This window comes from Schistocerca americana, chromosome 3 (genome assembly GCF_021461395.2).
Source record: "Schistocerca americana isolate TAMUIC-IGC-003095 chromosome 3, iqSchAmer2.1, whole genome shotgun sequence".
Classification (NCBI taxonomy): domain Eukaryota; kingdom Metazoa; phylum Arthropoda; class Insecta; order Orthoptera; family Acrididae; genus Schistocerca; species Schistocerca americana.
The window spans coordinates 652,732,503-652,876,681 of NC_060121.1; positions in this window are offsets into that span (position 1 = coordinate 652,732,503).

Below are 144,179 nucleotides of genomic sequence, written 5' to 3' on the forward strand. Positions count from 1 at the left end.
ATGTCCAGATCTCCGGTGATTCCACGCCTTAAATATTTTCCTTTTACATTCTCTTTCTCTTCAAAACAAACCGCTAGCGGCACAAATGTTAATTGGCTCGCTTTAGCGAGAATAAAAGCAGAATATGTATCTCTCAGAAACACGTCAATCCCTCAACAGATACTCCAGAAGCTGTCCTCGTTACCCCTCTAACAACCATGGAGAATGCATATATGCATCTCTGTTATTTCAAAGAATAAATGCACTAGAAAATACTTTTGCGTCGACGAGCTGTCGCCGCATATATTACGAGAAAATCAGATCAGATAACTTTTCCAAAGTGAATGAATGTGGATGGTTTGATTGAAGATGATTAATTGGTGCGTGGTAGAGGGTATTTGCTGTGGGGACATTACATGTTGTCATGCCGTCGGCGGGAATATGAGGGGGGAACGGGCGACAAGTGCTGGGCCCACCAAAGAGTCGTTCGCCCACTAGTCACCGGAGAGAGGCTGCCGTTGTTTTACAGAGGCTACCAAGGAGGTCTTTGTTGCGTTTCCTCGCGGCTGCGACGATATTCCATGGCCCCTCCATCTCCTAAATGATTTCCAGGTGAAGAAGAACCTATCGTCTCAGTTCAGAGTGGGGGACACATGTCGTTCGGCGCCTTCGTAGCAGGCGTATCCACGACTCGACTAAGATCAGTACGATAATGTGTATCAGTCCACAAGAGACAGTTGTCACACGGCGTTCGTCAGTGTTTCTTGTGTTTGCGTAGAGAATGCTGCTTCCGTACGTGAGTCTCCATGTCACTGCGTATGTAGATCCGATTTCTCTGCGCTTTCCGAGAGATGAGCTTGGATTGGCACGACTCGAGGATCAACATCCATCCACTCGTTGTGTTCGGAGTCATCTCCCTGCCGTGGCATTTGCTGTTCGGGGCTGTCTGGCCCCTCCCTTTGCAGCGAGCATGCGGTATATGCCTCGTCAATGAAATGTCTGTCTGTCTGTGGTGGTAACCTATTGCGATCCCTGCCACCAGATGTCGTAGGAGTCGTCACTTGTGCGTAACTAATTGGTAGAATCGAAGGAGAGCATCGTGTTCCTTTTCACCTGATGGGATCTGGGTGATCCGCCGCTGCAGACAACGGAAGCGAACATGACTCTACTGTCCACACCCTGAACACGTGCGTGATTGTCCGTCAACTGCACGACAACCAGCGATATTTAAGTAGGAAGGAATTTACTTCATAGTTTCGACTTCGATCTATCTTACTCCACTGATTACGGGATACCCTGTAAACGTCAGCCACTCTTCAGACAGTCCTGTACAGCATAAGAGAGTAGATAACTAAATCGCCGGGTACCTCAAAAGGTAGCTCGAAAACCCGGAGGGTTCTCATGCCGAGGCCTGCATGACCAACGGTAAGAGCGCCTACATGTCCATCTGAGTGTCTGAACTGGAGCTTGGCGGCAGCGCCGGAAACCACCTTCGTGCACGCTTCTTCGCAATAGAGAATTGTTTAGACCTCATTGAGGAACAAGAGTGTGTAATCTACCAATACCTTTCTTGTTGTTGCTACTGTCCACGATGGTAAAGTCTTTTTAGAAGATTCGAGAGGAGTACGATTTACAATAAACGTTTTACTTACCTTTTCTGGTGCAGTTGGCTCCAGTTCTTCATGTCTAGGGGTCTGATTATCGAAGCTGAAATTCTCACATTTTAGGTTCTCATTGTTCAATTGATCTAAATAATTTTGAAGAATATCTCTGTAGAATTTTTGTTTTCACGATGATTTAATGTGTCATATTTTACTGTATCACACTGTCTTTTGAATTTTCACACTAAGAAAGCCGAAATTGTATTGTTCGTCCAAAATACAAAAATACGTCCGATGACATCAGAAACATGTTTATTACCACCTCCCTCTGCAGTCAGTATTCCAAGGGGTTTACAATTTTTTTGACAAATGAATTTCTATTAGTTTAGATTATTATTTTATAAATGAATCAAGAAATAAACATAATAAACAGTAGTAGACTGTGTAATTAATAATAGAAATTTTAATTGTGCCAAATATTTCGTAATTTCAAATGTTTCTAAAAAAACCATTTCAACTGTACATTCAGAGCTAGTACTGGGAAGTTAAAGGTTGTAAGCAGGGCACATGGGCCTGCTGGAGTGGAATTCTGACCCCATTTGAGGATAAACAAATTTATTTTCAAAAAAATGGTTCAAATGGCTCTGAGCACTATGGGACTTAACTGCTGAGGTCATCAGTCCCCTAGAACTTAGAACTACTTAAACCTAATTAACCTAAGGACATCACACACATCCATGCCCGAGGATTTATTTTCACCATGATAATTAAAACAGAGCGCTGGTAACAACACAATGATCAATTAGCTCTTGCAAATTTCGGTGATCTACAACGTTTATTCAATTGTATAAAAGGAGTGAGAATAATTCAAAAAATCTTTAAAGAAAAACAGTCTTATGGCCCCAACTTTAAATTAATAAAAAATTACCTCACACAAATATGATTTTACATGAAACTTCCTGGCAGATTAAAACTGTGTGCCGGACCGAGACTCGAACTCGGGACCTTTGCCTTTCGTGGGCAAGTGCTCTACCATCTTTTTTTTTTCAGTGTTGATCATTGTGTTTGCGGACGTCACATGACATCCGTTCAAGTCCGTTGTTGATCCTTTCACACAGTTTTTTTTTTATTACAGAGGCCAACCAGCTCTCTGACCGAACACGCTGAGCTACCGTGCTGTCACCAACTGTGCTACCCAAGCACGACTCACGCCCCGTCCTCACAGCCCCACTTCTGCCAGTACGTCGTCTCCTAGCTTCCAAACTTTACAGAAGCTCTCCTGCGACCCTTGCAGAACTAGCAAAGAAAGAATATTGCGGAGACATGGCTTAGCCACAGCCTGGGGGATGTTTCCAGAATGTACAGTTTGGAAGGTAGGAGTCGACGTACAGGCAGAAGTGGGGCTTTGAGGACGGGACGCTAGTCTTGCTTGGGTAGCTCAGTTGGTAGAACACTTGCCTGCGAAAGGCAAAGGTCCCGAGTTCGAGTCTCGGTCCGGCACACAGTTTTAATCTGCCAGAAAGTTTCATATCAGCGCACACTCCGCTGCAGAGTGAAATTCTCATTCCTGATTTTAGCAATTAGTAAAAGCTGTTAGGTTTCAAAAATACTCAAATAGCAAGATGTCGTGTATTAACTATTACAGAAAACATTCGGCAATATGATGTTATGCTAGTGTGAAAGATCTACTCAGCAATCAGCACATTCTCGACGTTTGGCGTTCACACCGAGCGCGCGTCTGAATTCCGTGCTCGAGAGCTCAAGTGACAACAACAGCCAGGAGGGCCTGCACACACCAATAACGGCTTCTAGAACAAATCCTGTATGAATACACAGTTCACTAAAATACTAAGTCCATAAACCAAGCACTGGGTAGCGCCAAATGCAGAAGGAGATGTTAAACGTTATAGTGTGACAACCGCAGCTACTATTAAAGCAATAGTTCATTAAACAGTCTCCAATGACGTGAAATTTCACTTGATAAATTTATAAACCACAACTAGCTCAAGATAATAATGACCAGACAATCCACAAACAACCTTAAATACCAAAGGACCGTCTGACGGCGCAAAATTGTTACTACTATAGTCGCCAACAAGGAAGAAGTTTGCAATTCCGATTTAAATTAGCGGCTGAAGTTTTATACCTTTTTGCAGTTTCTTCAGTTTCAATCTGCAGTTCATAACCAATAGATTGTGGTCAGAATCCACATCTGCCCCTGGAAATGTCTTACAATTTAAAACCTGGTTCCTAAATCTCTGTCTTACCATTATATAATCTATCTGATACCTTTTAGTATCTCCAGGATTCTTCCAGGTATACAACCTTCTTTTATGATTCTTGAACCAAGTGTTAGCTATGATTAAGTTATGCTCTGTGCAAAATTCTACAAGGCGGCTTCCTCTTTCATTTCTTCCCCCCAAGCCATATTCACCTACTATGTTTCCTTCCCTCCCTTTTCCTACTGACGAATTCCAGTCACCCATGACTATTAAATTTTCGTCTCCCTTCACTACCTGAATGATTTCTTTTATCTCGTCATACATTTCGTCTATTTCGTCATCATCTGCAGAGCTAGTTGGCATATAAACTTGTACTACTGTAGTAGGCATGGGCTTTGTGTCTATCTTGGCCACAAAATGCGTTCACTATGCTGTTTGTAGTAGCTAAACCGTACTCCTATTTTTTTATTCATTATTAAACCTACTCCTGCATTACCCCTATTTGATTTTGTATTTATAACCCTGAAATCACCTGACCAAAAGTCTTGTTCCTCCTGCCACCGAACTTCACTAATTCCCACTATATATAACTTTAACCTATCCATTTCCCTTTTTAAATTTTCTAACCTACCTGCCCGATTAAGGGATCTGACATTCCACGCTCCGAGCCGTAGAACGCCAGTTTTCTTTCTCCTGATAACGACGAGATGGGACCTGGATAAACTGAAAGAACCAGAGGTTGTAGAGAGTTTCAGGGAGAGCATAAGGGAACAATTGACAGGAATGGGGGAAAGAAATACAGTAGAAGAAGAATGGGTAGCTCTGAGGGATGAAGTAGTGAAGGCAGCAGACGATCAAGTAGGTAAAAAGACGAGGGCTAATGGAAATCCTTGGGTAACAGAAGAAATATTGAATTTAATTGATGAAAGGAGAAAATATAAAAATGCAGTAAATGAAGCAGGCAAAAAGGAATACAAACGTCTCAAAAATGATATCGACAGGAAGTGCAAAATGGCTAAGCAGGGATGGCTAGAGGACAAATGTCTCACTAGTGTTAAGATAGATATTGCCTACAGGAAAATTAAAGAGACCTTTGGAGAGAAGAGAACCACTTGTATGAATATCAAGAGCTCAGATGGCAACCCAGTTCTAAGCAAAGAAGGGAAGGCAGAAAGGTGGAAGGATTATATAGAGGGTTTATACAAGGGCGATGTACTTGAGGACAATATTATGGAAATGGAAGAGGATGTAGATAAAGACGAAATGGGAGATATTATACTGCGTGAAGAGTTTGACAGAGCACTGAAAGACCTGAGCCGAAACAAGGTCCCAGGAGTAGACAACATTCCATTAGAACTACTGACACCGAGCGGGGTGGCGCAGTGGTTAGACACTGGACTCGCATTCGGGAGGACGACGGTTCAATCCCGCGTCCGGCCATCCTGATTTAGGTTTTCCGTGATTTCCCTAAATCACTCCAGGCAAATGCCGGGATGGTTCCTCTGAAAGGGCACGGCCGACTTCCTTCCCAATCCTTCCCTAATCCGATGAGACCGATGACCACGCTGTCTGGTCTCCTTCCCCCAACCAACCAACCAAGAACTACTGATGGCCTTGGGAGAGCCAGTCATGACAAAACTCTACCATCTGGTGAGCAAGATGTATGACACAGGCGAAATACCCTCAGACTTCAAGAAGAATATAATAATTCCAATCCCAAAGAAAGCAGGTGTTGACAGATGTGAAAATTACCGAACTATCAGTTTAATAAGACACAGCTGCAAAATACTAACGCGAATTCTTTACAGACGAATGGAAAAACTGGTAGAAGCGGACCTCGGGGAAGATCAGTTTGGATTCCGTAGAAATGTTGGAACACGTGAGGCAATACTAACCTTACGACTTATCTTAGAAGAAAGATTAGGAAAAGGCAAACCTACGTTTCTAGCATTTGTAGACTTAGAGAAAGCTTTTGACAATGTTAACTGGAATACTCTCTTTCAAATTCTGAAGGTGGCAGGGGTAAAATACAGGGAGCGAAAGGCTATTTACAATTTGTACAGAAACCAGATGGCAGTTATAAGAGTCGAGGGGCATGAAAGGGAAGCAGTGGTTGGGAAAGGAGTGAGACAGGGCTGTAGCGTCTCCCCGATGTTATTCAATCTGTATATTGAGCAAGCAGTGAAGGAAACAAAAGAAAAATTCGGAGTAGGTATTAAAATTCATGGAGAAGAAGTAAAAACTTTGAGGTTCGCCTATGACATTGTAATTCTGTCAGAGACAGCAAAGGACTTGGAAGAGCAGTTGAACGGAATGGACAGTGTCTTGAAAGGAGGATATAAGATGAACATCAACAAAAGCAAAACGAGGATAATGGAATGTAGTCGAATTAAGTCGGGTGATGCTGAGGGAATTAGATTAGAAAATGAGACACTTAAAGTAGTAAAGGAGTTTTGCTATTTAGGGAGTAAAATAACTGATGATGGTCGAAGTAGAGAGGATATGAAATGTAGACTGGCAATGGCAAGGAAAGCGTTTCTGAAGAAGAGAAATTTGTTAACATCGAGTATAGATTTAAGTGTCAGGAAGTCATTTATGAAAGTATTTGTATGGAGTGTAGCCATGTATGGAAGTGAAACATGGACGATAACTAGTTTGGACAAGAAGAGAATAGAAGCTTTCGAAATGTGGTGCTACAGAAGAATGCTGAAGATAAGGTGGGTAGATCACGTAACTAATGAGGAGGTGTTGAATAGGATTGGGGAGAAGAGAAGTTTGTGGCACAACTTGACTAGAAGAAGGGATCGGTTAGTAGGACATGTTTTGAGGCATCAAGGGATCACAAATTTAGCATTGGAGGGCACCGTGGAGGGTAAAAATCGTAGAGGGAGACCAAGAGATGAATACACTAAGCAGATTCAGAAGGATGTAGGTTGCAGTAGGTACCGGGAGATGAAGAAGCTTGCACAGGATAGAGTAGCATGGAGAGCTGCATCAAACCAGTCTCAGGACTGAAGACCACAACAACAACAAGTTTTATACAGAGAATAAAATTTGATACATAAAACTGACCACTTAACATATTAACAATAATAATTTAAAAAATGAATCGCCCAATATCGGCCTCACTTTTTAATTCAAGATAAATGCAACAGAACCAGGGCACAGTGCAGTTACATGGACTTGCAACACCAAATATCCCGGACCCATGTCCAAGTGGTTTAAGGAATGACTAGCTAAAATCAAAGAGACTACACGGAGCAATCACATGCAAAAGTTTCATCACAAAATAACTCACCATTTATAGTCCAAGTTAATATGCACGCTTGGGTAAACTCCCGCGCTCTCCTCAGGAATCGAGATAAACATGACTCCTAAACAGACCCTATGTTGAGCGGTGACTGCTTCCACCCTCCAGTTCCGCTCGCCACCAGACCCAGGCGCCGGAATGTCAACACTGTGCGTCCTCGCGGTACACCAAGCGCCGACTGACCACTCGCGATGCTCCGTGCGCTGTCTTCTCTCTGCCACTGCCGCCGACCGAGCCTCCATCACTGTACCCGACCGAGTCTCACCTCGCCGCGGCCGTCCTAAATAGAGGGCGCGAGCCAACCAGGACGCCGCAAAGCGGGTTAACTTCGATAGAGAACCTATCCTGCCAAGAACATTGCAGGGAGTCACGGCTCACGTACATATCGATCGTAATAACGAAAATAAAGTAATTCCTTTTCTCAAATATTAACTTGAAATGTAACATTTGCATATAAAATTATATCAATTTTTTTGTAAAAAAAGAGAAGGCTGAGATAATACTGACCAGTCCAGAATTCGAAAAATATTTCTGGTATCGACTGTTACTATTATCGAAAAATAATGCTAGAGAAGGATATCCCTTTACAAGTGGCAGGATGTTTATAGTGCTGATAACAAAGATTACAAAAATAATTGTTTCGTTAACACATTTCTTATTCTCTCTGAAAGCTGCTGCTCATTAGAACTTTGAAACGGGGTACTGGCAGCAAGAGGCAGCTCATGCAGAACAAATTGAGAATTATATCAAATTGTTAGGAATATTCACAACTGAACTACAGTGGCCCATGAAAGACAGTATTGTAACTTGCCTAAAATGTTATTGGGAAGGCAAAGAGTATGTGGTATAGATACAGAATACCTAATTCGCAGTATAAAATAAAAACCACATGGTCAGTCTTGAAGAAAGTGTCTGGTCAGCGGCGCAAGGTCGAGGATATGACAGTTTGTAGTAAAAAATTTTCTGTTACCGATAAGTCAGATATATGTACAGTATTTAACAAACACTTTCTTAACATAATTGGTGAATTAAACAAAAAACTTAGTTTCTATAGGGAATCTTATAGCTCTCCTGGAAAAGGGCTTTCGCGACTGATATTTGAAATACTCCTCCGTGACACTGAAAATGGGGAGATTGAGTCTGTGATTAAATAACTGAAGAGTAAGGACTCTCATGGATGTGGTGGAGTATCTAGCAGAATACTGAAGTTCTCTGCTGCACTTTGTTAGCCCTTTACTTAGCCATATTTGTAATTTTACCCTGAGTAATGGTCAGTTTCCTGAACGATTAAAGACTCGATAGTAAATCCCCTTTATAAAAAGGGAGAAAGGAATAATGTAGACAATTTTAGACCTATTTCTATGCCACCAGAATTTGATAAAGTCTATCTAACGGTATTTGATCATTTCAGTTCACATAATCTGCTGTCAATAATTTGGTTTTAGAAGTGGTTTAACAACTGAATCTGCTATATTTCCTTTTCTCGCTGAGGTACTGGACGAATTAAACAAAAGGTATCGAACGACAGGAATCATTTTAATTTAACTAAGGAGTTTGATTCTGTTGATCGCAAAATATTGCTCCTGAAGCTGGGCTATTATGGAATACGGGGAGCAGCTCACAATTGGTTTAGCTCTTACTTTATGAACAGATAGAAAAAGGTTCTTCTTCTTCCGTGTCCGGATGCACCAATTATATCTTCCCTTCCCAGTAATTAGCAACGTAGATTGCTTTGTCATTGACTTTCAAAATATCATCTTTAGTGCATGTTATAGGCATGTCAGGGCAGATCAGTAGGTGGTCCAAGTCCTGTATTGCTCCGCATTCACATCTATCGCTGTCACTGTAACCCCATTTAAATAGGTTTGATTTGCACCCAGTTACTCCAGTCCGCAGCCGGTTTAATGGCCTCCAAGTTGTAAAAGGTAGTTGAAATCCTGCAGATCCCTCCTCGAGTAGTTCCATTGTGGAGTGTGGCACCATTTCTTCCCAGAGAGATAGCCGCCTTGCGACGGGCTTGGTGGCGAGCTCTTCAGTAGTTTCAATGAAACTCCTGCGGGATTTCAGCCGGACACGTTGTTTTCGGTGCATATACATCGGGTGTCGAGGATCATTCTTTTGTTTTGATCTTTCGATCTCGGCGGCTACTTGTCTGCGGATAGTGGGTGGTGCTATGTCATTCTCCATACTATTGAGAAGGGCTATGATGTGGGATGAATGGGGCACGGTCAAATGGAGGAGGGGAGGGGGTGACCCAGGGATCAGTGCTGGGCCACTCCTGTTTTTTATTTACATAAATGATATGCCTTCTAGTATTGCTGTAGATTCTAAAATATACACGCATTGCGTGATGAGGTCGCAAGAACATTACACGTTTTGGAATCTAAAATATATCTGATTGCCGATGACACTGGCTTGGTAGTACAGGATGTTGTGTGCAAAGCTGGAACAGTTTCAAATATTGTGATTCAAGACAGAAGTGCATGGCTTGGAGAAAATAAACTAACGATAAATAACAGTAAGATAATGTTTACAGTTTCTCACACATAGTTTAATAGAACCGGACGTTCTAATTACACTGAATGGGCATATGATTAGTGAGACTGAACAGTTCAATTTCTAGGTGTTCAGATGGATAGTAAACAGTCTTGGAAAACCCACATTCAGGACCTTATTTAAAAACTTAATGCTGCCATTTTTGCTATTGGAACAGTATGTGAAGCAACTGATAGGTCGGCACGAAAAGTAGTCTACTTTGCTCGTTTTCATTCGCTTATGACGTATGGTATTATATTTTAGGGTAACTCTTCCTATTCTGAAAGGGTGTTTTTTGGCTCACACTCAGAAACGGCCCGGTTTGTCACTCGGCTTTTCTCGGTCCTTCTCACAAGTACCAGAAATTGCGCGACATTTCATTTAACATTGCGGCCAGCACAACGCTAAGTTTGGCAGAATCATGATGACAGCCCTGTTTACCATTCGCTGTTCGCTCGTGGTAATAGGGACGCTCACAGGTCCAGTGGCTTTACGTTGCATGCCAATCGATTAAGGAGTTCTACTGATGCAGAACTTTTTCTTGAATTTCAAATGAAGAAACTGACCATAGTGTCGCATCTGACAAGTAGTATTGCAGCAATGTACCGCCCTAGGCATTATGGAGATATTAGCATGGTACATCAAGAAGCACTTTACTAAATTTGCAGACCTGGAGCACTTGAAGAAATTGGTCGTACGAATAATATAATTTCTGAAATCGCAACCATTATTCCATTTTCAGATGCAACAGTTTTCTGTGGAAATGAAAGAAGAATATGACGGCTTCATATACTGTATTACTGCACAGTAAGTTGGTTAAGTCACGGGGCTTCGCTGGAACGATTTTTTGATTTAAATGTCACTATTGTTGAATTAATGATGGAAAAGCTAGTGCAAGAACGAGAATTGGAACATCTAGAATGGTCTATTGGCTTCCCATTCCAAGTAGACTGGAGTGCGCACTTCACACAGTAAGACGCTGCAAAGCAACGTCTTTTTGCATTTAAAAAGAAAATCGCACTGTAGAAGGGACACATTCTGGCAAAGACAATCCGGCTCCCTAAGCTCACCTGCGTTAGAGAAGGCGCGATATTTAAAGAATTCATTGTGACCTTGCACGAATTACAACGATAGTTTTATAAAGGTTCTGAGGACAGTGTCAGCCTTACATTATAATGTAATTTAATTTAATTTATATATGCTTTGATAGCTTTTAATAAAGTGACTTTAAAACAAAAGAGAAATAGCTCTAATAATACTACGAACAGTGTAATGTAATTTAATTTAGGCCGACGCGGACCAGTGATCAGCAAATTAGCTCAGTATTCAGGGTGATTACAGGTTTATAAATTATTAATTGTCTTTCTCTTGAATTATCACAGATATTCCTCAATATAGTTAAAACTCATGTGCTTATAGCACCAGATAATATTCCGTAGGTCAGTTCAATGTGAAGTAATAAAAACCGTAACTCCAGATCGTGGTTTCGAATACCAATATAAGATAACAAGCATAATCTTTTGCTGATGAAATCTTATACTAGAACTAGAATTTTGTGACCAGATCTTTCTGCCAGGGATGTTATCTAGCAACCTTGAGAAAATCTGAAAGTGAAATATATTAAATTATTCGTAGAGGCCGCATAGCTCGTGGAATCTGAAAGTTAAGTGTCCTAACTGGCGGCAAGTCTCGAAGATGAGGTGAAAGAAATTTAGTAATTATTTTTTTAGTATGGCACCTAACAATGGTCAACGTTCCGTTAAGGCCACGTCTACTCAGGACGAGCAAGGTTTAGATTTTCAAGATTTACAAATTATTGCGTACAGTACACAAATTTTAAGTCATGAACAACTATATTTTAGTTTCGTTTACAACTTACATAGACTGTTACAGCAAGATGTACCTCAGACAATCGTTCTCTTCTCTTCGAGTCCAAGAACAGAAGAGGACGAAAAAAATAAAGTTCAGTCACAGAATCTCGAATGTCCATGGAATATATTGCAACACAATGCATTTGTTTAATCTTTGGCATAATCGCCAGCTATTCATACAGTAATTATCACTACATGGAATTTATAAATCTCAAATTATTCACCACCCCAGGAGATACAGTACAACATTCGTTTTCGAGCTGTTTCCAAGACAATATGCCATTTCAGTTGAAAGCGCCCCTATGCACGAGCAGATGTAGCTGATTGACATGCAAGGTAATTCCAATTTTAATTACAAATCTTCTTACGATGGAAATGTTCAGAATGTCTACATTCCATTTCTCAGGTAGATTTTCCACGTCTCCATAATGAGGTCGCAAAAGTGCTATGATATTTCGATCGACGTACTTGTGTAGAAGACTTTGAAAGTAAGTATGTCATGATTACATGCCAACTTGAGTACGAAAGTCTGTGAAATTGTCTGCGTTCGACGGTTTGTGCCAGATTAAAATTATATCATGTATTAGGTGCGCTAAAAATAATTAATTAATACCTAAAACTTCCTTCTTTGTGATTTATGTTGTTGAGAAATGTGAAATACAAGACGCGTCGTATACAGTACGACTGTACTGCCTTTTACATGCGTCGCCATTTTGTCCTCTTCCCCCACCTAGCGTTCGGACAGCGCGGCATGGCGGTGGGGGAAATATGAAGCGAGGCTAAGAAATCTTGGCCAGCTCTGCCCTAATTGAATATAGCTTACGATTTTCCACTCACATGCACACACATCTCGCCATCACTACCATAACATAAGGCCGGCGATGGAAGAATCTATGCTAATATCTTCATAATGCCCAAGGGTATACATTGTTGCGCTACTGCTTGTCAAATGCAACACTCTGGTCAGTTTCTTCATTTGAAATTCAAGAAAAAGTTCTGCTTTAGTAGAACACGTTTAATCGATTGGCATATACCATTAAACATTTATTTCTCTTAACCAAATGGCCATATTTTGGCCTTTTGTCCTTACTATAGCGTAGGGCCACAACACTGTGTGTCTAGGTTACGAATTATGGACTTTATAACACTTTCATCGTAAACGTCTTAGTATTTCGATCTCTATCGTTGCACTCCATTTGATTCTCCTTACACTGTTTATTATTGTCAGTGGCACAATGGTGGGCATGTCTCATTTTCTCTTTCAGTTCGAGTACATAATCGTCGTAGTTATAAATGATACCTGTAGGATCCCTTTGCAATATATTGTCTAACGAAAAACAACTATTGTGGTGTGTAATTCGTTGTGCAATGGGTTGTGGTATTATATGAAGATACCACGAATGAGAGGCATTGGTACGAATTTGACTGTGTCCTGTTAATGTAGTGGTTCAAGAACGACATTGTAATTGAGAAGCACCTTTCCAGTACTATATTCGACTTGGGATGGTTACGAGAAATCTGTACACAATCAGTCCTTAACACTCTATTTGATGTGTCGCTCATAACACTGCTGCTATTGTCACTCAGTATTACCAAGGGTATCCCAAATCTCAAAATTATTCTTTCCATGAAGATGCTAGCCACTGTACCTGTACGCTACATCTATATCGGTTCCGCTACAGTGAACTTTGTTAGAGCATTCAGTAATATAAATATATACTTTTATTTCTATCTGTTATCATCAACGGACCGGGCGATATCAATATCACACCTATCACACACTCCCTCTGATGTTGGTGTTACAACTAACAGCATTTTTTTCATATTTTGGGTTATCTTATTTTTTCGACAAATAAAACAATATCTGATACATTCCCCGATATCCTTTTTCGTACCGGAGTACTTTGTTATTTCCTAATTCCATCATATCTTCTCACTCTTGATGACCAGCTATAGATGCGTCATGGAACTGCAGCTAAATTTCCCTTTATTCTTCATCTGTTATCTGCTGCTGTTCGTCTTCCTTGGCTATCGGCTTTTCCTCACTTTCGTTTGCCTCAGTTTCCGTATCAGTTGACTGTACTTCCATTATTCTCGATAGTGCAGCAGCTACCTGATTGTTTCGCCCTTTTTGTATAAAATTTCGTAATCATACTCCTCTAACTTCATTAAACTTGAAGATGGATCGGTAACATTTCCGACTCACTGAACTGGTTTATGATCTGCACAAGTGATAAACTTATGACCTAACACATTTTGTCTGAACTGTTCCACCACCCAACTATAGCCAATGACTCTCTCTCAATTTATCTTCACACTGTTCAAAGTTCCTGGGCGCTATGCAACTGGTAGTTCTTTACGTACCTCCTCTTGGTTGAGAACACAGACAATCGCTTCCCATCTAGCGTCAGTCGTAATTATAAACAAATTTATATAAAATTGTGTACTATAATATACAGGAGAATGGATAGCTTCTCTTTTAGCAGTTGTAATAGATTCTCTTGTTTGGCACCCCATTTTTGCTTGACATATTTTTAACAACTTATGTAGTGGTTTCACCACTTTAAAAATATCACTAAGAAAGCGTCTATAGTGCCCGATTAAACTGAGAAAACTTTTTAACGCTTTTGTTGTATAGGGCTGTGGATATTACGCCATTGATTTTGCTTTAACCTATCTTCATTTAAGCCTCGTCCCAGATATATGACAACTTTCCTTAAAAATTCACATTTGTCCATCTGCAACTAGAAGTTATGTTGCGTTAGTCTCTTGAAAGCGTCACCGAATAATGCAACATGCTCTTCCAGAGATTTACATCTTCTAAATAAATAAATTTTTTCTCACCAAGTAAAACCAATGTTTTAGCCAAGTCCAGCGTTGAGAAATATTTTGCCGTATGGCGCGCGACTGTTGCGTCACCAAGCCGACCACTTCTAACTTAAGAGGCTGTAAAATAGGCAATAGTCTGTGTCTTTAGTGAAGAACAGCAGCAAGCACAGTACCACTAAATAAAAAATAAATAAATTAAATGTAAGTCATTTAGCAAGGCTCGAAGAAGAAAAAGGAATAAGACGACTAAATGCTTTTCGTATTGTTTGACAGAACAACATCGAAATTAACACAGATAATAATTATGACTTTGGAATAAAGTTCGAACAGTACTCTCAGAGATAATCTTATCACTAATATCATTGAAACACAAAGATGTCTTGAACTAGTCTCGGCTGAGATGGTTCACAAAGCCTTTCTGTATTGATATGTGTAGTCTGGAGCTCCCGAAACCCCACATGTACCGATTCCACTATGAGTTTGCGAAGGAAAACTTCGCTAATTCATAATTATTCTACATGGGCACAGAACGCATCACCTCCTCGGTGAAAGGCTGCGATCCATATACTGTAATTAGGTACACCCCCAAAACATTCGACACGTCTGGATTTGCGACCGAGAATCCTTATGCAATAGCACCTCAAAACAACAGTTCAAAAATGGCTCTAAGCACTATGGGACTTAACATCTGAGGTCATCAGTCCCCTAGACTTAGAACTACTTAAACCTAACTAAACTAAGGACATCACACACATCCATGCCCGAGGCAGGATTCAAACCTGCGACCGCAGCAGCTGCGTGGCAAAACAACAGTGTTATCGGCTTGGTGTAAGACGAGGATAACTGTTTGCAGATTGTGGAGTTTGTGGGACTCAGATCGAAAATGCGAGAGTGTTGAATAGATGCAGGTACCACCCAAAGGCTGGCTAATGGTGCTGACGATAGAGGGTTACAAGAGGTGCCTGATCAAGGATGTTTGCGCAACTCCACATGTGGTGCACCAAGTAGTCTTTCTATCGCGAGGCCATGAGGTACATACTGCACTGCAGCTGAAAACTGGGACGTTTTCTCATGATAACAAACAGTGCATCTTTGGGGGCGACGAGACCGGAATTCTCCCGTACTCGCAATGTTCAGTTTGGAGTGACTGCGCGTGTGGATGGTTATTTTTTTGTAAATGGTGGATGTGTCTGTGGAATAGTTGGATGAACCGTTTGTCATGGCTGTGTGTGTGACTATGGGTGAATGCGTACACACACACGCACACACACACACACACACACACACACATATATATATATATATATATATATATATATATATATATATATCACATGGAGGGGTATCTGGTATCTGTTGAAAGACAAGACAAATGTGTAGTTCCTGAAAAGGGGCAGCAGCCTTTCAGTGGTTGAAGGGGCAACAGTCTAGATGACTGACTGGTCTGTCCTTATAATATCAACCAAAACAGCCTTGCTGTGTCCCGAGGGCATGCAGGTCTACTGTATGGTTAAATGACGATGGTATCCTCTTGGGTAAAATATTCTGAGGGTAAAATAGTCCACCATTCTGATCTCAGGAAGGAAACTATTTAGGAGGATGTCGTTACAAAAGAAAGAAAATAGGCGTTCTACAGATCGGGGCGTGGAATATCAGAGTCCTTAATCGGGCATGTAGGTTAGAAAATTTTAAAAGCGAAATGGATAGGTTGAAGTTAGATTTAGTGGGAGTTAGTGAAGATAATGTGACAAGAGGAACAGCAAGCACTTCTGGTGAGCTGAATACAGGGTTACAAATGCAGAATCAGATAGGGGTAATGCAGGAGTAGATTTAATAAAGAATAAATGAACTGGAATACGAGTAAATTTCTATGAACAGAATAATGAACGCATTATTGAAGCCAAGATAGACACGTAGCCCATACACATCACAGTAACACAGGTTTATATGCCAAATAGCTCTGCAGATGATGAAGAGGTTGAAGAAATGTATAATAAGATAAAAGAAATTATTCAGATGATTAAGGGAGACGAAATTTTAATAGTCATACGGGACTGGAATTCGATAGTAGGAAAAGCAAGAGAAGGAAAAGTGGTAGGTGAATATAAAATGGGGGTAAGGAATGAAAGAAGAAGCCGTCTAGTAGAATTTTACACAGAGGTTAACTTATCATAGCCAACACTTGGTTTTCGAATCATGAAAGAAGGTTGTATATGTGAAAGAGACCTGGGGACAACGTAAGGTTTCAAATTGATTGTATAATGGTAAGACAGAGATGTCGGAAGCAGATTTTAAAATGTAAGACTTTTCCAGGGGCACATGTGGACTCTGACCACAATTTATTGGTTATATAATTTGCAGCTTAAAACTGAAAAAAATGTGTAAAATGGTGGGAATTTAAGGAGATAGATAGAGAAAAACCGAAAGAACCAGAGGTTGCAGAGAGTTTCAAAGGGAGCATTAGGGAACGATTGACAAGAGTAGGGGAAACGAAAACAACAGAAGTAGAATGGGGAGCTTTGAGAGATGAAATAATGAAGGAAGTTGAGGATCAAGTAGATAAAAACACGAGGCCTAGTAGAGATCCTTGGATAACGCAAGAGATACTAAATTTAGTTGATGAAAGAAGAAAATACAAAAATTCAGTACATGAAGCAGAGGAAAGGGAATACAAACGTTTAAAAATGAGATTGACAGGAAGTGCAAAGTGGCTAAGCAGAACTGGCTAGAGGACAAATGTAAATATATTGAAGTATATATCACTAGGGGAAAGATAGAAGCTGCCTGCTGGAAAATTAGAGAGACCTTTGGAGATAAGAGAACCACCTATACGAATATAAAGAGCTCAGAGAGAAAACCAGTCTGATGCTGAGAAGGAAAAGCTGAAAGGTGGAAGGAGTTTATAGAGGGTCTGTACAAAAAGATGTATTTGAGGGCAATAGTATGGAAATGGAAGAGGATATAGATGATGATGAGATGGGAGATATGATACTGTGTGAAGAATTTGACAGAGCACTGAAAGTCGAACCAAGCCCTCGGTGTAAGAACATTCAGTTAGATCTACTGATAGCCTTGGAAGGTCCAGCCATGACAGAAATCTTCCATCTGGTGAGCAAGATGTGTGAGACAGACGAAATACCCTCAGACTTCAAGATGAACGTGATAATTCCAATTCCAAAGAAAGCAGATGCTTACAGGTGTGAATTTACCAAATTATCAGTTTAATAAGTCATGGCTGCATAATACTAACACGAATTCTTTACAAAAGAATGAAAAAAACTGGTATAAGGCAACCTTGGGGAAAATCAGTTTGGATTTCGGAGGAACTCTCGAGGCAGTACTGAATCTAAGACTAAGGAAAGGCAAACCTACGTTTACAGCACTTTTAGACTTAGAAAAGGCTTTTGACAATATTGCCTGGAATACCCTCTTTCAAACTTTAAAGATCGCAGGAGTAAAATACGGGGAGCGAAAGGCTATTTACAATTTGTACAGAAACCAGATGGCTGCTATAGTAATCGAAAGGCATGAAAGAGAAGCACTGGTTGCGCAGGGAGTGAGGCAGGGTTGTAGTCTACCCCAGATGTTTCTCGATCTGTAAACTGAACAAGCAGTGAAGCAAACACAGAAAAATGTTGTGTGGGAACTAACGTTCAGGGAAAAGAAATAAAAACTTTGAACTTTGCTAATTACATTGTTATTCTTTCAGAGACAGCAAAGGAAATGGAGGAGAAGTTCAAGGGAATGGACAGAGTGCTGAAAGAAGGATATAACATGAACATCAACAAAAGCAAAACGAGAATAATGAAATGTAGTCGAATAAAATCAGGTGATATTCAGAAGATTAAATTAGGAACTGAGACGCTTAAAGTAGTAAATGAGTTTTGCTATTTGGGCAGCAAAATAATTGATGATGGTCGAAGTAGAGAGGATATAGAATGTAGATTGGCAATGGCAAGAAAAGCATTTCTGAAGAAGAGAAATTTGTCAACATCAAATATAAATGTAATTGTAAGGAAATCTTTTCTGAAAGTATTTGTATGGAGTGAAACCATGAATGAAAGTGAAACAAGGACGATAAACAGTTTAGACAAGAGAGAATAGAAGCTTTTGATATGAGGTGCTACAGAAGAATGCTGGGGATTAGATGAGTAGATCACGTAACTAATGAGAAAGTACTTAACAGAATTGGGGAGAAAATAAATTTGTATTACTACCTAACTAAAATGAGGGATCAGTTTGTAGGACATATTCTGGGACATCAAAGGATCACCAATTTAGTACTGGGGGGAAGCGTGGGGAACAAAAACCTAGTAAGACCAAGAGATGAATACAGTAAGTAGATTCAGAAGGATGTAGGTTGTAGTAGCTACTCGGGGATAGGGAGGCATGCATACTATAGAGTGGTATGGAGAGCTGCATCAAACCAGTCTTCTGGTTGAAGACCACAGCAACGACAAAAACAACAACGACAATGACAACGCGCGCGCGTTGTGTGTGTGTGTGTGTGTGTGTGTATGTGTGTGTGCGAGTGTGCGTACGTATATATGGTATTTATTCACGTGCTGCTTCTAGTCTCCGCTTCCCATCTCCATACAAATTATAATAATTTATGTATGATGTATATATGTGTGCTCCACGTCTCCTCCTACTTCACTGGACCGATTTCAACTAAATTTGGGACGCTTATCATTTACAGCCTGGCAAGAATCGCTGTGGGGGTAAGAACCACCCACCTATCGAAGGGATGAGAGTAAAAAAGCAGTGTAGCCCACGAAACGAGAATACCCATACTTAAGTCATCCAGTATTTGAGAAAGAGAGCACTTAGAGACTTGCAAACAAGCTTCACAAATAATTTCAAACCTTCTGAGGGTTCTTCTCACTGACCACCCGCACAAAATGATGAAAGGAAAAAAGCCCATCGCTTAGTACATTTTCGCTGTTCATGCTGTAAAACAGCCACATGAAGCATGACGTTTTAATTTATTACTTCTTTACTACTTACTTTTTTCATGATACTTTTTGCAGAAAGTATTTACATACAGCACTGAACATATCAGAAAAATTACACCATTTTACGACATTTAGTTCAGGAAGTATGACATCATAAACACTGTGATGCGTGAGAAACTATTGCATCATGCAAGATGTTTAAATTTATTACCTTGTTGCCACTAAATGTACTCGCAACACTTTTTCCTGACAGGACCCAAATCTGCCGCTAAATGTACATAGAAAATATATTATAGTTCCGGAAATATGACGTCAAATACTGAGATGTTTGAAAAACTATTGCACCTTACAGGACGTACCTGCTAAATTATATCATTGTACAGCACGTAGTTCAGGAGATACGATGTCGTAAAAATGGAGCTGCTGGGCAAAATTCTTCAGACACAGACGTGAAATACGTGTACAAGTAGCGTGGAATTTGTTAAATATGTGTGAATATATTTATCATGTGTTGATGTGGGCAAAAGCCGGGGGAAAAAGCTCATTGTAAACCCCAGGTACGATTTCAATCAGCTTTTGCGCGCATATGTGCTACAATCTGGAAAGAAATACTGACCACTAGTCAGAGGAGGTGTAGGAAGAGATACGCAGAGACATGGGGGAGGAGGAGATGAATAGGGAGGAGTAGTAAATGGCCAGAGAAAGTCATGAGGAGATGGACGCAGAAAGGGAAGAGGATGAGATGAACAGGGAGAAGGGGAGGAGGGAATGGACAAAGGAGCCAGGAGTAGATGGACAAGGAAAGAGGGAGGAAGAGATTCGCAGAGGGGGAGGGGAAGAAAGAGGAAGGAGAAGAAGTTGGACAGAGTGGGAAGGAGTAGATGGACAGAATGGTGTGGAGCAGATTTACAGAGGGAGGGGGGAGGAGGAGGTGGACAGAGAGGGGGCAGGAGAGATGGACAGAGGGTGTTGGGTAGAGGTGGTGGAAACAGAGAGGGGGTGATGGAGATGGACAGAGAAGCGCGGAAGGAGAAGATGGACTTATAGAAGATTGGAATAAATACATATCCGAGATACTCATCTAGTACTGAAACTTCCTTCTTTCTTTTAGTCATAAGTGTTTTGACTAGTTTTATAGGGCCCTCCATGAATTGCTCTCCTATACAAGATCAATCTCAGTACATGCAACCTACGTCTTCAATTATTTGCTGGATGAATTCCAATCCCTATCTTCATCTACGGTGTTTACCCTCTACGACTCCCTTTACCACCATAGAAGTTAGTCCCTGATGTCTCCTGCCATGTTGTCCCACCTTCTGGTCAGTTTTTCCATGTATTACGTTCCTAGCCGATCCTTTGGAGAACCTCCAGATTCCTTATCTTGTCAGCCCTGCTAATTTTCAACGTTCTTCTGTAAAACCACATCTCATGTGATTCGATTCTCTACTTTTCCGGTTTTCCCACAGTCCGTGTATTACTACATACAATGCTGTGTTCAAAACGTACACTATGTGATCAGAAGTATCCGGACACCTGGTTGAAAATGATTTTCATCGGTAAAGCTGGAATTCAATATGATGTTGGCCCACTCTTAGCCTTGATGACAGCTTCCACTCTCGCAGGTATACGTCTAATCAAGTTCGGGAAGGTTTCTTGGGGAATGGCAGCCCATTTTTCACAGAGTGCTGCACTGAGGAGAGGTATCGATGTTGGTCGGTGAGGCCTGGCAGGAAGTTGGCGTTCCAAAACATGCCAAATGTTTTCTATAGGATTCAGGTCATGACTCTGTGCAGGCCAATCCATTACAGGGATGTTATCGTCGCGTAACAACTCCACCACAGGCCGTGCATTACTAACAGGTGCTCGATCGTGTTGAAAGATGCAATCGCCATCCCCGAACTGCTCTTCAACAGTAGGAAGCACGAAAGTCCTTAAAACATCAGTATAGGCCTATGCTGTGATAGTGCCAAGCAAAACAACAAGTGGTGCAAGCCCCCTCCATGAAAAACACGACCACACCGTAACACCACCGCCTCCGAATTTTACTGTTGGCACTACACACGCTGGCAGATGATGTTCATCGGACATTCGCCATACCCACATCCTGTCATCGGATAGCCACATCGTGTACCGTGATTCGTCACTCCACACAACGTTTTTCCACTGTTCAATCGTGCAATGTTTACCCTCCTTACACCAAGATAGGCGTCATTAGGCATTTACCGCCGTGATTTGTGGCTTATGAGCAGCCGCTCGACCGTGAAATCCAAGTTTTCTCGTCTCCCGCCTAACTGCCATAGTACTTGCAGTGGATCCTGATGCAGTTTGGAATTCCTGTGTGATGATCTCGATAGATGTCTGCCTTATACACATTACGACCCTCTTCAACTGTCGGCGGTCTCTTGTTACTCAACATACGAGGTCGGGCTGTACGCTTTTGTGCTGATGAGTCCCTTCACGTTTCCACTTCACTATCACATCGGAGACAGTGGATCTAGGGATGTTTAGGAGTGTGGAAATCTCGCGTACAGACGTATGACACAAGTGACACCCAATCACCTGACCACGTTCGAAGTCCGTGAGTACCGCGGAATGCCGCATTCTGCTCTCTCACGATGTCTAATGACTGCTGAAGTCGCTGATATGGAGTACCTGGCAGTAGGTGGCAGCACAATGCACCTAATACGAAAAACGTGGCCGGCCGGAGTGGCCGTGCGGTTCTAGGCGCTACAGTCTGGAACCGAGCGACCGCTACGGTGGCAGGTTCGAATCCTGCCTCGGGCATGGATATGTGTGATGTCCTTAGGTTAGTTAGGTTTAATTAGTTCTAAGTTCTAGGCGACTGATGACCTCAGAAGTTAAGTCGCATAGTGCTCAGAGCTATTTGAACCATTTTAGAAACGTGTGTTTTTTGGGATGTCCGTATACTTTTGATCACATAGTGTAAATACACAAAAATTTCTTCCTCAATTGTTTGATATTGGTAGACTTCTATTGGCCAGGAATGCTCTTTTTTGCAAGAGCTAGTCCGCTTTTTATGTCCTCCTAACTTCGGCCGTCATTGCTTATTTTGTTGCGAAGGTAAAAAAAAAATTGCGTAACTTCATGTACTTTGTGATCACCATTACTGATGTTATGTTTGTCGCTGTTCTCATTTCCGCTACTTCTTATTACTTCCGTCTTTCTCCGATTTATTCTCAATCCTTATCCTGTACTTATTATATCGTTTATTCCATTCAGCAGATCCTGTAATTATTCTCCAGTTTCACTGAGAATAGCAATGTCAGCAGCGAATGTTATAAGCTTTCACCTTGAATTTTAATCCCAGTGTTCACCTTTCTTTTCATTTCCATTTATACGATATGTAAACTGAACAGTAGGGGCGAAAGATTGCATAACTGTCTTACACTCTTTTTAATGCAAATACTGCGTCCTTTGTCTTCCACTCATATTGCCGGCCGAAGTGGCCGTGCGGTTAAAAGGCGCTGCAGTCTGGAACCGCAAGACCGCTACGGTCGCAGGTTCGAATCCTGCCTCGGGCATAGATGTTTGTGATGTCCTTAGGTTAGTTAGGTTTAACTAGTTCTAAGTTCTAGGGGACTAATGACCTCAGCAGTTGAGTCCCATAGTGCTCAGAGCCATTTGAACCACTCTTATTGTTTCTCTTGGCTCGTGTACGTGTTATATGTTACCCGTCCTTTCCTATAACTTAAGCTTGTTTTTCTTAGAATTTCGAACATCTTGGAACATTTGACATTTTCGAACGCTGTTTCCACGTCGAGAAATCCTATGAACGTGTCTTAATTTTTCTTCTGTCTTGTTTCTATTATTAGCTGCAGCTTCAGAAGTGCCTCTCTGGTGCCTTTACCTAAAACCAAACTGTCCGTCATCGAATGCACTCTCAATTTCTTTCCCATTTTTTTGTATATTATTCTTGTCAGCATCTTGGATACATGAGCTGTTAAGCTGTTGTGGTATATTAGTCGCACGTGTTGACTTTTACTATCTTTGGAATTGTGTGGATGAAGTTTTTCCGAAAGTCAAGTGGTATCTCGACAGACTCATGCATTCTACACACCAACGTGAAAAGTCGTTTTGTTGCTACCTTCTCAATGATTTTAGAAATTATGATATAATGATATCTATTCCTACTGCCTTATTCACTCTTAAGTCCTTCAAAGCTCTTTTAAATTCCGTTTCTAATATTAGATACCCTGTCTCTTCTATATCGACTCCTGTTTCTTCTTCTGTCGCATCAAAACACAAGTTTTCTAGCACCCCCTCCCCTTCCCTCCAGAGGCCTTCAGTACACTCTTTCCGCTTATTCACTCTCTCCTCTATATTTGACAGTGGAATCCCATTACACTCTAAATGTTACCTCCCATGCTTTTAATTTCACCAACGGTAATACTGACTTTTCTGTATGGTAAGTCAATCCTTCAGACAATCATTTCTTTTTCTGTTCCTTCACATTTTTCAAGCAGCCATTTCGCCGTAGTTTCCCATCTCTTCCTATTTATTTCATTCCCAAGCAACTTGCATTTCTGTATTCATCGGTTCTTCTACTTCCTTCTTTCATCGATTAACTGAAGTATTTCTTCTGTTATCCATGCTTTCTTCGCAGTTACCTTCTTTGTACTGACGTTTTCCTTTCTAACTTCTGTGAACGTCCTTGTTTTAGATGTCCAATCCTCTTCAATTAAACTACCTACTGAAGTATTCCTTATTGCAGTACCTATAGCCTCAGAGATATTAAAACGTATCTCTTCATTTGTCAGCATTTCCGTATCCCACTTCTTTGCACATTGATTCTTCCTGATTAGTCTCTTAAACTTCTGCTCACTCTTAATCACACCTAAATTTTTATATGCGTCTATCTGCTTGTGGGTACGCCTTAAAATCCCGTACCTGTGTTCGAGATTCCTGCCTGACCCTGACGTAATCTAACTGAAATCTCTCCGTATCTCCTGGCTTTTTTCTAGTATACTTCCTCCTCTTCTGATTTTTGAACAGATTATTCGCTATTACTAGCTGAAATTTATTTTTAGAACCGAATTATTTTTTTTCTTCTCTCATTCCTAGTACCAAGCCGATAATCTCCCCTACAACTGGATTCTAAACCCACATAACTATTAGATTTTCTTATTCCTTTATGTACTGAATTACCCGCTCAGTGTCCTCATATAATTTGTCTGTCTCTTGATCTTCTGCTTGCTACGTAGACATATGTTCCTGAACTATCCTTGTGATGCTGATTGTGATGAGAACAATTCTGTCACTGAACTTCAACATGGCTCTAAGCACTATGAGACTTAACGTCGGAGGTCATCAGTCCCTTAGAACTACGTAAACCTAACTAACCTAAGACATCACACACATCCATGCCCGAGACAGGATTCGAACCTGCGACCGTACAGCCTCGTGGTTCCAGACTGAAGCGCCTAGAACCGATCGTCCACCGTGGCCGGCTGTCACGGAAATGTTCACAGTATCTCACTCTCTGCTCTAACTTCCTATTGATAACGAATCCTACTCCAGCAACTTCAGTGAATTTACACAGGTTAGAGTGAGATGGGAAAAGAGTAAAAGTCCTGTAGCAGCAGTCCTGGGAGAGTATTCTCCAAACTTAGGGTGGAGTAGAGTGACATAAAACACTGTTGTTGATAGCCGTAAGAGGAGAAGCAGTGACGTTTAGCTTTCAGCTGTTACGGTTGTTACCAGCTACGGTGTTTGCTAGCATCAAGACCAGGAACATCCCTATCTACAGCGTAGGATACGTGAAAGGAGAGGAACGTGGTTGACCAGAAGCACCAGGGACATGCAGAGTCACTCTTCATTTTGGCCGATGCCTGTAAAGAGCCAGAGGTCTTGAGGAGCCGGCTACAGATGGAGAGAAAGAGTGCATCACTACAGCTGTGCGATGCAAGTGCTCGTTATGGATCAGGAAAACATCAAGCGACACATCACGTTCGGTGGTAAGATAATGCTGTAACTTATAAGTAGTACAATAGCTGTGGGCATACCCGATAGCACTGACCCTGAATATCAGGTTACACTTCTGGTGTGTATCAGGTTACGCCGGCCGGAGTGGCCGAGCGGTTCTAGGCGCTTCAGTCTGGAACCGCGCGACCGCTACGGTCGCAGGTTCGAATCCTGCCTCGGGCGTGGATGTGTGTGATGTTCTTAGGTTAGTTATGTTTAAGTAGTTCTAAGTTCTAGGGGACTGATGACCTCAGAAGTTAAGTCCCATAGTGCTCCGAGCCATTTGAACCATTTTGTATCAGGTTACACTTCTGGTATCAGGTTACACCTGGAGCAATTTTGCGGGTTATATTTAAGCTCACCCTTACCCCCTCTCCCAGGGAACCATCATCCAGCCTAAGCCCCTGAGACAGTTGTGTGTGGTACATTCAAGGTCATGCCATAAACCGATACTGTTCCCCTATATCTGTTTATGCTAAAATGTGTACTGTGCCAACTTACAACAGCCCCTAGACAATGTATGAGGTTACCGATTAATTCTCTGAACTGAATTTCCTGCCCTGGACACCTGACCCGTTTGTTTGCACTTCGCATGCTATTTCTGTTACTGTTAACTACGCGTAAACTAAACGCTACCGTCTACAGCAAGCAGACACCTGCGTTGTGTCTCTTGTTTCCTGTCTTGGAGTGCTGCAGCTGGCTTCCAACGCATCAGTCTTAACAATACAATGGTCAATTAATCTTTAATACAAGTAAATATATTATACAGCACTTAAATGTGTGGAATGCGAAATATTTACAAATGCTGCGCCAAATACTACCTCATGTCTACAAGTATCAAAGCTGTAGAAAATGGTGGAAACTGGTTATGGCGGTCTGTAGTGTGCATTCCGCCATACGATTGTGAAGTCAGTCACTAGACTGATGTACCGACCAAGAAACATCGACAAGTAGTACCATCCTCTAGGGACAATACTTTGTCCTATCAGTTTCATGAGGATTTCCGTCGGGTCAATTTGTTGCTTTTATATCCAAAATATATGTCCATCATGTGTCGGCTTTCGAAGAAACTGTTCTAGTTATTTCTCAGATAAGCTCTTTAGAAATATTTGCCAGGATGTTTTGTTACGTCCACCACATATAAAACTGTAATTTTCACGATTTATTGTTGGACGGTTAAAGTCTCCATCTATGAGAATGATGATGAATTATACATTATTAAAAGTACGTTTTCTCTTAATCTAGTGGTGAGTCGGTGCCCGATAAAACTATCCGATTATAAGTTTTTTGCTGACCCTTGCTACTGAAACTTATCTCGATAGTCTCGCGTGCAGTTTGATTTTCTGTCTTGGTGGGTTTGAGTTTCTTGTTTCCTGCGAGATCTACTCCTTCTACCATTAAGCTATCCTTTAGACATGCAATTAAATTTCTCCCAGAAATCTCGCTGCCATCAGTTTCGAGTGGTAACGAGCTTCCTGTACCTAGTATCAAGTGAACCCTGGCATTTTCTTGTGAACATTTCGCCAGTTAATCACTACAATTGCATTTTTGAAATATCAAACTTTAATCTTTTTTTTGGAAGCTTGTTCCATCATTGTGGATGTGTTACGTTGCATGAAGCTCTCCTTGTGCCTCAGAAAATATGTAATTTAAATGAAGTAAAAAATTAACAGTCTCATCAAAATGCATCATTTCAGTACAGTTTTGTTGCACTAACGTGTCGTAAAATGTGATAGTGGTGAGCAGAACACCAGCGGAGCACAGCTGCAGGTAGAGGTGTACATGTCCCGCTTTTAACCCGCCCATGCTTGCCCGGTGGCCAGGCGGGCAGGCCGCCGCTCGTTGTCAACAGAACGGGCAGGCTGCTTCACTCCCAGCCAAGCCAAGCAGAACCCAACCCGGGCAGGCTGCGGGAAACTTGCTTGCCTGCCCATATTACTGCTGAGCTGCGCTACGCAGCCGTTTAGTCTGCGCGCGTCATTGTCGTATTATGAACGTTAATCAAAAGTTTTTATTTTACCTGAGCACCAAAAGACAAACCCCAACATTATATATATATATATGTATTAATTTCAGGTAAAAAAAATATTGGTTTTATTTGTATATTCTTCCTTTACGCGTATATTTAGGGCTTCTTATCTATATAAATAAAAATTAATTGCCAAATGTGTTGATAAGCGTAAAACTCGAGAACGCCTGGACCAGTTCGGCTAAATTTTTTTTGCCGTGTTCGTAATTCTCAGGACAAGGTTTTTATGAAATAAAATTTTTCGAAAATCGACCGAAAAATTGGAAAATTTGACAAAAACTGAAAGTGCGTTTTCATTGTGTCCGTGTGTTTGTATTGCACACAATCTTGATGAAATTTTGCACACTATACCTTGAAACCAAGAGGAAGGTCACAGTCTACATAAAATTTCATATGGTGCATGGCAGAGGTTCCTTTACACAACGGAACTCGACAAATTGTACGTATTTATTCCGATCTTGATGAAATTTGGCACACTTGATATTCAAAGCAGGATGAAGAGCGCTGCCTGCTTAAAATTCTGAATGGTGCATGGCGGAGGGTACTTTACGTACACACTTCTACACCAACCTACAATTTTATTCCGATCTTGAAGAAATTTTGCACACTTGACCATCAAGAGGAACATCACTGTCTACATAATATTTCGGACAGTACATTGAAGAGAGTACCTTACAAAAGATTTTGACATCGTTTGCGGGTTACCATGAAAGTTCACTATGTACGCATGTTTCCATGGAGAAGGTTTTTGAATATTTACATGTACATGTATATGTATATATATACACTCCTGGAAATGGAAAAAAGAACACATTGACACCGGTGTGTCAGACCCACCATACTTGCTCCGGACACTGCGAGAGGGCTGTACAAGCAATGATCACACGCACGGCACAGCGGACACACCAGGAACCGCGGTGTTGGCCGTCGAATGGTGCTAGCTGCGCAGCATTTGTGCACCGCCGCCGTCAGTGTCAGCCAGTTTGCCGTGGCATACGGAGCTCCATCGCAGTCTTTAACACTGGTAGCATGCCGCGACAGCGTGGACGTGAACCGTATGTGCAGTAGACGGACTTTGAGCGAGGGCGCATAGTGGGCATGCGGGAGGCCGGGTGGACGTACCGCCGAATTGCTCAACACGTGGGGCGTGAGGTCTCCACAGTACATCGATGTTGTCGCCAGTGGTCGGCGGAAGGTGCACGTGCCCGTCGACCTGGGACCGGACCGCAGCGACGCACGGATGCACGCCAAGACCGTAGGATCCTACGCAGTGCCGTAGGGGACCGCACCGCCACTTCCCAGCAAATTAGGGACACTGTTGCTCCTGGGGTTATCGGCGAGGACCATTCGCAACCGTTTCCATGAAGCTGGGCTACGGTCCCGCACACCGTTAGGCCGTCTTCCGCTCACGCCCCAACATCGTGCAGCCCGCCTCCAGTGGTGTCGCGACAGGCGTGAATGGAGGGACGAATGGAGACGTGTCGTCTTCAGCGATGAGAGTCGCTTCTGCCTTGGTGCCAATGATGGTCGTATGCGTGTTTGGCGCCGTGCAGGTGAGCGCCACAATCAGGACTGCATACGACCGAGGCACACAGGGCCAACACCCGGCATCATGGTGTGGGGAGCGATCTCCTACACTGGCCGTACACCACTGGTGATCGTCGAGGGGACACTGAATAGTGCACGGTACATCCAAACCGTCATCGAACCCATCGTTCTACCATTCCTAGACCGGCAAGGGAACTTGCTGTTCCAACAGGATAATGCACGTCCGCATGTATCCCATGCCTCCCAACGTGCTCTAGAAGGTGTAAGTCAACTACACTGGCCAGCAAGATCTCCGGATCTGTCCCCCATTGAGCATGTTTGGGACTGGATGAAGCGTCGTCTCACGCGGTCTGCACGTCCAGCACGAACGCTGGTCCAACTGAGGCGCCAGGTGGAAATGGCATGGCAAGCCGTTCCACAGGACTACATCCAGCATCTCTACGATCGTCTCCATGGGAGAATAGCAGCCTGCATTGCTGCGAAAGGTGGATATACACTGTACTAGTGCCGACATTGTGCATGCTCTGTTGCCTGTGTCTATGTGCCTGTGGTTCTGTCAGTGTGTTCATGTGATGTATCTGACCCCAGGAATGTGTCAATAAAGTTTACCCTTCCTGGGACAATGAATTCACGGTGTTCTTTTTTCAATTTCCAGGAGTGTATATGTATATATGTTTATGTATATATATGTATATGTATATGCGTATATATATATATATATATATATATATATATATATATTTGTCTATGAGTATATATAAGTACATATATGTATATATATACTCATAGACAAATACATATATATACATATACATACATATATACATATATATACGCATATACATATACATATATATACATATACATATATATACATAAACATATATAAATATATATATATATATACATGCACATGTAAATATTCAAAAACCTTCTCCATGGAAACATGCGTACATAGTGAACTTTCAGGGTAACCCGCAAACGATGTCAAAATCTTTTGTAAGGTACTCTCTTAAAGATCATAGACATTTCGTTTAAAAGAAATGTATATATATATATATATATATATATATATATATATATATATATATATATATATATATACATTTCTTTTAAACGAAATGTCTATGATCTTTTTGAAATTTGAGAGCTGTCTGACACATTCACAGTCATCGTGTTGGACAATTCGCGCCCAGCAAATCTCGTTTAACAGTTGCAAACCATTTTTGGTTGAGTGAACGTGTTATATTGGCTGTAAAAAACCTTGATGTTAACGAAATGAATTTTCAGATTCAAAATATGACACCTGGCGAATTGCTGACATACAAGTCGGTTTATTCCGTTACTAACCAAGATGATGTAGTCAACTATCCTACGGAATTTTTAAATTCGCTGGATTTCCCCGGATTACCGCCTCCCAATCTGTAATTAAGTCGGATCGGCAATCATGTTGCGAAAGGTAAACCAGCCACGTATTTGTAATGGCACCCGGCTTGCGGGGAAGAAGTTAAAGAACAACGTAATCGAAGCCACAATTTTAAAAGGAAAGTACAAAGGTGAGGACAGTTTGATTCCAATATCACTAAGATTCCGACCGACATGCCATTCGACTTTAAACGGTTATAATTTCCAGTGCAGCTTACATTTGCCATGTCGATAGATAAATCGCAGGGGCAGTTGTTATATGTTTGTGGCATCAATCTTGAAAATCATGTTTTTCACATGGCTATTTGTATGTCGCATATTGCCCTGTTGGGACACCTTCAACTTCATTTGTTTACGCACCAGAAAACAAAACTATCAATGCTGCGTATCAAAAAGTATTACAATAAATGCTACCTAGCAATAAACTTTGACACTGATTCACTGATCACCACAAAAGTTGACAGATATATATGAGTTTTCATAGATAGGTGAAGAGGAGATGAACTGAGGTGGCGGAATCCAACAGAGAGAGGACGAGGAGAAGGATAGAGGGTGGGGGGGAGATGGGCCAAGGGATGGGTTCAAAAATGGTTCAAATGGCCCTGAGCAATATGGGACTTAACTTCTGAGGTCATCAGTCCCCTAGAACTTAGAACTACTTAAACCTAACTAACCTAAGGACATCACACACATCCATGCCCGAGGCAGGATTCGAACCTGCAACCGTAGCGGTCGCGCGGTTCCAGACTGTAGCGCCTAGAACTGCTTGGCGACTTCAGCCGACCAAGGGATGGGGAGTGGGGGGGGGGGAGGAGGTGATCAAAGAGATAGTGAGAGAGGACTAAATGGATAGAGAGAAAATACGGGAGGGAAGATGGACTACGAGAGTATGGAATAAATAAATGCCCAGGCAACGCAATGCAGTCTGTGCTGCACTTTTCAACACCGAAACGGATGGATATTTGTACTAAAGAAGTGAACCTCCACCCCCCAAAAAGAAGATTGGTCACCTCCCCAGAAGAATAAATTATCTACGCCCCTATTAACCACTGTACTGCAATGAGAACCAAATTAAGATTTTGGAAGTCTAGATTCTTTAACTTTAGTATGTTTCAGCCAAGTATGACACCAATTATATAAATTAGAACAGTATCTGAAATAAGTGACATTTTAACACGAAAAGTAGTATACTTCGCATATTTTCATACGCTTATGTCATATGGTATTATTTTTTGGGGTAATTCTTCTGATTCGAAAAGGGTATTTTTGGCTCAAAAACGGGCTGTTCGAGCTATGTATGGTGTAAGTTCGAAAACCTCTTGTCGACCCCTATTCAATAGTCTGGGAATTTTGACATTGCCCTCACAGTATGTATTTTCTTTAATGTCGTTTGTTGTTAGCAATATTAGCTTATTCCCAAGAGTTAGCAGCTTTCACTCAGTTAATACTAGGCAGAAATCAAATCTGCATGTGGAATGCACTTCCTTGACTCTTGTGCAGAAAGGAGTGCAGTATTCTGCTGCATCCATTTTCAATAAGCTACCACAAGAACTCAAAAATCTTAGCAGTAGCCCAAACACTTTTAAGTCTAAACTGAAGAGTTTCCTCATGGCTCACTCCTTCTATTCTGTCGAGGAGCTCCTGGAAGAGCTAAAAAATTAAGCAAATTCCAGTGTTACATTCTTGATTTTCTTTATTTAAACTAACGACTTGTCGCCTGAATATGTTTCTTATATTTCATTTTATCTGTTTCTACAATCGTGTTATAATTTCATGTATTGACTCGTTCCATGACCATGGAGACTTCTCCTAAATGTGGTCCCACGGAACAATAAATAAATAAATAAATAAATAAATAAATAAATTTAACTACGTTTCCAGGATGTATTTTACTGGTTCTGTGAATTCATTCGAAGTTGGAAAAATCATTCTAAATTGCCAAAATGCATTTTAACAAAATCGAAGGACTTGTTTCGTATCCAGTTCGTCTAAAAACTATAGTACTGGGAATACAATGGCGACCATGAGCCATTTTTCGCGGCTCCTACGTTTGCGTCATGAGAGTCCACACTTGTAGTCTAGGTCTGCATCATGAGGGACCATATTTCGGACCATCATGATGCAGACTAAGACGACGAGTGTTTACTTGCATGATGCAAATCTAAACGACGACTCTAGACCCTCATAACACAGACCTAAACGACGAGTCTGAATCCTAATGACGCAGATATAGACGCTGTGGAGAGTGGCTCAGAGTTTCCATTATATTCCTACTACAATACATTCATGGAAAAAGACGCTCTTCATTTTAGGAGTATTTGTAGTGTCTAGGTTTTCAGCATCTTGACTTTGCATGTGGGATTCCCCTTAATATAGAAATACAAGAATAAAATTACATTTTGCAATGTGTGTGGAACTCAACAAAATAAATTGTAATTTAAACTCATAATGTGTATTGCCTTACTCCACAAATGAATATTTTATTTTGCAGAACACTTTTCAACATAAAATCTTTACAAATTTTCCTTCAGTTCCCCTGAAAGTATTATTTAGGCCAAACCAGATACTCCTAAAAATATTTGGCTACTTTTGCAAACCCAAGTAACAGAAAATGGTTTACAAACAATAATTAATGTCACTTGGAAGGATTGAAATCAAAAATTTTAGTCTAAAATAAAAATGAACTGTATGCATTACAAAATTTCTATCTCAGAAATTGACGCCCAGAAAGCACAAGAAAGAAATCTGCACTCTTAATTAGTAAATTTGCGCTCAAACTCATAGTTTCCCGTTTAATGCTCTACTGTATTTTCAATGTGTCTGCTGATTAGTGTTTGAATTAATTATGACGAGATCGTTAAGTCTGTCTGCATTAAGACGTGATCGTTTTTCGCTAATTAGGTTTCCAGCGCAACTAAAAATTCTCTCACTAGACGCACTAGTGGCTGGTATATTTAATATTTTTCTTGCCACACACGCAAGTCGAGGAAGTCGTTGAGAGTTATTTTTCCACCACTGTAGAATATCTCCCTCGTTCACACAGTGTTCTTGCAAGTATCTGCTGACTTCATCATGTAGGAGAGGAGGCTCTTCTGCCCAGTCCTCAAATTTCGCCATTTTGTACGGCCCTGGATTTGTTTCTTGGTTGCTGTGATTGGGCACTTGTACTGAAACTGTACAGGTTCCAATTAATATTTGCAGAATAATGTGAAGATCGTACTACACATAGTTGAAATTATAATAGGTTTTAGATGATGCTATCATTTATCGTCCTGTAAAGTCACCAGAAGATCAAAACTAACTGCAGGACGATTTAAATAAGGTATATATTTTTGGTGTGAAAATTAGCAGTTGGCAATAAATAATGACAAGAGCGAGGTTATCCCTGTGTGTACTAAACTAAGTCCGTTAAACTTCGTTTACAAGATCAACCAGTCAAATCTAAAGGCTGTAGATTCTACTTAATACCTCTGATTACAATTACGACCTACTTAAATAGGAATGGACACACAGAAAATTCTGTAGGCGTTTTAATGACAAAACACTCTTTTGGAGCATTGCTACGAAGTTGGAGAGCCTTACTATTGACGGAAGAGGTCGAAAGAGTCTAAATAAGGGCAGCTGGTTTGGTATTATCGTAAAACAGGGGAAAGAGTGTCGCGGAAATTACACAAGAGTTGGGGTGGTAATCATTTCAACAATGGCGTTTTTTGATGTGGCGCGATCTATATATGAAATTTCGATCACCAACTTACACCTCCGAATTCGAAGAGATATTGTTGAGTCCCATATACATTGGAAGAAATGATCATCAGAATAAAATACAAAAAAGCAGCGCTCAGACGGAGAGCTGTAGGTGTTCTATTCCGCGCGAAATTCGAGAATAGGAGACAAATAAGCTGAAAGTGGTTCGATGAACCCTCAACTAAGCACTTGCGTGTGTCTTGCAGAGTAACCATGTACATGTAGATGAAGAATATATGCATTATCTTAGGAGCTTACCTTCAGCACACATCTGTCGTGCTGCTTGGTAAACTTCAATTTGTTCATCCTCGGTTAACTTTCTTAATGTGCGGTAGTTAGCCACCATAAACGTTGCAATTTTATCCAACATACTAACGCACATTTTCTGTTCCAGGAAGACATGAGCGGCTTGTTTCAAAGGTTTCATGTCCTGAAAATACATTTTCTCAACATACATATTTCACAAGTGGTTCTATAATATTCAGATGGAATAAAATTACAAACCTCTTCATCGTTATCCCGTACGGTACAGTGAGTTTTTAAGGCATAAAACCACGGTAGAACTAAATGTAGGGTTGGATCCTTGTCACTCTCTAGATCAACTGTGGCTTCTTTAAACGGCTTAAGAAATTCTATAAGCTGGCCAGTTATATGGTGGTCATAACCCAGCATCTTATCAGAGGCACCTTCATTATGTAAAACAGCCTTCACTGAATCAATCTGAGAATGGACTGATACAAGCATGTCAAAATAACTATTCCAACGAGTTGAAACCCACTGCTTTAAAGATGAGTTCAGTCTCACATAGAGACCTCTTTTCTTGAAGCACGAAACCGTAGCCCGCACTGTATTAAGAATGGCTAATATATTTGGAACATTTTCTTTCAAAAACTGTTCGCTCAGAACATGTTTCAAGACTGTGTTTTTACTATGAGCCATGCATGGAAGACGCTGATATACTTCGAGAGCTTTGACAATGTTACTGCCCTGGTCTGTGACAAACGTAATTTTGGCAATGTCTTCACGAGAAATACCCATAGTTTCTAAGCCATCTTCCAACTCGTTTCGAATATTCGAGCCAGTTTTTGGGCAGTCAGGAAACGCAGAGGACATTAGTACATATTTATTCAAACGCCAGTCTGAATTTATGTAATGCATTGTCACGGACATGTAATGCACCCCTTTGTAATTGTCTGTCCATAGATCAATTGTACTGGCACATATACCAGAACGAATCGCATGCACTATATCTGGGAGCATTTTGCTGCGCACTTTATCAGCTAAGGTTTGAACTTTCCTAGCTACTGTCACTCGGGAAGGCATAACATTTTTAATATCAACTGAGCCATATTTTTTACCTATGTCGATCAGTGTCTGCCCTAAATTAAGAAATCCTTCTCCCTCTATACTGCTAAATGGTCTCAGGTCCTTAGCACACATTTCGACGCACTTTTCGGCCACTAAATCTTTGTCCTCTTTCAAGATATTTACGGAGTGAGGGAACTGCTTGTCAAATTTGCACACATGTCGTAACATACTCGAGGTTCCCGAATAAGTACTTAAGAGCTTTTTACATAGTTTGCATAGAGACACACCTACCGATTTATTTGAAGCGGCCTCATAAACACACGAAAACGTTTCCCATGCGGCACTTGTGCTCTGTTTCGTTACCAGCATGTATTCCCCAGTTGTCAATTTTTTTTCAATCTCACTAAAGTTCGACCTATTCATTGTGCTGCCTCCACCGTTGCGATAAATGAACTGCAGGCTAACTACCTGGCTACTCTAGTCACGGTAGCTTGACAGCGCAACCTGTTGTCAGGCGCAGCAAACTGAGCGGGTCCCGTGAAGCTTGGCAGGCTTGCGGGAGCCCAGGTAGCCCGGGCTTGCGGGAGCCCGTATCGCCCGCATTGCCCACTATGCCTCAGTACACGCGCACTCTTGTGTTTACATCGCGGCAGGCTGACCTGCATGAATGGTTGCAGAGGTGCTAGGGGCAAGCAGGCTGCAAGGGGAATTTGTACACCTCTGGCTGCAGGTATGTTCTGGGCAAAAATTGCTATTATACGCAGGCAATAATGCAAATTACATTTTTTTTTGGTGTAAAACATGATACAATGTCTTGCTCACTAATGAAAAGGTGCTTGGTGTGATGACGCGTTACTGAAAAATTTCTAAAAACGTCAGGTGATGTAAGTTCATTCGATGTACCACCAACGACCATAGCCTTATCAAAATGCTAATATCGTTACATATTTTGACAAATAATGCAAACACTTTAGATCCTTGGTACCAATAGTTCTCATTGCCTCACAGCCTTAGTCGAAAGTACGTTTGTGTATCACCAGTGGAACATAATCTATAGTGGACCTAGATCAGATGTAGAAAATAGCAGTATTAGCCAGTCATTAACGTCGATTATAGTTTTTTAGTGTAGAAATGATACATATGTTCTTTCTCCTAAACTGGTGCTTGATGAGGAGATGAATTAGCAAATAACTTACAAAAAGTCAGGTGCCCAAAATTTGATCTTCGTACCTCGCAAAAGTCAGTCTCAAGTAAGCATACTATTAAAATAACGTTTATTTCTACGTATTTTAACAGAAAATTCAGACGTGGAACAAGTTTGTGCTCTGTTTGTGGAACATTGCTCATCGCCTTCCTGGACAAAGTTTTATGTTTTCATCTCGTATTTTGAGCATTATTTAGTAACAGATCACGGAAAAAAGTCTGCAAACTTTCTCGAGAGCTTTGGCACAATAGTTTCAATTAGTAAACGTTTCATCCTTCCTCAATAGTTCGTTTTGCTTGTAGCCTCATTTAGTCCTAAAATAAGGTGGGACCTGCTTGCTTAGCACGCTATTTTTAGTCAAATGTGTTTTGTACTGTTACAGGAAATCACCATTTACAGAAAGAGATTATATGTATTGTTGAGGCAGTATGGTATTTGACGTAGTTATTTCTTATAAGATGCATAAAACAGAGAATGATGAAATAAATGTACTAATGAGGTAGTACGTAATAGGAGAAAATAGCTTTTTCAGTGACACACAAAACAGACAGACAGATAAAATATACCGATGAGACAGAATTTCAGGTGCTTAAGTATTTTTGATAAATAATAAAATGTTGAAATACTGTAAGTTACACGTATTATTAATTTTTTGATGCTGTGTGTGCACATATTAGATGACACGTACAGTATTTTATATAAAAATGCTTTAGTGATTTTAATAGATAATATAGAACGTTCGGATATTTCTGAACAAGGTGAGACAGTCAGGTGTGTGTGTGTGTGTGTGTTTTGCTGCCAAAGCTTACCTATTTTGACAGCCAATTTAAATTTTTCTACATTTTATTGTGCCATACTACAAATGTTTTAGGGATCGAAACATGGAGATAGAAATGAAAATATTGTAAATTTCAACCTTTATATGTTTTTTGATGAATAATCACGATTCTTTGAATAATTTTGCACATGGAGGAAAATTCAGATAATAGGCATACTTTTGAGCTAGACACCAATTTACTTAAAATTCAAGTCGTTCAGATATTTTTGAACACGACCACATTTCATATCGTTCGCATATTTTGAACACGACACAAAAGTTCAGATAGTTTGGATAATTTTGATGACGAATAAAAATTCACGTCATTCAGATACTTTTGAACACTGTGTAAGTAGATGATCTGAGTACTTTTCAACATGCTGCCTATTTTGCCAAAGGTTATCTATTTTGATATATAATGCAGGTCTTTAAGATACTTGAACATGGGACCTTATGAGATTGTAGCATCAGTGGGCTTGCAAAACGTAACAGCACTAGTTCTGAGATCTTGGACTTTTAAAAATTTTTTAATTTCTCTCTAGCATAACTGGGTTACTTCCACTCTTTTCCATTATGTATTCTCTGTAGCAGGATTATTTCAATTATAGGAGGTGTTGCTCATTGGTCTTGCATTTTTCAAATTCCTGCTGTTGCGATCTTACCGTTTTAAATTTCGCAGCAACACCATCTCGGATTTTCGAATTTCACACTAGCGCCGTTCAGTTTGGCGACTGCACCATCGACTAGCAGTGGACGATTGAACTGTGTGCAGGAAGATACATATCCCTTATGCTTGCTTGGAGACTACATAAACTATTCCTTGAATGCAAGTCTAATCATGACGTCACTTTTAAAGACGTTAAAAAATGTTTTGCATCACTTCGGTTTCGAGAGTTCCGGAACCTGTACAGAAAATTGGAATAGAGATCAACATATACATAATTTGCGTCCTTTTTATTGCTCATGAAAACCACATATTGCATATTGTACCACCATACAGCGAGACCTTCAGAGATGGTGGTCCAAATTGATGTACACACCAGTACCTCTAATACCCAGTAGCACGTCTTCTTGCATTGATGCATGCCTGTATTCGTCATGGCACTGTTGGTCCAGATTGTCCCACTGCTCAACGGCGATTCGGTGTAGATCCCTCAGAGTGGTTGGTGGGTCACGCCATCCATAAATAGCCCTTTTCAATCTATCCCAGGCATGTTCAATTATTTTTTTTATTTACACATCAAGTTCGTAGTACCAAATTGAGGAGCAAATCTCCAGGGTCATGGAACGTGTCAGTATATGAAATTACAGCATAAAAGTAATAACAGATAAAAATAAAATGTTTATGAACCCCAAAAAAGTCAGTCCATATGTTTAAGTAAACGCAATCAACAATACAACAAGAATCACCTTAATTTTTCAACCAACTCCTCGACAGAATAGAAGGAGTGACTCATGAGGAAACTCTTCAGTTTCGATTTGAAAGTGCGTCGATTACTGCTAAGATTTTTGAATTCGAGTGGTAGCTTATTGAAAACTGATGCAGCAGTATACTGGACACCTTTCTGCACAAGAGTTAAGGAAGTCCGATCCAAATGCCGGTTTGATTTCTGCCGAGTATTAACTGAGTGAAAGCTGCTTATTCTTGGGCATAAGATAATATTGTTAACAAGAAATGACAGTAAGGAATATATACATTGAGAGGCCAATGTCAAACTACCCAGACTCGTGAACAGGGGTCGGCAAAAGGTTCGTGTATTTACACCGCTTATTGCCAGTAGCGCCCGTTTCTGAGCCAAAAATATCCTTTTAGAATGAGAAGAGGTACCCCAAAATATGATACCATACGATATAAGTGAATGAAATAAGCAAAGTGGACTAATTTTGGTATCGAAAGATCACTCACTTCAGATACCGTTCGAATACTAAAAGTGGCAGCATTAAGTCTTTGAACAAGATCCTGAACGTGGGCTTTCCACGACAATTTACTATCTGTCTGAACACCTAGAAATTTGAACTGTTCAGTTTCACTAATCTTATGCCCATTTGAAATTAAAACGTCAGGTTGTATTTATTTGTATGTTAGAAACTGTAAAAGCTGTGTCTTACTGTGATTTAGCGTTAGTTTATTGTCTACAAGCCATGAACTTAGGTCGTGAACTGTACTATTTGAAACCAAGCCAATGTTGCACACAACATCCTTTACTACAAGCTAGTGTCATCAGCAAACAGAAAAATTTTTAGAGCTACCCATAATACTAGAGGGCATATCATTTGTATAAATAAGGAACAGGAGTGGCCCCAACTCTGATTCCTGGGGCAACCCCCCACTTGTCTGTACTCCACTCAGACCACACATTACAGCCATTCTCAACATTGCGAATAGTGACCTTTTTCTGTCTGTTGCTAAAGTAAGAGGTGAACCAATTGTGAGCTACTCCCCGTAATCCGTAAATCCATAATAGTCCAACTTCTGGAGCAATATTTTGTGATCAACACAATCAAATGCCTTAGCTAAATCAAAAATATGCCTAGCGTTCGAAACATTTTGTTTAACCCATCCAGTACCTCACAGAGGAAAGAGAATATAGTATTTTCAGTTGTTAAACGACTTATGAAGCCGAACTGTACATTTGATAGCAAATCGTGCAAATCGTGTGATATAAATGATCAATTATCCTTACATATACAGCCTTTTCAATAACTTTAGCAAACAATAATGGCATAGAAATGGATCTAAAATTCTCTATATTATCCTTTTCTCCCTATTTTATAAACCGGCTTTACTACTGAGTACTTTAATCGTTCAGGAAACTCACTATTCCTAAAGGAAAAATTACAAATAAGGCTAAATACAGGGCTAACATGTGGGGCTCAGTACGGTACTTTAATATTCTGCTAGGCATTCCATCATATCCATGAAAGTCCTTAGTCTTCAGTGATTTAATTATTTACTCAATCTCTCCCTTGTCTGTATCACAGAGGAGCATTCCAGACATCAATCTTGGAAAGGCATTTGCCAAGACAGTTATATGATTCCCTGTAGAAACTAAATTTTTATTTATTTCGGTAGCAGTGCTAAGAAAATGATTGTTAAATACTGTACATATATCTAATCTAATTTATCAGCAACAGAAATATTTTTACTATGAACTGACTTTATATCTTCGACCTTGTGCTATTGACCAGACACTTCCTTCACAATTGACCACATGGCTTTCATTTTATTCTGTGAATTAGCTATTCTACTTGCATACCACATACTCTTTGCCTTAGTAATAATATTTTTAACCACGTTACAATGCTGTTTGTAATGGGCTACTGTAGCTTGATTGTGACGACTACATGATATCCTTATCCCACTAGTCAGCCACCTGGGCCGCGTATTACTGCTAGAACACCGTTTAGAACGTTCTAATGGAAAGCAACTCTCAAAAAGCATGAGAAATATGTCAAGGAAAGGATTATATTTATTGTCTATGTTATCGTCACTATAAACACCTTGCCACTCTTGTTTCTTGACAAGGTTTAAAAAATTCTTTATAGCTGTTGGATTAACTTTCCTACGTAGTTTGTAATTGTATGTGACATTTGTTTAAGTACAAAAGCCTTTTAGTGTCAAATCTGTGCATAATGGTCTGAAAGGCCATTCATCCTTTTACTAACAGAGTGCCCATTTAGTAATGAAGAATGAATAAAAATAGTGTCTATGGCTGTGTTACTGTTCCCCTGCACCTTGGTTGAAAAAAACGCAGTCTGCATCGGATCATATGAATTTAAGAGATCTACCAACATCCTTTTTCTTACACCATCATATAAAAATTTATATTGAAGTCGCCACATATAACTAATTTCTGGTACTTCCTACAAAATGAATCAAGAACCCTCTCTAGCTTGAGCAGAAATGCTCCGAAAAGTCAGAGTTAGGGACCTATAAACAACAACTATTACAGGTTTAGTTTCACTAAATTCAACTGCCCCTACACATCATTCAAATATCTGTTCAGTGCAGTGCCGTGATACGTCTACGGAGTCAAATGAAATACTGCTTTTTACGTACATAGCAACTCCCCCACTCCGCAAGGAACTCCTTAAAAAAACAGTCATTTAATCTGGGTTCACATCTGGAGAACATGCTGGTCACTCTAGTCGAGCAATGTCACTATCCTGAAGGAAGTCATTCACAAGATGTGCTCGATGGGAGCGCGAATGGTCGTCCATGAAAACGAACGCAGCAAATATGCTGCCAATACAGTTGTACTATCGGTCGGAGGATGGCATTCACGTATCGTACAGCCATTATGGCGCCTTCCATGATCACCAGCGGCGTACGTCGGCCCCACATAATGCCACCCAAAAACATCAGGGAACCTCCACCTTGCTGCACTCGCTGGACAGTGTGTCTAAGGCGTTCAGCCTGACTGGGTTGCTTCCAAACACGTCTCCGACGATTGTTTCCACTATGTGGCAGCATAAGTTAGCACTGTCAGCAGAAGTTGACAAATATTTTGTACTATGAAGTAAAGTTAATACTATATTACTACATTACTATAATATTTGGTTCATTCTGAAATGTAGTTGAATTTGGTTAGATAAAAGCATAGCCATCGTCATTTTTTACCTACATATATACATTAAATGAAGATGTTAAAACTACTGTTCAGTATGTCATTTCATCGAAGTTGTATGTGCAACAGCATATGTCAAAAATGGCTCAAATGGCTCTGAGCACTATGGGACTTAACAGCTGTGGTCATCAGTCCCCTAGAACTTAGAACTACTTAAACCTAACTAACCTAAGGACATCACACACATCCAAGCCCGAGGCAGGATTCGAACCTGCGACCGTAGCAGTCGCACGGTTCCGGACTGCGCGCCTAGAACCGCGAGACCACCGCGGCCGGCCAGCATATGTCAGTCAGTCATTGCCAAGTGTAGCTCAGCCTGTAACATAGATCATTAGTGCTAATAAATGACCCAGAAATCTTTACTTATTTTCATAAGTGATAGAGACAGCTTTCGGTTTATTTAAAGTGATGTACTACTTGGGTACAAAGATCAAACTAGTGTCATTGTTAAGTTCTTCTTAAACGGTAAGTTGCATCAATATTCCCATTAAGTGAGCCACTTGTGTTTTGTACTTTTATAGAAGAAATTTTCAGGTTTTTCGACAAATAATACAGGCAGTTTCAGGTTTCTTTAAAGGGGGGGGGGGCGTTCAAAGATAAAAGTATTGCTTTCAAGAAGTGCACCTTGACCCATAAGTCAGACCAGTAGTGCCAAGTGCCTCTTGAGCCTGCGGTCATGTTTTAAGCACCAAGCATGTCTTAACTCGTAAGCTGCTCGCAGAATATCCGGCGTAATCAGAGAGAAATGTCGTTGAATGCTGTCCTTCAGATCAGGAAGAGTACAGGTACATCCCTGATAGACACGATCTTTCAGATATCGTGATAACCAGAAGTCCAAGGATTTCGGTGGGTGGATCTGGAAGACAGCATATTTTGTAATTGCCTAGAGGTTATGCGGTCGTTACCGAAGGTTTGTCGAAGCAAATCTTTCACCTGTCAATGAACGTGTGGTGTCACCCCATCTAGCACGAAAATGGTGATGTGGAAACAGATGCATTTTTGCAAATCTGGAATCGTGTGGTGCAGAAGGAGGTCCATAAAACGTGCAGTTGTCATTGTAAACATAACACGCCAACGAGGTGTCATCTCCTCGAAGAAAAACGGACGGAGAATGAGGCGTTTGTGAAACCACACTACCCAGTCACATAAGCTGAGAGCTGTAGATGTCGCACTGCATGTGGTGGAGTAGAAAGCCATACGAGACAGTTCTGTGCGTGCAGAGTAACAAGTGTGCCTCGTCCGTCCAAAGAATATTCACTGGTCACGTATCATCCATTGCCGTGATTGCCAATAAACGAAGGCCAAAATCACGGCGTTGTAGCCAATCTTGGAGCTTCATTAGCCAATCTTGGGGCTTCTTTTGGTGAACACTCTGAATCATGTAGGGATACCAGTGTAAAATGCATTGCAGAATCTTTTGAACTGTTGATCAGGGAAGTGAGAATTCCTGTAACACACCTCAAGCACTCACTGCAGAATTAGACGCATGTGCTGCACAATCAGCTATAACTACAAGAACTTCATGAACAGCTGGAATGTGAATGTGCCGCCTCTCTGCTGCACCATCTAATTCACCTGTTTCTTCAAATTTCTGGAGCATATTCTTAAGCCCGTTTAGTGACATGGGTCTTCTTTGCAGCTGTTTCTGTCGGCGATAATCCTGCAAGGCAGCGCTGCTATTGCTGCAGTCCAGATAAAAGTAGTGCACTGCACTGTCATCCCTCTCAGTCGCCATTGCGTCAGCACGTAAAACTACAACCACCTTAAGCTTTTACACCAGAGTCAGTTCTCATAAGAGATCAACACGCGTCACCAAGCGATAAACAGCATACTGATGTTGAAAGGAGAAACATTTCACATTCTGACTGCTTACAGCACGATATTTTCACCTTGTGGCAGAAAGTGAAGCTACTATTTTTTCAGCATACTCTTCGAGCGCACCGATTAATGAACATACGTAAGATATTTCAACATCTTTTCCGCATACAGTCCACACTGTAGTATTCGGAACAACATCAGTTTACTTATAACCACACGGTATTTGAATACCGAATTACACTAGCTGAAACCCACTGTCAGCTTCTTGTTAGAATTCTATTTGAGTTCTGAGTTCCACTAGCTGACACCAATTTTCTGCTCACGGCACACATAGTGTCAGCCTCTGTTGTTAGATTACTGTTTGAGTTCGGAATTACCATAGCTGACACTCAATGTCAGGATGTGGAACATACACTGTCGGCCTCCTATAATACTACAGTATTTGAGTTTTGTCTGTCTGGTTACTTGTTTGGAACGAACAGTTATCACTGCCTTGTGTGCTGAGCGGATTATTTTAGCCACACGTGTTTAGTTGTTGTTTTTGTTGTGGTCTTCAGTCTGGACATTCGCTGGTGCAACTCTCCGTCCTACTCTATCCTGTGCGAGCCTCTTTATCTCTGGGTAACTACTGCAAGCTGCAACCTTGTGAACCTGCGTACAGTATTCATGTCTTTATATTCATTCACAACTCCCTCCCCCTCCACTCCCCCCCCCCCCCCCACCCCCGCCAAACCTCCCCTCACAACTCCGCTTCCCTCCAGTACTAAATTTGTGATCCCTTGATGCATCAGATTCTTTATTTCTCTCAAATTATGCAACACATTTTTGTTTCCAGTTCTATTTATTGATTACATGATCGATCCATCCAATCTTCATACTTCTTCTGTGGCACCTGTAATGTAACGTGATGTTCATCAGAACATCATGTTCCTCTGTGGTTTCATACAGTAGCCATAAGTGGTCATGTTCTGTCAACTTGGTGCAGCGTAAATGGGTGGAAAAATACATTTCTATTGTTTTCTTATCCTAACTGTTTATCTTGCACGTTTCACATCCATACATGGCTGCACTCTATACAGCTAAATTCCTCAGGAAAGTCTTCGAATACTTGAATCTACATAGTCCAGTTACATTAATATAACCACCGCCTATGTTTGACGTCAACGTGTAATAATCACTCACAGACGCCAGGTGGCAGCACTAGCAGTAGAAGGTATGTAGGGGTACGCGGAAACAGAGCAGTCGCTGTCGTAATGCTAAACCGCAGCGATCTATGTGACGTCCAAAAGAGCATGATCATTGGCTTTCGGGCCAAGGGTGCAAGAATTTGCGAAACGGCTCTCTCTAAACCGTTCGCGTGCTGCCGTGGTTAAAGTCTACCACGCTGAGCATGCACTATCCAAAACTGGAGCCGAGGAAACTGTGGTGCACCATGCGCCATAAAGGCTGCAGAGATGTGTACATGCGAATAGACGTGCAACTGTTGAGCAAATAACTACCCAGATGAACCAAGGGGCTATCAACAATGTCCCCTTGATGACCGTTCAGCGACCGTCGAGCGTCTGGGCCTCTGCAGCATGTGCCTAATTCATGCACCCATGCTGACTGCTATTCATTGGCGACGAAGGCTGGAATTTGCATGCAACTGGACATCTCCACTGAGTGGCAACAGGTGGCCTTTTCAAATGACGGACGTTTTATGTTCGATTGGACTGATGGCCCCTGCCGTGTACAGTGTGAAATGTCTCAAAGTAAACACCCTGAACCCAGGAGGGAACGTTATGGTCTGGGGAATGTTTTCGGGGTATTTCCTGAGTGAATTTGTAATTATGAAAGGTGCAATGGGTCGACAAAAGTAATTTGTTTTCCTAGGCACGATGGCATCTGCCTGCAGGACAGTGCCAAGTGTCATACAACTCCTAGCGTATGTGGTTTGTAGAGCACCGGGATGAGTTGACTGTACTCCCTTGGCAACAAATTACCCAGATTTAAGCCCAATCGAAAATCTTTGGGACAGCCTCGATAGGGCTGATCGCACGACGGAGCCTCGACCGAGAAACCTAGTACAGCTGTCCACAGCATTGCAGTCGGTGTGGCTTGACATCCCTGTCGGTACCTTTTGGAACCTCACTGGCTCTGTTTCCGCACGTCTCGCGCTGAGAAAGTTGGCTATTCAGGCTTTTGACAGGTCGTCACTTTGACTGGATAGTATACAAACATCGTTTAAAAAATAGTCTCGTTCAGAAACGCTTTTCCTGCCATTGCGAATCTACGTTTTATATCCTCTCTACAGCACTCATCATCAGTTATTTTACTACCCAAATAGCAAAACTCATCTACAACTACTTTTAATATCTCGTTTCCGAATCTAATTTCCTCAGCGTCGCATGATTTACAGTGCATGGTGGCTTAATTAAATAGAATGCAAATACTTTTAATTTTTTGTCGCTGTATGTCCGGTTACGCAGTCTCGTAACCGGTTGGCCCTGACTAGTATTACTCCACAATCTGACTGCATAGAATAACAACAAAGAATGAAAGAAAACTTCCGTTAACACAATTAATTAATTAAGTCCCCAGCAACTATAAAACCTATGAAACAACAAAACACAATTGTAACTGTTCTGTGTGTGGAAGTGTGATTCAACGTACACATCTGGCACGGTTCTTCCTCAATAAGACAAGATATTTTAAATACCATTTACACTGAATTAATTAAATAAAACTGAAATACTATAATTTCACATAGAAACCCGAATTACAGTCTAATACATGAACACAGGCCAGATGCTTTGTTGACTGAACCTGTGACCAAGAGGCATTATTAATTAGGAAATTTTAAAAAAATAAAAAAAATGTTTTTCTTTACCTTCATATATATTGACTAAAAATTCACTCTGATAATTACAACATGATCATTCGAACAACATCTGCTGTCTAGCCCATCAAAACAACTCCACACGACATGGCCTCAAAAAGTACAGCTATCAACATCCTCTCAGCAAAGCACTAACCACTACCACTTCTGAACAAGTACTGCCCACTACGACTTCTCGACAAGAACTCTCCACTACCACATCTCAACAAGCACTGCCAGTGAAGGCGGATGAATAATACTCTTTGGCGCACTCTCTGGTGCTGTGACTCAGTGTAGCCACCTTTCATATGCCCCTCCTCCACGGGCTAGAATTTGATGGTATTTTTGCCAGCATTGGTGGTGAAAATACCACCAAATTCGTCCAAAAAAAACAGACAAAAATTAAAAAGTAATATTAATAAGTAAATATCACATAACTAAATAAATTTTGGCTTTGCACTTACCTTTCAATAACCTAATATATAAAATACAGTAAGGAACACAAATGCTTGCATACATATGATTTTACATAATAGTTTACACAAGTATCATGTGGTTAAATAATTCAATCAATAGCGTCAGCAATGACGAATAGGTGCAGGTAAGAGTCTCATAAAATCTCATAAACAGTAAACACACAAAAAATCAGTTTATACAAATATTCACATAAAATCCTTTCAATAGTTCAATAAACAAGTAGAACTCCTCAGAGTAGTTGACAGTTCCAACAGGCACCCAGCAATGATCAACAGGTACAAATAGCAGTCTCATAACATTTCATCAGCAGTATTTAAACAGCTTCAACAGTGGCACTCAAAAATGGCGAGCAGGCGCAGACACCAACAAGTGACATTATCTCAGTTGAAGCAGTCCATTAGTGGCACCCAGAAATGTTGAACAGGTGCAGACACCAACAAGTGACATCATTTCAGCTGAAGCAGTCTATCAGTGGCACCCAGTAATGTTGAACAGGTGCAGACACCAACAAGTGACATTATTTCAGTAGAAGCAGTTCCATCAGTGGCACCCAGCAATGTTAAACAGGTGCAGACAGCAACAAGTCACATCATTTCAGTATAAGCAGTTCCATCAGTGGCACCCAGCAATGTTGAACCGTTGCAGACACCAACAAGTGACATCATTTCAGTAGATGCAGTCCATCAGTGGCACCCAGTAATGTTGAACAAGTGCAGAGACCAACAAGTAACATTTCAGTAGAAACAGTTCCATCAGTGGCACCCAGTAATGTTGAACAGGTGCAGACACCAACAAGTGAGATTTCAGTAGAAGCAGTTCCATCAGTGGCACCCAGTAATGTTGAACAGGTGCAGACACCAACAAGTGACATTATTTCAGTAGAAGCAGTCCATCAGTGGCACTCAGTAATGTTGAGCAGGTGCAGACATCAACAAGTGACATCATTTCAGTAGAAGCAGTTCCATCAGTGGCACCCAGCAATGTTGAACAGGTGCAGGTAACTGTCCATAATATTCACTATCACTAATCAGACAGTTCATCAGAGTTCATTAGCAGAAATTGAACATCTCCTAGTGGCACCCATCATGTTGAACAAGTGCGGGTAACAGTCCATAATATTCACTATCACTAATTAGACAGTTCATCAGCAGAAATTAAACATCTCCTAGTGGCACCCATCATGCTGAGCAAGTGTAGGTAACAGTCCATAATATTCACTATCACTAATCAGACAGTTTATCAGAGTTTATCAGCAGAAATTAAACATTTCCAAGTGGCACCCATTAATGTTGAACAGGTGCAGGCATGAACAACAGATTGAATGCACACACAATTGCTTTTACAAAATCATTATCAATGCTCTTACACTAAACATACAAATTATAATAAACACACAAATGATATCAGATAATTGTCATATTAAATATTACAAATACACAAATATCAATAAACCTATAATATTTATGGGTGTCAGTGCAGGCCACAACAAACAAGTAAAATAATATTTAGGAGATAGGTCGGTACCAATTATTTGGGATTAGGAAGGGGAAACACATAAAACACACTCACTCATCTTTCATCCACATTAAGTACTACTGTGTAATTGAATAGTGTTAACTGTGAAAATGCAATTCTGTCCAAAATTTTATGTTCAACTTGTGTATCAAGTAGTAGTGGCAGCAATGTATAACAGTCAATAATAGTTAGTCAACGTCGTAGTCATCATGTCAAGACCAATGTTTGCCAAGCCAAATCAAAATGTACAGTTGCTGAAAAACTGTCAGTGTGCCAAGATATGCAAATGCTTCGTCTCACCGAAAAAAAATATATACTGCTTATTGATTTAACAAAGTGTGTGTGTAGACAATCTTCCTCCTACTTGAGTGTTCTAGTCTGACATCTTCATCCTCCTTGTTCCATATAAACCAACAAAAAAATATGCTCCTTACTTACTCTACCTGTTATCCACCAAAACTCCAATAATCATTAGCATCACATAATCTTAATACTTCAATAATACCTCTTACGTCGATTCATATAAACCTTATCATCAATATCATTTACCTTACCTTTTGTCCACCAAAACTCCAATATTCATCAACTTCACACAATCTCAATACCTCAATAATACCTCTTCAATACTTCGACACATATAAACCTTATCGCCTATATCATTTCACTTCCATAACAACTCTTTCCTCTAGTCAGTCCCCTCGAAGAAGTACAGATAAAATCCTAGTGCAAACTTCAGTTCATCATCCCATACAATCCGAAGACACAATGTCCACACACAACCTCTGTGTAATACATCTGACCCAAATCTTCTACTCATTATGAATCATAAAATACATTTTGGTTACCTTGTCCATCATTAAATAAAAGAAATGAATACATGACCTCTAACAGCCTTTAGTTTGAATAACTTTCAGTAAGTAAGTACGACTATGGAGTGTGAATGATCATAATATTTCACAGTGTGTACACCACTTCAAGAATCATGGCAAAACAGAAGCAAACATTTGGAGTATTTCTTGTGTCAAGTGTCACTTACTATTTTAATTGCTCACGAAGAATGCAGTGTAATAACTGTCAATGGTCTAAACCTAGTGTTGGTATTTCATGTCGTTAGCTTCCTTCCTATTAGCATACATTTATACAGCTTCCATAAAACCTCCAGCTCATATGATTTCAATGAAGTTTTTTGTACCAATGTCGTTCATAGCATTACAGCAGTTCATTTTCTTATCTTAAAATATAAGGCACTGAGCGTAAGCAAAACATGCAACAGCGAGTAAATATACCAGTAGAGAACAAAATGTCAACTAGTGGATGCAGCACAATCCTTACAACGAGGCTCTGCCAAGCGAACAATCTATAATTAATACCATAGTGTGACCTAAACTCCATGTTCGTACACAGTATATCAGCATTTATATATACCAAATTAAAGAGTAGTTATGACAACAAACAGAAATGTATAAATATGCAATCCATACGCAAAGCAGCAAATATGTATCTTACATAATAAACAGGTCATTAGCATCATATCAGCATAAGCAAATAAATGTTCATATGTACTCTTAATAAGTAAACATGAAGGCGCAAGCAGATAAATCACAAAGTATAACTTACATACATAACCATATCAGCACATCTAATCAGGTGACAATTATAATTTAAATAAATAAGCACAGCAGACACATAATAAAAGAAAACGTGACATCAGTGAAAAAGCATAGCAGCCAAGCGATGCATAATGTACACAAGTAACAACCCTGTTCATTAATAAAACATTGTCAAAATCAGCAAATGTACGCAAGCACGTCGCTTCACAGGTAAATTCATAGAACATGAAATTTAGCACAAAGTATAAATCACGTAATCGTGAGCAGCAAATTACGTCTAAAGTACGTACCTAAGTGAAATATGTTACCTGAAAAATAAACTCAATTAATAGTTACCTTTATAGTTTATTATTTTTTTCTTCGAAATTACATTCTTCCTGAAATTTTCTCGATAGCAAGTCCTCTTAACGTCGGACACACACAGAATTTACCTGAAGTTCTTAAATATTTTATACAACCGTATCCTGAAAAATACTGAACGTTAATAACATAATTTATCAAGTCACTATTGCTTTATACTGAATTTATGCGGAGGAATTACATTGTGTATTTGTTTACGGCTGTCAGTGCATTCGCACTGAGCGCTCGATCAGCTGTAGGTACGCGTGACGTAGGAAGTAATTGTTTGCGGTCAACGACTGCCTTGTGCGCCGCGCAGACTTGACTGTTGCTTTGAGTATGTGCCGCCGCCGGAACACGGCGCGGTATCCTTGTACTCTCCGTGTGTTTACGTGTACCTGTTAGTTTCTCAAAAGTCATTCCACAAAAATTTGAACGTTCGATATGTGATGTATTCCCTTAGAGCGCCGAGATTTAAGAGTTTCTACTTCAACAGTGTTATCATGAATGATTTTGCGAACCCTATATGGACCGTTATAAAGCAGAAAAAATTTCCGACACAAGCCTTTTCCTTTGTGAGACAAACGGTGAGACTTAATTAACACCTTTTGACCAACTGACAAGGTTTTTAAACGACCAGGACGTTTAGCTGATTTCTCTCTTCTAGCAGCCGCAGACGCAATATTTTGTAGAGCCAGGTTGACAACTTCAGAATGCCGCAGCTTCCGTGAAGGCGGAAAAGGAATGATTTCAGAAATGCGATTTGTTGGTGCTTTATTTTTGAATATCAATATAGGCGGTAAAGAAGTTGAATCATTAGGGAGTTCATTCAGAATGTTTTGAAAAATATGAAGATACCGATCCCACGTTCTGTGATTCTGATGACAATAAAGACGATACAATTTATTGATTTCCTTCATCCATCTCTCTGCAGCGTTAGATTGAGGGTGAAAAAGTGAAATGAAAATTGGTTTAATCTTACGACGCCGTAGAGTACGAAGCTAAATTTTAGAGCGAAACTGTGATCCATTATCTGATATAACCTTATCAACATGACCCACTTCTTTAAGAAAATGTTTGATGAAAGCATTAGATACTGAACGAGCTGTTGCTTTGCGTAAAGGTGTAAAACACACATATTTTGATGTCAATTCCACTGCTACCAAAATGTACACAAAACCATTAGTAGAACGAACCACTGGACCGAACAAATCGACTGCAGCCATGTCCTTTAATTTCGCTGGAATGATAGGAAAAAACGGTGTGAAAGAAGTGGAGCAGCAACTAAAGCATCACGAAGTCGTTCAAATTCTGATTGAGCTTCCTCATCCCAACACCAATTAGAATTCTTTCCAGATAGTTCAAATAATCGAGGTGTGGCCAAATCGTCCAATCTAACAAAGCGTCTAGGAAAATTACAGACACCAAGGAAACTACGAACATCACGTATTGTAGTAGGAACAGCATAATTACGAATCGCGTGTAGTTTCTCTGGATCAGGGAGAATACCTTCTGTAGAAATAATGTGACCAAGAAATTTCACCTGAGAACGACCAAATTCAGATTTTTTCAAGTTCACTGTAATGCCAACTCTTGCAAAAATACGTAATAATGAATCCAAAATTTTGTTATGCTCACTCCAAGAACGTTTAGCTATAAGAATATCGTCAACATATGAAGTAATATTGCCATGAAGATAAACAGGTAAAATTTCGTTTAAACTACGAATGAATGCTGCTGAAGATACAGTAAGTCCAAACGGTAATTTCCGAAATCACATTTGGGTAAATTAGTCATATCTGGTTATTCTTTACTGATTCTCTAGATAGATTGATAGTCGAAGAGTTGTTTTGATAGATACAAAGAATAGTAGAAGAGTAGGCAGCGGTGCAGAAAACTAAAAGGGAAATAGCACCACTACAGCTCGGGGCCCTGTGCACGCTACGGCACATATTCACTTAGCGTAGTGAATCCCCTGAGGACTTAAATAGCCGCACATAAATTCCAGTTTGTGACTTAGTGGCCAATTTGGTGGAAGTGCGTACATAAATTGATCTAACCATGAACATGGATGTATGTCATTCTTAGAATTGCGAAAGATTTTAAATTTCCGAACAGTTAAAAAGTGTTTATAGTCAAAGCTTTCTCCTCGTGGCGACAAAGACCTACCGCGTCTGTCCCAGCCCGAATGTCGATTATTGTCGAGTTCGCGCGCCTGGCGCACTCTTGTTGCATCTCGTAAATGAAACAAATTATTTTCTTCAAACCCCTCTGCTATCTGTGATTCTAAATTTCTTCTGCTGTCTTTCCCTTCGATTGCGCCTTCAATTTGTTTGACTTGCTTTCGTAATGCCTCAAGTCCCTTTTAACGCGTTCATTAAATTTTCCCTGATTTTCAAAATGTTTATTTATGCTCTGGTACTCTTCTGTTTCTGCAAATGGCAATGGAGCTGTATCATCTGAATCTCTGTCCCCATTTAAACTAAGACTTGTCAATTTATTTGCAATCTCCTCAACTCTTTCCGATAAGTCACGTATTTGTTCTTTCTGTTTATTTACGTCTTCCGTAAGTGTCGCGACTCGGGTTTCAGTATTGACACATTTAGTAATTAACTGTTCATACTGTTGTGTTAGGTTATTTATTCTGTCATTTGGCACGGATTCCTCGATTCTTTCAAATATTTCTTCCTTATCGTGTGCACGTTGTAAATTTAACTCTGAAAATTTTTGTACTATCACGCGATCTCTTTCTTCCTGTTCTCTATCCTGTTCCTTTTGTCTGATTTCTATTGAAATTAATATATTATTGCGAGCGGTCAATATCGGTTGTACTTCTTCTCTAATTTCTTTTTTTAATTCATCTTTCATGTTTTTGAAACATGTCCCTATTCGTGAGTCTGACCGTGTTTCCATTGTTTCCATATCTGTTTTAATTGTTCCTATATCAGTTTCTAACCATGTTGCCAAAGTTCCCATCTCTGTTTTTAATTCAGATCCTAACTGCGATCCCAGTGAGTCTAACTGTGTTTCCACTGTTCCCATATCAGTTTTAATTGTTCCTATCTCTGTTTTAATTGTTCCTATTTGTGAGTCTAACCGTGTTGCCCAAGTTTCCATATCAGTTTCTAACCGTGATCCCAAATTTAATATTGCACTCATCAACTGCTCCATGTTAACTTGTTCGAAATTCTTTTCGCCCCTAACATTTCCCGTAAAACTAACTTCTTTCGACATAGCCGTAAAGCTATCTGTGTTCGATACTATTCCAGAATCTTCTGTCGTTAATCTCGAATTCTGAAAATTTTTTGATTGTGAAAAATTTTGAACTGGTTCTGGACTATTTTCCCGACTTATTAAATTGTTTTCTACTTCATTATTCATCATACTATTGTGATGTGTTGGCGAGTTCGCCATGTTAACAATTTCGTCATTCTCACCATTCATCATTTTTGCCTTTTTCATCGACCGCGTAATCATTTACAAAACATACAAAACTCGTCACTATACGAAAATTACACACAATATAACACTTTACCACCACTTTCACACGAAATGCTTCCCGATAAACACGCCTAACGAACAATTAAAACCTTCACAATTGCACAAAATTGTCAGACCTGTATACAAGACATCAAAAATTAAATTCTGCAAAAATACCATTAGAAGAATGACAAGACAACTACAAATGTTCAATTAGCAAATCTACACATGCAATATTCTATTACTACAAATTACTACAACAATACTACTGTCTGCTATTTTTACTATCAAAAGAATTCCAAGGGACGATCCGAAGCAGCAGTCGCCACGTGCATGGGGGCTTAATTAAATAGAATGCAAATACTTTTAATTTTTTGTCGCTGTATGTCCGGTTACGCAGTCTCGTAACCGGTTGGCCCTGACTAGTATTACTCCACAATCTGATTGCATAGAATAACAACAAAGAATGAAAGAAAACTTCCGTTAACACAATTAATTAATTAAGTCCCCAGCAACTGTAAAACATACGAAACAACAAAAGACAAATGTAACTGTTCTGTGTGTGGACGTGTGTTTCAACGTACACATCTGGCACGGTACTTCCTCAATGAGACAAGATATTTTAAATACCATTTACACTGAATTAATTAAATAAAACTGAAATACTATAATTGCACATAGAAACCCGAATTACAGTCTAATACATGAACACAAGCCAGATGCTTTCTTGACTGAACCTGTGACCAAGAGGCATTATTAGTTAGGAAATTAAAAAAAAATAAAAAAATGTTTTTTTTACTTTCATATATATTGACTAAAAATCCACTCTGATCATTACGTCTCCATTCGATCAACATCTGCTGTCTAGCCCATCAAAACAACTGCACACGACATGGCCTCAAAAAGTACAGCTATCAACATCCTCTCAGCAAAGCACTAACCACCACCACTTCTGAACAAGCACTGCCCACTACGACTTCTCGACAAGAACTCTCCACTACCACATCTCAACAAGCACTGCCAGTGGAGGCGGCTGAAGAATACTCTTTGGCGCACTCTCTGGCGCTGTGACTCTGTGTAGCCACCTTTCAACAAGTGTGGTCTGAATATAATGCCTACGAATTTTTATGTTAAAGCTCTTTTAAGCTTTTTAAATAAAACAAACTTATTAACATTGTAAGTCTTTACTCTTCATGTCTACATATTTGCAGCTTTCTGGCGCAGGAAGGATCAGAGCTGTACCGTGTAACATGTCGATGTGTAACGTAGCTGTTTCAATGCATGAAAATAAGTAAATAAATAAAAACCGCTGTAATGGAATTTGGAATTCGAAGAGCTGGTCCACGCATAGAGCATAATCTCCTTGAGAGTTCGTCCACATATGTAGGATTCTATTCTTCAGCATGTCAGTGCCAGACCACACACGGGCGCTGCAACATCTGCAACAATCCGACACCTTGGGTTCACTCTCATCGATCATCATCTTTACAGTCCTGACTTGGACACATCCGATCTTCATCTGTTTCCAAAACTTAAAGAACAGCTTTTACGACTCACTTTGATAGTGATGAGGCGGTGGAAGCAGAGGTGAGGTTCTGACTCCGTCAACAAAGTTAAATATTCCAAAGTGACGATGTCTAACTGGTCTCTAGTTGGGAGAAACGTGTTCATCATCAGTTTGACTATGTTAAGAAATAAATATGTAGACATGAAAATAAAGATGTAGACTTAATAACGTTCGGTTTGTTTAAACAGATTAAAGAGTTTTCACATAAAAATTCCGAGATATTACTTTACACCACACCCTAGTAACTATTCTCTATTCCATTACCCTTGTTTCGCTTTTGGTGATGTTCATCTATGAGGCTCCTTTCAAGACACTATCCATTCAGTTCAGCTGCTCTTCCGAGTTCTTTGCTGTCTTTGACAGAATTACAATGTCATCAGCACATCTCTCAGATTTCTTTTCCCTGAACGTTAGTTCCTTCTCAAAATTTTGGTTTGGTATCCTTTACTGCATGCTCTTTGTACATATTGAATAACAACAGGTATAATCTACAATCCTGTCTCACTCTCTTCTCAAGCACTATTTCTCTTCCACGTCTCTCGGCTGGTTTATGTAAAAGTATGTAGCCTTTCACTCTCTGTATTTTCCCTTGCTATCTTCAGTATTTCAAAGAGCATATTCCAGTCTACATTGTCAAAAGCTCTCTCCACATCCACAAAAGCTAGTACGGTGGTTTACTTTTCCTTAACCCATCTTCTAAGATAAATAGTAGGGTCAGTATTGTCTCACAGGTGTCCGCATTTGTCCGGAATCCAAACTTATCTTCCCTGAGTTCGCCTTTTATCAGTATCTTCATTCTTCTCTAAGTAATTCATGTTGGTATTTCGCAAACAATGACTTACTAATTAAAAGCTTGGTAATATTCACACCTGTCAGTACTTGCCTTGTTCGGATTGCATTCCTCTTGAGGCCTGAGGTTATGTCCACACTCTAATACATATTGTACACCATGCGGAGTAGTTTGGTTCTGGCTGGCTCTCCCAAGGATGTAAGCAGTTTGGAGGGATTCTTGTCTACTCCAGAAGTCTTATACAACATCAGTGCACACAAATTAGAGGTGCAGATAGCATCGTTGTACTTAAATTGATAGTCCATAGTCATATTTTAGGCGCCAAGTGTACTAGGACCTGTGAAGTAGTTTATTAATGCAACGCTTATTTTGTACAGTTATAGAACATAGTACAGATAATTTAGGTTTGGAAATAATTTAATGATATTTAATGTGTCCCTTCTGGCTGCCATGCCGCAAGAGGGGAACAAATGCTGTGGGGTACCGAGAACAAGTTGGCTGACTCTAAGGCGGGTCCACACTGAGCGCGTCGCGCCGCGCCGTGCTGCGCCGCGCTGCTGCACCCCGCGCACAGCTGTAACAGAGGGGAGTGCGCCGTCCGCGCCCCGCCTCGCCGCTCCGCGGCGCGCTCTGTGTTCCACTTGTAGCGCGCGCACGGTCTGAAGATGGAGCGAGCCAAGCCCCGTCCAAACGGAGCACGCGCAAACGCGCCACTTCCTTTGATGTACCAACAACAGTTGGAAAACTACGCGGCGCGGCACGACGCGGCGCAGCGCGGTTCGCCGTCCACACTGAGCGCGCACAGCCGCGCACAGCCGTTTTGCGCAGCGCGGCGCGGCGCGGCGCGGCACAGCGCGCTCAGTGTGGACCCGCCTTAAGGGTTACATGTTGTTTGCTTGGTTTTAATGGCAAGTAAAATTCTGGAATATGATTGGCTGTTTTGTATTTAATGGATGGTGAAATTCTAGGCTGGGATTAGGGGAACAAAATATGTGTGTGCGTGTGTTTGTGTTGTTGTTGTTGTTGTTGTTGTGGTGATGTGTCTGTGTGAGTGTATGTGTGTGTGTGTGGGGGGGGGGGAGGGGGTGGTGCGTGCTCTGCTGATTATTAAGCTGTGTTGAGTTTTTGTAAAGTCAGCAAGGTCTCAGACAATCGGAGACTTGACAGAGCTGTGTGTGCATTCTGCAGACGAGGCTAATCAGGTTTCTGAAAAATCAGCAAAGTCCCAGGCTTCGCGGGTTGACACAGAACTGTGTACGTTCTGCAAATTCCGACAAGATGGCCGCTCTAGGGCACAGACAATTGTCTATTTCGTTTCAGTGGTAGGTACCAGGTAGTTATGATCAAAAAGACGGTGTTATGAGTGTTGTAATGCTGGATGTGTACTTCCAGGATGCTCCTCCTTCATTGGAGGAGTATGCTGAAAAAATAATAGTTTCACCTTTCTGCATCCAGGTGAAAATATTGCGCTACAAGAAGTCAAAGTATAATGTGGGTGCAGGAAAAGGGGAAGAGCAATCAAACGCATGAATACGGTGATCCTAGCACGTTTGTTACGATATAATCACAAGTTACAACATACAGGGTGGTCCATTGATAGTGACCGGGCCAAATATCTCACGAAATAAGCGTCAAACGAAAAAACCACAAAGATCGAAACTTGTCTAGCTTGAAGGGGGAAACCAGATGGCGCTATGGTTGGCCCGCTAGATGGCGCTGCCATAGGTCAAACGGATATCAACTACGTTTTTTTTAAATAGGAACCCCCATTTTTTATTACATATTCGTGTAGTACGTAAATAAATATGAATGTTTTTGTTGGACCACTTTTTTCGCTTTGTGATAGATGACGCTGTAATAGTCACAAACATATGGCTCACAATTTTAGACGAACACTTGGTAACAGGTAGGTTTTTAAATTAAAATTCAGAACGTAGGTACGTTTGAACATTTTATTTCGGTTGTTCCAATGTGATACATGTACCGTTGTGAACCTATCATTTCTGAGAACGCACGCTGTTTCAGCATGATTACCTGTAAATACCACATTAATGCAATAAATGCTCAAAATGGCGTCCGTCAACCTCAATGCATTTGGCAATACGTGTAACGACATTCCTCTCAACAGCGAGTAGTTCGCCTTCCATAATGTTCGCACATGCATTGACAATGCGCTGACGCGTTTGTCAGGCGTTGTCGGTGGATCACGATAGCAAATATCCTTCAACTTTCCCCACAGAAAGAAATCCGGGGACGTCAGATCCGGTGAACGCGCTGGCCACGGTATGGTGCTTCGACGACCAATCCACCTGTCATGGAATATGCTATTCAATACCGTTTCAACCGCACGCGAGCTATGTGCCGTACATCCATCATGTTGGAAGTACATCGCCATTCTGTAATGCAGTGAAACATCTTGTAGTAACATCGGTAGAACATTACGCAGGAAATCAGCATACATTGCAGCATTTAGATTGGCATCGATAAAATGGGGGCCATTTTCCTTCCTCCCATATTGCCGCACCATACATTAACCCGCCAAGGTAGCTGTTGTTCCACTTGTCGCAGCCATCGTGGATTTTCCGTTGCCCAATAGTGCATACTATGCCGGTTTACGTTACCGCTGTTGGTGAATGACGCTTCGTCGCTAAATAGAACGCGTGCAAAAAATCTGTCATCGTCCTGTAATTTCTCTTGTGCCCAGCCGCAGAACTGTACACGACGTTCAAAGTCATCGCCATGCAATTCCTGGTGCATAGAAATATGGTACGGGTGCAATCGATGTTGATGAAGCATTCTCAACACCGACGTTTTTGAGATTCCCGATTCTCGCGCAACTTGTCTGCTACTGATGGGCGGATTAGCCGCGACAGCAGCTAAAATACTTACTTGGGCATCATAATTTGTTGCAGATCGTGTTTGTCGTTTCACATGTGGCTGAACACTTCCTGTTTCCTTAAATAACGGCCGGCCGGAGTGGCCGTGCGGTTCTAGGCGCTACAGTCTGGAACCATGTGACCGCTACGGTCGCAGGTTCGAATCCTGCCTCGGGCATGAATGTGTGTGATGTCCTTAGGTTAGTTAGGTTTAAGTAGTTCTAGGTTCTAGGGGACTGATGGCCACAGCAGTAAAGTCCCATAGTGCTTAGAGCCACTTGAACCATTTGAACCGTAAGTAACGTAACTATCCGGCGAACGGTCCGGACACTTGGATGATGTCGTCCAGGATACCGAGTAGCATACATAGCACACGCCCGTTGGGCATTTTGATCACAATAGCCATACATCAACACGATATCGACCTTTTCCGCAATTGGTAAACGGTCCATTTTAACACGGGTAACGTATCACGAAGCAAATATCGTCCGCACTGGCGGAATGTTACGTGATACCATGTACCTATACGTTTGTGACTATTACAGCGCCATCTATCACAATGCGAAAAAAGTGGTCCAACTAAAACATTCATATTTGTTTACGTACTACACGAATATGTAATAAAAATGGGGGTTCCTATTTTTAAAAAACGCAGGTGATATCAGTTTGACCTATGGCTGCGCCATCTAGCGGGCCAACCATAGCGCCATCTGGTTTCCCCCTTCAATCCAGACGAGTTTCGTTCTTTGTAGTTTTTTCGTTTGACGCTTATTTCGTGAGATATTTGGCCCGGTCACTATCAATGGACCACGCTGTATATTCAATGTGGACTTTCCACTCAACAACGTAGTGCATCGGTAACACGGCGTGGTCGACAGCTGCATGGGTTGTGTGAGTCAGTGTATTTCGAATGACGCATTGTATTTCGTACTTTTTTCCAAAACGATTGTTCAGGTATATTTATGGGAACTATACAGAGGGGTGGGGGTGACAAAAATATGGAAACACCAAAAGCACAGCACATTGTCATGCGTAATACAGCTGCCATTCAAAACAGCTTCCAGTTGTCTCGGAATTGATAAACACAGGTCCTATACGATTTTCAAGTGTATCTTATATCATTATCCCTTCAAAATAGTGGCCAGTTCAGCAGTTGCTGATACAGGTCGATAACGATCACGCACCCCTCCCTCTCTCAAAAGTAGACCACAAAGGCTCAATAATATTGAGATCTGGTGTCTGCAGTGACCAGTGGAGATGCGACAGTTTATCATCGTGTTCACAAAACCAGTCCTGTCTCGTCGTCCTGGAGCACACCATCACCATTGCGGAACAAATATTGTACCATGGGGTGTACCTGGCCAGCCAAAGTGGTCATAGGCAGTAATGCGCGATTTCGCAGATTAACTATGACGCCCATGGAATACCACAGTTTTTCTGAGTGATCAGTCTTCTGACAGGTTTGATGCAGCCTGCCATGAATTCCTCTCCTGTGCCAACCTCTTCATCTCAGAGCAACACTGGCAACCTACGTCCTCAGTTATTTACTGGATGTATTCCAGTCTCTGTCTTCTCTAATGATTCTGTACGATATCCCAGATGACACAGATGGAAAGGTACTAAAAGACACAATATATATGCAGAACCTTGAATATGAAGTGTCTAACGAAAACTTCGAAAGCGGTTAACGATTCAGTACAGGACCAAAGGGAAGAGAAGTGGTCCATCAAGTAAATGAAGTGAGCTTAGAGGTTATAACAGCTCTCAAGTTGCGACAAAAAGTATATCTTGGGTTTCGTTCGGTTTCAGAGAAAGATTATTTAGTAGTGAGGCGGTGCGTTCAGTGCCAAGATCTTGGTCATTTGGCAAGACATTGCGATGCACAAGTAGTGGATATTGTGGGAAGAAGGCTATATTAGAATACAATAAAACAAGCGGCAGTGTGTGTACCACGTAAATATAGGGGTAAAATATGCACAAGGAACAGAAACGAATGTCACACGTATAAAATCATATTAAGAATGCAGATTTTAAGAATGGGTCATGGGTAGGCGTCTCATAGCAGTAGAAAGCAATGACGACTGTGATGACACCATCAAGTGCCGTCTATGTAAGGAACATAAATTACCAACGAAGAGGAGGAGGAACGCCGTAAGAGCGAGTAATTTCTGGCAAAAACTGAACAGTAAGTAACGTAGAATAGAGCACGCAACACAGACTTAAGTAGAGCATCATGCAAAATTGAAGAAGCAGGAAAGAAATGTTTTGGCGAAAATTCAGAACTATGTGGTATAACAGATAAGCAAGATCAGAGACGAATTTGGGAGTGACATTCGATACAAGCGAACAGTATTTGGTGACACAAACTGGGCAGTTGTACGTAGAATGTGAGAGCACACATCCTGAGGAACTCGCTGCGCTACCTACAGAAGCAAAAGAAGGTTTAACAACGCAGGAAGTGAATCTCCAACAAAAACAGTACGAGACTCAGAGCCAGCTCGTGCAGGAAACAAATTCCTTCTACAAAGAAGTAAACAATAAAACACAGGTCAGAACAGATCCGCGACAGATTTATGAAAGCATAGAGAACGTCATGTAACTCACTAGAATGGAAGAGCCGATGACGCTTACTACAGCGTTAAGACACCTAGTACAGTATAAGCATCCAGAAGAGGAGTATATTACTTTTCCTGTAACTGATTTCGTGGATAGAATGCACCTCAGAGTGAACAACCTGTCAAGAGAAGTCGAAAAACTGGGGAAGTTACTAAATCTGGTTTCTGCCAGAAGAAATGAATCATTCTCTTTAGATACTTTGTACAAGCATGGTCGTATAGCATTCGATTACAGGCGAGTAGGCCAAGAATGTCGAATATATACCCTTCATCCCTAATGAAGATAAACATAGGACAGCTTAATGCCACGAGGAGTGTCAGCGTATTCCATGCGGGTAGAAGAGTGACAGAGGAGTTGCAGTTTGATGTATTGTGCCTCCAAGAACCGTATACGAAGACAGGAAAGATCTCTAGTACGCCAATAACTGCTGAGATAGTCACACAAGGGCAGCGTCCTATGGCAGCAATAACAGTATTTAACAATGCCATAAAAGTGACAAAAATATGACAATACTGTTCAAAACACGTAATCTCTGTGGAAATGTTAACTGGAAGCGAGAGTTACATCCTGGTTTCCACGTATTCTCAGTTTAATGATGAGATAGGCGAGTATCTGCTAAGACTAAATGATATTAGTCATCTAGGACGAAGGAAGCCTCTTGTGTACTCCACTAATGCAAATGCGTAATCAATATTGTGGTATAGCCGCCTTACTGATGACCGTGGAAGACAACTGGAAGAAGCCATTATGGAACTCAGCCTGCAGGTACTGAATGCAGCTCACAATCCGCCAACCTGCGAAGGGAGGGTCGGAGCAACGTCAAATACTGACGTCACTTTAGCAAATATGGCAGCGGCGCGCCGTGTGAAAGACTGGGAAGGTTGTGAGTGGAATGACATAGTGTGGCCACAATATCATACATTGTACCATCAGTGGAAGGGAAATGCAAGGAGACATAGAAAACGTTGTCTACTGCCCAAATATGAGATCAAGGATGCTAAATGGGAAAAACTAAGAAGAGTGCTTCAGTGTCCAGAAACTCCATCGCTGGGTGATAACGTGGATGATAAAGTGCAAGAACTTACAGTGGCTATATACAAAGCAATGGAGACATCGGTACCTATCAGCCGAGGTCATTCTAAAGTATTACCTTGCATCTGGACTGAGGCGCTGCAGAGATTAAGATGCGAAACAAGAAGAAGCTATACCAGAGCAGCATGACTCAAGAAGAAAGAGTCTGAAGGTTGCATAAGGAAGAGTTGTGGTAAACAATTTAGAAACCGATCCCTGGGATGTACCACATAAAACAGTCTGCGAGAAAATGAGATCACCAACAGTCTTATCCACTCTCAGAAGGAATTATGGGAGGGTAACAGAAAGCTGGGAACAGTCAGCTGCCCTGCTAATGGAAACACTACTCCCTAACGATGGAGAAGAAGGCGAGACAGATGATCAGCATAGGTTGCGAGACGTGTTATGGGAAGAAAATAGGAACAATAAACTTGTATACCCCTTCGTACAAGAAGAAATTAGGCATATAATTTTAAGACTGAAAAAGAAATAATCTCCAGGACCGGACCGGATCCCTGCCGAACTAATACAAGCCTTATGTGACCAATTAGATGGTTACTTGTGGCATCTATACAATGAGTGTCTTGCAAGGAAGGGTGCCTGCACCGTGAAAGTACGCTGAAGCGATAATAATCAGTAAAGGGCAAGATAAAGATCCAATGATACACAAATCCAACACATCAATTTTTTTCTTTTGAACGTTCTCGGAATGATATTTGAAAAACTATTATGCAAAAGATTACAAGACCACAGACTGCTACATGAGCCCTCACCAGTAAGGGTTTAGAAGAGGCAAGCCAACTGAAGACGCAATTAACATGGCGGTTTCGTACTGATTCTAAGTACGCCCTAGCGATGATGATTGATATTGCTGGCTCTTTCGATAACCTATGGTGGTCGTCTTTCTTTGGTCACCTTAGGCATTTGGAGAGTCCAGAACCGCGCTGTATAATTGCCTGAGATATTACTGCCACGGGCGACATGCTTCTTTAACTGCCCAGGAAAGAAAATAACGAAGACAATAACAAAAGGCTGTCCGAAATGATCATTATGTGATCCGGAGTTTTGGGATGTTGCGGTGGGGCCCATGCTACAGAAGTTGCATGTCAGTGTTGGTGACTCCAGAAGAATCATAGAGGACAAGTGTAATGCAGCGCTCCACGAACATGAGGGCTGGTGTCGAAGTGTTAAGTTGTCACTAACATCTCATAAAACAACGTACCTCCTGCTGAAAGGGAACCTAAAAAGAAACCCTAAAGTAAAATTAAATAATGTAACGATTAGAAGAAGCGCACTAACGAGATATCTAGGAGTATTTCTCGATGAACGTCGTAACTCCGCACATTATGTACAAGAAGCAGGCAGAAAAGGTACGAATGTGATAAATAAAATTATAACCATTTCAAATAGGCAATTTCGGCTTCCCTTGAGGACAATTAGGGTATACCACCAATCCGTATTAGCATCAGTTGAAGGGTAAGGTGTGAGTGTCTGGGCCCATAGACTGCAGCTAGTGAAGCCAGCCTCAATAGTGAAGAGAGTTAAACGAGGCGTGCTACTAAGATTGACGGGGGCCTACGGCACTACTCCGAATGATGCTTTGAAAGTAATTTTAGGAAAATGCCCACTGGACTTGGAAATTGGGAAAAGGGGAGCCTTTTGCTAGTTAAAGAAAGGCAGTCAAATGGAAGTACGAAGGCTGCTTGGAACTGAAGCCAGTTCGTAAAAGGCAATAAAAGATCGCTTACTACAACTGAGCAAAATGAATGGGACACTTCAAGCACTGGCAGGATAACATATGAACTTCTCCCTAACACCAGGGACAGATTAAAAATGAGATCTATTAATCCACTGAGTGGATTGATACATTATCTGACTGGCCATGGCCCATATGCCACGTATGTATACAAAATCAGAAGACAGATGAATGACAGCTGCGCCTGCGACAGTGTGGGCACGCCAGAACACACATTGTGGGACTGCGCGCTCTATGTAGATGCAGCGGGTAATGGGCGTCAGGTGTTAAGGATGTCGAATCCCGAAGCAGCACTAAGGAGCGAGTCGACCTAACGCATCTTGGACGATACTGCATCAGCAGTAACCAGGAAGGCGAAGGAAGACTTCACGAGGTAGGTCATCAAGCTTCCGTCCAGGCTAGACAACATAATCTGCAGATGGGGAGATGATTAAGGTTGGCGACCACCAAGTGAAATACTGTCCCAAGAAAATATGTTGCGTTGGTGCAAGTGATGATGGATGTGTGGGCTTTAAGAAGTAACAGTGATGAATTACTCGCTGCAGTGGAAAATCCGCTGACGTGTTGCCTGATGCCCAAGGAATCCGGCAGATTATGGCTGTGGACCAGGGTACCATGAGGGTGGATCCAGTACCGCAAACAACCACGTACAAGTTAAATGCACCAAATAAATGAAGAAACAGAGAGCAAATTCTGGTGTTTGAAGTAGATTAGTACTTGGGTAACTGGTTAAGGGTTTTAATGTAGTTTTGTAGTAGTAAAGGTAGTTGTATTTTTCTTCAATATTTTTTTTTTAATTTTAAATATCAGAAATAAATATGTAATAACTTATAATTATCCAAGGAAATGTAATTTATATGGCCTATTTTAGCTTTTTAGATAACAAGCTGTAATTATGGTGAATAAATATATAAATAAACAGATCTGTCTTCCTGTACAGTTTTTGCCTTCTACAGCTCCCTCTAGTGCCATGGAAGTCATTCCTTGATGTCCTATCATCCTGTCCCTTTTCCTTGTCAGTGGTTCCGACATATTTCTTTTCTCTCCGATTCTGCACAGACCTCCTCATTCCTTACCTGATCAGTCTACTTAATTTTAAACTTTCGTCTGTAGCATCACATCTCAGATGCTTCGATGCTCTTCCGTTCCGATTTTCCCCACAGTCCATGTTGCACTACCATACAATGCTGTGCTCCAAACATACATTCTCAGAAATTTCTTCCTCAAGTTAAGGCGTATTGTTGATGTACACTTCTCTTGGCCAGGAATGCCCTTTTTGCCAGTGATAGTCTGCTTTTGATGTCCTCCTTGCTGCGTTCATCATTGGTTATTTTGATGCCAAGGTAGCAGAATTCCTTAACTTCATCTTCTTCGTGACCATCAGCCTGATGTTAGGTTTCTCGCTGTTCACATTTCTGCTACTTCTCTTTACTTTTGTCTTTTTTCGATTCTCTCAATCGAATGTTCATTCCATACAGCAGATCATGTGATTCTTCTTCATTTTCACTCAGAATAGCAATGTAATCAGCGAATCTTATCATTGACACCCTTTCAGTTTGAGTTTTAATTCCATTCCTATATCTTTCTTTTATTTACATCGTCGCTTCTTCGATGTACAGATTAACAGCAGGGGTGAAAGACTGCATCCCTGTCTTACACCCATTTTAATCCGAGCACTTCGTTCTAGGTCGTCCACCCCAATTATTCCCTCTTCGCTCTTGTACATACTGTATATTACCCGTCTGTCTCTATAGCTTACCTCTATTTCCTCAGAAGTTCGAACATCTTTCATCATTTAACATCGTCGAACGCTTTTCCACCTCGATAAATACTATGAACGGGTCTTGATTTTTCTTCTGTCTCGCTTCCATTATCAACCGCAACTTGTCTCTGTCGTGCCTTTACTTTTCCTAAAGCCAAGCCAAATTGATCGTCATCTAACACATCCTCAGTTTCTTTTCCATTCTGTATATTATTCTTGTCAGTAACATGGATGAATGAGCTGTTAAGATGTTTGTGGGATAATTCTCGCACTTGTCAACTCCTGCAGTCTTCGGAATTGTGTGGATAACATTTTTCCGAAAGTTAGATGGTATTTCGTCAGAATCATAGATTCTACCCGGCGAAGTGAATAGTCATTTTGTTGCCACTTCCTCCAATGATTTTAGAAATTATGGTGGAATGTTATTTATCCCTTCAGCCTTATTTGATTTAAGTCCTCCAAAGCTCCCTTAAATTCTAAGGCTCATAGCAGATCCCTATCTCTTCTAAGTCGACTCCCGTATCTTCTCCTATCACATCAGACAAATCTTCCACCGCATAGAGGCGTTCAGTGTACTCTTTCTACATATCCGCTCTCTCCTCTGCAGTTAACAGTGAAATTACCATTCCACTCTTAATGTTACTACCATTGCCTTTAATTTCACCGAAGGTTATTTTGACTTCCCTATATGTTGAGTCAGTCCTTCCGACAGTAATTTCTTTTTCCATTTCTTCACATATTTCATGCAGCCATTTCGTCTTAGCTTCCCTGCACTTGCTGTTTATTTCATTCCTCAGCGACTTGTATTTCTGTATGCATGAAATTCACTGAAAATTTTTGTCTGAAGTATTTCTGTTACCCATGGTTTCTTCTCTTCGTGCCTATGTTTTTCTTTCCAACTGCTGTGGCGGCCCGTTTTAGAGATGTCCATTCCGCTTCAACTGTACTGCCTACTGAGCTACACCTTGTTGTATTTATAGCCTTCGAGAATTTCGATTGTATCTCGTCATTCCTTAGTACTTCCGTATCCCACTTCTTTGCCTAATGATTCTTCCTGACAGTCTCTTAAACTTTGGTCTACTACATTCATTGTGATCTGAGTCTGTATCTGCTCCTGGGTACGCCGTACGATCCAGTATCTGATTTCGGAATCTCTGCCTGACCATAATGTAATCTAACTGAAAACTTGGCGCATCCCTTTTTCAAGTATACCTCCTCCTCTTGTGATTCTTGAACAGAGTTCAGCTGAACTTTATTACAGAACTCAATTAATCTTTCTCCTCTCTCATTCTTTGTCCCAAGCCCATATTCTCCTGTCACATTTTTTTCCACTCCTTCCCCTACAATTGCATTCCAGTCCCCCATGACTATTAGATTTTTCTCTCCCTTTACGTACTGTACAACCCTTTCAGTATCCTCATATTCTTTCTGTATCTCTTCATCTTCAACTTGCAACGTCGGTATGTATAACTGAACTATAGTTGTTGGTGTGGATTTGCTGTCGATTCTGATAAGAACGACTCTATCACTGAACTATTCACAGTAACACACTCCCTGCCCTACCTTCCTATTCATAGCGAATCCTACTTCCGTTACGCAGTTTTCTATTGCTGTTGATGTTATCCTATACTCATGTGACCAGAAATCCTTGTCTTCTTTCCATTCCAGTTCACTGGTCCCCACTATATCTGGATTGAGCCTTTGCATTTCCGTTTTCAGATTTTCTAGCTTCCCTACCCTGTTGAAGCCTCTGACATTCCACGCCCCAACTCGTAGAACGTTTTCCTTTCGTTGAATATTCAATCGTTATCTCATGGTAACCTCCCCCTTGGCAGTCCGCTCCTGGAAGTCGGGATGGGGGACTATTCAGAAATCTTTTGCCAATGGAGAGATCATCATAACACTTTCTCAATTACAGCCCACATGTTCTGCGGATATACGTTACGTGTCATTAATTCAGTGGTTTCCTTGTCCTTCTGCATCCTCATGCCATTGATAATTGCTGATTCTTCCTCCTTTAGGGAAGTTCCCCAACCCAAAGACAAGAGAGTACCCTGGACCTCTGTCTGCCCCTCCGCCATTTTTGACAACACCGTTGACACATTGAGAGTGATAACATATGCCGGAAATCTTCGGCCGCCAATGCTGATTATTAATCAAAATTTAAGCGGTTGCGGGTTTCCTACCCGGGGGCGAGAACGTTACTTATCAAAGACGCTACCCCTAGACCACGACACTGCTGCCCAAATCCTCACCGATTCCAAGCCGTGTTTCACTCTTGGCAGCAAGCAGTCTTGGGACTCGACCACGAGTTGAAAACAGAGCGAAACAATACTCATTCGACAAAATGGCATTCTTCCATTGCTCCACAGTTCAAGTTGTATGGCTTGGGCACCACGTTTCCCTGTTATGGGCATTTGCATCACTGATGTGCGGTTTTGGTATTCCATCACGTCCTGCAATTCATAGCTTATGGAGTTCCGTTAGTGTCATTTTCGTGCTGACACGGTTCGCGAGTTCAACATTCAGTTTTCAGTGACTTTTACATCTATCGCCTTCTTATATCGTCTCAAAAGCCTTCATCAACCGTCTGTTACGGTCACTCTACACACACTTTCGACTGCGAGTGGCTTAGCACATGATGTCTTAGCGCTTTCCCTGCATGCGATATAAATCTTCGATACGGTGGTTGTTGAAACACGAAACACTTCTGCTCACTGGTTTACGGAATAAGAACACAAACAAGCCACCCACGTGAATTCCCTTAGTTCCGACATGATGCAGTCACAAATTCAAAGAGCTCTGTTCTGATCAAGACTGACACTTGTGGCTTATTGAAGGGCACTGCACGTATTTCGTTAGTGGTCACGTACAACAGCCCCATCTGCAGGCGTGGCTAGCATCTGCATTCATCTTCAAGTATGCATTTCTCGCGGTGTGTCCATATTTATATCCACAGACTTATGTTCATTTTATTTTCTTGATTCTGATTTTGCGTGCTTGAATAAGGTACAGGGAGAGTATATGAGAACGGCTTTACTGATTTTCAGTTGGACAGTGAATTTAATTTTTTAGTTTTATCTAACAATTCCATATTTGGAACTAACCACTCTTGAGTGAGACAGACTTGCTCAGCAACGCCTAGACAGCATGCCAAGCAGAATCTAAGCAAGTTACAATGCTCGGGTCAGAGCAACCAGTTAATGAATGTTATCCAGCGCCAGAATTTTCTTTCGCAGATGTGCACTGGGGTACACTTTCGTACAGACGGTATTTATTTTTCAATGTTATTATTTCACAGTAAAGCTACTTATTTCCTAGATTCATAAAGCTTATTGTTTGACTCCCTACCTACATTAAATCTAAACCCACACAAATTCACACACATTCACATTCACCCAGGTGGTGCAAATCTTATGTTGAACAATCTGTTATATTTTAAGTTCTAGAAATAAATGTGTCTAGTTAAACAACTGTTTCCCACTCTCTTAGCCTTTTAGGATCCTAAACTTCTGTGCTCAGTCACAGGTGTCGTGACATTGAGAGACTAACCAAAGCACTATAGCTTTCACATCTCACACGTCTCGAGATGTATTGGGCAACGGGAAACTTAAAGAGAAAGGTAAGTAAGAGCACCATCCTGGTCCTATAATTGGAATGTTTAGTCTTTATCACACAAATACTAACAAGAAAACTTCTTTAAACGTGGAAGAAAAGGAGAACATCAAAGAAGGCTTGAGTCTGAAGCATATGCAGGGTGAAGGAGGCTTAAGAGAAAACAGACTTGCTCAGTTCAAAAACATAAAGCACGTTCGATACCGCAATGGCCACCTGAACAGCTGGCCATTACGGGGTGTGGGCAGGACACGGGGAGCTGGCATCGAGCGAGTGCGCCTAGACTGGACTGCTGAGAGAGCGTCGGCTAGTCCCGCAATCCGTCACGCAGCTGGCGGTAGCCCAGCCAACGGCTAGGATCTCTCTGGTACGAGATGTGCGGCTCTTGCGGTGTACCACTCACCCCTGAAATCCCAAGGTTGATTTACTCCTTTTTACAAGAGGAAGCGACGACTGGGTTAGCCAGGGAAGGGGTCAAGCAGCGGCGGAAGCCGTACACTAGTGAGTCCGATCTGAACCGAAAAACTTCAGATGTTCGTACATTTTCTAAAGAAACCTATGTTGAAAAGTATTTCAGTTTCTTTTTCCACTTACATTTGTGACTGATTGCCTTTGTGGTATTCTAACGCAAGAGTATAACCGGCCTAAATTGAAGTAGAGTAAAGGACCATGAAAACAAGTTGTGACCTAATCTTGATATGCAACACTGAATGACTTCGATACTGGTGATTGTCAATAGATGACGCAGTGTTGCTATTCTCTCACTCATAATTCATATTTGCATGCGATGTAGCAGTGGGAAATGTTGAAAGCACCAGGAGGCGATGAGTAGGGATGCGCAGTGGATGAAGCCGTAAGAGAGTCGTACCCCAGGGACAAGTTGTAGCAAAGGTCGCGGGGGGTGGTCCGAGGGATTAGTGGCCGCTGGACAGAGGCTGTTGCCATGCAGACACGCCGCAGGAACTCGAGCCATTTTAATGAAAGGGAGATAGCACCTTGCATAGAGAAAAGCCTGACAAAAACGTTTTATGAAAATGGAGTGAGAACTCGCCTAGCTGGAACGCACCTTTTGCGAGGTGTCGAAAGCTGACAGTTTCCCCAGAAAAATACAGAAAAATAAAGGTAAGCATCTCAGTGACAGAGACACTCAGTCCTGCGTCTATGAAATTGTGGGAGACAGCTGTACGCTCTGACTTTACAGAAGAACATTGTTTATTTGATGTAAAACCTGCCACTATTGGCTAACGTAAACAAACTCTGAGTTAGAAAGACGGCGATGAAGCAGAGTACTTCATTGACTGAAGGAAGAGGCGGAGAGAGTGACACATTTTTGTGGGGTATGGTAGGACACAAACCGTTGATCAAGCGGTTAGGGGAGGGAGATGAGTGTTTTACAACAAGCTGTTTCCTCGGTCAGCTCTCAAAAGATTCAGGGCTGAGCCAGTCAAATACTCTGAGAGAAGGAAAATGCGGAAATGCAAGGTTTCCTCTTAATTCACATTCGGCTGGAAAGCATACTTCTTCAACTCGCATCTAGACCAAGATCTGGAGCGTCTGCCACTGTGAGTCGTTGCAGAGCTTCCTGAGCTGAAGCACTGAGGACTTAAAAACATTTTGGGTTAATTTGACTTGGCAGTTGGCGATGATCGTTGGATCCACCACTGGTCGATTTTACAGCCACTTTAACCATCACCTCCAGTACTATGGTGAGATCATCCTACGTTTATGAGAAGAGACATAGGGAAATTAGTCACTTCTTCATAATCTAATTATTTCACGCTTCACTCAGAAGACATGAATTTTATCAATAATGAGCAGTTTGCTTTCAACTATGCCCACAGGTGTGACGCCTTTCCTCTTCGTAATGTGAGTTACTTCCATTAACCTTACGACGATTACTAGGCATTTCGTGATTATAAGTAAATTTATTGCGAGACTATTAGCTCCCCCCTTCACCCCTCCCACCACAGACCGCCATGTCAGATATGGCAATGATATTAAAGCTACCACAGGTGGTAATTCAGTTGCTTATTCGTTATGATTTTGTTTTGTTAATTTTGGCACAGGTTGCAACTGTTTCACATCCATTTTATAGTAATAAATCAAAGTCATTAAAACTCTTCTTCCATTTATATTCATAAGCTGTCCTGCCACAGTTTTGGAGGCTTCATTTGCATACATTTTATTCACGCCTACCAGTTTTCAATTCATTAACCTGGAGCGTCAGCCCCACCCCCCAGCCCTCCTTTGAATACAGAGAACAGTAAAATATAAAAAGACCTTAAAGAACAGCTACTGGTAGTAATATTAAGGTTCTACGAAAGGCTTGTTGTGACTGGCTCATTGTATGAATAGTAAGGGAGAATTAATGAAAGCAGCAGGAATGCTCTCCGGGGGTTTGTAAAAGATTGCGTAACATTACACAGATGAAACCCTGATAATGGGGGATGTAGAATCCAAATTAGCCAGATAATCGTAAGTCGGTAGTGCAGAATGGTAAGGCCACGGCCACAAAACAGCAACAAATCAGCGACGAGTGCCTGAAAGTGTGCGCGAAACAGCCAATATCGGCGGGTGGTGCTAATCGGCGCAGTTACTGGCCAAATCGGCCCAAGCTAATTGCTTAAACTGAGCACTCGAAGCCAGAAACACTTCACATTTCTATGATTGGCTTCATTACAAGAGGTCTTTTTTTTGTTCGTCATTTACTGGCTACAGAGCACTATTAAATCAACTATACTGGAAGTGCGGAAGTGTATAAATTTGTAAATATAATGCGCTGTACTAGAGAAACAGCTCTGCAGTAAGTTAGTCGAGAAGTGGTACTGTAAGGTAAACTGTTTTTGATAAGAATTTTAAAGCTGTGATATTTCAGTTTTTATTCATACACGCATGGGCTTTTATTATAAGGTCATTAGTACATGTAAACTAGTATAGCGCTGAAAACTAAAAGAAAAGTAAATTTCAGACACTGTTATCTCAATTAAATTGTTTAATTTTAATTTTGTTATAAGTTTTGAACAGAAAATGCTCGACATTTCTGTCTAACGTTGCCAAAAGTCGCTGCTGACAGAGACCTGGCATCGCTTCAATAAATTCTCGAACGGTATGGAAACAAGCAAGACTTGCAGAATTGTCATGTCGTGTTTGTTTTGAATACAGTCAGAGAGAGTCCCTTTAGTAAGCCATAATGCCAGCAGTGCTAGTGTTTGTTTTGAATACAGTCCTGAGACAGGTAGTGCTATTTTCATTGTTTTCTGCAAGAAGCGGCTAGTAACCACAGTTTAGTCAGCCGCCTTTAGTGAATTAGCAGTCTAGTTCAAAAAATGGTTCAAATGGCTCTGAGCACTATGCGACTAAACTTCTGTGGTCATCAGTCCCCTAGAACTTAGAACTATTTAAACCTAACTAACCTAAGGACATCACACACATCCATGCCCGAAGCAGGATTCGAACCTGCGACCATAGCGGTCACGCGGTTCCAGACTGAAGTGCCTTTAACCGCACGGCCACACTGGCCGGCTAGCAGTCTAGTTAAAAGTTGATTAACTCTCTACAGTAAATTGATTTCTTAGGATGGATAGGATGTATGACTGCTGTGTACGGACGCAGGAGGAGCTGGCCACTGTTCGCGAACAGCTGAACGTGTTGATGGCCGCGGTCAGCCGTCTTCAGGCTGCTGCCTCGGAGTGTAGCGACAGTGGGGAGTCTGCTGCGTCGCATGGTACATCCCCAGGTGTTACACGCTTCACCCACTGTCCCTGCTGTCGAGACATCTTGGCGGGTACCGGACGCGGTTGGGCCACCCTCTCCCCAAGGGGAGTGGCGGGTTCAGCGGCGTTCACGGCGCACGAGGCGGAGGGTCAATGTGGAGGCTGGCCGTCTGGCATCGCCCGCTCTGCCTGTGAGTGGACATGCGGCCGCTCCGTCAGCAAGGTCCGAGCAGGCACACGGGGGGAGGGTTTTATTAGTTATTGGGAGCTCCAACGTTAGGCGGGTGATGGAGCCCCTTAGGGAAATAGCGGAAAGGTCGGGGAAGAAGGCCAGTGTTCACGCTGTCTGCTTGCCGGGGGGTCTCATCCGAGATGTGAAGAAGGCCCTGCCGGGGGCGATAGAGAGCACTGGGTGCACCCGACTGCAAATTGTTGCTCATGTCTGCACCTATGACTCCTGCCGTCTGGGTTCAGAGGTCATCCTCATTTCGTACAGGCGGTTGGCGGAATTGGTGAAGGCGGAAAGCCTCGCTCGCGGGGTGGAATCAGAGCTAACTATCTGTAGTATCGTTCCCAGAACCGATCGCGGTCCTCTGGTTTGGAGCCGAGTGGAAGGCTTAAACCAGAGGCTCAGACGATTCTGCGGAGATCTGGGGTGCAAATTTCTCGACCTCCGCTATCGGGTGGAGAAATGTAGGGTCCCCCTGAATAGGTCAGGCGTGCACTACACGCCGGAAGCGGCTACAAGGGTAGCGGAGTACGTGTGGAGTGCACATGTGGGTTTTTAGGTTAGAGAATTCTCTCCCTAGGCCCGACAAGACGCCTCCTGAGACGCGGCAAGGTAGGAGTAGGCAAAATGCAACAGGGAAAAACAATATTAATGTGCTAATAGTAAACTGCAGAAGCGTCTATAGAAAGGTCCCAGGACTGCTCTCATTAATAAACGGTCACAACGCCCATATAGTACTAGGGACAGAAAGTTGGCTGAAACCAGACGTAAACAGTAATGAAATCCTAAACTCAGATTGGAATGTATACCGCAGAGACAGGCTGGACAGTGAAGGGGGAGGCGTGTTTACAGCGATAAGAAGTGCAATAGTATCGAAGGAAATTGACGGAGATCCGAAATGTGAAATAATTTGAGCGAAGGTCACGGTTAAAGCAGGCTCAGACATAGTAATTGGATGTCTCTATAGGCCCCCTGGCTCAGCAGCTGTTGTGGCTGAGCACCTGAAGGATAATTTGGATAATATTTCGATTAGATTTCCCCACCATGTTATAGTTCTGGGTGGAGATTTTAATTTGCCGGGTATAGACTGGGAGACTCAAACGTTCATAACGGGTGGCAGGGACAAAGAATCCAGTGAAATTTTTTTAAGTGCTTTATCTGAAAACTACCTTGAGCAGTTAAACAGAGAACCGACTCGTGGCGATAACATATTAGACCTTCTGGTGACAAACAGACCCGAACTATTTGAAACAGTTAACGCAGAACAGGGAATCAGCGATCATATTGCGGTTACTGCATCGATGATTTCAGCCGTAAATAGAAATATTAAAAAAGGTAGGAAGATTTTTCTGTTTAGCAAAAGTGACAAAAAGCAGATTACAGAGTACCTGACTGCTCAACACAAAAGTTTTGTCTCAAGTACAGATAGTGTTGAGGATCAGTGGACAAAGTTCAAAACCATCGTACAATATGCGTTAGATGAGTATGTGCCAAGCAAGATCGTAAGAGATGGAAAAGAGCCACCGTGGTACAACAACCGAGTTAGGAAACTGCTGCGGAAGCAAAGGGAACTTCACAGCAAACATAAACATAGCCAAAGCCTTGTAGACAAACAAAGATTACGAGAAGCGAAATGTAGCGTGAGGAGGGCTATGCGAGAGGCGTTCAATGAATTCGAAAGTAAAGTTCTATGTACTGACTTGGCAGAAAATCCTAAGAAATTTTGGTCTTATGTCAAAGCGGTAGGTAGCTCCAAACAAAATGTCCAGACACTCTGTGACCAAAATGGTACTGAAACAGAGGATGACAGACTAAAGGCCGAAATACTAAATGTCTTTTTCCAAGCTGTTTCACAGAGGAAGACTGCACTGTAGTTCCTTCTCTCGATTGTCGCACAGATGACAAAATGGTAGATATCGAAATAGACGACAGAGGGATAGAGAAACAATTAAAATCGCTCAAAAGAGGAAAGGCCGCTGGACCTGATAGGATACCAGTTAGATTTTACGCAGAGTACGCGAAGGAATTTGCCCCTCTTCTTGCAGCGGTGTACCGTAGGTCTCTAGAAGAGCGTAACGTTCCAAAGGATTGGAAAAGGGCACAGGTCATCCCCGTTTTCAAGAAGGGACGTCGAACAGATGTGCAGAAGTATAGACCTATATCTCTAAAGTCGATCAGTTGTAGAATTTGGAACACGTATTATGTTCGAGTATAATGACTTTTCTGGAGACAAGAAATCTACTCTGTAGGAATCAGCATGGGTTTCGAAAAATACGGTCGTCTGAAACCCAGCTCGCGCTATTCGCCCACGAGACTCAGAGAGCCATAAACACGGGTTCACAGGTAGATGCCGTGTTTCTTGACTTCCGCAAGGCGTTCGATACAGTTTCCCACAGTCGTTTAATGAACAAAGTAAGAGCATATGGACTATCAGACCAATTGTGTGGTTGGATTGAAGAGTTCCTAGATAACAGAACGTAGTATGTCATTCTCAATGAAGTCTTCCGAAGTAAGAGTGATTTCAGGTGTCATAGGACCGTTGCTATTCACAATATACATAAATGACCTTGTGGATGACATCGGAAGTTCACTGAGGCTTTTTGCAGATGATGCTGTGGTGTATCGAGAGGTTGTAACAATGGAAAATTGTACTGAAATGCAGGAGGATCTGCAGCGAATAGACGCATGGTGCAGGGAATGGCAATTGAATCTCAATGTAGACAAGTGTAATGTGCTGCGAATACATAGATAGTTCCCTTATCATTTAGCTACAAAATAGCAGGTCAGCAACTGGAAGCAGTTAATTCCATAAATTATCTGGGAGTACGCATTAGGAGTGATTTAAAATGGAATGATCATATAAAGTTGATCGTCGGTAAAGAAGATGCCAGACTGAGATTCATTGGAAGAATCCTAAGGAAATGCAATCCGAAAACAAAGGCAGTAGGTTACAGTACGCTTGTTCGCCCACTGCTCAACAGTGTGGGCTTCGTACCAGATAGGGTTGATAGAAGAGATAGAGAAGATCCAACGGAGCGCAGCGCGCTTCGTTACAGGATCATTTAGTAATCGCGAAAGCATTACGGAGATGATAGATAAACTCCAGTGGAAGACTCTGCAGGTGAGACGCTCAGTAGCTCGGTACGGGCTTTTGTTAAAGTTTCGAGAACATACCTTCACCGAAGAGTCAAGCAGTATATTACTCCCTCCTACGTATATCTCGCGAAGAGACCATGAGGATAAAATCAGAGATTAGAGCCCACACAGAAGCATACCGACAATCCTTCTTTCCACGAACAATACGAGACTGGAATAGAAGGGAGAACCGATAGAGGTACACAGGGTACCCGCCGCCACACACCGTCAGGTGGCTTTCGGAGTATGGATGTAGATGTAGATGTAGAACATGAGTAATGATAAAATTACCCCATGAAACAAGCGGACGTACCAGAAGATACGACAGTGACGCATAGAAGACGCTAGCTAAGCATCCAGCAATTTTGCATAGGCCTTGTTCACAGTTTGCGGCTCGAGAATTTGGGCGTTCAATTGTCGGGTATCGTATTTATTACGAAATAAAAGGGGTTTGAGGTGGCAAATAATTGAAATTTATTCAAAAATTTCAATCAGAAACAAAACTCATGAATTGCATTGATTTTAATTACATTAAAAGAGCCGCCCTGACCCCTGACGAAAATCTGATTGCGATAGTGACCACAAATAATTTTTGGGACCATAACTGTTGATCTTTAGTTTGATGGAAAAATAGCGAAGAGACTGCATCAAGCCGCTGGCCAAGGTGGAGGAGCGGTTCTAGGCGCTACAGTCTGGAACCGCGCGACCGCTACTGTAGCAGGTTCGAATCCTGCCCCGGGCATGAATGCGTGTGATGTCCTCAGGTTAGTTAGGTTTAAGTAGTTCTAAGTTCTAGGGGACTGATGAGCTTAGAAGTTAAGTCCCATAGTGCTCAGAGCCATTTGAACCATTTTGAACTGCATGAAGCCGCGCGGGATTAGCCGAGCCGTCTAAGGGCGCTGCAGTCATGGACTGTGCGGCTGGTCCCGGCGAAGGTTCGAGTCCTCCCTCGGGCATGGGTGTGTGTGTTTGTCCTTAGGATAATTTAGGTTAAGCAGTCTGTAAGCTTAGGGACTGATGACCTTAGCAGTTAAGTCCCATAAGATTTCACACACATTTGATCATTTTTGAGACTGCATGAATACCAGCAGAGCACGCCGACAGAAAAGATTGAAATAGAAAGATTACAGGAATATAACTGCTTTCTGTAAATTTACAGCTGATACCGTCGTGCGATAGCTGAGACGTGGATGGTTAAGACGCGCGCGGGAACACTACGAGCAACGTTTAGCCGTTTTAACGAGAGGGAGCTGCGCGACATCACGACTGTCGGTGTAGTGTAGCAAAACACAGTTTGAAGCTATGGTAAGAGGTTAAACCTCCCTTGTTGTTGCCTGGCGCGTGCCTTGAAAGGACAGAACACTGCATGTGTCGTCCTTCCGTAACTGGAGTGTTCGAAGACGGAGACAGTGACGCCGACAGCTGAGCCAGACAGTGGTTCATTGCAGATGATGTTGGCGCTGGCTGCGTGGAATCCTCCTCGTTATCTTCACGAGAAAACCACCTCGAATGAGAAGTCACTGTCGTACCAAAAATAAATCCAACACTGTCCGTGACTAGGCATAAGCCCGAAGTCTAAAAACTAACTTCGGAAACGAGCGAAAATGCGCCCGGGGCTGCCAGAAAAAATCCTCCTCCTTTTCTCTGCAACTCGGAACCGTCGATCTCCTACAGAAAACAGCCAGTGAGCAAAAGGGCTTAACTGAATAGTCAATCGCAAACACGGAAATTTGTTCCCAGAGCTCTTCCATCTTGAGTTGTATGTCACCGCCAATGAAAGCTGTCGAGCAACCTGTGAGAGAAAACAACTCTTCGTTCCCTCTGCTCGCTTGTAAACAGAGGAAAGAAATTCATCAAGAATCTTTGTAATGGTTCCCCATATATGCCTGACGCAGTGGCTGGGAGAGACCAAGAGAGCAATATATCCAGAACAGCAAGACAGTACTCGAGACGGACGAAGCTGAAACCACGTGCGGAAATACCCAGAGTCGGTCGTCGACGACATGATATCCTGTCCAGGGCCCTACGAAGTGACAACTGGATGGACCGCTGTCCGAGGTCTATTGTGTTGCTCCATTAGTTACTCGCCCTTCTCATAGTCGGTAAGGTCCAGGTATGCTGTTTCTTCGCTTCATGAGGAATTTTGCTGTCTGCACCAAGATGCACCCGGCAATGTGAAATATCGTGTGACGCATGCTTAATAAGATACCGACTGATTATCCCTTACTCTGCACCCGTGCTCCAACCACTCACATCACAGATTCGCAAATTATCTGAGAGAGTAAGTTGTGGACGATTCATTTGATATGTAATATAGAAATACCTGAAGTTTAATTATTCAGTATATAAAAAAAACGAATATTTGTGAGGACAGGCCTGAAAGACACCATCGTCTCACAACGTCGTCACAAAGTTGACACACTCAATGAAGTGATTGGCGGATCATTCAGAAAATACCTGATATATTGTGAATGATTGTCGGGGGATTAAAGAAAAATGTTCTTGCCAACAACTCTTCCAGAGTAATGCCTTCTACACATTCGCCCTTGATTGGCTGCTGTTTTGAAAAGAGGAATTCCACAACTGTGCGTTACGACTTAGTTATTTGGCAAAATTTACTCGATTGGACACCTCCGTCTCTGAATAGAGCGTATTATCAGGTCCTTTCTCGATACTCTGCAGTACTTCATACACACTGGTTTTTTTTGAGTCATCAGTCTTCCGACAGCTTTGATGCGCCACGCCACGAATTCCTCTCCTGTGCCAACATTTTCATCTCTAAATAGCAGTTGCAACCTACGACCTCAATTACTTTCTGGACATATTCCAATCTCTAGCGTCCTCTAAAGTTTTTACCCTCTACAGCTCTCTCTAGTACCGTGAAAGCTACCCTCCGATGTCTTAACAGATGTGATGTTGTCCAGTGACTTCTTCTTGTCAGTGTTTCCCATATGCATCTTTCCTTGCTGATTCTCCGGAAAAACTTTTTAGTCCTTACCTTATTAGTTCACCTAATTTTCAACATTCTTCTGTACCACCATATCTCACAGGCTTCGATTCTCTTTTGTTCCGGTTTTCTCATAGTCCATGTGTCATTACCATACATTGCTGTGTTCCTCACGTACATTTTCAGAGATTTCATCCTCAAAGTAAAGCACATATTTGATAATTATAGAACTGTCTGGGCCTGGAAAGCCCTTTCTGCCCGTGCTAGTATACTTTTTACGTCCTCCTTGCTCCATCCGTCGTCGGTTGTTTTGCTGCCTGGGTAGCAGAGTTCCTAAATTTCATCTACTCATTACTTTCGTCTATCTTCGATTTACTCTCAGTCCTTATTCTTTACTCAGGGATTGTTCATTCCATTCAACAGATCCTATAATTCTTCTCCGCTTTCACTAAGGATAACAGCGTCATCAGTGAATCTGATCATTGGTACTCTTTCACCCTGAATTTTAATCCTACTCTTGAAGTTTTCTATTATTTCCCCCGTTGCTGCTTTGATGCTTTTCCCTACTGTTAGTAGGGAAAACACTATTTCCCTACCTGACACCCTTTTTAATCAGAGAACGTCGTTCTTGGTCTTCCAGTCTTATCGTTACCTCTTGGTTCTTATATACAGGGTGTCCCATTTATCTTGACCACCCCAAATAACTGTTTGTCCAGATGCAAATTACAAAATGTTTCAAGCAAATGTTCTTCAGGCGATAGGGGGAACATCTATCAGCATGATTGCCTTCGTTGTAGCTTTGTTTTTTACAAAGATATGAGCAGCGGTATGACTTTTTGAATAAAGTCCTGTAGTTTTTATTTGGTAATTCATTTCCTCTCCTAAAGACCTATCCAAAAATGTTTCACAGTGTATCATGCACTGAAACACAACGTTCTTAATTACATAACTCAACACTGACGATGACGCTCCCAGCACTCAGTGCAGGTACTCGGGGTAATGGAACACATCCACGTGCTGACGTTGACAGAGGACAAATACAATAAAACGGTTCAAATAGCTCTGAGCACTATGGGACTCAACATCTGAGGTCATCAGTCCCCTAGAACTTAGAACTACTTAAACCTAACTAACCTAAGAACATCACACACATCCATGCCCGAGGCAGGATTCGAACCTGCGACCATAGCGGTCGCGCGGCTCCAGACTTAAGCGCCTAGAACCGCTCGGCCACACCGGCCGGCGACAAATACAAACATAAGTAGAATGCACTCCCGTCATTCCGTCAATCATCTTCAGTTGAAAAGTTGTGTGAGTAGAATGTACACCAACGAAGAGAAGGTGGAAATGCTACTCATCTATGGGTTAGCCGAAAAGTAATTGCAATACTGTTTTCTAATGTACGGGTACATTGAGTATAGTAGTTTAGTCCTTTTAAATACTGTTGTGTAGGGTAGGCATACAGTAAAGGCTGTCCTTCCTACAAACTGCATCGACATAACGTTTCTTTTATTGTTATTGTTGAAGGTAGGCGAAATGCTACGCAGGCAGCGGAACTGTACAGAGAGGGATATCCTGACAAGAACCCACCATCCCGACGGATGTTTTCTCGTCTTGTTGCGACGCTTCAGGAAACGGAAAGTTTAACCCCCGACAACGCAATCGTCGTAGACTCGCACAGACGAAGCTGCCGAAGTTACTGTTCTCGCTTCCGTTGCTATGAATCCCCTTGTGAGCACACGACAGCTTGAACACGAGATTGGCATTCCTAAAACCAGTGTACGTCGTATTCTTACACGTCACCGGTTCCATCCTTACCATGAACACTTATATCAAGAATTGCATGGGAATGATTTCCACGGCTGATCCTGGCGGAGGTTCGAGTCCTCCCTCGGGCATGGGTGTGTGTGTTTGTCCTTAGGATAATTTATGTTAAGTAGTGTGTAAGCTTAGGGACTTATGACCTTAGCAGTTAAGTCCCATAAGATTTCACACACATTTGAACATTTGAATGATTTCCAGAATCGTGTACAGTTCTGTCAGTGGGCAAAGCAGCAAATCCTCGTCAACCGGAACTTCTTCTCCAATGTTCTGTTTACTGATGAATGTTGCTTCTCAAACAAAGGACAGGTAAATACAAGGAACATTCATTATTGGTCCAGCGACAACCCACGATGGCTTAGGCAGGTGGAACATCAGCTTCAATGGAGAGATAACGTCTGGTGTGACATGCTTGGTACTACAATTATTGGCCCTTATTTCATCAATGGTAGTCTAAACGGCACAGCGATTCCAACTTCTTTAGACGAATTCTTTCTCCTCTTCTGAATGAAGTGCCGCAAAGAACCAGAATGCTTATGTGGGATCAGCGCGATGGATGTCCAGCACATAATGCCTTGCATGCACGTCGTGTTCTGAACAGAAGGTATCCTGCCAGATGGATTGGTCGAGGAGGAACAGTTACTTGGCCTGCTACGTCTCCTGATTTCAATCCTATGGACTTTTTCCTTGGGGATGCATTAAAGACGTTGTCTATCGTGATATTCCAACAACTCTGGAGGACATGCAGGAACGTATCGTGTTTGCTTGTAATTCTCTTCAGCAGGCAACACTGGAAACAATAAATAATTCTTTCATTCAACGAGTGCACCAGTGTATCCGTGTCCAGCGTCACCACTTTGAGCACCTTTGAATGTTCTACTCCTGGGCAGTGCTACAGGAGAGTCAAAGTTTTATGTTTTTACTTGGTTTTCATTTGTTTTCTGACAACTCCAGCAAGTGGACGAGTTTGTAATCCCGGGCTCGAAGTCAGTGTTGTGTTATGTAATTAATAGCCGGCTGGAGTGGTCGAGCGGTTCTAGGAGCTACAGTCTGGAACCGTGAGACCGCTACGGTCGCAGGTTCGAATCCTGCCTCGGGCATGGACATGTGTGATGCCCTTAGGTTAGTTAGGTTTAAGTAGTTCTAAGTTCTAGGGGACTGATAACCTTAGAAGTTAAGTCCCATAGTGCTCAGAACCATTTGAACCATTTTGTAATTAAGAACGTTGTTTCATTTGTAAGTAGGCTGTTTAGGTTTTTTTATTGGTAACGCCACCTCTGTATGAAAATCACTGGCTGTGCTGTGTGCAGTCTGTGGCTGCTTTGCATTGTTGTAATACTCGCCATTGTAGTGTTGGGCAGCTGGATGTGAACAGCACGTAGCGTTGCGCAGTTGGAGGTGAGCCGCCAGCGGTGGTGGATGTGGGGAGAGAGATGGCGGAGTTTTGTAATTTGTCATGAACTGCTATATATATTATGACTATTAACGTAAATACATTGTTTGTTCTCTATTAATATCTTTCATTTGCTAACTATCCCTATCAGTAGTTAGTGCCTTCCGTAGTTTGAATCTTTTATTTAGCTGGCAGTAGTGGCGCTCGCTGTATTGCAGTAGTGCGAGTAATGAAGATTTTTGTGAGGTAAGTAATTTCTGAAAGGTATAGTTTAATGTTACTCAGGGCCATTCTTTTGCAGGGATCTTTGATAGTCAGATTGCGTTGCGCTAAAAATATTGTGTGTCAGTTTAAGCACAGCCGTGCATAGTTGTTCTAAGGGGACGTTTCATATGTCGACCCTTTGCCGAGGATACCTCACTGGAATCTTCTGATTTTTTCCTTTTAGTTTGTGTAATTAGCGTAGATTTTGTTTATTGCTAGCACGTAATTGTAGAGAAAATCTCCTTTGTAGTTGCAGTCTTTCATTGTTGTACAGTAAAACATTTGTGGCATGCATGTAGATTTGCACCAAGTATTTCGCAGCTGCAATTAACTAGATATTATTTTCAGTGTTATGTTAATGTGTTCTCTTATTTTTGCTCTTCAAATTGTGCTTTTCTGTGTTATCGTGTGAAATATTGTGACAATAATGGCGTGTGAAAAACGTAACACTAGGCTCCAAAGTAAACTGAGAAATAATAGTGACGACGAGCATAGCTTATCAGCACCACTGTGTAATGAAGTAACAGACATTCAAAGAAGTAATTTGGTAACTGTGCATAGGGAAATGGAGCGGGCGTCAAATAATGGTGTAGACAGTGAAACAGGTAGTGAACAGGGAAGCGTTATCGATCGATCGGTCGGCAACAGCTCGTCTCAGGAATCGGGAATGACAGAACACAATATTGCAAATACTGCAGACTCAGGTTTTGGGTTCTCACCGTTTTCTCAAATGAGTCAAGACACATTTTCCGCTTGTCAAAATGTGAGTGTTGCCGGTGCAAATACACTGCCGAAAAGCACTGAGGAACATGTTTCAGACACCAGTGCATTGTTATTACAATTAATGCAACAAACGGGACAAAAGCTTCAAAAGTTAGACACAATGGAACAAAATCTTCAAAAGTTAGACACACTGGAACAAAATCAGAGACAAACACAGCAACAGCTTCAAAAGTTAGACTCATTGGAACAAACTCTTGAACAAACGCGTGAAGATTTAACTACTGAGTTACATAACATTGAATCGAAATGTCAAAAAGTCTGTAATGACGTAAAAACTCAAATTTGTGAGCATTTTCAACCTATTTTTTCGCGGCATGAAAATGCATTACAGAATCACGAAGCAGCCATAAAAGAACTGCAAATTATTGTTAATGAAAATCATGAGACCTTGCAAGCTAAAATTGACTCAGTTGCGTCTACCGATTCGGTTACGTAACTTGCAAAAACTCAGGAAAACTTAAAGGACACAGTAGAAAGACACATGGAGGAAATTAGTACTTTATCAGAGAAAGTAGTTGAACTTTCGGATCAGCTAAATAATTTATCTACGAAGGTAGATGATAATCTGAATGACACAAAACCGGTAGTCTTTAATGACACAGAAGAGTGCGAACAAATTAGGAAATTCAAACAAAATCAGAATCAAATTAATACGCATCACCAAAGAGAAATCCGCGAAGTACAAGATCAGCTGACACAGGTAGTACAAGAGTTACGCATTTCAGAGGACACTCGCGCCCCAATACGGGAAGAGGGACATAGAAATACGGAACAGCCACAAAATAATAACACAGGACACTTCGGAAATTATGAAAGAAATTGGCAAGGCGCATTGGATTTTGAGATGGAACCCCCGACACGACGTAACAATGACCGATATGCTACTCGCCGACACGATGATTTTGACTATAAGCTGTTCATTACTACACGTAAATTCAAAACGTTTAAGAATTCTGCCAACGACATTCATCCACAAGCGTGGCTCCATCAATTCTCTCATTGTTTTCCCCCCAACTGGTCATTAGAGCACAGATTAGAATTTATGTGTGGCTACTTAGAGAATGAACCAGCTGTAAGAATGCGATCGGTCATTCACGATTGCCACAGTGAAGGAGATTTTTATCATGCCTTCCTCTCTGCATATTGGTCTCAAACTACACAAGACCAAGTAAAACATAGCATCATAATGATGAAACGTTTCGAACAATCTGAATTTTCCAGTCTTATGAAATATTTTGAAGACATGTTGCATAAGAATCAGTATCTTTCAAACCCATACAGCCCCTCAGAACTCATCCGCATTTGCTTAATCAAACTGCCTGAACATTTATGACATATTATTTTAGCAGGACGTTGCAAAGACGACATTGAAGCTTTTCAGGGACTGTTACAAGAACTGGAAATTGACACTGACAATCGCGGAACGCGGAAACAGGAACACAACAATTACAGGTCACATCCGTCACAATCCCGCGATGAAAGAAATAATAACTGGACACGACAAGGCTATTCTCACAACACAAATCGTGACCAAAACAGACACCACCCGTATGACAAGCGTTGGCAGAGTAGTAATAATTACAGGGAAAGATCACCTCTCCGCGGTAATGACTATCACAGAGACAATCAGAGAAACAGACAATATGGGAACCAAAACAATTGTTATCAAGGGAGACAGAATAACTTTAGACGCAACGATCCAGCGCGCAGTTACGATTCAGGAAGAAATTCTCCACCACATGACCGACAAGAAAGAAACTATGTAAACTACCGACATAACGACAGACCTGAATTTTATCAGAACTGGCGGGATTCAAACAGAGCAGGACACTTTCGACAACGTGAATTTGTAGAAGCTAGTTCTCCTAATCCCAATAACGGCGCGCGCCAACAAAGAGACAGACAAGACTCGCACCGCAGGCAGCCACCTGCGCCGGCTGGCTCAGAGAAAAATAACACAGACGCTAACCTTGAGAAAAATTCCGGTATTCTTTACTGACGTATACCAAACGATGATTCCGTTGAAGCTGAAACTCTGCGTACTAGGAAGAGTAAAGGATTGCACCACATTTCACGTGTAAAACCGTTTATTGAAAGATAATCTGCTTTTTAACTTTGTCGTTGCCATATAACTTTTCACTTTACATTGCTAGTAGGCTTTGTCAGACTTAGAATCTGTTAACATACAACAATGTTTGAAGTTAAATATCCAGTCTCGAACCTAGGGAACATTTTTAAACAGAAATTACGAATGCATTGTTATAGTGAGCAGACGACACAGTGTTGTTATTTGTACATTCTTGCTTGTTAGTTCCACTATCACGTAACGATTATAAGGATCACATACTTAGAACATATACCGGCAACGCTAATGAGATTTTAATGCAACATTTTGGTTTACTTGAAAACATATTCTGGATTTAAAGTACTTTCAGTGAGATACCAGATGACACAGTTGTTAGTTTATGTGACAGCTACACGATTTTGTCACGACGCTACTAATGAGTGACAATTTACAATGTTGCTTTTGCAGTGTTTCTGTTTTATGTCTGCACAGTTTTATGTATTATTCCTGAAAGTAAAACATGTTTTAGTAGTAACTTTTGTGGTATAGCTACAATGAGACAGCCTTTTCCGTAGCACAACAATACGTTACATTATAGTACTTTCTTGATTACGGTCAGGTACGTAATAACTACGATATCTATACGCAAAGATTTTCACTTTCGTTTATGATGAGGTAAGTACATTGACTTCTGTAGAACTTAGCTTTCGGAGGACGATAACTACGACACTTCCACAGAGATTATCTTACAACAAGACGCACAGTTTAGCGCTACAGTACACGTATTTGAGTGATTAATTTTGTACTTAAAACATTAATTTTTTAAAGATATTTGAAGTACAATGATACAAAGGTTTTCCGTGATACATTTCATTCCATTGCTGTAATTTGTAACACCTGAGGGTATAATTACATTAATCCTCAGGGGGGTACACGCTCACTTTGTGTACCATGTGTTTGGCAAGCACAAGGAGCCCTAGCTAATATGGGATTTGCTTATACAACTTTACACATCGGTACCATATTTCTCTAACACAGAATTACACAGCTATCTGATCATTTAACAGAGAAAGAAACTTTTTTTACTACATCAGTGACAGGTGTTTACGTAATTACACAGTTGGATAACTTCACACTTATGAAACTGTATTTTGTCTGTACTTTGTAAACTCTTCATATTTTTTCGGAACCATTGTGATATTATGAGAGCTTTGAATGATGTATTTGGTATGAGATCATGATTTTTAAAGTACGTTTGAGGTAGATGACACTATTGAAATGAGCAGAGATTTTTTTTAGGTTTTGAAATTATTGGAGGAAGCTACGACGATTTTGAGAGTTAACTGAGGTGTTATGATGTTATTATTACGTTGACTATGTGTATTATGCTGTTGCGGTATGGTTATGATCAATAAGCTGATGCTATATGAGTTATTTGAATATGCTACGCATCTGTTATGATGAAATATTGAAGAAGTGTCGACGAATAAGGTAAGGAATAATGAGTAGTGGTTAGGGACGCTGATTTGTGAGAAAGGTTGTTGGAAACCAAGAATCGTACTTTAAGAGTTATGAAATGTGTGTATATGCGTGAATGTATCACAATGCTGGCGAAAATTTTTTGGATGCTGTTATATTTATAGGATTTTATTTCTACAGATTTGTAACCCAAATTCTTGACCTGTGAAATATTTTTATATGAGACTGTCACTGTAGCGGAAACTGCCGTCGTAAATGTTTCAGCAAGAAAGGTAAGTGACCTTGGCGTAATGCGTTTTGGGCGCCCAGCTGAGAGGTAGACGTCTGACAAAAGAAAGCCATTAGGTGGGGAAAAAAAAGGGAGGCCATTATCCTCGCTATCGACATTCCTTTGTAGAAAGCATCGTAAATACGACACCCTCAAACTTGAAAACATGATTACACTGTGGAGCTCTTAATTTATGATATTTACTAAAATGCCTAATGAAACGGAGAAACATTTCATGGCTATTGTCTTGCTAATTGAGAGAAATGCCATATGGCTTGCCTTTATGTATTTATTTACTCATTTTGTTTAATATCTAGTTTCTAGCTGCACTGCAGCATTGGTTAAAATAAAATTTTATAGATGTACTAATATAAATATTTTCTGTCTACAGATTGAGTAAATAATAATTTAAAAAAAAAAATAGGGAGCACAAAAAGACATTTACCTTCACAGGAACTGCATTCATAATTTTCTTTTCAAGTACTTGGTAACTTTTTTGGTAGAATAACTTCTGGTGGTGCACAACTTTCATTACATAGACATTAAGATGTGAATAGACATTTCCCTTATCTGCATTGTTGTCTTTAGTGTAAAATTTTTTCTGTTTGAGCTTTGTCATGTTTAGGTACTAGTTATATCATTTGCTTCTGCTGTTTGCCAGGCATAGTGCTACTGAATTTTAATTTGTGTTACTCTGCTAAGCCAGTTTACTACTGATTTATTTTTCTTGTTTGCTGCTCGTTACCTTATATTAGTTGTAATTTATGCCGCTTGCAGCGCCATTTGTATTTTTGATCATTGCTGTGTGTGTTAATTGTTTTGTGCTGCTGCATTGCCTCGTCCCTTAGTTTAGCATCTGAGCTCAGTAGATTTAAGTTAGCTTAAGAGGGGGTAGACTACATAAGAAACTGACTATGGACAATAGAAAAAAAAATGCATTGAGAAGTTATATAAAAAAAGGTACAGAAATCAGGTATAGATAGGACTTTTGGGAATAATGATGAACCAAAGGAGATCTCCGTGCAAAATACTGCAGTAAAACAAACCCTGTCCTTTCCTTTTGTATTATTTTGCTATGTGTGTATGTACCATTGTGTATTTGTCTTTTTCCTGTCTTTAAGTGTTTAGTTAATAAGATTTATGTTGTAGAATTTTTCAAATACTATGTTATTTATCTTGTAAAGATGTTTAGACATTATTTATTCTGTTTTGTTTTAATGCTTAGGTGTGAAGTTGATATTTCAAAAGTTATTCTGATCTTTTATGTAGGTACTCATAATTCCTGTAACAATGATGCATATGTTTATTTTTATTCTTTTGTAAAGCCTGTATTACTACAAATGTTCTCTGTATTGCTATGTTTTTAATGATGTTTTCTGTATCTTTGTAATTGTATTCTCATGTTATAAAATTGTAATTGTCACCAGTTCATCATATTATTAACTTGTAAGTTACATTTCACTGCACACGTTTCTGTTGGTCATAGTATATGGACAATATGTGAGAAGTAGGGACTGTTAGTGTTTGCACGTGTGTTACTACTTCAGCAAGGGACTGGTTAACAGCATTGCTGGTTCTAAGGTCAATTCCAAAAACTTCTTGAGTGCACAAGTGGTGGTTTATGGACTTGCTATATTGTCCGCAAGGCACTTCGATGGTGATTATGCACCTGCACAGTCGCAACGGATGGCTGCTAGCCATCTCTACAAGGACTACAGTGGGTCTGCATCTTTGATGGCCCACCAATACCATTATTTCTACAAGGACTACAGTGGGTCTGCACCTCTGGTGGTCCACCAATACCGTAATCTCTACCAGGACTACAGTGGGTCTGCTCTGTGATGACCTACCAATACTCTTCAAAACTTCGATTGACTCTGCTGTGGGTTTGCTCTGTTGTGGCCCATTACCTGTCTGCATGTCAAGAGTCAGCACTGTCTTTCCGTTGGAAGGACAACACTACTTCTTCAAGACTGCATGGAAATCCACTACTTCTGTGTGCAATTTCTTTTACTAATGAGACTTTGTGAAAAAAAACTGTAATTACTACTATGATGAATGATCAGGACTATCTTTATGGACTGTGAGAAAATTTTAGCTTTTGACCAACATTGTATCAATAAGTGTGTGCATTTGATTTCTTTGTTATTGTAATTATGAAAATTTTTTTTCAAATCTGTATTGGCCACTGCTCAAACCAATTTGTAAACTTTTTTGGGGGGAGCATGGGGGCTATGTAAGTAGGCTGTTTAGGTTTTTTTATTGGTAACGCCACCTCTGTATGAAAATCACTGGCTGTGCTGTGTGCAGTCTGTGGCTGCCTTGCATTGTTGTAATACTCGCCATTGTAGTGTTGGGCAGCTGGATGTGAACAGCACGTAGCGTTGCGCAGTTGGAGGTGAGCCGCCAGCAGTGGTGGATGTGGACAGAGAGATGGCGTAGTTTTGTAATTTGTCATGAACTGCTATATATATTATGACTATTAACGTAAATACATTGTTTGTTCTCTATTAATATCTTTCATTTGCTAACTATCCCTATCAGTAGTTAGTGCCTTCCGTAGTTTGAATCTTTTATTTAGCTGGCAGTAGTGGCGCTCGCTGTATTGGAGTAGTGCGAGTAATGAAGATTTTTGTGAGGTAAGTAATTTCTGAAAGGTATAGTTTAATGTTACTCAGGGCCATTGTTTTGCAGGGATCTTTGATAGTCAGATTGCGTTGCGCTAAAAATATTGTGTGTCAGTTTAAGCACAGCCGTGCATAATTGTTCTAAGGGGACGTTTCACATTGAATGGTACACTGTGATACATTTTTGAATAGGTCTTTAGAAGAGGAAATGAATTACCAAATATAAAATACAGGGTGCCATTTAAAAAAGCCGTACCGCTGTTCATATCTTTCTAAAAAATGAAGCTACAACGAAGGCAATCATGCTGATTGATGTCCCCGGCTAAAGAACATTTGCTTGAAACATTTTGTAATTTGCATCTGGACAAACAGTTATTTATGGTGGTCAAGATAAATGGGACACCCGGTATATTGTACATTACTCGTCTTCTCTATAGCTTACCCCAATTTTTCTCAGCATCTCGAACATTGGCGAACGCTTTTTCCTGGTCGACAGATCCCTCTCACGTGGAAATTAAATTGTTTTTCTTTCAATGGTTTATTCGTTATTTATCCTCCACATGTCCTTAAAAATGTTTCCGCAAAGTTTCATTGTACTACGGTCACTCGTCTTTCCTGGGGACCCTCTCAACTAACGAAGGATTATTACACAGATTATCACACAGATTACACAGATTATCGCACAGAAAAATTTAAGTGCTCGTTTTCCCCCCCACGCCGTTCGAGAGTGGAGCGGTAGAGAGACAGCTTGAAGGTGGTTCATTGAACCCTCTGCTAGGCACTTTATTGAGAATAGCAATCACGTAGATGCAGGTGTACAGCCCGTATGTTTCACGACGTCTTCACAGTATTGCAATTTTAAGGCCAATTAAAAAGAGCTTTGGAAGACTTAAGATTAAATTTGTTAATTGGATACCACGCTTACGTTTCAGGTTACAAACGTCGCTCAGTGTGACGATCATCTACATCCAAGATAGTCTAGAGCCGCACTGGAGATCCTATTTCACAACTGTTCTCAGAACTTTTAGAATGGAGTACCATGGAATGTTCATCTGTCGTGGCACAGCTCGTGCACTGCTTGAAGGTCGAACATTGTGTCCCGCATTGTCTGCCATGTCAACAGTTTCTTCTTCAACAATTTGTGGCGGAATTGGCCGTCGGCCACTCTCAAGAGCATTTCCCAAACCGCCAGTTAATTCTAACTTTCGAATCACGCCCTTCACCACCGGTACGGAGAGAGGACCTCTCCGTACTCCTTTAATGCGTCGATACCCGCAAATAGCAGCAGCGCTATTGCTGATGTTCAATAGAACAGCTTTACGAGTAAAGCCTTGCTCTTCTTGTCCAGACCTATGTTGAGTGCCTGCAGCTGTGATGCACAATAATATTTGTGTTTCAAACCTACGTCGCCGTACCAATACCGGCACCTAACGGCAATTCATGACACTAACACTAGTAACAGCGGAAACCGTGCAGCTCATAATCTGAAATTCCAATAAATTCTTATAAATTTGGGGCCCCGTACGACAAATAGTTCTCCGTCAACAATGACTTAAGTAGCGAAAGCTTAACTGTAAACATCCTGCAGTTCAAACAAGCAAGAAATGTACTACGTGTTTAGACAGGCAGATGATTAGCATTTCAGCGCAGTCGCACAAAGCAGGCAGCAGTAAGTTGATCTATATTATGCAAGTAAAAATGATTTTGCAGTGTCTTTCTCATTCAGAAATCATACCTGATTATTGTTTGTGAGAAGATCGTGTTATGCCTCATGTAAGAAGGAGAAACCTCCATTCAGGCCGCTAAAAGAACATCCGTGACAATCGACGGCTGTATTGCCGTTGCTACAGCGCAACTGTCCCTGGTTACGCCACTGTGATTACGTCGTGTCGGTTGCCCGACTACGAATATCCACATCCGAAATTACAATGCCGTACTACAGAAGCGTGAAAAAATGGTAACAACCGCAAGGGTCTCTGCAATTACAAAGAGAAAGTTTGAAGATGTATGTCGAGGTAAAGTAAAAATTACGGTGTTTCAGTACTTTAATACATATTTTGATGCCTAGATACATCTCCTCTCCGCATGTTTTGGAAGATGGTAGACTTCGAGGTTTTCTGAGAGAATATCGTCATCTACATCTCCTGTTTCACTGATGCGCTGAGTGGACGCACGGTTTGAAGCGCCATGGCACGGATTGCGCGGCCCCTCCCGCCGGAGGTTCGAGTCCTCCCTCGGGCATGGATGTGTGTGTTGTTCTTAGCATAAGTCAGTTTAAGTTAGTGTAAGTAGTGTGTAAGTCTGGGGAAAGATGACCTCGCCAGTTTGGTCCCTTAGGAATTCACACACATTTGAACATTCCTATTTCACTGTCACTACCTTCACTGCAGCCGCTGCTACTGCCATTCCTCATCTTAAACTTAACTCTTCCAGCCTTTGTTCTAGGCCTCTTCCAAGACGTGGCATGTAGATGTAACAGTATTGCCCAATGCCTCATGCACTAAAATGTCGACGTCTTTAATTTAAAATTTTTATTTCTGTCTACAACATTTCATTCCACTTGAGCCCACATAAGTTCTCTTGCACTCAAATGACAATGACACGGAGGAAAGAGCAACACTGTAAGAGCATTTTCTCCTGCAATACTTTCAGTAGCATAAAAGATATCACGTGATTTACGTTGTTTCACGATTTCCAGAAGTTCTACCTTTTTCATTTCTTAACAATTGACACTACGCCATTCTTCTCTAGCAAGTCCGTTATGTCACTCTTCCCGCTACGGGTGACTGAGTGCAGTGATATGGTGAACTATTGAATCTTACAGCACAGTTCTTTTCTGTGCATGGAAGCAAAGAGTATATGAACCATTCATTAAATTTGGTTGCCGCCATTTCCTCGTTATAGTCCCCAGATTTCTCCAATGTAAACAACAACGTAACACTTAGAATAAAGCAACTGATGTTTATAACGTGTGAAAGAATGAGCCGACTGCCTTCTTGAACTGGAGCTTCTATTGATCCTCGTGCAGAGTCATTTTCGTGACGTCAGCACTTAGATGCTTCCCTCAATAAACGGCGTTCCCATGCAACGATACCGTCCTGTCCAAGTCGAATTATTCTTCCAGAAACGGTTTCCCGTCGAAATACTATCTTCTATAGTACTACTGAAAGGCTGTTTTTTCCTCCAAAAGACAGCATACTATCTCTTAGTGGGAGAAGCAGTTACGTTCTCTTGAAAGTTGTCCAGTTGTGTCATTTAAGCGGCATGCTCTACGGCTATTCTTGGAGTTGAAAGAGCAGCATTTGGTTCCTGTAGATCTCTTATAAACATCTCTCTTACTATTTTATTCACAGAGGTCGTTTCGACTTTGAGTTGGAGACGCTCTTTTCATACTTTCGATAGAGGTAACAGGTGCGTCAGTGAAACGGGCCATTTGGGAATTCTGAAAATAGCACGTTACGTCAGAAACCAGTGAATGGGAGTGGTGCCACCTGGACTACAAACCTTTGCCATTGACTCTGATATCGATCTTTAGTCGAGGTGGTGTCGTGCTACGGCGAACAACGCGCCATTGCTGTGCAGGCTTTTTACAAAAACAACAGCTATGTGGCCGCGCTGTTTGTATTTTGTACTCATTACAACCTCGCGATTTTGCACCACTCCCGTCGGCACGTGCTGTCCATTCGTGGGTACGAAACTGTGAGAAAGTGGTTGATAGGGTGCTGATGAGGGGTGCAAGTGCAGAGCGAGTGTGCACACCAGAAAGTGTTGCAAGAGCGGAAGAAGCTTTCAGGTGAAGTCCCAGGCGGTCTGCACCCAAGCATGCGCTGTAACTTGACATTTCGGATCGCAGTGTACGACGAACATTGCACACGGAACTGCAATACCACCTTTACAGAATTTAGATAGTGCCAAAACTGAATGCGGACTGTCTTCCAAAGAGACTACACTTTTGCCGGCAATTGTCTGAACTTATGAATGTCACCCCCGGCCCGTGATAATCCTCAAATGCTTCATGATACTCATTTCAAAATCACGTTATGTTCGCAAGGTGAACCATTTACTAGTGCGACAGCTTGCTGATACATTATTCTAACAAAATGAGGCCATATGCCATACCTTGAGACATTTTATTAAAGCGCTGCAGAACAATTTTCCTGGTAATCTGGTCTCGATGGACGAGGCTGTTTAATGGCCTGCAAGACCCCCTGACCCCACGTTTTGATTTGTTTCTTAGCGGTCATCTGAAATCTAAGTTCTTCCTTTGTGACCAACCACACATCATGCAGGAACTGAAGAATCAAATTCTGGGCGTAGTTAGTCGAATTACATTGCCAGTCCTGTAAGATGTGACATCTAACTTCCGTAAAAGACTTGAAATGGGTGTGAAGGAAAATGCCGGGCATCTACATATTGCCATTTTCAAGTGATGGGCATTTTGAATAGCAAGCATTGAAAATTCGTGATGTATGTCTTTCATATCGTTATGAATAAATTTGTATCGCTGGTGGAGGTTTCGAAATCACCCAGTTTACTGCCGCATCTATAATAACAGGCCTGCAGTAAAGAATTTCTTCCTCAAAATAGCATCCTACGTTATATACAAGGAAAATATGGATACCCTCCGACTCAAAAACTTAAATAAGTCCAGCTTTGCATCTCATAGTAACCATCATTGAGACTCTGTTGGTGATATCATCGACAATCCTTCTGTGCTACACATTGATGACGAAGGGTTACCGTTAGAGCTCCTTGAACAATTATAGATTTACATTAACAAATGAAAATCACCTCAAAAATCATTAACGACCAAACTGAATCAATGGATAACTTTTTCTTCCAGAATTTCGATGACATCCTGGCACCAAAACAGCAACAACGACAATAATAAGACATATTCATACCCTTGAATAAATTATATTCTCCTGCTCATGTAACAACTATGGCATTCTGTAACCCATTCAGCCTTTACTACATAACAAATTTTTCACTTTATTTGTTCATCTTTCCTATAAATTTTAATCTTTATTACATTTGTTTTGCCAACATAAGAACACTCTTGCAGCTAGCGTGATTCGTTTAAATATATTATCTGTACTTGTAATATTTATACTGTAATACAATTCATCACAGTCCAAAATCCTGATGTAACAAGCTGTGATATCTATCATTCATATTCTTTGTAATAATATGCAGTGTTTACCTTCTGTAAAACCAAGTGCAGCTTAATATTATATATGTTAGTGTCTATTACCTAATACTGTACATTCGGGGAACCACTTTGCTGTGGATATCACATTGCACTGCGCTGTAAGCACCCAAAACATACCGTTCCATAAATTTCATTGTCACGAGCACCATAGCCACACTGTCCAACTACAATTAGTCCACGATATATTCGTAAAGTTCCTGTAACACCTCCATCTGATGATGAATCTGCAGTGGCTTGAAAAGATGTCAATAATACAATAAATCACATCAAAAATCCAAAAAAGTGACTGGTTGCCTATTTGTACTAATTAAATTGCCAACAGTTCGCAGTAATTGATGAGAAATCATCTAGTTCATCAGAAGTGACGTCTAGAACGTTTAGGGTTTCCCAAGGGAGTATTATAGAACACTCTGCTGTCCTTAATCAACATAAACGATTTAAGAATTTAAAAGATAATCTGAGAAGCTCTCTTAGATTGTTTGTAGATGATATCATTCACCCTTTATTAAGTAATCGAATATATCAAGTAAACGAATTTGAGAAAGGTTTGGACAAGAGACCTGCATGGTGGTAAAAGTGACATTTGACCAAGAACGATAAAGAAGTGTAAGATCCTTTACATAAGTACTAAAGAACTTTTATAAAATTTCAGTTCCATAATAAATCAAAAAAATTTAAAAATTGTCTATTCCATAAATACCTATGGATTAAAATTACAAATAACTTAAATTGGAACCACCACATTGAAGATATTTAAGGTCAAGTAAAGACTGGATTTTTTTGGTAGAACATTTGGAAGACTGAATACATCTACTATAGAGACCACCTATACTACTCTTGACTGTCCTCTTCTGGAGTACTGCTGCTCGGTGTGGGATCCTCACTAGATATGACTGACGGAGGACATTGAAGTTCAAAGAAGGACGACTCGTTTTGCACACTCTAAGAAAAAAAAAAAAAGACGCACCACGAAGGAACTATCGGAATGTGACGGAAACTGGTGGATTTAATATAGATGTATAGACAAATAATTATTACAACATCAGAAGAATTGGTTTATTTATTCAAGAGAAAGAGATTCACAAATCAAGCAAGCCAATAACGCGCCGGTCTACTTCTGGCCTTTATGCAGGCAGTTATTCGGCTTGGCATTGATTGATACAGTTACTGGATGTCCTCTTGAGGGCTATCGAGACAAATTCTGTCCAATAGAAGCGTTGGAGAGCCTCGCTCATAAAGCTCCAGAGGTTCTCAATTGGGGATAAATCCGAGCCTTTACAATAATAAGGAAGACGATGAGCAAGGTTCAATAAACAGAGCACAAACTTGTTCCATGTCAAAATTTTCACACTAACGGTTTCTTTTGGCTAGCCGGCCGGTGTGGCCGAGCGGTTCTAGGCGCTTCAGTCTGGAACCGCGCTACCGCTACGGTCGCAGATTCGAATCCTGCCTCGGGCATGGATGTGTGTGATGCCCTTAGGTTAGTTAGGTTTAAGTAGTTCTAAGTTCTAGGGGACTGATGATCTCAGATGTTAAGTCCCATAGTGTTCAGAGTCATTTTCACCATTTGATAAATCTGGCGACCTTGCTGGTCAAGGTAAGGTTGGGCAAGCACGAAGACAAACAGTGAAAACTCTCGTCGTGTGCTGGCGGGCGTTATCTTGTGAAACGTAAGCCTCCTATCGTTTCTCGTGGATGACAACAGAACAGACGTAGAATATCGTCGACGAATCGCTGTGCTGGAAGGGTGCCGCCGATGATAATCAAAGAGGTCCTGCTATAAAAAGAAACGGCACCCCAGACCTCGTTGTCAGGCCATATGACGGGCGCCAGTCAGATTGGTATCCCACTGCTGTCATGGTCGTTTCCAGACACGTCTTCGAAGGTCATCGAGGCTCATTTCGAAGCAGGAGTCATTACTGAAGACAATTCTACTCTACTTGATAAGATTCCAGGCTCAACAACAATCAATGACAAGCCGAATAACTGGTTGCGTTAGGACCAGAGGTGGACCAGTACCTTATTGACTTGCTCAATTTGTTAAGTTCCTTTTCTTGAATATATCATCCAACTTCCCTGAAACTGCAATTGTTTGTTTATCTGTACAAGTACATCACATTTGCCGATATCCGTCCGCACCTTCGTGGTGCGTCTTTTTAGAGTGTACTATCGCGGAGGATGAGATAAGCGAGTTGGAATGGCAGCCATTAAAACAAAGGCGTTTTCCATTACGACGAAGTTTCTGTCACCTACTTTCTCTTTCGGATGCGAAAATAATTTGATTACCACCTACGTAGGGAGGAATGGGGATCGTAATAAAATGAAAAAGTCAGAGCTGGCACGCAAAATTTAAGGTCTCCATTGTTCCCAGGTGGTATTCAAGAATGGAACAGTCGAGAGAAAATCTTCATTCTGACGAGGCTGTATCTGTCCAGTAACATGTCGCCCCGATATGGGGCTTGTGTCGGGAACAACTACACAAAGAAGGAGTCCTAGTTCCATAAGTATTTCTTCGAATATTCTAATGTCGTAAGAACTGAACACAATAAACACTTCTAGAAAAAATCCCTTCTAGCATCTAACTCCAACACTGACGGCTGAAATAGTATGAGGCAATCTCAGTAAAAGCCGTGGCTGCCACGCAGACTTCCGAGCGGATGTCCTGAAGATCCTCGGAGACGCTCACTGTAACTGAGGCTGTTTGCCTACAGAAGACTGCCACGAAGGCCCATGGGGGTTTGTTGTGACGTACGAAACAGCTCGATATTTTCGACCTTTTTTCGTTATTTCGCTTATAAATTCTAAACTATACGTTTCTGCTCAGAACATGTTGACATCCAACAAAGAATTACAGAGACTGATAAATGACAGCATATCTGCGGTTGTTGCATGGATAAGACGCAAATAGAATAATAACGTCTCTCACGAGGCTACGTGCTATATTTCTTCTCTCCGACAAATTTCGCAGTGATTCGTAGAGTATAGACGTAGACATGACCACTGAAGTGAAATGTGTTGTGTGGCAGTGTTCATATGCAATACTGACCCCACAAATTCGCTGGTGAGCCGTTTGCTCTCGTCATGTACAAAGCGACTGGGGCTGCTGCCATCAGAGGGATGGAAGGCAGGACATTGTAACACTCGGGACAGAGAGAACGGCGCCGTTGTCAAGGCGGCCTATACGCGGTAAGCACAGTGCTGTGCGCATCGCTGCTGCGGACAGGCGCGGCGGCGCACGGAACGACAGACTGATGGCGTGTTCACCGACGGAACGCGAGCAGCGGCAACTTTGCTATCGAGCTGACTGGCGGGAAGCCATTAACCATTAGCCACACTGCCGCTAATAATACCTCGCCGCTGCACTCCCTATCGCAACTCCGCACTCGGCGTTCGCCAAATGGCAGTGCCAGATTGCTAGCGGCGGAAGAGCATATTCTCCTCTCTGGTAATGCCAAGCGGCGTTCGGGTGTGTCGAGTACGTGATGAGATGCAGCTGCGATACGCTCGGCAACAATCCGGTTTTGATACCGACACGTGCAGTGTTTTATAGGAGTGAGAACGGCAACTGCTGCCTGTTTTTCGTTTTCCGCATCCACTGTATATCGTGGTATTCTACAAAGCATTAGAGAGCAAACTGATACATTGGTTCAGGGACTGAGTTTTTCTCGGGGCGAGCGGGATTAAAATCATTGCCCAGATACCTTGATTGTATTTTTTTGGTGTTTTCCGTAAATTACTTCACGCAGATTTATGACTGATTCTTCAGCTACGTCCGCCAGCTTTCCACATGCACTCACGTAACTAACGATCTCTTCTCGTAATAGTCGGTGACTGTTGCATTTTAGCTCACGTTCCATTCATTAACACAGGCAGGACAATGCATCCAATAAATCTACATTAATTCGAAATGCAATAAACGATGAATCATATTCTTCCTTATATTGTAACCTGCTAAGAAAACCTGCGTTGCCCGGTTATTTGTTTATTCCGCTCATCTATTAGTTCATCTCTTCCTCCGTCCTCTCTCTGTCCATCTCCTCCTTCCCCCTCTCCTTGTTGACCTCTTCCCTTTTCCTTCCTGTGTCCATCAAAAATGTTCAAATATGTGTGAATTCTCAAGGGACCAAACTGTTGACGTGATCGGTCCCTGGAACCGCGCGACCGCTATGTAGCAGGTTCGAATCCTGCCTCGGGCATGGATGTGTGTGATGTCCTTAGGTTAGTTACTTTTAATTAGTTCTAAGATCTAGGGGACTGATGACCTCAGAAGTTAAGTCCCATAGTGCTCAGAGCCATTATTTTGATCGGTCCCTAGACTTACACACTACTGAAACTAACTTTTGCTAAGAACAACACACACACCCGTGCCCGAGGGAGGACTCGATCCTCCGGCGGGAGTGGCTGCGCAAGCCGTGACATGGTGCCTCTAACTGCACGGCTACTCCGTGCGGCTGTCCATCTTTTCCTCTTTCCTATCTCTGTCCTTCTCCTCCCCTTCTCTTTCTCTGTCCATTTATTCCTCACCCTCTGTCTGTTCATCTCCTCATCCCACATCTCTCTACCAGTCTCTCCTCCAGGCTCTGTCCATCTCCTCCTTTTTCTTTTCTTTGTCCATCTCCTCCTCTCCCCTCTCTCTGTCTATTTCACCGCCCCCTATCTCTGTTCATCTCCTTTTCTTCCTATCTGTGCCTATCTCCGCCGGCCGGATGTGGCCGAGTGGTTCACCGGCACGGTAACTCAGCGTGTTCGGTCAGAGGATTAGCTACCCTCTGTAAAGAAAAAACTGAGTTAATGGATCAACATCGAACTGAAACGGGTGTCTTTCGACGTCTGCCCCGAGAGATACAACGAACGAAAATGAACAAAATGAGATTAAAAAAAAAAAAAAAAAAAAAAGCGGTTCTAGGCGCTACAGTCTGGAAGTGCGTGGCCGCTACGGTCGCAGGTTCGAATCCTGCCTCGGGCGTGGATGTGTGTGATGTCCTTAGGTTAGTTAGGTTTAAGTAGATCTAAGTTCTAGAGGACTGATGACCTCAGAAGTTAAGTCCCATAGTGGTCAGAGCCATTTGAACAATTTTTGTTGTGCCTGTCTCCTCTTTCTCCCTCGCTGTCTGCCCATCTCCTTGTCCTACTTCTCCCCCCACGTTATCACACAGGTGGTTCTAATCCCTACAGTATTTCTCAAATGGTTCAAATGGCTCTAAACACTATGGGACTTAACATCTGAGGTCATCAGTCCCCTAGACTTAGCACTACTTAAACGCAACTAACCTAAGCACACCACACACATCCATGCCCGAGGCAGGATTCGAAGCAGCGGCCGTAGCAGCAGCGTGGTTCCGGACTGAAGCGCCTAGAACTGCTCGGCTACAACGGCCGGCTCAGTATTTCCCTCCAACCTGTAACTAATATATGAATCAAATGTGACTGAAATCATTCCAGGGGCTGAGGATGGACTTCTTGCCAGTGGTTTTGCCCGTATGTGCACATGTCAGAAATATTTCACATCTATTTAACATATCTGTACACATATTTCACCTGTCTCTCTACTGAATTTCACGCTATAGTTTCATTTTCATGCAGTTTACTGTTTATGAAGTCGTATCTCCTGAACTATGTTTTGTACAGTTATATAATTTTATATGCACATACAGTGGCATATGTACCTACTGCCTGCGAAATGCGTTGTGAATTGATTTAGCAGTGAACAAAGAATAAATTAAAACCTCATGCATGACGCAGCAGTTTCTCATGCATCTGTCTGTTTGCGACGTCAAATTTCCTGAACAATGTGTCGTAAAATGACAACTTTTTTAAGGTATATTCAGCGGCATATGTGGCTACTGTCTGTGAAATGTGTTGCAAATGGAATTAGCGGCAAAGAAGTAATAAATTAAAACGTCCTGCATGATGTGGCAGTCTTTCATGCATCTCACTGTTTGTGACATCATATCTCCTGAATCATATGTTGTAAAATGATATAGTTTTCTAGGTACAGTCAGTGGTACATGTGCCTGCTATCTGTGAGATGTGTTGCGAATAGACTCAGTAGTAAAGAACTAACAATTTAAAACGTCATGCATGAAGTCACAGTTTTCACACATTTCAGCATTTGACATATCTCCTGAACCATATATCGTACAATTATATGCATTTGTAGACATATGTAGCGGCAAAGGTGGTTCCTACCTACGAAAAGAATTACGAATAGAGTTAATAACAATGAAGTAATAAATTTAAACGTCTTGCATGATACGGTAGTTTTTCAAGCATTCAGTATTTGTGACATTGTATCTACTAAGCTGTGTCACATAATGATGTATTTTTTCTGGTAAATTTAGTGATATGTATGAATACTGTCTGAAAAATGTGTCATGCTTAAAATTAGCAGTAAATAAGTCATAAATTAAAACGACATGCTTCATGTGGTAGTTTAACTGCATGATCAGGGAAAATGTAGTAAGCGACGAACTTTTTCCTTCCACCATCTTGTGGGGGTCGACAACGAGAACAAATTAGATAAAGATTTGAAATTATGCCTTAAGTTTGTTGCAAGTTTCTAAGTCCTGTCATTCCCAAATAATGGATGACCGAAGTACGGGTATTCTTGCATCGTGGGCTACAGTGCTTTTCCACCCCACTCGCACCCCTTCGAAAGTAGGTCCTTCTTACCCCAACAATGATTTTTTACAGACATTAAATGATACGTGTACGAAGTTTGGCTGAAATCGATCCAGTGCTTCAGGATGAGATGTGGAACTACATACATACGTAAATACATCTATTCATCCATTTTTATAGTGTGTAAGTATATTTTCATCTAGGATGATATCAACACAAGATCTCCAATAGCATGTGAAAAAGTGTCACAGTTTGAAACATTTGTTGTAATATGTATAAGCCTCTAGCACCAAAGTTGGCTATCCCTCAGAAATGAGACACGTTTTGTCACTGTAGTGGCAAATACTCGTTTTTTCTCCCTTTATAGCTAGTTTACAGCTCTGAAGCAGATGAAACAATCCCTACACTATAGTCACAGTTGGCTCAGAAGTCAAAAAATGGTTCAAATGGCTCTTAGCACTATGGGACTTAACATATGAGGTCATCAGTCCCATAGACTTTGAACAATTTAAACCTAACTAACCTAAGGACATCACACACATCCATGCCCGAGGCAGGATTCGAACCTGCGACTGTAACAGAAGCGCGGTTCCAGACTGAAGCGCCTATAACCACTCGGTCACAACGGCCGGCACTCAGAAGTCAAGTATATAAATTATTTATGAGTTTGCCCAATCAGTACGCATACATCACTTTAGTTGCAGATTCCTGATGGCTAAAAATGGTATGGAAACACAAACCAGTAGTTGTAGGGTTCCTTTCCTGAATCCGTAAAAATGGAACCCTTGTAGGATCGCTTTGTTGTCTGTCTGTCGGTCGGTCTGTCTGTCGGTCGGTCGGTCTGTTTGTCCGAATGTGGAAAACCCTTTTCCTCGTGAACGGGTAGACGTATCGTACTGAAACGTGTCTCATGTACTGTCTTCGGGCCCTCGGTGTTGTAAAAAAAGTAAGCTTTCGATTTAATGCAGTCAAAGCATACGGCCATTTATGTCAAATATTTTGATAATCGCAAACTCTCTCATTAAAGCCTATCGTGTGCTTCTCGTTGACCTAGAATCATGAAATTTGGCAAGAAGAGAGGTTTAACAGTACAAGTATAGGTCAAAAGACCTAAAACTGTTAATCTGTACATTAACAAAACGTGAAACAAATAGTCTTTCATAATGTTTCAGGACGATATCTTGCCAGTATCAACGTCGGTAACTGGCAAAAATCATAGAGATTCTCAAATCCCCGTATGGATGAACTGTCTACACACAAAATTAAGTTTGTACGGAGTCCTCAGAGCACGAGTCCTGCTCACACCTGATCAATTTTTCATTGTAAGCCACATATTTAGGGCTCTGCAGTGATGGAAGCTAACGAAGAGAAGACGTTAACAAACGCCAGTCACATTAAGCATTTTCTTTTAATCACTTATCCAGTGTAAAGGAAGAGGCTGAGTAAATGGGTATCTGATGGGAGGTGGTGAAATAAAACAGTTGACTAAGAAAACTGTGACTATATTCTGGCAGGGGCGTCCGCATAAATTTTTCCAAGGAAGGGAGAGGTGGACTGGATAGGGTGGAGGGGAAAGACTCTGAAATTTTCCATTTTCGACATAAATGACTTGGTCGTTTGAGACAAGTCAGGCCATAAGAACTAAATTTTATAGGTGAAACAAAAACGTGTTATATTCCATAGAACTCAGGTTCTCCACCCAGTATGCGAATGAAAACTGTACTCCAGATTCCACGGCGGGTGGAGGGTGAGGGGAGTGCCCCCTCTTCCTCTTTCTTCCTCCCCTTGCAGATGCCTATGCATTCTCGGTACTCAGGAAACGGATGAGTCCACCAGGGGCGAGAGTTAAGAACTACTGCCATTCTACTAGCCGTGGTGAAACAAAGGAAGAGTACCAAGCCACACGTATTTAGCTGAAATAGGAATGCGACAAATAGGATTAAATAACCGTCATAATTATGAAGTAATATAATTATTTTATTAGCATTTAAACCGTCTAACTCTAGCAATGAAATTGGAATCGAATCGTCAATAACGGGCAATCTTAAGAAAAAATCTCCTCACACTGAACTAGAAGTGCATGAAGCCACCAGAACACTCAAAAAGAATTACGGTAGAATTATTAAAATTATCAGAACCACAAATTATAAAATACCTACAATTGTGTTCAAGAATAAATTCTAGAATTGTGGAAAATATTACTAATCTAGCCACTAAATAAAAAGGGAGATAAACAAGATGTTAATAATAGCAAAGGAGTGCTTCTTCTTCCACTGGTGTACAAAATATTATCAGTAATTAGGCTGAACAGGAGAAATTCTAGCTGAACAAAATGGGAAGTATAAAAACGCTTTCGGGAAGGGAGGATTCTGTACAGAACGCATTGCTAACTTAAAATTAATATCTTTCCTTATGATGTTAAATCAGTACATTCATAATATTTTCACTTATAGCTCTGACTCAGATTAAAAAAGCCTTTAGGCAATTTAGAGTTAAAATTAAGTAATGAAACTAATTCATGTCACTGTCACAATGTTCAAATAGTAATTTACGGTGAAATATCTCAGCCTTTTGAAATTAAAACAAACGTTTCTGATTAACAGTTTTTTAAATGTAAGGATCCAGTTTTTTGACTTCAAAAAGCACGAAATTGAACCAGACTAATCCCAGAAACAGGAAGTGGTAAAATCGAGAAGTTGAATAAATTAAAATACCCTGGTGAAACCTTACAGTAGGTTGGATTAGCAGTTTCAGCAATAGAGATAAGAACTAACGAATGGGAAGAACATTTATAACAATAAGTACATCTGCAGAAATTTAAAACTGAAACACTGTTCTACAATGGTAGGACAGAATTTTTACCTATATGTGAATGCTTAACGCTAAGCTATAAGCTACATGAAGTACCTTTGTTTATTTAATTTAGTGACTTGTTTCTCTATTGTGTCCCAGTGATAAAATACTCCCATGGAAAAAAAATTTAAATAAATAATGGCTTCTAATGAAACTTTTTCTTGTTCTTTCAATTGTGTCCCCTTATATCTAGACACTAGTTTTTGTGTTCTCAACTTGGTCATTTAGTAACTACTCTTCATTCATTCACTTTTTCCCTTAACTTTTGTATATTAGTCCTAAATGTTTTGTTACATACATTGTCTTTTTTTATTTACTTATTTCTGCCACCTACACACGCACCCACCCACCTCAAAATATAAGAATATTCCATTATCAGCTTTTACTTTTCCAGACGACGTAGCTTGCCTACTTGTGATAGTGTCTGAAATTTTTTCATGTTCTTCATTCCTGTGGAGGTATCCATTTCTTCTGTATAAGATTCGGCGTATCTCTGTCGTTATCAGCCCAATGATTTAACTAAAATCCTTTCTTTTAACAATGAAATTTTTACATCAGTGGAGTGTACGCCGCAGTGGAGTGCCGGACCGCGCCTCGAACTCGGGAAGTTTGGAAGGTAGTAAATGAGGTACTGCCTGAAGTAAAGCTTTGAGAAGAGTTTGTGTGTGGTGATAGGGTAACTCAATCAGTAGAGGACTTGCCCCTGAAAGGCATTGTTCAAGAGTTCGAGTGTCGGTTCGACACACAGTTTAAATCTGGAAGGAAGTTTCAGATTTTTTTCATAATTTCTGTATGAACTGTTTCATGTATTATCCACGAAAAAACTTGCTAATTTGAATGCAGCATGGAAATGCTTAGTTTTTATGTTGAGTGATAGATTCTTTTTACTAAAGCTACCTCCACTCGTGGTTTTAACACTCTTGCTTTATTGATACATTAGCGTAATCCCCTGAACTGCATAATTTTATTTAATGTTTACATTTACTAATTTTATAATATTTTGAACTCTAGTACTGGCCTTTTGCACTTGTTTCCTAGACTGGTCGTGTGGCTCACCTTCTCAAACGGTATACATGAAATGTATTCGCAGTTGCGAAGATGGACAACCATCAGCTTGTAACCCCCCAACAGAAAAGATCCGAAACCTCCCAACGGAAAAGTTATAATTATTTAGAATTTACATTCAGCATAACCTCCCGATAAATGAATTCCGTAACCTAACAATAATAAAAATGTGACTAATCTCTCAATAAAATTGTGGCCCACTTATAACCTTTCAATAACTGACTGTGAATTTAAACTGGTAAATTTGGACGTCAGCAGTGCTGCGTCATGGCCCTGAAAGATCATTCTGAATAAATTGAAATTCTTACCTCAATAAGGTCGCCGGATAACGCATATATATCTGCTCCTATAGGGAATTTTTCTGGCACAGCCCAGTGCAATGCTGGTCGATAGATTTGTCGTATATAAAAAGAAACAACTGATTTTTCTTTACAATAATCAGGATGACCATGGATTGGAGAAATTAGTAAACTCTTTAAATTGAGATGAATAATTGTCAAAAGTTATTTTTTGTATGAGAAAGATTATTGTTAAGAGATTTTTTAAAACATTTTACATGGGACCTGATATAACAATAGTACATATGCGCGAGGGTGCTTTTACTTTATACTACAACGCTCAGGCACCGCCATCGCTCCACACGACCGGCCCAGCCAACTCGATACACCAGACTTCTAGCAACTACTTACTCCTACTGCTATACAGTTCCTACTGCAGTCAACACTGCTCTCTGGTCTGAGATTCTCTTATAGCTTACATATCGCAGGCAGCGCGTGAGCAATCCATCGAAATTACATCTGCTCGAGTGCGCTAGCGACAAATTCCTTAGTCAAGGACCTCTTACAAGCTGTATAATGGAATGACGACAAAGAAAATTTGAGCCGTACTGCGACTCAAACCCGGATATCCTCTTATGGCGAGCGGTTGCCAAACCGCATGGCTACCCGAGTACGATTCACGGCCCGACTCAGACTTCCATATGTCGTCAGCCGTGGCTTACAGTAGTCCATATTCGTAAATGCGAATACATTTCACGTATTTCATAACGGCTGTCGTTGCCGCAGTGCCTGTTCCTTCGGATATGTAAGTATGTCCGAAGGAACTTTGCATCGTAACTCGGAATAACTTAGGCAATGCAATATCGTATTCTCAAACGGTATTTGAAGTCTAACCTTTTATGATAGTTTTCTTCGAGAGGCTTATTAATTCAAGTACTGTCTCTGAAGCAATATTCACATGTAGCCTTGAATTCTGTTTCTGAGTTGAGCTTATTACGAAATCTATTTTGAGTTCTCTTCACTGAATCTTATCATTTTTCGGGCGCTTAGAGTCACATTTCCTAAGAGTGAACTCATTCTATTAATTTAATGTTTGATTTGGTTCGTAAGGGTATTTGTTTGAATAAATTGTCTTGAAGTCAAGAGCAAACTCTTCTTGCTTTCTGTGCAATTCTCTGCTCCAAACGTGCATTTTCAGAACATACTCTTCAGTTTCAGGCCCGCGTTGTTCCGAATAAACTTCTTACTGCGAGGAACGATCTCTTCGCTTGTGAAAATCCGCTTATCTCTTCCTTGCATTGTCCTTCATCAGTTAATTGACTTCGAAGGCAGTAGAATTCTTTCACTATATCTGCAGTTTCGTCCTCCATTTTTCTCTTAAGATAGTCGCTAACCTCATATCCACTTGTCTTGAGTATTATACCCTATCTTTGGTCTACTCTGAGTTCATATTACGTGCCCGTTAGACCGTTTCCTTCATTCGACAGATCCTGCTATTCTTCACTTTCGCAGAGGATAGCAATGTCATCCTCTACTCTTTATATCCTTTCATCCTGTATTACAGTCACACTCCTGAAACTTTCACTTATGTCCTTTATTGTTTCGCCGCTGTACAGATTGATCAGTAAATGAGAGAGAAAGACTACGTCCTTGCCTTAGGCGCTTGTTGAATCTCAGTACTTTTCAGTGTTAGTGGAAACAAATAACCCGGTAACTGGAAAGAATAGTTTTTCACGTAGTCCATAATTAAGTGGTCAGTTCACATACAATTTTAATGAACTATTTTTCAATACTACATAGTTCTTTTTGGCGACATTCTTGAATACATGCTTCACTGAGTTCTTGCCGTGTCAGATTTGTCATGATGTATCTCGAAATAGACTGAATTCTCAGTAGGACTTGATAAAGTTTTCCTAACACATGAGATATTTCACACTGAGACCGATTTGATTGGGTCAGAATCTGTCTGTTCTAGCACACACAAATGCAGGTATTTTTGTATCCCGCCAGGACAGGCGGCGCGTGGGTCTGCTCCTGTGAAATGCTTCTGTAATATATACCGAGAGAGAAGGAAGCGAGTAGGAGCAGGAGAGGTGAAGCATTTCGGTACTGCACGTAACTTTAACACTTTCAATAGAGTCAAAAACACAAGAAAATATCAAATGCATACATTATGTAACATCCACGAGATAAATTTTAGCTACAGTGCGACGAGAGGAAATTATGCCTGTAACATTTATAAACATTATCTATTCGACATATGAAAAAATAGTGAAAACGATGATAAATATTAATTATTTATATAATATTCTATGATGTAATTGGACATGTCGATGTGTATCATACAAAGACAATGATAATTGTAAATTCCTTTCATGATCTGCGTTTATCTTCCTTTGTTTTTACCTCTTGTTGGTTGGCTTTTGTAGGTTGCGGACGCACATCAAACTGAGGTCTGGTAAGAAATTGTAATTATTTGTTAATTATTACTTGAGAATAAAGTTAATTATTATTATAAATATGAGTGAATAATTATTTGTAACTTTAATTTCTCTCTCAGTAAGCATTATCTGTGTTAATTATTTCTTTCCGCTGCAAGGAGCGCAGCCATTGATGATAGCGATTTGTATCGCGTTTTTGTCTGTGTTTTCCTTAGAAACAAATCAAATGTTTGCTTGATGAAGTCTAAATAGTGCACAATGCGAAAGTAGAGTTTATAGAGTTTAATAAGTGTTTCAAATACTTACTTATTTGGTCTAACAATATAAAGTCTCTATCAATTGTCTGCCGCCATCTTAACAATTATCTCAGTGGCAAATTCAAATTACGCAACTCTGCAGACATAAATGCGGAAGGTAATACAAATGCGTAAAAATAAATGTGCACCGGTGGTTCCGAACTCATTTTAATGTAAATAATTCGAACCAGATTGTTTCTTTAAAAATAGTGCTCTTAGCACGATACTTGTAACAAACTTTTCTAGCTGATGTATGGAGCCGAAATTAATTACGCACGAGTTGCGAAGAATATTGTTGCAGGTAACATACGTCGGTGTTGTGCGCGGCTGATATTCGGTGGTTTTAATGATCATTTTGCTGAAGATAACTGTTTCCATGATAATCCATAGTTGTATAGAATCTGTTGTATGAACTGTGATTAAGTGACACTTACACAACTTACAGACAACACTTTAACACGAAGTTAACTTGGAGTTCTTTAGCAACTTGACCAATTCTTTAGCCGGGAGAAAATTTATTTAGTAATTTCTCAATGTAATAAAATAAGATGGTCATTTTCATTTACAAATTAGTTAAATACCAAACCACTGAATAACACAGCGAACGCCACAATTACTTTTGCTAGGATGAGCACGTAGGCGTGAAGCCGTAGTCAATGTCTAATCCTGTGAAGTTAGGATGACTGTTCTGTATAATCCCAAAACTAACAAATACTCGTTACCGTCCAAACTTTAACTGAACGTAACTAATACAAAGTCTCAATAGCAAGCTAGCCCACTCGGTAGTAGAAGCGATATTTCTGGGCCGTCTGCTCTTGATGAAACGGGCCAGAAAACAAGACGGCACACGCTGAGCTCCACAGCGTTGGCCAGAGGGCGCTGTGGTCGGCGCAGTCAGCCTTCTCTCGTAGTGCGTGCACCTACGTTGTAGCATCGTAACTATCGACACCACAGGTATGTTCTTAATAAATTTTACCTCTGCAGGTTCGCACACTTTGCGATAGAGAAACTGCTGATGTTGTGTGCCTCCATAACGAAACAGTACACTTATCTGGTTATCAGTGGCGCTACAACAGTCTTCTTCGATGCTTCCATTGATAAGACTAAATCGTATTATGTACCAGTAAGAATAAAACATAATAGCATATATGTCTTGTGCGCTGTTAAACGATGTGCTATATTATTTGAAGGTGATTGTGCGGAGAGTGTGCACAAAGTAAGTTTGCTCGTACCTTCGCAGGCGCCGCGATGGGGAGGTAAAAACGGTGGTGGTGGTGGTGGTGGTGGGGGCACCATTGTGAATGATCAGTGCAACTCGACAGCTGAAGCCTATTCACGAATGTGTATCTCGTGTAAGTTGCTATAGGTAACAGGTCTGGAAACGATCGTATTAACAGGTTGAGTCAGTTCGATCAATAATTTGACAGTTATAGATGATGTTTCATTATATTCTCATTAGAGCACTGAAAAGAAAAACATTTTAGAAAAGATTAACGACATGCTGCCCGAAGGAAATCTCATAAAAAAAATAGGGCTAAGAAATGAGGCGTGGTGGGCAACGTCAAATAGTACAATACTGCCAACGGAAAATAAAAAAAATCTTGTGTTGAGTGTTAATTATGCTGTTAACCCCCAGAAACGTGCTCGGCATGTTACCTAAAAATAAAATTTTCTTCTCCTTCTTCCGTGATTCCCCATAGTAATGAAATCTTAGGAAGTACTAGTAGTTATGTTTCATGCTGTTTACTGATCAAGTGGAATATCTAGCGATTCCTGCAACCCTCTCAAGGACAGCTTTTAAACAGATCTTTGCTTTCCTGTTTGCTCTTCAAACAATCATGGCATATAACCACACTTACATGGCTGTAAAGAACTTTGTCCACATCCATAGCGCACTAAAGACTGGGTGCCATGCTATGTAGTGGGTGGTTGTAATTAAAGTGCCGGTTCATTGCGGACCGTAATTATCGTATGGCAGCGAAAATTGACAAATATTGTAACGCGTTAATGTGGAACCAATTCACACTGAAAAAAATTAGTTACAATATTGACTACCAGGTGCAAATCTAGCTCTTTGAATGCAAGAAAGATGTTTGAAATGTTTCTATATGTAATGGATTAGGGACGGATCGTGGGCAGAAAAGGTGAAACAAGTGAGAAAGGCATAGTTTTGATTTTGTTATTAACCAGCGCTTACACAATTTGTTCAGTAGAAGCAGCAGAGACGTCGACGAGAGACCGTATCCATAAAATTATGTGATCAACACTTGCTTGCTGCGTTTCGAGTGGAGTCTGACCAATGTATTTCTGTATCCTCGCCTTCAGCTCAAGTAGAGAACAAACGTATTCCTGCTTAACGCGTGCTTGCAGATACCCCCAGAACCAAAAGTCACCTGGATTCAAATTAGGTGATCTAGCAGGTCATGCATCTGGAAAACTTCTGGAGATAACATCTTCGTGGAAGATCGCATTAAACAGATCTTTCACTTGCTTCATCTTGGAAGAAAACATTGGTTTACAAACAGCAGCGCTGTTCCAAAGGGGGAATCACATACTGTACGCGGAGATCTCGAAAACGTGCAAACGTCGACAACACGCGGTTTAACAGTACCCAAAGTTCGACAGTTCTGTGTATTCATTACTCCCTGTAGTGTAAAATATGCCTCGTGACTACACAGACATCGCCAGCCACATGTCATCAACGTCGATCTGTGCCAGAAACCGAAGAGCAAATTCCGAATGTTGATGTGGATCATGGCGGTTCAGCACCATCTGCATCTTGTACGGGTGCCAGTGTAAAACAGACCGCAAAACTATTGACCATGGGATAGACAATACTCCTGAGACTGCAGCAGCACTAGCGCTATCTGGGGCACCCACTGCATGGTCCGTTACAGCAACAGCATCCTCGTCAGTAAGTTCCACTTCTACTGATCAAAGCGATGATCACTGAGTGATCGTTGTAGTCTTCCCCAGTCACAAATGCTTAATTATGCACAGCTAAATTCGTGAAGTGTGAAGGGCACTTTTAGCAAATGAACAAATAATGTGTGTCTTTATTGGTAATTCCATGAGACCCATCAACAGATTTTTTGTGTGAATTACAGGGGCATTTCTGATTCTTGTTCTTTGCGGGTCATTTAGTCACCAGGAATAATTTCTGGCAACAATTACTATTTGCTTGCAGATATAGCTCTTTAATAGTTTTTAGCAGTCAGTGTCGTGAAGGTGGAAGAGGAATAACATGATACTATCACAGTTCGTTGGGAAGAGAATATGAAATGTAACTATTAGCTTCTGTCAACACAATAAATACACTACAGCTTAGAAAACAATTCTACAGTTATTGGTGTAGGAACGAATTCATAGTCGGGAATATGATTTGAACTCCTCACAAATGTTCTCCAATACATTTGCTTTTGAAGATCTCTTGTCACTGAAATATTATCCAAAAAAGTATGTTTAAGCTCTCTATTGAAGATATTAAACGGTCTTGAATCGAACGATATCCCCACAATGTTCTTCGGGGTATTTTCTGCCAATATTCGACATCATGTAACAAATTTAACGCAGCTATTTCAGGCGCTGTTGTTTCCAGGAACAAAATTTGCGTGATTGGTGCTCCAAATTTAACCGATAATTGAGGCTGGAAAGAGCTGCTGTTGCAGATCATTTATGAAGAGTGGTCGTTCGTGAGTACCATTCAGCCAGATGTGCTATTTGAGGCTTTCCCGGCGCTGCATCTGCTTGATAGGTTCCCGGGAATTACGCCTGATAATATTGTAAAAACCGCACAATATTTCAGCGAAACAACTGCCCGCCATCTTCAGGAGTAAAAACCGCACAATATTCAGGAAGTAGTACCTGAAAATGGAGGGCAGTTGTCTCGCTGAAATATTGTGCGGTTTTTACAATATTATCCGGCGTAATTTCCGGGAACCTATCAAGCACTATTCAGCCACATTGGAAAACGCGCCCACGTCTACGATTACGTCCACATTCGCATCCACGTCTCGTGTGAGACCAACTTGATGACGTTTCACTACACGAAGCGACAGCGCTTCGTCGGAAAGGAAGAATCGAAATTAGTGTTCAGTGACTGTCGATATCGAAGACACTGGAGGCGAGACACAAGCTCGGATAGAAAAAAGAAGAGCTGAATCCTTTTTAAGAAGAAACATTCTGGCGTTTGCCTTTATCGCTTTAAGATAACAACAAAAACGGAAATCTGGATGGCCGATCGGGATTAGCGAGCTTCCTCCTCTTGAATGGCTCGGTTCAAAAACTTCTGTCTCACGGATATTTGTTGAATGAAGATTTGATACGGGCCACGAGAAAGCATGCCTTGTTACCCCACCATCTCTCGAAGACATTACCTGTATGCACGAAGCAATATTTTCTACCAAGCAAATTGCTGTTAGAAGTGCTCCTGGACCAAATGACATTAAAAACCGGGAGATCAAGACTCACACGGGAAAAATACCCCTAATAATGCTAATAATAGTTATAAATTGGCTAATGTCGCTCGACTCACTGGCGGAAGAAAAGTGATGCGGAGTACTACCAGTACATCTGAAACGTGGTTGAAGATTCATCGTACGTGGTGTGAACTGCTTCAGTACATCAATTGGCGGGGCACGACCTTGGAAAGATACTGAAAACCTGAACTGACGCACACTAGAAATAAGAGATATTTACTGTCTAACAGGTGTTGGGAATACCAAATGGAATATAATCGTTACGCACAGTGGAAAATCCGCCCGGGTAGTGGCGCGTATTAACGCCACTGCTTCCGGGACGGGGAGGTACGCCTGTCCCGGATCGAATCAGCGAGGCGGATTAACGACAAGGGCTCTGTGTGCTAGCCAGCCTGGATGTGGTACTTAGGTGGTTTCCCACATCCCACTAGGTGAATACCGGGCTGATTCCAACGTATCGCCTCAAATCCACGCTACGCAAACTATTAGTACACTTTCGCACACTTGCATACATAATTTACTATATACGCAGACAGATTGGTGTGACGTCGGTAGCATAAGTTATTCGTTATATACAAAAGGAAATTACATATATACAGGGTGAGTCACCTAACATTACCGCTGGATATATTTCGTAAACCACATCAAATACTGACGAATCGATTCCACAGACCGAACGTGAGGAGAGGGGCTAGTGTAATTAGTTAATAAAAACCATACAAAAATGCACGGAAGTCTGTTTTTTAACACAAACCTAAGTTTTTTTAAATAGAACCCTGTTAGTTTTGTTAGCACATCTGAACATATAAACAAATACGTAATCAGTGCCGTTTGTTGCATTGTAAAATGTTAATTATATCTGGAGATATTGTAACCTAAAGTTGACGTTTGAGTACCACTCTTCCGCTGTTCGATCGTGTGTGTCAGAGAGCACCGAATTACCTAGGGATCCAAAGGGAACGGTTATGGACCTTAGGTACAGAAGAGACTGGAACAGCACTTTACGTCCACATGCTAACACCTTTTTATTGGTTTTTTTCCTTGACGCACATGTACATTACCATGAGGGGTGAGGTACATGTACACGTGGTTTCCGTTTTCAATTACGGAGTGGAATAGAGTGAGTCCCGATATGTCAGGCCAATAGTTTTGGTCATATGTAAAATCGGTAAGCGGATCTAAATCCCCTATTCAGTCACTCGTTGACCACGATGGCACCGAAACAGAGGACGACCGAAGAAAGGCAGAAATACTGAATTCAGTGTTCCGAAACTGTTTCACTGCGGAAAATCGAAACACGGTCCCTGACTTCAGCTGTCGCACGGACGCCAAAATGGAAAATATTGAAATAAACGATATCGGAATTGAAAAACAACTGCTATCACTTAGTAGCGGAAAAGCATCCGGACCAGACGAGATACCCTTAAGATTCTACAGTGATTATGCTAAAGAACTTGCCCCCTTTCTATCAGCAATTTATCGTAGATCGCTGGAAGAACGTAAAGTACCTAGCGACTGGAAGAAAGCGCAGGTCGTTCCCATTTTCAAGAAGGGTCATAAATCAGATGCGAATAATTATAGGCCTATTTCGCTTACGTCAATCTGTTGTAGAATAATGGAACATGTTTTGTGTTCTCGTATTATGACGTTCTTAGATAATACAAATCTCCTTCATCATAACCAACATGGATTCCGCAAACAGAGATCATGTGAAACTCAGCTCGCCCTATTTGCCCAAGAAATTCACAGTGCCGTAGACACTGGCGAGCAGATTGATGCCGTATTCCTGGACTTTAGGAAGGCATTTGATACGGTTCCGCACTTACGTTTAGTGAAAAAAATACGAGCTTACGGAATATCGGACCAGGTTTGTGATTGGATTCAGGATTTCCTAGAAGAAAGACCACAACATGTCATTCTTAACGGTTCAAAATCTGCAGATGTAGAGGTAATTTCGGGAGTACCGCAGGGAAGCGTGATAGGACCTTTATTGTTTACAATATACATAAATGACTTAGTTGACAACATCGGTAGCTCCGTGAGGCTATTTGCAGATGACACGGTTGTCTACAAGAAAGTAGCAACATCAGAAGACTCGTACGTACTCCAGGAGGACCTGCAGAGGATTAATGCATGGTGCGACAGCTGGCAGCTTTCCCTAAACGTAGATAAATGTAATATAATGCGCATACATAGGAGCAGAAATCCATTCCAGTACGATTATGCCATAGGTGGTAAATCATTGGAAGCGGTAACGACCGTAAAATACTTAGGAGTTACTATCCGGAGCGATCTGAAGTGGAATGATCACATAAAACAAATAGTGGGAAAAGCAGGCGCCAGGTTGAGATTCATAGGAAGAATTCTAAGAAAATGTGACTCATCGACGAAAGAAGTAGCTTACAAAACGCTTGTTCGTCCGATTCTTGAGTATTGCTCATCAGTATGGGACCCTTACCAGGTTGGATTAATAGAAGAGATAGACATGATCCAGCGAAAAGCAGCGCGATTCGTCATGGGGACATTTAGTCAGCGCGAGAGCGTTACGGAGATGCTGAACAAGCTCCAGTGGCGGACACTTCAAGAAAGGCGTTACGCAATACGGAGAGGTTTATTATCGAAATTACGAGAGAGCACATTCCGGGAAGAGATGGGCAACATATTACTACCGCCCACATATATCTCGCGTAATGATCACAACGAAAAGATCCGAGAAATTAGAGCAAACACGGAGACTTACAAGCAGTCGTTCTTCCCACGCACAATTCGTGAATGGAACAGGGAAGGGGGGATCAGATAGTGGTACAATAAGTACCCTCCGCCACACACCGTAAGGTGGCTCGCGGAGTATAGATGTAGATGTAGATGTAGATGTAGATGTTCAATGTGGTGGCCATCATTTGCTGCACACAATTGGAATCTCTGGCGTAATGAATGTCGTACACGCCGCAGTACATCTGGTGTAATATCGCCGCAGGCTGCCACAATACGTTGTTTCATATCCTCTGGGGTTGTAGGCGCATCACGGTACACATTCACCTTTAACGTACCCCAGAGAAAGAAGTCCAGAGGTGTAAGATCAGGAGAACGGGCTGGCCAATTTATTCGTCTTCCACGTCCTATGAAACGCCCGTCGAACATCCTGTCAAGGGTCAGCCTAGTGTTAATTGCGGAATCTGCAGGTGCACCATCATGCTGATACCACATACGTCGACGCGTTTCCAGTGGGACATTTTCGAGCAACGTTGGCAGATCATTCTGTAGAAACGCGATGTATGTTGCAGCTGTTTGGGCCCCTACAATGAAGTGAGGACCAATGAGGTGGTCGCCAATGATTCCGCACCATACATTTACAGTCCACGATCGCTGTCGCTCTACCTGTCTGAGCCAGCGAAGATTGTCCACGGACCAGTGATGCATGTTCCGTAGATTCACTGCCCCGTGGTTTGTGAAACCCGCTTCATCGGTAAACAGGTAGAACTGCAACGCATTCTCTGTTAATGCCTATTCACAGAATTGCACTCGATGATTAAAGTCATCACCATGTAATCGCTGATGTAGCGACACATGAAACGGGTGAAAGCGGTGACGATGCAGTATGCGCATGACACTACTTTGACTCAGTCCACCGGCTCTCGCAATGTCCCGTGTACTCATGTGTGGGTTCATGGCAACAGCAGCTAACACACCAACTGCACCCGCTTCTCCTGTGACGGACCTGTTACGGACCCGTTTGCGTGCTACGACCATACCTGTTGCATACAGTTGGCGGTAGATGTTTTGCAATGTGCGGCACGTTGGATGCTCTCTGTCCGGGTACCGTTCTGCATACACCCTGCAGGCTTCAGCTGCATTTCGTCGACACTCGCCATAGATGAGTATCATCTCCGCCTTTTCAGAGTACGAATACACCACGGTCACAGTTCCTACAACACTACATTATCGCAGACGTCTGGTAACACGATGTACTACAGTTGGTCTGCGTGCGGAGACGAATGCAGAATAACAATAGCAGCAAGCGCTACATGCGGACACTGCGACAGCTAGACCAAACCACAACAGTGCACTACAGCCACACACGTAAACACGGTCGTCATCGTAAACATGTCCCTGCAGATGCTGCTCGCCGACTGTGGCCCGTGTTTGTTACAACACGCAACTGAACGTCGAAGGTTTCAAGCGTCAACTTTAGGTTACAATATCTCCGGATGTAATTAGCATTATACAATGCAACAAACGGCACTGATTACGTATTTGTTTATATGTTCAGATGTGCTAACAAAATTAACGTGGTTTCATTGAAAAAAACGTAGGTTTGTGTTAAAAAACATACTTCCGTGCATTTTTGTATGGTTTGTATTAAACAATTACACTAGCCCCTCTCCTCACGTTCGGTCTGTGGAATGGGTTCGTCAGTATTTGATGTGGTTTACGAAATATATCCAGTGGTAACGTTAGGTGACTCACCCTGTATATATTTTGTATATTTTTGATTTTAATTTATCAGCATGCTTCTTTCTCTCAGGTATATTGTCTTTTCTTATGACTTTTACTTACGTGCGTAAGTAAATATGAAACGGGTTCTTGAAGGGCCTCAGTTATTCATGTACCAACTTTAGATTTTGAACGTGATGACTAAAATATAGTTGCCGTTAACTGAATTGAATGTAATCTTGTTAATTTCTATTTATTGATTTCAAAGCAAGGCTTGAGAGAATTTCGATTATTGCCATGGAGCAGCCAAGATAAAACTTACCGAACTCATGGAATCTGTATAGTTTAAAAACATGATCTTTAACGTAAATTAATTATCTGTTGCAATTTTAAAAGGTTCGTACAACGAAATCTCTCGCATTTACATATACTGTTAACACTTTGATAAATAAATTAATAGTTCGGCGCGTAATGGCCGACCAGAGGCTGCATCGGGAGATGAGTTTCTCGCAGCGCAAATTACTGGATAAGTGCTTATTAAAAATAATTAGCCACTTCGAGCATTTGAGGTGACAACTACTACAAAGAAATTCATTTTGTAATAATAATAAGTTTATTTTGGCAATGAATATGAATAACTTACATAAAATACGTGTAGCCGCTCAGTGGCTGCCTTCCGTATAGCGAAACAAAACAGTGTATCTACCACAAAATACGTCCTTCCTCCTCGGCCGTACAATCGCGTCGCTTTTGATCCTTTTTTATTTTCATAGACATTAAAAAAATATGCTACTCTTTAATTATCGCTGCATATCAGTTGTTTCAAGAACATTAACTATATCTTTACACTAATTATATTCATAAAATACGTAAACTACGATTTACAACCGCTAAAAATGTCAATATTTATGTGACGTACCGTCACATGAGCCCCCTAGTGAGGGTGTACGTAATAAAGTCCACTGTTTATGTACAGACTCACTACGGTTTTATATTTAGTTCAGTTTTGTGGACGGCCAAAAGTTTATGTTAGACCCACCTATTTCAATTCACTGTTCAATACTCTGTTCATTACACATTAATGGTTGTCATACATAATTCACAATTGCAGGTGAGTACGTCTATCAGTCCCATCTGTCGTTCTGTTTTATTATGAATAGGAACAATCCGATATCTGGCAGACCCGAGGCACTTTGACTTACGCTCCCCCATTCGGGTTACAGGCGTAAGGGGAAAAAACGGTCCAAAAAAGCCCCGCCCGGAGTCTTCGGATTGTTATTACGGTTAATTTTGATTTACCTTGAATGTGTAGCACCTGCATACAAATTAACAGACAAATACATACATATACATTACAAAAAATCATCATTAAAACACGAAATTACGTAACGTACAACAGTCTTTTTCTTTTGTACAGATAGTTGTTTTAGATTTTGTGTTTTTGACTGTTACAGTTTTACATGGTATATCAGTTCATCGTCGACTACAAGATTTTTGGATCTGATCGAAGTAAACGTTGCCGATGGCGGTTTGTTGTTGGTCTGGCGGTGTGTCGCTGCTGGCGTAGACGATAGCGTATGTGACCGCTTGTAGCAGCCGGCGCCGGTTCGTTGGCCCAAGTGGTGACGTAGGCGCGAACAGCTGCCGGTCGGTGGGCGTGGCGCGGCGTCCGCTGCCCGGACAGGACAACCGCCGATCGCTCGCAGCGTCGCGCAACATGTAAACATTTCACCGAGTATCAGTTCATCAGCACAATAAAGTAAATATACCTGCTATAAGTGTTGGAAGAAAATTCCTTAGTATCCCAAACACTCCACAGTCACTCGTGTTCACTGTTTACGGAATGCATTGTAAGAATGTACGAACGAACGAGTTCCAGGTCTTTAAATAAGTTCTGGTACGAACTCACACATTTTACACTGATTTAACATAACTGTAGTTTTAAGCTAAGTGTTCACTTGATCGCAGTATGCACTGTCACTATGGTGAGTGTTCGGTTGAGTGCGTCGCGGTGACACTTTTCGCTTCATATCACTTGGCCTGCGTCGCTTCTAGCGTGCATCTGCCGGTCCGGAAACCACAGTTCGCTGTGCGCTACCTATAGCGTATTTTCACAGTCCACTGCTATGGCTCCGTTTATCAGAAGTCTCACTTCTTTGCCGAAACATTTATCCACACTGTGAATGCATATCATGTTTCGCATCTAAATTGTTTTCTGGGAAAGGCACACCATTTGAGCTATTAATTTTTATTCTTTTGTTCGCTATACTTTCAGAACAGTCTTCCACTGTAAACACAGTTACACATGTTGTGTTCTTTCACAGTTAACTATTCACACTATTATGTCGTTCCAATTCGTAGTTCAGTTCATCCATTTTTTCACTATTTGTTCGTTCGCATAGTCACTTTTAAATTGGAACCTGGTTTATAGCATTTTACTATAAATTTTCTTTCCATTTTACATGTTAATATTATGTACATACAAAAAATATGGTACAATTAGAGTTCCTTCTAGGTCCGTTTATCACTTAATGTTCAGTGATTGACCTAGTTGTCACCTCTTATTTAAAGTGTTGACCATTTGGTCATACTGGACCCGAGAGTTCAGTAGGTTTTATGACATGTGTATTATTTATTCTTTCAACACTGATTCAGAAACTTTTGCCATTGTTGCGTTTGCAGCTGCCTTGCTTACGCGCGCGTGTACCTGCAAGCGCCTTCAAGCTGAATCAGTGTGGAAGTTAAGAGATATTATTCTGTTTGAAATTTTTTTTTATACGCGAATTCGCTGTGACGACCATGCACAATGCTTCTTCCCTTTTCAAGGTTTAACCTGTGCAGAGCGTCCTTATGCAGACTCATTTGCGAATCTCTTTTCTGTCACGGCACTTGTTTAAGTGCAGTATTCTCCTTCTGTCACAACTCACTCATGCATACACTTAGCAACTACTCTATATCTAACAAGCACAAGTGTAAAATCAAATAAACATTAAATAAATCTTACTAACTAGGCATACAACTTACATCTACCTTTACACACTACACATTTTAGACTTAAACCCTTAAGTATCCCTGGATATAAACGGTTTTATTATTCGCCACCGGAGCATTCTCTGTATTTCTCTCTCCACGGTTTGTCTTTTCGACCACGGCATTGAATAGGAGGAACGACAGAAAGTTTGGTGAGGTTTTACTTGCATGTCGAACTCATACTCCTTTATTATCCACGGTTTTTCTGAAAACACTTGTACAAATTGGTTCAGCACTTGGCTCAAATCAGATTGCTGTGACAGGCTGATGTACGAAGATTCGGCTACTTTTGATGCAATATGTTGCTTAATAATAGCATTTTCCCGTTGCCAAACGGGTTCCGGTTCGCTGCTGTCTTAATTTACAACATAGTTGCTGTGATTCAACGCGTCAGGATCGTCTAAAGTTACCCGGACGTTCCGGCAGTAGTTCACATATGCGTCCGCAGTCCTCATTAATGCCAGATTAATTTGTCGGTTTAGATAGGTTAAGGTGCATCTGGCTCGGGAGAGGTCAATTTTGCCTTCAGTTCCCTAAGGGCGTCAAGGGCCAGGATGCAAGGTACGGTGAGATTTTTGACCACCAGGAATGAGCACAGTATGGCATCGTTTTCCAGGGCAATCTCTGCCTGCACCTGATTCTTTATTAGCTGCACCCAGCTCCGTAGGGCACCTACTATCCTACAATTTTCTACTGGCAGGCTCGGTAACTTTTTCACACGATCCACGCACCTGAATAACTGCTCATCAATACAAGAAGCACTCGCCCCTGTATCCAATATTATTATTACTTCGACCCCATTTATCTTTGCCACAAAGGCAGCCTGCACATGTTATATTTCTTGTTGGTCCGCGGGTCGCGGATCAACTGTCCGTTCATCTTTCATCTCGCATCCGTCATTGTAGCGGAGCATATTCACCCCCACATTCTGTCTGCCCCCCTCCTTCATTTTGCCGACCGTCTAGGAAGGGCCTACAGAGGTCGGCCAGAGTTTGACGGCCTGTCGCACCCTGCCGACACGTGATCAGACACATCGGTTATTCGAACATTATCAGTCACAACTGGTGACGTGCACTGCGGTGCGTACACGTGTGACTGATTGTTCGGAGGCGGAGGTGGAGGCGGTGGCATCGGGATGACATTGATGTGATTAACAGGCACATGACCTGACGGCATGTTTTGATGTGCCTGCCAGTTTGCTGGCCCTGCCCGTTGTCGCTGCTCATTGTTAGTTCTCGTATTTTTATTGCCGAAGTTGGAGTTTCCTCCCCCTTCGCCTCGTCTCTTTCGATTGCAGTTTTCTCCACCTCTCTTTGGTGAAGACGGGTTTGACTGGCCATGCTGGTACGTACTGTATCCGGTGCTGTGCCAGTGACCATCCACAGTGGGCATACTATTCATAGTGTTTCCTTTCTTAGTTACGTTTTCCCATTGCGGATATGCGTCACTCTTTGAATGTCCGTTCTTACGAGGGCTATTATTGATTGCTTTTTTCCTTTACCGTTCGCTTGTACGTTGTTTGTACTCCCCTGATCTCCCTGCATGGCTTTCTCGTGAATTAAATCGAGGGAGTCTATGGTTGCCATAAACAACTCCAAGTCCGTGTCAGGGACGTGTACAAGTTTCTCTCTTATCGTTATAGGCAGTTTACCCTTCAAAATTCTTAGAACGTCCCTGGCAAGCATGGGTTCGTCTCAGTATCTGGTTTTGTTCAGGTATCTTTCAAAATATTTTCTCAAGTTACCTGAACGGGGATTGAATGGTTCCGGGCTATACACTTGATTCCGGAGACGCTCCTGAACAGACCTGGACCAGTATCTAGCAAGAAATTTACTTTCGAATTCACACAACGACGGACACTGCTCCGCGATTTCCATCGCTCTCAGAGCCGCGTCGCCTGTGATGAAAGAGATCACAAACTGAACCTTTTGGTGCTCAGTCCATGATGCCGGGAGTACATTCCGGAAACTTTTTATAAATATTACCGGATGGACATTCTTTTTCTCATCATTAAACGTCTGGAACTGCCTGTGTTTTAATAGTGATTCCTCATGCTTTACTTACGCTACAGTTGGTAGCGCTACCTCTCCCTTAGCGGCGACGACGCCTGAACAATTGACTGGCGAGTACGGTTGCACTTTCTCGCAGTCAGCTTTTTCCACTCGGCATACATTTATCGGCACGTTTCCATACTGCGGTATGTTATTATGTGACGCTGGGTGTCGATGACTGCTTGGCCCGATCAAAGCGAGCTACAGCTTGTGTGACACAATCATCGATCTTCTGATGTAAGTTGTATGGAATGTTGTCCACTATTTTGACAACATCTTTCACTTGTATTTCTAAGACGCTATGCGCCATGTCTAATTGATCTACGCGTTCGTCTATCTGCATTGCCTTTTGCGGAATGTCTTTGTTTTGTTCTACCAAGTCAGCCACTTGCTGGTTCACTACATCGATCTCCTGTGACAAATACGACACTAGCGCCCTGTCACGTTGTTCTAACATTTCACTCATTTTGGCCAGGAACTGAGCATCACGCTCCTGTTCCCTGCGTTCGCGTTCAAAGCGTTCCTGTCTTTCCCTTTCCTCACATTCGAGACGTTCTTCCGCTAAAATGTCCTTAACTTGGTTAATTAATGCCTGCTCCAGTTGCTTGTCTCTCATGTCTAATTGTTCCATCAGCACCATTTGCTGTCGAAGCAGTAGCGTCCTCCTTCCCTGTGGCAGTAATTGAGTGGATTTCTTTGCTCAATTGAGCTTGATCCTGATCAGTGCCTAATATTTTGTCCGTTTCTTGTTGCTCAGCTTCCGGTTTTGGAAGTTGAGAACCCGTCATTGTGTGTGGGTTCCTCACTGGAAACTCTTGTATATTTTCGTCTGTGTCATAGCCTGACAGATCTTCCCCCTCTGACCGTATGTCCTTGCTTGTCTTCACCATTTCGACTGGTAAGACACGAGTACACACAAAATTTATTTTCCCCCAAAAATGACACACACACAAAATATACTAAGTACACAAAGCACATACAATACACTGAAATCAAGTAAAGCAAAGAAGCTACCTACTATTTTTACTACTGAAACCAACAGTTACACTTTCGTACTCGTTATACACTCCTGGAAATTGAAATAAGAACACCGTGAATTCATTGTCCCAGGAAGGGGAAACTTTATTGACACATTCCTGGGGTCAGATACATCACATGATCACACTGACAGACCCACAGGCACATAGACACAGGCAACAGAGCATGCACAATGTCGGCACTAGTACAGTGTATATCCACCTTTCGCAGCAATGCAGGCTGCTATTCTCCCATGGAGACGATCGTAGAGATGCTGGATGTAGTCCTGTGGAACGGCTTGCCATGCCATTTCCACCTGGCGCCTCAGTTGGACCAGCGTTCGTGCTGGACGTGCAGACCGGGTGAGACGACGCTTCATCCAGTCCCAAACATACTCAATGGGGGACAGATCCGGACATCTTGCTGGCCAGGGTAGTTGACTTACACCTTCTAGAGCACGTTGGGTGGCACGGGATACATGCGGACGTGCATTGTCCTGTTGGAACAGCAAGTTCCCTTGCCGGTCTAGGAATGGTAGAACGATGGGTTCAATGACGGTTTGGATGTACCGTGCACTATTCAGTGTCCCCTCGACGATCACCAGTGGCGTACAGCCAGTGTAGGAGATCGCTCCCCACACCATGATGCCGGGTGTTGGCCCTGTGTGCCTCGGTCGTATGCAGTCCTGATTGTGGCGCTCACCTGCACGGCGCCAAACACGCATACGACCATCATTGGCACCAAGGCAGAAGCGACTCTCATCGCTGAAGACGACACGTCTCCATTCGTCCCTCCATTCACGCCTGTCGCGACACCACTGGAGGCGGGCTGCACGATGTTGGGGCGTGAGCGGAAGACGGCCTAACGGTGTGCGGGACCGTAGCCCAGCTTCATGGAGACGGTTGCGAATGCTTCTCGCCGATACCCCAGGAGCAACAGTGTCCCTAATTTGCTGGGAAGTGGCGGTGCGTTCCCCTATGGCACTGCGTAGGATCCTACGGTCTTGGCGTGCATCCGTGCGTCGCTGCGGTCCGGTCCCAGGTCGACGGGCACGTGCACCTTCCGCCGACCACTGGCGACAACATCGATGTACTGTGGAGACCTCACGCCCCACGTGTTGAGCAATTCGGCGGTACGTCCACCCGGCCTCCCACATGCCCACTATACGCCCTCACTCAAAGTCCGTCAACTGCACATACGGTTCACGTCCACGCTGTCGCGGCATGCTACCAGTGTTAAAGACTGCGATGGAGCTCCGTATGCCACGGCAAACTGGCTGACACTGACGGCGGCGGTGCACAAATGCTGCGCAGCTAGCGCCATTCGACGGCCAACACCGCGGTTCCTGGTGTGTCCGTTGTGCCGTGCGTGTGATCATTGCTTGTACAGCCCTCTCGCAGTGTCCGGAGCAAGTATGGTGGGTCTGAGACACCGGTGTCAATGTGTTCTTTTTTCCATTTCCAGGAGTGTATTTCCGTTGCACTGTGAAAAATTTTACTTCTGCAAAAACATTACTGTGGCAATTAACAGCACTAGCATTTCTTTGATTCAGACAGCTGATTGTGTGACCTCAAATCCAGAACACTAATCACTGTCTCAGAATTCTAACACTGACTTTTGTTCGGTAGTAGTAAATGAATCTGTTTCACTATCCACTGACGTTGAAACAAATTGCATAAACACTTTTGACAAATTTTAACTCACGAAGATAAACACAGTGCATGGCCCACGGATGCTTTCTTCCTTTAGTTCCCAGCCCAGAAGCGCATGCATATACACCCTTACCCTTATTAGTTATTGTTGCTTGGTGTTGTCTTTATCTCAGTCGAGACAATGGTACGCATCTAATCAGCTTCATGTCCATTTATCTTCACTGGTTGCATCTCGTACAAGTAATGTATTTTTGGTACATGGAAATAGATTACATATATGGCATTAATTTTACATACATATAATTACATACATAAATTTTTTTTTTTAAATATAGTTTTCTAGACGGACAACCATATCTCAGTCATTTCTGTGTATTTAAAATTGCTACAGAAAATTTTGGGCCCCCACGTTTTTGGGCGCCACTTGTGACGTCCTATACAGAAAATTATTATATATTTATTTTATATATAATTTTATTTTATTTTATCCACATGATTCTTTCTCTCAGGGATATTGTCTTCCCTTATCACTTTTACTTACGTGCATAAGTAAATATGAAACGGGTTCTTGAAGGGCCTCAGTTATTCATGCACCAACTTTAGATTTTGAACGTCATGACTAAAATATAGTTGCCGTTAACTGAATTGAATGTAATTTTGTTAATTTCTATTTATTGATTGTAAAGCAAGGCTTGAGATAAAATTTACTGACCTCATGGAATCTGTATAGTTTAAAAACATGATCTTTAACGTAAATTAATTATCTGTTGCAATTTTAAAAGGTTCGTACAACGAAATCTCTCGCATTTACATTTACTGTTAACACTCTGATAAATAAATTAATAGTTCGGCGCACAATGGCCGACCAGAGGCTGCATCGGAAGATGAGCTTCTCGCAGCGAAAATTACTGAAAAAATGCTTATTAAAAATAATTAGCCACTTCGAGCATTTGAGGTGACAACTATTACAAAGAAATTCATTTTGTAATAATAATAACGAGTTTATTTTAGCAATAAATACGAATAACTTACGTAAATGTAGCCGCTCAATGGCAGCCTTCCTATAGCGAAACAAAACAGTGTATCTACCACAAAATACGTCCTTCCTCCTCGGCCATACAATCGCGTCGCTTTTGATCCTTTTTTATTTTCACAGACATTAAATAAAGATGCTACTCTTTAATTATCGCTGCATATCAGTTGTTTCAAGAACATTAACTATATCTTTACACTAATTATATTCATAAAATACGTAAACTACGATTTACAACCGCTAAAAATGTCAATATTTATGTGACGTACCGTCACACTGGGTACACCGCTTGTGTTCTTGGAGGTGAATGGGTTTCTGATACCTTAATTGATTGGTCTCCTTGAACACTTACTCAGCACCGAGCGAGTTGGCGCAGTGGTTAGCACACTGGACTAGCATTCGGGAGGACGACGGTTCAATCCCGCGTCCGGCCGTACTGATTTAGGTTTTCCGTGATTTCCCTAGCTCACTTCAGGCAAATGCCGGGATGGTTCCTTCGAAAGGGCACGGCCAGTTTCCTTCCCCATGCTTCCCTAACCCGAGCTTGTGCTCCGTCTCTAATGACCTCGTTGTCGACGGGACGTTAAACACTAATTTCCTCCTCCACTTACTCAGCATCAACATATCAGAAAAAAATTAGCAACTTCGGGGAGACACCGTGCAAATACAGTGTAGCACCAGCTCTGTTCCTGATAATTGACGCAGTTTCGCGTGCAAGAGAATCCATAAGTCTCAAGTTTCTTAGGTGTGCCGCAACCAGTTGAAGGAGCTCATTGGTGATTAGTAGACCACGGATTTTTAGGTCGTAAAAAAGTGTGTTTTAGGCACCTAAAATAGGTTCTTTCGGTAGTTCATTTAGGCTATATAAAACCTGAAACAGGCTGTAATAAAAATGATGCAGAGAAAATAAAAATAAATTAAATAGACAGTGTTCACAGTATGAACATCTTTTTAGTCATTAAAACAAGGAGAATGAATATTTACACCGTTACAGAGCACACCAATCTACAACATTAATGTTGAACATAACTCCAAATTTTTTGAGTTCCTGCGAGATAAATATCTCCGTAAAAAAGATGTGGCAATGGTTTAATTAATAAATTCGTTGTTTCACACATTCTGACCATAGTTGGCTTCACAATAAATAACCAAAATCTTTTCTAGGTTTTCTAGTGAAAAACTGTGGCGCTTGACAGTCAGAATCTATTTATACGCTGAAAAAGAACGTTCTACATCAACAGATGTGACAGGGGCGTACTTCATTTTCGGCACATGTTGGACAGGAATGTTGCAGTCAGGAGTGCTGGATTTTCCACTAAGTATGTCGGCAGCTGCACACAACTCCTTCAGGCCAGTGTTCTTCTGCAAAACCGTTTGCATTTTTGCCCGTACTTATTCCCCTACTTCACCTGGCGCTTCATTAATTTTCATTTTGACTTCTTCAAGCAAAGAAATATTATCGTAGATAGGTCTCCCTGAGCCTTCCGATTGTGAAATTATTCTTGCCATAAATGTGTAGTGGGCCCTAATGTAAGATAAGTCCCGTTTTAAAGAAGAATCTTTGAGTAACTCCATTGCTCCTCCGGTATATTTTCAACCGCCTTCTGGACAGTTGAGAGATGCGTACTATAGTATTCTGCTGCTATCAGCCACGTGCCCCAGCGGGTGACAACAGGCTCTGGCGGCATGTGGACATCTGGAAGTTGTTCTTTGAATGCCTGTATTCTTGATGGTGCCTTAACAAAAATTTTCTTCACCATAGATATTACTTTATTTACTTAAGGAAATTGTAGCCTTACTTGCTCTGCTATGCGGTTGATCCCATGCACTACACAAGTTGCGTGCAGCATCAATGGGTAGAATACTTTTAATAGTTGAAACGCTTCTATCATACATGGAGCAGCATCAGTGGCGGCCAGAAGCACCTTATTCTCATCCACTCCGTTTGGGTATAGCACCTTAAGCCCATTGTTCACAAACTGTGCTATTGTTTGTTGGTTAGTTTTTGCAAGCTGATTTGAGTAATCAAATGAGCCCTGGATGGAGCATCTGGATCTAGCTTGCCAATAATCGGGTTTGCAATGTAACGGCCAAGAATGTCAGTAGTTCATCCACAGAAATCCATATACAAGATTATCCAACATCTTCTCGGATTCTGTGCAATGCAGCATTGTAAGCTGAATCCACATAATTCTTACGTAAAGTTGAGTCTGCAGGAATAGACTGATGGCAGTACTCCTCAAGAAAACCTCTGAAAATAGGGTTTTCTAGTTTCCAAAAGGGGATGTTTGCTGCCACAAGTGCATGACACAAAGCACTCCAGAACTTGTTTTTTTCGGAGGATTCACCAGAGCTACTGGTTAAAAGAGTTTGCTTCAATTTTGACTTTCGTTCAACATTAGCTTTATGTGCGATTCCATCTGCATGCTGAGTTAAGTGAGATTTCTTAACAATCGAAACCTAATAAGAGAGAAAAGGGAAATGCAATTTAGAATCGCATATAAAGAGTATTTCGTATTACTAAAGGATAGCGATAAAAAAGAATCCTAAGTGACAGGAAAATAAGAAGTCTCAGAAAAACATCAACTAACCTCTTAGTTGCATGCTTGGCAGAAAATAATTTTCCCATTTGTTGTATAATGCGGAAAATCTTGCAGCCACTGCCTTATATAAGTAGACTTTGAACTAGCTCTTTTCGGCATGGCGTAGTATTCTCACACAGAAACTAGAATTTATTTTGCACTTAGAACGTCAGTAACACTTAACACGTCGGTCGCTACACAATGTACTGATTTGTTTTCGCTGGGAAAAAGTGAACGATGACTTGCTTTTTTTTTCCTTTTACTGTGTTGCATGAAAGCGGGAGGGGAAGTACCGTACTCGTTGCTGGACATATGGCACCTGACAGATGGCCGCCCCTTCTGAACAAGCGAATGGAATCCACCGGTGCCTCAGATGAAAACATCTCACTACTGGCAAATTATTTTTGGAACCGGAAAATTAACGTATAATACCTTTCACGAAACAGAGTAGTTTGATAGGACTACCTGTAGGTAGCAGCGAGAAAATGCGCGAAGGGCAGTAATTTAGCTATAGAGGGCGTCTACGGTTAACATTGTCATTTTTTAATCCGTGCTCAGCTTAAGGCCTATGAAACCGTTTCTTTGCAAAAATACACAGCTGGCCAGAATCCTACGAACGAAACATTTTCCAATATAACATTTAGTACTCTCACGTTCGATTCTAATGTTTAACTCAAATCTTTGACGAGTTCCTATTCGCTCACCGAAGTTAAACACTGTTGCGCTCGGCGCGTACCTGGATGGATGACCATTCAACCGTGCCGAGTGCTGTTGGTAGTAAGGCAAGCAAAGGAATTGTAAACAGTCTCTAACGACCTTCGCCTTCGACGAGACGTAAAGCCCTAAGGTTACTTCCTTCTTCTAATCTTTGAAAACACAAGAACTCTGTCAGATTAACGAAATAGGTACTTTTTAGGATTTTGGTGCCGAAATAGGCAAAATTAGGCGTCAACGTCGAAATACGCAATTTTAGGTCCTATAGAACTAACGGTATTCAGTTTAGTTAGTCACGAAACGCTTAAATACCAACTTATATGCAAATTGGAGCTTAGGAAAAAAATAGGTTTTAACCTAAAGATTCGTGATCTATTTTTTGCATATGAATAATAAAACTCCTATAAAGAGTATTTGGTATTAACAGGGATAGCGATATACAAAAATAAAAAAAGACCGAAGTGTTAGGCAAATACGAAGCATGAGCGCATATCAACTAGCCTCCTTGCTGCACGCTGGGCAGAAAATATTTTTTCCATCTGTCGTATAGTGTGGAAAAACTTGGAGCCACTGTCTTATATGATGAAATAGGCACTTTTTAGGATATTAAAGCCGAAATAGGCAAAAATAGGCACTAACGTCGAAATAGGCTTTTTTAGGTCCTGTAGAATTAACGCTATTAAGTGTAAATAGTCATGAAACGCATAAGTACAAATTATTATGCAAATAGGAACTCAGGAACAAAATAGGTTTTTACCTAAAATCCGCGGTCTAGTGATTAGATCCCGTAGCGCTCAGAAACTACGGGGATGCTGATTGCTGCGTTTCCCCCGCTGTTGCAAGTAGTTCCAAACATGTTAATGGACGAGGCGGGACATTACGATCAAGTGATCATCAAGCCATAAACGTATGTGTAAAGACAGCTGTTATCATCTTGGAGGACGGAAGTGCCCACAGCACACTCCTCACGGATTTGTAGAAGAAAGCGCAGCACTTTGTCACCAAGAATGTTGAAATGAACTTCCTGCATCATGCTCAAGGTGTTTTGAAGCTATCTGTATATAATCTTTTTTATCATCAGAGTACAACCGGCTTCCTGGCACTGAAAACACAGGTGGCATGTAACTAAGTCATAGGAGATAAGTAGTCCGGAACATGAAACCGAACATTTCTTGACAGACCGAACTTAAAAACTCTAAATGGCGGTACGTCAATGATTCAGACTCAGCCGGACACAGGGATCGAAGTCCAAAATCGTCTGTGGACCCTCAACTTCAGTCTACACGCGTTCCCGGAACACGTAAAAGAGTGTACTGTGAAATACTGGGTACGGCTAGAGAGCCCTTAGGTTTTCTAAGTACGGTTGATTTTGATTAATTGACGTCCCGCCGTTTAGCGGTTTATTAGCTTGGCCTGACAAGGAACGTTGGGTTCCATGTTCCTGGCTACTTGGCTCTTTTGACTTCCGAGTAGTTACGTGTCACTTGAGAACGCTGGGCGTTTATGATCCTAGATGCTTTTACAGCTTAAAACAAAACGGTTGTTACCCGATAATAACAAAATTAAATACTGCTAAAGCGGCTTCTTAATCCCTAAGGCGATTAGTTACAGCCGTGTTTGCTCTGTCTACAAGGTTTTCTGCAGTTCTGAAGTCAATTCATTCTATGAAAAATATCAACGAAACATCACAGAACCGCTCTACAAGACGATTGCTAAACGTCTCGGTGTGCAGTTTGTGCAACACAAATTGAAAAGAGAGAAAGTCGTGTCTCGTCAAACGACGCTGCACTACTCCCATTAGCTGCTAAGCAGTTTCTGAGCTGTTTGGCCCGTTGAAGACGTTCAACTTTATATACTGCTTTGAGCACTAGTGTTTTGGGAGGTACGCGATTCCAAACAGTTCACCTCGTAATTTTGCTCGGAAACTGGTAGGGATGGATCTACATTCACTGTCGGCAGCAATTCCTGTTTATTAAGGACGTTGTGTAATTACAATTCTGAAAATGCTGCTGAGTTAGATGTTAATCTGTGGTCCTTTGGAAGAGATGGAAATCTATTTACATGCTCAAAACTACCTACTAAAAATTAGTAATGATCAAATCGACCAAAAACATAAAAAAACATCGAAAACTTTATTGAAATTATCAGCCAAGAAAACATATACATACAAAATTACGAAACAGCCAGAGATTACACAAGACGACACCACTAACAAAGATTGCCGAAATTACAGCGTCATAAATCTACATCTACATCTACATTGATACTCCGCAAGCCACCCAACGGTGTGTGGCGGAGGGCACTTTACGTGCCACTGTCATTACCTCCCTTTCCTGTTCCAGTCGCGTATGGTTCGCAGGAAGAACGACTGTCTGAAAGCCTCCGTGCGCGCTCTAATCTCTCTAATTTTACATTCGTGATCTCCTCGGGAAGTATAAGTAGGGGGAAGCAATATATTCGATACCTCATCCAGAAACGCACCCTCTCGAAACCTGGCGAGCAAGCTACACCGCGATGCAGAGCGCCTCTCTTGCAGAGTCTGCCACTTGAGTTTATTAAACATCTCCGTAACGCTATCACGGTTACCAAATAACCCAGTGACGAAACGCGCCGCTCTTCTTTGGATCTTCTCTATCTCCTCCGTCAACCCGACCTGGTACGGATCCCACACTGATGAGCAATACTCAAGTATAGGTCGAACGAGTGTTTTGTAAGCCACCTCCTTTGTTGATGGACTACATTTTCTAAGGACTCTCCCAATGAATCTCAACCTGGTACCCGCCTTTCCAACAATTAGTTTTATATGATCATTCCACTTCAAATCGTTCCGTACGCATACTCCCAGATATTTTACAGAAGTAACTGCTACCAGTGTTTGTTCCGCTATCATATAATCACACAATAAAGGATCCTTCTTTCTATGTATTCGCAATACATTACATTTGTCTATGTTAAGGGTCAGTTGCCACTCCCTGCACCAAGTGCCTATCCGCTGCAGATCTTCCTGTATTTCGCTACAATTTTCTAATGCAGCAACTTCTCTGTATACTACAGCATCATCCGCGAAAAGCCGCATGGAACTTCCGACACTATCTACTAAGTCATTTATATATATTGTGAAAAGCAATGGTCCCATAACACTCCCCTGTGGCACGCCAGAGGTTACTTTAACGTCTGTAGACGTCTCTCCATTGATAACAACATGCTGTGTTCTGTTTGCTAAAAACTCTTCAATCCAGCCACACAGCTGGTCTGATATTCCGTAGGCTCTTACTTTGTTTATCAGGCGACAGTGCGGAACTGTATCGAACGCCTTCCGGAAGTCAAGAAAAATAGCATCTACCTGGGAGCCTGTATCTAATATTTTCTGGGTCTCATGAACAAATAAGGCGAGTTGGGTCTCACACGATCGCTGTTTCCGGAATCCATGTTGATTCCTACATAGTAGATTCTGGGTTTCCAGAAATGACATGATACGCGAGCAAAAAACATGTTCTAAAATTCTACAAGAGATCGACGTAAGAGATATAGGTCTATAGTTTTGCGCATCTGCTCGACGACCCTTCTTGAAGACTGGGACTATCTGTGCTCTTTTCCAATCATTTGGAACCCTCCGTTCCTCTAGAGACTTGCGGTACACGGCTGTTAGAAGGGGGGCAAGTTCTTTCGCGTACTCTGTGTAGAATCGAATTGGTATCCCGTCAGGTCCAGTGGACTTTCCTCTATTGAGTGATTCCAATTGCTTTTCTATTCCTTGGACACTTATTTCGATGTCAGCCATTTTTTCGTTTGTGCGAGGATTTAGAGAAGGAACTGCAGTGCGGTCTTCCTCTGTGAAATAGCTTTGGAAAAAGGTGTTTAGTATTTCAGCTTTACGCGCGTCATCCTCTGTTTCAATGCCATCATCATCCCGTAGTGTCTGGATATGCTGTTTCGAGCCACTTACTGATTTAACGTAAGACCAGAACTTCCTAGGATTTTCTGTCAAGTCGGTACATAGAATTTTACTTTCGAATTCAATGAACGCTTCACGCATAGCCCTCCTTACGCTAACTTTGACATCGTTTAGCTTCAGTTTGTCTGAGAGGTTTTGGCTGCGTTTAAACTTGGAGTGGAGCTCTCTTTGCTTTCGCAGTAGTTTCCTAACTTTGTTGTTGTACCACGGTGGGTTTTTCCCGTCCCTCACAGTTTTACTCGGCACGTACCTGTCTAAAACGCATTTTACGATTGCCTTGAACTTTTTCCATAAACACTCAACATTGTCAGTGTCGGAACAGAAATTTTCGTTTTGATCTGTTAGGTAGTCTGAAATCCGCCTTCTATTACTCTTGCTAAACAGATAAACCTTCCTCCCTTTTTTTATATTCCTATTAACTTCCATATTCAGGGATGCTGCAACGGCCTTATGATCACTGATTCCCTGTTCTGTACATACAGATTCGAAAAGTTCGGGTCTGTTTGTTATCAGTAGGTCCAAGATGTTATCTCCACGAGTCGGTTCTCTGTTTAATTGCTCGAGGTAATTTTCGGATAGTGCACTCAGTATAATGTCACTCGATGCTCTGTCCCTACCACCCGTCCTAAACATCTGAGTGTCCCAGTCTATATCTGGTAAATTGAAATCTCCACCTAAAACTATAACATGCTGAGAAAATTTATGTGAAATGTATTCCAAATTTTCTCTCAGTTGTTCTGCCACTAATGCTGCTGAGTCGGGAGGTCGGTAAAAGGAGCCAATTATTAACCTAGTTCGGTTGTTTAGTGTAACCTCCACCCATAATAATTCACAGGAACTATCCACTTCTACTTCACTACAGGATAAACTACTACTAACAGTGATGAACACTCCACCACCGGTTGCATGCAATCTATCCTTTCTAAACACCGTCCGTACCTTTGTAAAAATTTCGGCAGAATTTATCTCTGGCTTAAGCCAGCTTTCTGTACCTATAACGATTTCAGCTTCGGTGCTTTCTATCAGCGCTTGAAGTTCCGGTACTTTACCAACGCAGCTTCGACAGTTGACAATTACAATACCGATTGCTGCTTGGTCCCCGCATATCCTGACTTTGCCCCGCACCCGTTGAGGCTGTTGCCCTTTCTGTACTTGCCCAAGGCCATCTAACCTAAAAAACCGCCCAGCCCACGCCACACAACCCCTGCTACCCGTGTAGCCGCTTGTTGCGTGTAGTGGACTCCTGACCTATCCAGCGGAACCCGAAACCCCACCACCCTATGGCGCAAGTCGAGGAATCTGCAGCCCACACGGTCGCAGAACCGTCTCAGCCTCTGATTCAGACCCTCCACTCGGCTCTGTACCAAAGGTCCGCAGTCAGTCCTGTCGACGATGCTGCAGATGGTGAGCTCTGCTTTCATCCCGCTAGCGAGACTGGCAGTCTTCACCAAATCAGATAGCCGCCGGAAGCCAGAGAGGATTTCCTCCGATCCATAGCGACACACATCATTGGTGCCGACATGAGCGACCACCTGCAGATGGGTGCACCCTGTATCCTTCATGGCATCCGGAAGGACCCTTTCCACATCTGGAATGACTCCCCCCGGTATGCACACGGAGTGCACATTGGTTTTCTTCCCCTCTCTTGCTGCCATTTCCCTAAGGGGCCCCATTACGCGCCTGACGTTGGAGCTCCCAACTACCAGTAAGCCCACCCACTGAGCAGTATCGCTGCTACATCTATCAACTAAGCGGTCACATAATTATTGCTCTAAGAAAACGAAGACAATGTGAAAATCATATCGGAAAACAAGTCATATCTAGTATAACCATTGTTACTTCAAGAATACCAATGGAGTTAATTAAAACAAAGAGACAACGACAGAACTACGATAACGTATGTGTGTCAAATCCACCTCACATAATATTTACCTATAAGGTTACAAATATTGTAGTAAAATTATGTACCATTTACTTAAAGTCAACTTGACGATGGCTATTTTGCCGAAATAGGCCTATTGTAACTAATAAAATGATCTGGCTCAGCTGAGGTTTTGGAATCGTAACTAGGTAATGCCCGTAGAAGACGTACACAAAGCAGCGGTCGCAAACGACTACAAATTCCGTCTAGTTTGAAACAGATTGTTACTGACAAGGTACTACTCGCATTTCCGTTCACTCTTTGTAGGATCATTTTACGACCCATTTTGTTACATCTTGTTACAGCGAGTGGTATACGTTAGTCCGCACTGATAGACGAACAAACGGGATAACTTCATTCGCAGTTCGACATGGGCACATCAAAACACGATATTTCCTTTCTGTCATTTTTCACGTCTCGATGTCGACTATCTTCATTCAGTGATTCCATGCAACCGACTGGCATACACGCACACCCCTTCCTCCAACGAAGAAAGAATAAACGTAAAGCTGAAAACAGCATTTTCTACCGAGGTTGAACCTGGACAATAAATTGTCCAAGAAGATGAAAGAGATTACCCACACAAACTTGTTTGCAAAGGCTCATAGGGATCAGCTCACTGACAGCCAGTGCCCGAGTAAGACTCATCCTTGGTGTTGAAAGTTTACCGTTCCATTTTGACAAAATGAATCGTTCACAAGAACAGAATCACCTTCATCGGTATGGTCAGAATTACTTGTAAATACTGCCACGTTACTCTTCTTTACACGTGTAATAATGTCACTGTCACAGTAATGGTCCACATAAAAACATTCACTCACACAGTGATCCAGGTCTTCTGAATAATCTAAATACGGGACGATCCCTAAAAGCTGGAGGAACTTCAAAAGGAAATAGTAACTGTCTGAAATATCAAAATGTAGGGGGTGATTAAAAAGTTTCCGTTCGATGGTCGTACGGTCCAGCTGTAAGCGCTGAGCCATTCGTCCCACCGAAATACCAGGTAGAAGGTACCCGTTTGGTAAAGCACTGTGTCCTTCTGCGTAAAGAAGTTCGCAACTACCTGCTGCACATCCACATCCGACAAGAATCATCGAGCCTTCAAGTCCTTTTTGAGGGACCGAAGGCGTGATAATCGCATGGGGAGAGTTCAGGATTGTAAGGCGGGTGCCCGAGTGCCACCTACTTGACTTGGCGTAACTTCTCATTTCTGACATTTGCGATATGGGGACGTGAACTATTAAGAAGCTGCAGCACCCGGTGGCGCACCATTCTACAACGGTGGTTTTCCCCACACACTCTGCCCCATACACATTCTTCATTCTCAGATGGGTGTGCGTCAGTGTTTGTCCATCGGCAGTTCGCATTTTACGGATGCCACTCTAATCCTTTGCCTAAATGTCGGTGCTTATATACCTGCATCGGAGACGCTAAATGTTGCATATATGCTGCAGCAACGTCCAGAAACGGAAACTTTTTGATCGCTCGTTATACAATCAAGATGCTAAAAACGCATTGAGGCTTTAAAGTTTGATACCTAAATAAGGAATTAGTTAAATAGCAGATGGAATCTACAGGCAAAGTGTAGAAAACCGTGTTATCTAGATTCTAGATATCCATCCGTAACGAATGGCGCGCGAAAAATGAGTGAACTTGAGATCCATCCGCAGTGTGGTAAAAAGGACCTCTTAAGCTGTACATTCTATACATGAAAGGATTAGTTATATCTGGCCAGGTTAAATAGGCAACAAATAACTCAATAACGCGCAGTAGCAGTTTGGTAAGAAATTTAATACGTGGAAACAATAATGACAATAGAAAAACATTTCGCTTGACTCTCACACTGTGTTCTTTCCATCTTTTTTCTACCAATGGGAAATCTTACTCCCAAAGCTATGCAGTGTATAATACTAACACTTTATCTTCTTTCTGAGCTCAACACCTCATTCATTATGGAGGGATGCTGGTTCAGTTTTTCAGGCAAGTAAACGGGAAGTTCCGATACATAAATAGAAGCAGACATCGTCGCTACGGCCTTGACATCAGTTGATAGTGTGTGTACTGTTACGGTATGAAACATGTGTATATGGTGTGTGTGTAATGTGTGCACTGACTGGGATTGAGAAGTGAATGAGAAGTGCAAGACTAGCCTTTTACGTTATTAAATAACTTCTCTGTAACACAGTATTGTGCAGTAGGGGTAAACCGAATGAGGCAGCACTGTTTTGAACAAAGTGGCCCTATACCCCGGAGGGTGGAGTCTCCAGTCTTCATCTGGCCATCCTGATTTATGTTTTCCGTGGTTTCCCTAAGTTACTTCAAGAAAATGCCGGGATGGTTTCTACTGAAAGCCACGGCCTGCTGGCTGTAGATTCGCAAGTATATAAATGCCTGTTTGTATGAATTTGCAATTTTTGCTGTTCTTAAACTGCAATACAAAGACATTTCCAGTATGGTTATAAAATTAATCTATGGACGAATAAAACAATAACAATAATAACAACAACAACAACTACTACTACTACAGATCCACAAACCGACAACCGTGTTCTTTTAAAGGGGATGACTTACATTTTCTCTGGTGACTTTAATCAGGCTAAGTACTTTAATATTCACACGCTTCCTTTTTGGGGACCATAAAAAATTGGAAACATGAGTATAAACGCTGTTCATTTTGGCTCCCACTCCAGCGGTTAACTCTTGTGACAGCTCTCTCTGAGCGATGTGTTTTATACGATTGGCCAGTATTTACCGCGAAAAGCGGCTTACAACCGTGATATGTGAGTGGACGTAATGCAGCTAAGTGATTGACAGTGTAAGCTATCTGCAGTGGCAGATTTTAAAACAGCACGTTTCATTACGGACGCGCTCTAGATAAGCGTATACGATTTTTCGAATTTATGTCTACCACGCATTGTTCACTCCCTGCTGCAGTACCGCTTCTGTTCTGATACTACTCCACTGGAGTAAGTGATCAAAATTGTCCTCGGGCTCTCGTAAGAATAAGTCTTTTTGATTGAATTAAGTTTAAATTGTTGTTAGGTAGTTGTAATTAAGTAGACGGAACTTAACACGCCAATGGAGTATGAAATAATGTGCTTCATGCATGTGTGATACGGAAATGTGACACTTTTGTCTAACTTTAAACGGTGGGTCGTGATAACCGCTTATGCCCGCATTATCCCGAAACATTCGCTTGTTCAATATTTCTTGTAAGTGTTAAAAAATAACAGCAGTTTTTGTTTTTTGGACGGAATTTTATTTATTCGTCTACTTACGTGTTATCCGTTTTGAAATAGATCCCGTTAATATTACGCACTTATGCCAGCACTTTTCCGGTCTCCGAAACGGTTGTGGAGCTAAATCTATGGGATAGCTTTTAGCTTTCGCACGTCGAGATTTTATTCATTTCTGTGCTTTTAAAGCATCCTCCCCCTTTAATATTTTCTCTATTTATAGGAACTTGATAAATCAAATGGGGCCATGTTCGGCGAATATGGAGGCGAGGGATCATTACATTACAGATTTTGGACGGAACCTTACGAACAAGTAACGAAATGTGTGAAGGTGTATTTCGTGTGATAAAAAGTCATGAACTGTTTCCCAGTAGTGGAACTCCATCATTAAAGAATCAGTCGAAATACGTAGAAGTAACAACCCGATGAATAGAGACACGGGACTTCAACTCAGCAAGGCATGGGAACCAGCGTTGGCAGTACTAAACCAACGTCAGCCGCAGACGAACGAATCCGTGTCAACACAGACGGAGAATCAGGGTCAGCACACTTAAAATGGGCGCTAACACCCTGCCTACGTGCGCGCTGGGCCGCTATTTCTGGCCGCGCTTTTCCCGCGTCTCGAATGCGAAGACCGTGGTCTGTTTCTCCGGCTGGGGACACAGGATGTCGCCGTACTTTATGATTCGCATACGATGACGTTATAGCCACACTCTTTGGCGCCTGCACTTTTCTAGCGAGTCGGCTTACATATTGGCGAGCAGCTTCCACATTATCCGACCCGACGCCATTGAACCAATGAAGCAGTTACTACGCCGGGAAAGTCTCAAACAGCACACATGGCAGTTTTTTTTCCGAAATTTGTCAGTTCTGGAACAAATTTTTCTGTCACTTATTTTACAATGCAAACAGGGGAAAAAATGTCATGGCATGGGCCACTTGATATGCCAACATTATCAACATATTCTCCGGTTGTGATTCGGCCATCGTTCGTAATCATTTCTGTAACTTTTTCCACGGTTTAATCGGTTGCTGATGTGGTGTGGTTTTCAGGGCGCTCGTCATCTTCAAAATCGTTCAAATGGCTCTGGGCACTATGGGACTTAACTTCTGAGGTCATCAGTCCCCTAGAACTTAGAACTACTTAAACCTAACTAAACTAAGGACATCACACACATCCCTGCCCGAGGCAGGATTCGAACCTGTGACCGTAGCGGTCGCGCGGTTCCAGACTGTAGCGCCTAGAACCTCTCGGCCACCCCGGCCGGCCGTCATCTTCAATATATTCATGACCTTCTTCCTAACGCCTATACCACTCTTTAACCCTTATTTTACTCATAGTAGACTCACTAAATGTGTTCTGTACTTTACCTTATAGATTCGTACAGCAAAACTGAATACAAAAGCTCTGTCCTTTTTTATACAAAATAAATAATCGGCGATCTACAGGTGATGACTCACTCAATACTGAAAACTATACAGAAAAAAATTCATATATTTTTACGTACACGGAAACGAAAGAAACACCCGAATGACACTAATACAACAATCGAAATTATAATATTTTCGCTATGTTTGTTCCTTAACATATACAAATTTGCACAACGATGATTTAAAATTGAAACTAAATTCGATCCACATAACGACGTCTCGGATAGAGATAGAATAGTGAGTGAGACCGGGGCTGCCCTATTAGTCGTGCGATCTAACGCACTGCTTAATGGCGGGAAGTCGTGCCGGTCCTCGGCACGAATCCGCCCGGCGGATTAGTGTCGAGGTCCGGTGTGCCGGCCAGTCTGTGGATGGTTTTTAAGACGGTTTCCCATCTGCCTCGGAGAATGCGGACTGGTTCCCCCTATTCTGCGTCAGTTACACTATGTCGGCGATTGCTGCACAAACACTTTCTCCACGTACGCGTACACCATAATTACTCTACCACGCAAACATTGGGGTTAGACTCGTCTGGTGTGAGGTGGTGGTGGTGGTGGTGGTGGTGGTGGTGGGAGGAGGGGGGGGGGGGGTTGTACACTGGGCGCCGAACCGCACAATAAGCCTGGGTTCGATGTTGGGCGGCGGAGTGGTGAAGTGGTGGCCTGCTGTAGCCTGTAGTGGGGTTGTGAACCACTGAGGGTTACGGCGGGGACCAAGCCTCTCCATCGTTTCTAGGTCACCAGTTCCATACAATACAATAAAACACCGGGGCTCGAATCTGGGACGACTAGATTTTAAATTTCTATCTACAAATCAGATTTAATTGTTCTTAATTTCCAAAAGTGCTCAAGGTGAATGAAGCAATGCCTGGGGACTTTACAGTAATAGGTTCTATACGAAATTTTGTGTCTATTCCTGTAAATAAAAATGCATCAACATCTCAGTAACATCACAACAGAAGAAGCTTCACCAACACTACTGCTAGGTGTTGATTGCTTTTTGTATATTTCTGTTCTGAGTGGAAACTACAAACCATTCGAAATTTACTACTAATTCCAGTACGCGCTTCGCTAAGTTTCATCTTCCTCATCAGGTGGATTTCTGTCACTTAGTAAAGCATTTACATTTGTATGTACGATTTTTGGGAAACCTGTTGCATGGTTGACAACAGAAGACAAAAACCAAATCACTATGTTAGTAAAAAAACCAAAGCTATTGGGAGCTTTCGATTTCGTGGGTGAAAATTAATAGAAATGTAAATACTTTCAGTGGTCCAAGGCTCCATCTCAGATAGCTTTTACATCACATAAGCTTTGAATACGTTGATCTAAGAACAAATGGCGTACTGTTATTTGCAATTTTTCTGAGAAATGCGACACCAAAAATGATGGCGGATTAGCATAGCATGCGTGATACTGTAAACTGTATTCGTGAATAAACTGACAAACGTTACTTACTCAGTGCCCGCGTATTTTCGCACCTGATGGACTCCGTGCCGCTGCTGCATCCCCAGCGTTCACCTACGGCACAGCCATCAGCCACACAGCAGTGTATCGCCGGTTGCCGCCATTCCAGTACTCTAGCAACACAGCTATGGGAGATCACGCACCAGTAGCCGCCATGGTACAAGGCGGCGCTACGCGCGTCAAATGTAGCGCTTCTATCGCTGGCACTGCATCCTCTCCGCGAATCACATGTCACCACAATTTCCCAGTGCTCTTCAGCTGAAACGCTTTATAGGGCCCTGCACGGCCTCTCTCCAGTCACTCGATATCGGGAGTTCGCAGTTATGCTTCTCCGGGCTTAAGGCTGAACGTTACACGATCTCTCAATCAGAGTTACATTTGCTGAGCGTGCAGTACACTCCAGACTCATGGCCTACCAGTCGAAGCCTACTGCCTCACATGCCGCATTCAATCTCCCAAACTGTCAAGTCCACGTAACGAATATTTCCTAGCTACGTCAGTGAACCCTATTAGGGCAGACCAGGCAAGTCAATTACTACGCCAGCATAAATGCAGACGTCACATACAATCTACGAAACTGTTACTGTACTCGTTCAGAAGACAAAGTTGTACTTTATTTTGCTCCCTGGGCACATCCATTCATTAATAGTGTGCATCACACGCTCAGGACACAAAACCTACATTGATTAACAATTAGCTCATGGTGTCTTCAGCTGAGGATAGCCAATTACATTGCAAAGAACAATTTTCCCAACAATGAAAAACATATTTAAGATTGAACACTTTAGTACAAAGTTGTGGGTTGTTAGTTTAATAAGTTAGTATAATAAGTATTTGGATCTTAACTGTTTTATTTTGACTAGGCTCATTGCTTATGGCGCAGTTTTTAAGTCTGCTTTGGTGTACATAAATAATGAGTGAATACTGGTTGTGCAGGTGTTGACGTTGAGATGTACTGAGATGTCCTAAACTTTTGGCTTTTATACTAGTTCGTTTTTAAAATTACATCTACTACATGATATATATGTGAAATGGCTGAGGTAGCAAATGGATTATATCTGTGAGTAATTTGAATAGGCAGATATCCACATGAGATCTCAAACAGAAGGCTGAGGTAAAATGTGGATTACATCTGTAAATAATTTAAACAAGTAGATGCCGGCCGCTGTGGTCTAGCGGTTCTAGGCGCGCAGTCCGGAACCGCGCGACTGCTACGGTCACAGGTTCGAATCCTGCCTCGGGCATGGATGTGTGTGATGTCCTTAGGTTAGTTAGGTTTAAGTAGTTCTAAGTTCTAGGGGACTGATGACCACAGTAGTTAAGTCCCGTAGTGCTCAGAGCCATTTTTTTAAACAAGTAGATACGCACATGAGATATCTAAGAAATGCCCGAGATAACAAATGATTGTAGATAGTATCAGTAACTCCCCATACTCCGATCCTTTAAAGAATAGAACTCCTATGAACAAAACAGCTTAAAACGTCTGATTGCTTTACATATCAATTTATGTGTTTTAAGAAAAGCTAGTTTTTAGTGCCTCTTGAGTGAGAATT